The sequence below is a fragment of the Lissotriton helveticus genome, chromosome 7, assembly GCF_964261635.1.
Source record: "Lissotriton helveticus chromosome 7, aLisHel1.1, whole genome shotgun sequence".
Classification (NCBI taxonomy): domain Eukaryota; kingdom Metazoa; phylum Chordata; class Amphibia; order Caudata; family Salamandridae; genus Lissotriton; species Lissotriton helveticus.
In genome coordinates, this window is record NC_136068.1 from 1,586,958,399 (window position 1) to 1,587,102,577 (window position 144,179).

Below are 144,179 nucleotides of genomic sequence, written 5' to 3' on the forward strand. Positions count from 1 at the left end.
CATTATTCATTATTGAATCTATTTGAAAATTTTTTTGAAGATGACCCACTCATCGACTAGGGTAGTTTCTTTGTCTTTATGAATTGTTTGGACTAAAAAAGCAAAACAGAACTGTAATGCAAAGACATCACACTAGTAGACCATGCCTTGACAATGTCAATAGTTTTGAAATTTGCATTGGGGAATGTTTTCGGTGTTGTCCTGCTCTACAACGGTTTGGGCCCTTAGATACTTTACAGATAGTCACTGGGGTCATTACAGAACCTGGTAAGTGTCGAGAGTCCTTTTGCAATGAAAATCTGCTCCAAGTACCCCTGCATTAAAATGAATTAACTTGTCGAGATGACACTCAGTGAGGAGGTTGCCATTTTTCTAATTTAATCACATTAAAGCAAGGTTTGGGCACATTAACAGTTCTGAAACAATGATGTGTCAGTACTGCCTAAAGAGCTCTGAATGCAAGGTGTGTCAGTTATTCCTAGTTTTCTCCTAAGCAGCTAGGAAGGGGGGGGTGCGGCGGGTGTGGGCCGCCCCGGGTGTCATCCCTGAGGGGTGTGACAAAATGGTGGAGAGCGTATGTATAAGGAAGGGGAGGGGGTGTTTCTTTCCGTCGAAGTCTGTCTCTGCAGTTTGTACTCGAGGGGGAGGTGACAAGAAGTTTTCCGCACCGGGTACCACCTGACCTTGCTATGCCACTGCTCTTAAGAGTGTCCTCTGCAAGAGCACCTCCACTAGGCATGCAAGGAACTGTGCCAGTGCTCTGCCCTACTCACTCACCTCAAGCTTCACCATGCAACTGTTCCGATGGAGGGGCCTCTTAGGATGGACTGAGTCCAACAGAGGTTTTTTAAGTAAAGGTAGCACCACGACATGTTTCCACACCTTGCGCACAGTAGCGGTGGAAAGCGACATATTAATTACCTGCTTCAAGGAGGGCATAATCGTAGGCAGCACCCTTCTAAATTGCTCTGGTTTAAGGGGATCAGCAGAAGAACCAGATTTAATTTTCCTGCAAAGTGCTTGAAGTTGGTCTGTGGAAATGGGTGCATGAAACTCCAAGGTATTGGCAGGTTGACCACGCCCTACACATAGAGGGGTGGTAACTGTGGCAGGGAAAGACCTATAGATGTTATCTACCTTCCTAATAAAAAAGGAGGCAAGGTCCTCACATTGCTCATTGGACTGTTTTTTCTGTCCTACATTGGTCTGCTCTAATTTAAGGCTGGAGAGTATCGAGAATACGATCTTTGCCGGGTAATCGCTGTTGCGGATTTGGTCGGCATATGAACCTATCAGTCACCCCTATGGCAGGCCTTATCGATCCTGAAGGCAGGGTGCTGGGTTTTGTGTGAGAGGGTGCCTATGCATGAACAGAGCCCCTCTGCAGCCTTCGGAATCTATTCTCCGGGGTTGTTCTGTGATGCAGCCAGACCATATACTCAAGTGCATTATAACCTCACAGTAAATGCTAACTTTGGAATGGCTGCTAGGAAACATGTTGTGTTTAGTGTCAAACAGCTTGGAATCATACCTCCCTGCTGGTACTGGCGGCGGAGGTATGATTCCACCCTCCTAGAGGGGGAAACATGGCCCCACCGGTACACCTGGTACCAGCTTAACAGAACCCTGGCATCACAAAAATGGATGCCTCAGACACAAGTCTGGCCTCCTGCTGCTAGAAGAAACTCCGGCAGGGGAGGCCTGGACAGTAGGTTTCCTGTCACCACCTACCAGATAGGCTTTAGTGTATTGGGGCTGGGTGGGTGCACTCCAAGAGTGCTTCGAAGTCTGCACTGGGGGCACATTTGGTTTCCCTGTGCATAGCCCAGTTCAAACCGGTTGCAGGGACTACCAGCCCCTGCCCTGGCATGGCCAGGGCAGGGGCTGGTAGTCCCTGTCCTGAAACTGGACAAAGGAAATGGGTGTAGCCACCCTATTTCCAAACCCTCCCATAGGTGGGTCCCCAGATTTGTCCCACCCCTTCCTTGGGTATAAGATAGGAACCCCTGGCAACAGGGCTTTAGATTGACCTGGACGAAACTCTGATACTGAATCCTGGAACTTCGATGATCTGCACGGCGCTGGGTGATTGAAGAATCTCCCTTGGAGTAACGGAGTTACTCCACTGCATGGCAGGCACCAAAGACGCATCTGACTGGTTTGCATTTCTGAAGCTACCCCGGACTCCGAAGAATTTGCAACACAGGAGGTAGATTTCCAGACTTCCCAGAGGCTGACCCTAGTCCCCAGCAAAGCTGAGACCCGTAGCCCTTGTGGGTACAGTGGAACCGGAAACCCTGGACACCGTGCACATTTGCAAGTGCATTTGTTTCTCAACAAACCTTGAGGCTGTGCATTGGGCTACTTGTAGCCCAGACCCTGAGCAACATTTCCACCAAAGATTGCCAGCCTATACTCCACGAGTGTTCCATGAGTCGGCCCTTTGTGTTTTCTCTCGAGGTACCTTTGCGATCCCTGGTCAGTCGACTGGTGGGTCCCTGAAAGCAACTTTAATTTTCCTTGGGCTTCCCTGGTTGCTCGGGATGTGCCCTGACTCTCCATTGCTTGGGGAGTCCACTGGACTTTGCTGGTCCACACCGAAGCATCTTTTCTCTTCCTGCGAGGGTTGCTGTTGCCAAGGCTTGTTGTGTTCAATCCAAGCCCCGACACCGCAGCATTCAACATCCTTTGTGGGACAGCTCAAATCCACCTCCCGGTCATCGTCGACGCCTCCTGGTCCTCGTGGCTGCAGAGTCTAGCTTCACCTCTTCGCACTTTAAACACCTGACAACGGTGGGCATTCGTCTATCTTGCCCCTGGTCACTGGCAAGTGACCCAGACTCTGTTCCCTCTACTTTCAGGTTCGTCACCTCTTCGATCGAGGCTTGGATCACACTGGTTACTTTTCTTCTTCACGGCAGCAGCACTTTGCAGCAGATCGCCATTGAAATTACCGACGATTCCCGATACCATTTGACACCTATGCACCCGGCTTCCCTGGGTGAGGTAACTCGAGTACCCCGGTGCTCCCAGGGGTGTTGGCCCTAGAACCCCTTAAGTCTAAAGGGTTTTGCTCAAAGTCCTCTCCTAAGTATCCTTAAACTTGAAAATTCCAACAGCGACTTTCCCCATGAAAGCTAACAGCACTCACGGCTGTGTTCTCACACTGCATGCGTCCCCCGTGGGTCCCCTGTGTCACTACCTTAGGTGGTTCCTTGGGGTCTCAGCAATTCTACAGGCTCTAAGCCTTGTGTCTAGTCAAGTCGTGGTTCTTATACCATTTTCTTAATATATGGTTTGGGGCCCAGTGTATATTGTGCTATTTACTGAAGTTCTATTCTGTTTAAAGTGTGTACCTTGCTCTGTAATCTCATAAAGAGATTACTAGAGAGTGTTTAGTAATAAATACATATATTTTTATATATACCTGGTGTGGTTCTCTTTTCATTTAGCCATTCAACAGATTACAATCTGGTTAACCAAGCTGCTTTACACTCCTTCAAGACTTAGCCTGAAGGCTGCTCTCCATAGCTACAACTAGGATAGCTTTCAATAAAGGTTGTCTTAAACCTATTATCAATAAGGGTTGTTTGAACTGGTGCAAGGTGCACAATATAACTAGTGGACAGCATATGACACCCTCCGAATGCTCCGCAGGATCTTCAAATGGATCCCCTCCGACACGAGAAAAACAGTCACCCAGGCCCTCGTCACCAGCAGACTGGACTACGGGAAAGCCCTCTACGCAGGAACAACAACCAATCTCCTGAGACGGCTGCAACGCATCCAGAACGCCTCCGCACGACTGATCCTTGATATCCCCCGAAGCGGCCATATCGCACCACACCTGAGACGCCTGCATTGGCTCCCTGTCAACTACAGGATCACCTTCAAACTCCTCATCCACGCACACAAAGCCCTACACAACGCCGGACCAGCATACCTCAACGACCGACTCAGATTCTACACCCCCACCCGCAGCCTCCGCTCTGACAACCTCGCCCTCGCCACAGTCCCACGCATCCGGAAAACCAGCGCCGCCGGCAGATACTTCTCCTACCTCGCCGCCATGACCTGGAACACTCTCCCTACAAGCCTACGACAGACCCAGGACCTGCTGGCCATCAGTAGCAGCCCCCCCCCCCCAGCGCCTTGAGACCCTCACGGGTAGGTAGCGCGCTTTACAAATGATTGATTGATTGATATGCCAGGCCAACTTCTCACAGTGAGCAATACCAGTGAACAACGGGAGGAGGAGCTAGGAAGCAGTTTTAGGAAAGGACTCGAGTAAGCAGTGAGTACTCGTACCTGGTGCTCATGGGCATTAGAATTAATTCAGTTGGTGCTGCATGTCAAATGAAGGCGCTAAGTTAGTAGTGGGAGGAGTTATGTTATGTTATGTTATACTTTGTATAGCGCACTAATACCCATGGGTGTCTAGGCGCATCCAGTTCTGCATACTGTGTCAGGAAAAGCTAGTTTCTAAAAAGCAATGTCTTGAGTAGTTTCCTAAACTCAAGCAGTTAGCACTAGTGCGAACCTGGCAGTGGTAAACCTTGTCTGGAGCTCATTATTATAATCAGTGTGAGGTGCTAGCACTGGGGATCATAGGGGGAAATCATATATTGGCAGTGTGACAAAGGGACACTGGTAAACCAGCAGTGGTGATCAGTGCAAGAAGTTCTACTTGAAATGTGTGAGAAGCTGGCATTAGTGAGCAGTTTAAAGGCTGGAATTGGTGGGAAGTGTGAGAAGCTGGCACTAATGATCATTATTAGTTGACATATGTTACTGGCTGGTAGTGCGAGTAGACGGCACTGATGTGTATTATAAGCAATGTGAGGAGCTGGCACTGCTGAGCACAATAGGAGCAGGTTACTCTTGGGCAGTATAAAGAGCGGCGTGGGTGAAAAGTGTTCAATCAATCACGCGTTTATAAAGTGTGACAGATGACCGTGAGGGTCTCAAGGCACTGTAGAAGGCTGCCGTGTGGTGGTTCGATCATTCAAACATCCAGGTCTTTAGTTTTTTCTGAATTGCTGGAGTGAAGGTGCGTTCCTCATGCGCTAAAATGGATCCAGTCCTTTCTAACAAGCAGAGGCTTTCAGGTCAGACAAGGAGACTTCTACTCAAGGGAGATCAGTCTGGCTCAGGGCGTACCACAGGGCTCGTCCCTGAGCCCAACTTTGTTCAATCTGTACGTCTCCCCGGTGGCAGCCATTGTCCAAAGCTATGGGCTGCACATAGTGTCTTATGCCGATGACACGGAGCTTGTCATCTCCCTCTCGCGTGCGCCTGGTCTTGCTGCGGACAACTTCAGAGCCTGCATGCAGGAGTTGGCTACCTGGATGTCTTCCAACTTCCTGAGGTTGAACGACAGCAAGACGGAGGGGCTCGTGGTGGAGGGGGGCGGGGGGGGCGTCGCCGTGATCATCGGCATGGTGGCCATCCTGCCTGGGGGAAACTCCCACTCCCTGCCTGGAAGCTAGAAACCTTGAGGTATGGCTGGATGCGGACCTAGCATTTGGACCTCAGATAGGCCGGGTGGTGGGGGCATGCTTCGGTGTCCTGAAAAGCCTTTGGAAAGTTCTCGATCTACTTCCTACGGCAGCTCGGAAGATGCCGGTACATGCCCTCATAACATCACGTCTAGATTATGGCAACCTGCTCTATCTGGGGGCAACGGGCAAGGTCATCAGCAGTCTTCAAGTGCTGCAAAATGCAGCGGGCCGTCTGGTCTTGAGGCTTCCGAAGAGATCGTCCTCCAAGACAGCTCTCCAAGCACTCCACTGGCGTCCAGTAAAAAGCAGGGTTGACTTTAGGGCTCTTTGCACATGCCACCGCATTCTCTGCGGGACGGCACCTGCACCGCTACAGGGCCTGGTTACTCGGTACGAGCCTGCGCGCTCCCTGCGCTCTTCTGGATCAGAGCTACTGAAGGTCCCCAAAGTAAAAAAAGCACGCATGGGGGTAGGTCCTTCAGGTACTTGGTTGCCAAGAGCTGGAATGCTCTGCCGTAAGAACTGCGCCTGGAGCTCTCTGAGCCCAGATTCAGGCAGAAACTTAAAACACATCTGTACACCGGGTAGGAAGTGACCACCGCCGGGTGGGGCAACCCTGCCACTACCACTTACCATAGCGTGGGGACACGCCGGTGCGCGTAACCAGGCGCTTTATAAAATTCCCTTATTATTATTATTTATTATTCCTCAGGTACAGGGGGATGATGCCTTGGCCGCCAGGTATGAGACGAGGCGTGCTCCACTGTTGGTTCAGCAGATCCATTGGATGTCTGCGAGGGAGAGTGATGTGGTTCGAAGGTGTCTAGTCGGGTGGTGGAAGGTCATACGTTTGTTGCTGTATGCTGGATCTTTACTGTACAAGGCCTTGTAAGCATGGGTCAGCATCTTGAACTGGCATCTCTTCTGAATCAGGAACCAGTGTAGTTTCTTCAGATGAGGTGTGATGTGGGTTCTTCTGGGGAGGTTGAGTATGAGTCTTGTCGCTGAGTTTTGTATTGTCTAAAGTCTCTTCAAGAGGCATGCAGTGATTCCTACATTGAGTCTGCTGCTGTAGTCCAGTGAGCTGGTAATGAGGGCCTGCATGACGGTCCTTCTGGTGTTGACTGGGAGCCACCTGAAGATCTTGCGGAGCATGCAAAGGGTGTGGAAGCAAGCGGATGAGACTGTGTTGACATGTTTCTTCATGGATAGCTTGATATCCAGGATAATGCTGAGGTTGCGGGCGTGGTCTGTTGGGGCTGAGGGTAGGCCAAGTTCTCCGGGCCACCATGCGCCATTCCATGGCGAGGTGCTGTTCCCAATGATGAGAGCTTCCATATTGTCTATGTTGAGTTTGAGACAGTTGTCCTTCATCCAGTCTGTGACGTTCATCATGCATTTGTGGAAGTTGGCTTTGGTGGGGGAGGGATCTTCAGACAGTGAGAGGATGAGCTTGGTGTCGGCGTAGGAGATGATGTTGAGTCTGTGTGATCTGATGGTGTCACAGGATGGGAAACAAGTCTTGCAGGTCATGGGGCTCAAAGGTGTGCTTGGTAATCTGTTTGCAACACCCGCAACACAGACGAGTGCGCCCACGCCCTCCCCCATCTGCGCAATGTCTAAGACTTCCTCACACTACAATATACCCATGACATGCACGTGCCCGTATGGCTAAAGTCACCTGTATGACAACGAATGTCCGGGGTCTTAACGACCATCGGAAATCTAGATTATTAGTGCATGCTTATCTCGCTAGGCAGGGAGCGGATGTGTGCTTCTTGCAAGAGACACACTTGACAGAGACCACTGAGCCCTGACTCCGAGCCAGATGGTGCAGGGAAACATACTCATTGGTATATTCAAATTATAGAAGGGGCATTGCCATCCTGTTTAAGAAGGGGCTACCATGAACCACTACCCAAACACTAATAGACAAGGAAGGGAGATATGTTATCTTAGTAGGGAGACTGTATCAGCAGCCATTGACGCTAGCAACAGAATATGGCCCAAATCAAGATGACCCAAATTTCTTCCTGCGGATCTGGAGAGTGATGACTAGTATTACCTCTGGAGCAGTGGTGTAGGGCGGGGACTTCAATGTCACACTAAACAGTCAGTTGGATCACTCTGGGGCCAGGCAGCTACACCCACCGGCAGCGGGCACACTTAGGGCCATAGTGGAGGCTAATATGTTAGTGGACATCTGGATATACACACACAGGGAACAGAGAGGTGGCACTTGTTGTTCTGCATATCACGACTCCTGGTCGAGCATTGACTATTGGCTGACAACCAGGGATGTGATCACCTGGACAACATCGGTAGACCACCTCCCCCGGACACTCTCTGACCATGCGTCAGAACGCCTGATACTAACAATACCGCAGACATCCTTGCACACGTTTTTCTTGTGCCTGCCCCTGCATGCATTAAGCAGCGCCGCGTTTCGGGAAAAAATCTGCACCGCTATAGCCGATTACTTCGTAAACAATACACACACAGTGGCATCGCCATCTACATTATGGAAGGCTTTTAAGGACCTGATACGGGGTTGAGTGTATTGCGAAACAGGCAGGGGGTGCTACGAGCAATAAGGAGCACGCTGAGTGGGTTAGAGGCTGACGCCCGCCTTACGCCCGCCTTCTTCAAAGAATAGGATGATCTGCTTATCCCACAAATTATTGAAATGTACAATGTACAATGAGTCACTGACGGTGGACCTGCTTACACCATCACGATGCAAGGCCCTAATAGTCACAATCCTTAAACCAGACAAGCTGCCAGAACAATGCGACTCTTACTGCCCTCACTCCCCTTAATAAATATTGCCCAAACATATATGCAAAACTATTAGCCAACTGATTGTTGCCGCTCATGCCCCTGATAGCTCGCCCTGACCAGGCAGGCTTTATACCTGGGCAAGGGAATTCGCACAACCTGCGCACTATCTTCTGAGTCATGCATCACCTCCATCCCTTTATACCAGCTTTAGCAGCTCTTCTCGACAGCACAAAAGCATTTGACATGCTAGAGTGGCAGTTTCTCTTCACTCTGATGATAAGACTTGCGTTCAGCAACAGCTTCATCCAGAAAATCCGGCTCCTAGACTCTCAAACTATGGCCCGCGTGTGTCTCAAAGGGCGAATATCAAAGAAATTTGAGATTAACCGATGGTCCAGGCAGGGATGCCCCCTGTCCCCTCTTCTCTTTGCTGTGGCCATGGAGCCTTATGGCGCCAGGCTACAGCAACATCATGCAGAATGGGGAATTGGATTTGTCACTCGTGAGCTGGTGGTGTCTCTGTATGCAGATGACGTTACCCTATATATGCGTGATACCTGTATTAATCTTTCATCCTCGGGAGGTAATAGGCATTGGAGGGTACTCAGGTAAACAAATTAACTGTGGAAAATCTGTACTTTTCCCACTCACAGAGTCGACTGTCCCTTGTCCCACAGGCTACCCATTTAAGTGGGCAACTGAGCCCGTCAAATATTTGGGAATTTGGCTGAGCCGGGATGTAGAGGTGCTCTGGAGGGTAAACTATGGCTGTACTGTGGAGTGACTCGAGTCGCGCATACCAGTCTGGACTAGGCTGCCGCTTTCCCTTGCTGGACGCATCGTGATAGCAAAGATGGTGGTCCTCCCTAGATTCCAATACTTCTTTAGCAGCATTCCAATCCCCTCATGGTGTTTTTTTTCAAAAGAGCGTGGTCAAATTTGATTGCACTGGCCTGGGCTGGCCGTCAGCCCAGGGTGCGTAACGAGGTACTGACCCGTCATTGGTGAGTAGTGGAATGGGAGCTCTAGACCTGCAGATGAGCGCCCTTAGTGCGCAGGTGAGTTTCCTGCACCTCTGGCTGCATCCTACTCCCTTTCAGCCTCACGTTGCGGTGGAAACATATCGGGCATCGCTGTTACCATTGAGGACAGCTGTGTTCGGCAAATATAAGGCGCCCCATGGCAAAATAGACCAGGTGGAGTGTGTGACGTGGGCGTGGGATGGACTCTGGCACCGGGTATTCCTCTTGGTCCTACATGCCCCATCAGCCCAGCTGTCAGAAACCCCTCTGTTTCCCCCTCTGCGGGACAAGGGGGCAGCGAGTAGGGCCACTGAGTTGGGAAACAAAACTATTGCCGACCCGTTTACCGGGGGGTCAGTTTTTTGACTCACTGCTCAGCCCTAGCACGCGGGCGGTCCCGGCACTGGACACGCTGCTCTACTATCAATTGTGAGCGACCTGCAGGGCGACATATGACACTTTCCCTGAACCCCCTCCTACCTTTGAGGTGTCGGAGCACTTATATGCTACTGCTTCCGTAGGGAGACTGGATCCCAGAATCAAAATGAAGACCCTCCCAGTAGGGCACTTCTCAGGTGAGGAAGGAGTGGGAGCGTAGTGCCAACATCGGCCCATACCCCAGCCCGCTCACAACAATTTCCTATAATAACAGACACCACACAATGTTTTGTTTGAGAAAGTTGTTGCAGCTTTATTTGCATAAACATTATGCCAACATGTTGGGTTATCTTACGGACGATTCAGGGTCAGGCCGCCCCTCACCTCCTGCCCACCTGATGAGCCATAAAGCCCCTGTGGTGTTAACCGCGGGGGTGTTGTCAATATTGTGGGAAGGACTAGCCCCTCCCCCGGTGGACCTCCAGTCCACCCCTTACTCACGCCCCTCCCCACTACGGGGGCGGAGCGTTGCAGGCAATCCCCGGTTGCTCAGGTCCACAACCGCCCGAAGGACTAACGGGGCGCCGTCACTCCTCCGGGATCCCACCGAGGATCTCCCTGGGGATAATTGGCTCTCACACCCTTACTGTGCTCCTGTAGAGGGTACCCTTCTGTACCTTCCAGCGTTGGATCGCCCTGTAACTCCGCCATGGCTCTGGGTGTGGCCCCCGTCACCCCAGAGCCCCCCCACCTTCTATTGTTCTTTTATTTACAACCTGCCGCTACCAACGCTTCCGCTAAAGCTAGAAGGAAGAGGTCCATCCCCACTTTGGATAGGTGTATGCCATCTTCTTCAAAGCACCCTGTGCATTTTGCATGTAGCAACCCATGTCTGACAAAACCAAATCCACTTTGCTCGGTGAATTTGCGCATTGCGCTGTTCACCCGCCTGCGTGAAGTCTCCATCGCCCTGACTTTGCGCCCCGCCAAGATAGCCTCGGGGTAATTTCGGACCACCATATCTCACAGGTCTCCAGCAAGTTGCTCAATTCGCCCAAAGTGCTCCTTAAAGCATGCCTTAAAAATCTCAACAAATCATAACGCACACCACTGCAGTTACACACAATAGGGCTGTGTGAGATGTTGAATTGCAATCGCTGTTTTGAAGAGGGCGCCATGTTCCTCCACTTAGCCTGGGAGTGCCCTAGGGTGGCAGAGTTCTGGAGGAGGGTTTGCGAAACGATTGGCTGCATCATGGGGGCTCACCTGGCGCCGCACCCTGGACTTGCCTTCTGGGATATGTCGAGAATGTGCCTGGGGCAATACTACTGTTACTAGCCATGCGCAGAGTAGCAATACATTGGGGCCAGCGTCCAGCACCCGCACACCCTGCATGGTTGTCAGGAACAGCTCAATACACATTGGGAACTCATGCTAGAGTGATCCAGACCATCAGACATCTGGGAACCCTTTGCTGCACACCTTAGAAATGAAGCTGCCAACACACCAGCGGGGCCGGTAAATAGCGTAGAAAGTGTGCGACTAGGAGGCCAGGAGGTAGGGGATATGGGTCGATTGATGTTGTAAAGAATTGCTTTGACTTGCACTATTATTGAGATGGTTTAGACTGGAGGAGGCGCAAAAATTGGTTTTTGCTTTCTGCGCAGATATGCTTGCTATTTTTATCCAATGCTCCAAGTTTGCGTTTTAAGCCTGTACTGTAAGCTTTGACTGTTAAGCAATAAAACGTAATAAAAAAATGACTTCACAGGGCTCGGGTTCACTAACAGAATATCGAGGACAAAAATATTGTGTGTACTGATTAGTTTATCAAAAATATAGAGGATCAAAATATCGAGAAGGTAAGTGCGAATCGAGAAGTATAGATTCTTAACTCAATATCTATGTACCATGAAGATATATATTGTCAAGGTACATATGTGTGGAGTTAAGTTTTGTAAAACTTTGCATACCCATTGAAACTTACGGTCACAATATTATTGTCCCTAAAATTCATCTTGACACAATATTTTGTCCATATGATATTGTCCCAACACCCGACTTTCATTTGCACATGAAGTCTCTAGTCAGAAATTATGATTGTGAGTCCCATGGTCATATTTCTTTTATATCTGTGAAGCATTAGAGGCCTTGATTTGGGACGTTTGCTACTCAACCACACCACCAGGACGAGTGTTCGAATATTGTTGACACATGTGACATGGCATGAGCAGCAGTGTGCATTACAGGGCATTTAATCTGCTTTATTGCAGGGGTGTCAAGTGTTCTGTGTCAACTTATCCAGGCTGTGCTCACCTGGGCGCCACACCCAGGAGTGATATCTTTTACATCTGAGTGCATGGACTATGAACTTGTAAACCGCTGTGCAGGTTGGGTGTGGGAGCGGGCAACAGAAATTGTTCTCTGTAACAGACCTGGATTTTTAGATCAAGACTATCTTAATTTGTATGCATATACTCTTTAAGCCTTGTCTACCTTAATCAGGCATGGTAGATCAGTATATGTGCCTGCGGCGGAAATTAGTACTTATCTTACAGGGCAGAGGTTTGAATTCAGCCTTTTCAGCTTTGCATTGTTTTCGAGGTTGCAACAATTGCCCACCCATGCAGCCTGCATCCATTGTAGGCCATAGGCTGTTCCCCTGTGACTCCTATAGAGCATTTATCCTGGCTGTCTACATCTAGTGCACATCTTTGGGTTGCTCCTCTGTTGCTATTAAGTGGACCCCACCAAGTCAAGTCTGAAACCTGCCTAGTACCACTGCGCCTCCGGCCTGGTCGCCCCCCTGCTCCTCGCCGCGCCTGCCACAGAGCCCCTGCTCACCTGCTGATCGAGTCCTCTTCTCCGACGCCGTCAGCAGCGCCCCAGCCGCCGCTGGGCCGCCCGCTCTGCCGGTCCCGTTCCCGCGCCTCCTGCCTGCGGCCACGCCCCCTCGCCAGACGATTGGGCACCCCTTCCCGCCTCCCAGCTGACCCGCCCTCCCTGCTCCCCTCTTATGACGCCCCCAGAGCGACCGCGCAGCGGACGCGCGCAGCGGGAGCACCGATTGTGCGCCGAAGGTGCGCCAAAGGTAAGCCCGTCTGCGCCCGTCCGCGCCTGGACCGCGCCCAGTGCCTGGACCCCTGGCCCCCACCGCCGGAAGCCGACCAGACGGACCTACGACGCCACCGACCTCAACGCACTCAACACCGGCCGAACCCCGAGCTGCTACCGAGCCACACCGAGACGCACCCACGGACCCTTCAGCTGCCACTCCTGCAAGTTCACCTGCATCCGGACCCACGCCACACCAGCTCCCACCAAGCCGAACTCCAGCAGCACCCACCTGAAGTGCATCCTGCTCAACACCCGCTCCGTCCACAGACACGCCGTCGAGCACTGCGCCTCCGGCCTGGTCGCCCCCCTGCTCCTCGCCGCGCCTGCCACAGAGCCCCTGCTCACCTGCTGATCGAGTCCTCTTCTCCGACGCCGTCAGCAGCGCCCCAGCCGCCGCTGGGCCGCCCGCTCTGCCGGTCCCGTTCCCGCGCCTCCTGCCTGCGGCCACGCCCCCTCGCCAGACGATTGGGCACCCCTTCCCGCCTCCCAGCTGACCCGCCCTCCCTGCTCCCCTCTTATGACGCCCCCAGAGCGACCGCGCAGCGGACGCGCGCAGCGGGAGCACCGATTGCTCGCCGAAGGTGCGCCAAAGGTAAGCCCGTCTGCGCCCGTCCGCGCCTGGACCGCGCCCAGTGCCTGGACCCCTGGCCCCCACCGCCGGAAGCCGACCAGACGGACCTACGACGCCACCGACTTCAACGCACTCAACACCGGCCGAACCCCGAGCTGCTACCGAGCCACACCGAGACGCACCCACGGACCCTTCAGCTGCCACTCCTGCAAGTTCACCTGCATCCGGACCCACGCCACACCAGCTCCCACCAAGCCGAACTCCAGCAGCACCCACCTGAAGTGCATCCTGCTCAACACCCGCTCCGTCCACAGACACGCCGTCGAGCTCTGGAACCTGCTCGACACCACAGCCCCAGATGTCGCCTTCCTCACGGAAACCTGGATGAACGCCTCCTCAGCGCCCGACATCGCCATAGCCATCCCAGAGGGCTACAAGATCATCCGGAGGGACCGCATCAACCAGACAGGAGGAGGCATCGCCATCATCCACAGGAACACCATCCGCATCACGACCAACACCGACGACACCCTCGCACCCGCCGAACACCTGCACTTACAGATCCACGTCAACCCCAAGACCACCCTCAGAGGCACCCTCATCTACAGACCCCCGGGACCACGCACACAATTCAGCGAGGACATCGCCGACTTCGTCAGCCCGCACGCCCTCCCCTCCGCTGACTACATCCTCCTCGGGGACCTCAACTTCCACCTGGAGAACAACAACGACCGCAACACCACCACCCTGCTGGACAACCTCGCCAACCTCGGACTCAAGCAACTGGTGACCACCCCCACCCACTACGCCGGACACACACTCGACCCGGTCTTCTCTTCCAGCAAGGACATCGCCTTCAGCCACGCCACGGGACTCGACTGGACGGACCACAGCTGCGTCCACTTCAGCTTCAGAAGGACCACGCTCCACCATCACCAGCAACAGGCTCCCCGCAGAAGCTGGAACAAGATCACTGCAGACCAGCTCGCTACTTCCCTGAGCAAGAACCCTCCCACCAGCACAACAAACCCCAACCAAGCAGCCACCAACCTCACGAAATGGATCAGCGACTGCGCAGACGACCTCGCCCCGCTGAAGACCCCGCCGAGCAGACCCGGCAGCAAGAAAGCCCCATGGTTTAACGACGAACTCAAGAGCTCCAAGAAGAACTGCAGAGCACTCGAGAAAACCTGGCGCAGAGACCCAACACCGGACAACATGACTGCCCTCAAGCTCGCCACCCGAAAACACCACCAGCTGATCCACGCCACCAAGAAAACCGCATTCAAGAAACGACTGGACAACAACGCACACAACAGCAAGGAACTCTTCAACATCGTGAAAGAGCTCTCCAACCCCAACACCGGAAACAACGACATCACCCCTTCGCAAGACCTCTGCAACTCCCTCGCCTCCTACTTCCACAACAAGATCGCGGACATACACAACAGCTTCAGCACCCAACCGACGCACGCCACGACCGAACCACCGCCCCCCACCACCACCCTCCGCGCCTGGACCCCGATCAGCACCGAAGACACCATCCGCACGATGAACTCCATCCACTCCGGATCTCCGACCGACCCCTGCCCTCACCACGTCTTCAACAAGGCCGACGCTGTCATCGCACCCCACCTGCAGGACATCATCAACACCTCCTTCGACATCGCCACCTTCCCGGAGAGCTGGAAGCACGCCGAACTCAGTGCTCTACTCAAGAAACCATCAGCAGACCCAACCGACCTCAAGAACTACCGCCCCATCTCGCTGCTCCCGTTTCCGGCCAAAGTCATCGAGAAGACCCTCAACAAGCAACTGGCCGCCTTCCTCGAGACGAACGGCTCCCTCGACCTCTCGCAGTCTGGCTTCCGGGCCAACCACAGCACCGAGACCGCCCTGATCGCAGCTACCGATGACATCCGAGCCCTGCTCGACAACGGAGAAACAGCGGCCCTCATCCTCCTGGACCTCTCCGCGGCCTTCGACACTGTCTGCCACCGTACCCTATTACAGCGCCTCAGCAACGTTGGAATCCAGGAGAAGGCACTGGAATGGATCACCTCCTTCCTCGCCGGAAGGACACAGAGAGTCCGCCTCCCCCCGTTCAGATCGGAGGCCACCGAAGTCATCTGCGGCGTTCCTCAAGGCTCCTCGCTCAGCCCAACCCTCTTCAACGTCTACATGAGCCCCCTCGCAGCCATCGCCCGCCAGCACAACCTGAACATCATCTCCTACGCCGACGACACCCAGCTGATCCTCTCCCTCACTAACGACCCCGCCACCGCCAGAGGCAACCTGCACGAAGGGATGACAGACGTAGCCAACTGGATGTCAAACAGCCGCCTGAAACTGAACTCGGACAAGACGGAAGTCCTCATCCTGGGATCCTCACCCTCCGCCTGGGACGACTCCTGGTGGCCCCCCGCCCTGGGCAGCGCACCCAAACCAACTGACCACGCACGCAACCTGGGCTTCATCCTGGACTCCTCCCTCTCCATGACCAGACAAGTCAACGCCGTCTCCTCGTCGTGCTTCAACATCCTGCGCATGCTACGCAAGATCTTCCGATGGATCCCCACCGAGACCAGGAAGACGGTCACCCAGGCCCTCGTCACCAGCCGTCTGGACTACGGCAACTCCCTCTACGCCGGAACCACCGCCAAACTCCAGAAAAGACTCCAGCGGATCCAGAACACCTCAGCACGACTCATCCTGGACATCCCCCGCCGCAGCCACATCTCCGGACACCTGAGAGACCTGCACTGGCTCCCGGTCAACAAGAGAATCACCTTCCGGCTCCTCACCCATGCACACAAAGCCCTACACAACCAAGGACCAGGATACCTCAACAGCCGCCTCAACTTCTACGCTCCCAAACGCCAGCTTCGATCGACCAGCCACGCCCTCGCTGCCGTCCCCCGCATCCGAAGAGCCACCACAGGAGGAAGGTCCTTCTCCTACCTGGCCGCCAAGACTTGGAACTCCCTTCCGACCCACCTCCGCCTGACCCAGGACCACCTCGCCTTCAGGAAGCAGCTCAAGACCTGGCTGTTCGAGCAGTAGCGGACCCCCTCCCCCCAGCGCCTTGAGACCCTCCGGGTGAGTAGTGCGCTATATAAATGCTCTGATTGATTGATTGATTGGTACTGCTAATCCTTATTCGACAAAGGGATGAACACTATTTTCATGAGTTGGGTACTTAGGGGCAGATTTACAAGCCCCTTGCGCCACTTTTGTGTCACTTTTAACATGGGAAAAGTGACGCAAAAGTGGCGCAAGGGGCTTGTAAATCTTCCCCTTAGTGACCGAAGACTGCATCAACGACCTGCGAAATTAGGTGTCTTGCTTCGTCTAGATTAGTTGTTTATGAGCTGGCACACCTGATCATGACCAGGGCCGGACTGGTTGTAGCGGGCATCAGCGTTTTCCCGGAAGGGTGGTGGCTAATTTTGCAGCAGAGGGGGGCGTTTTTGTTAGTGGGGCCCATGTTGCAGTGGTGCTGCTACATTGATCCCAGTAACATAACCAGTAGGGGGGCTGGTCAACAAAATTGCCAGGGCTGCTTTGGGTACCCAGTTCACCCATGATCATGAACAGGGGTTACTGCTGTCTGTAACCAGAGCCTGACACATGTCTTCTGTGCATGCCTATAGATCGTGCTTCACCTTTTATAAACAGACTCCTAGATCATACTCAGGGGCACTTTAATTACGCAATTCTTAAGCCGTGGATTTTTGGGCATAATTATAGCTTTGCCACATTTGCCAAATAATGCATCATCTGTTGCATAATCTGCAGATTTTTACAACAATGTTTTTTTTGCTACAATGGATAAAAAGTTAAAAAAAATTGGGAACATTTTTTTCCACACAGCCGAAGGCCCTTTGCAAAGGTTAACTGGTCATCTTGCGGTTGCCAATTTCTGCATTTGGTTGTTAAGCAGGCACTAATGAAGTGAAATCTTTGACCAGACAGTATTACCAGGTGTCAAAATTACAAAATAATGAAATAAGCAATACTATAAAAAGAAATTTACCACATTATGCCACATAATTTTCCCTTCCCTGCTTCATAATTTAGTAAACCCTGCCAATTATGTTGGTGCTCCCCTGCCACAAAATTCCAGTTGCCTTGATCTTGCTCGATGTCTGCCTGCATCCAAAGTATGTCGGAGTGAAATCCTGGGTGGATGGAATAGGCTTTCTGGAACCTGAACATGCCATAAGACACTCCTGGGTCACCCATGGATGTACCTTACAGGACGTTTATCCAGGCTGACTTATACAGGGCTTGGCCGTGGGTTCTCCAATATCGCTCCTGGACAGGATGGGGAGAGCCTTTATTCTTGCCTCCTGTAACAACTTCACAGCACTCCTGTGGACTGCTCCTTCTCCGCTCTGATTTTCTGCTATGCATGATGAGTTCTGGGATAATTTATAACGACTCTTGTTTCTGTTTCCCTTAACTCTGGGGATTACATAGAGTACCTGTCATATTTACCTGTATCCAGTTCATGACATTAACTGTCAGTCCTGGGTATGTTCTTACACAAACTATTCAAAAACTGTTAACAATTATGGTAAAGTGCATGTATTCTGCCTCTCATGCTCCTTCCTGCTACTACAAGCCACTCTGGTTGCTCATATACAACACCATACTGCTTACTACTTAAGTGGGATTGCCACATTTTGAAAAACAAAAAATGGGACATTTAGCAAACATAGAAGAAGGACTGCACTCTTACATCAGCTGATGGGCACAAAACAACTTAAATGACCTTGTTCATCCACATAGAAGCCCAGATAAAGAGGCACCAAGGTCCTGCTTTACTTGGCACAAAAGGACCATCGTTGACAAGGGTTATGAACATCCTGCACACGTTCGGGCTCTTCTCTGGCATCACTGTTAACTGGGGTAAATCCATAGAGTGCCCACTTCCCCATTAGGCACCAGGGGTGCTTGGCCCTGGCAATTAGATTAGTGTGGTACAAGCTCAGGTTTAGGGAATGGTGATGGGTTTTCACACAAAATTGTTCTCAAGCCTGAATCTTGTCCAGCCAGACACAAACTTAGGGATGTTCTCTTAAGTGACTGAAAGGAACTTAGTAATTTACTCAAACAATTACTTATGGATGATGTCACGGAAGTGGTTGATAGTTCAGATGGGGTGTCTCCCATTGTTCTTGTAAGGAAAAAATCTGGCTTGTTAAGATTATGTGTGGACTTGAGATCCCTTAAAAACAGATTTTTGTGGATTGTCATTCCCTTCCCAAGATCCAAGAATTACTTGCTCAGATTCATGGAGTCACATACTTTACCACCCTAGATCTCACATCTGCTTACCATCAGATAGAGATGGAAGAGGATTGTAGGCACCTGACTACTTTTATCACTCCGGGTGGGGCTTTTAGGCACATACGGATGCCTTTCAAATTAGCATCCGAGGCATATGTTTTTCAAAAGCTTATGTTTTCCCTTTTTGGTGAGATGGAGGGTGTCATCGCATTCCAAGATGACATATTGATTTTTGCTCAAAATGTGGAAATACATAATACTAGGTTATCTACTGTTTTGCAGGTTCTACATGACACGGGGATGGCTCTGCATTTGGAAAATTATATGAGTTTCTCACCCAGGAGGTTGAGTATCTAGGCCATGTTATTTTTAGTAAAGGTATCTGTCCTAAACTCAAACTTGTTGATTCCATTGCGCCCATGGCTGCTCCAAAAGACAAGGATCAGTTAAGAATATTTTTAGAACCTTGTAAGTTCTATTCCAGATTTGTTAACCAATTTTCTCAGATTGGTACACCGCTCAGAGTTTTACTCAAGAAGGGTGAATGTTTTTATTCAGTAGGTTATCAACAGGATTGTTTTGAGAAAATCAAGTCATCTATTATCAATGCTGCCCCTTTGCTTTGTATCCTTTTAATTACAAGGAACAGTGTGTGTTGAATGTTGATGCCAATTTCGATAGTTTAGGAGCTTTGTTGAGCTAGAAGTCCAACAATATACAAAAAAACATTTCGTTTGCCTCAAGACCTTTTTCTGTAGCAGAAAATAAATACTCTGCCATAGAGCATGAAGCTTTAGCTCGTGCTTGGGGTATTGAGCATTTTAAGACCTACCTGTGGGGAAAAAAATTTAATTGTGAAGACTGATCAGAAGCCCCTTTTGTCATTGTTAAATGGTAATGGCACTGGTAAGGCTTCAGCTTGTTTAGTCAGAATTATTTCCAAGGTGTAGGAATACAACTTCACATCCAATTATATATCGGGGCCTTGCAATATGGTTGCTGATTGCTTGTCCAGGTTGCCTGAACCTTGTCACGTCGATATTCTGGATTTGGTGAAGGAGTGTGTCTGTGCCACTGTGGAGGATGTTTTGGGTGAATGGTCTGGAAAATTGTCCATGAAAAGTTGGTTGGAAGCTACCCAACAGGGAAAGGACTTGTCGCAAAGTGTCGAATTTACTAATAAAGGCTGGCCTAGGAAGAAACGGTTGTCTTCTGAGATGCAAAGTTTTTAGAATGTTAAGGATGCTGCATCCGACTCTGAAGGCATTGTTACTAAAGATGATCGCACTGTACCTCTCAAAACACTAAGACATACCATTTTAGAACTGTGTCATAAGGGGCATGAAGGTGAAATTAGCTCTAAGAAAAGAGTTAGAGCCGGCAAAGCATTAATCCTCCATAATCCTGCCTGACATTACGCTCTCTTCGCCTGTGGTGATGGACACCGGGGGAATTGAGCGGTCTAGTTCCAGAGGCTCGGGGTGCAGGCTGGATCATCTACCACCTGAGCTGCGGCGGCCGGGCGGGAGCGTATTGCAGGTGGCTGGTGGCGCTCGGGCATGCTATCACCCAGAGAGATGTGCGGCCGCTTTGGAGGCTCCGGGGGACGGAGATTGACGTACCGGGGCTGGAGTTGACGCTGCTGTGCTGTGTGGACCACGAGGAAGAAAGAAGCCCGTGAGAGGAGCACGGTCGTAGTCCCTCGGGACACACCACGAAGATGCTATAGTGACCCAGCCTGGTGGCACAGATCTGAGTGCTGCCCAGACGACCAGACCGGCCCGGTAGGAGGGTGATTAGCCGCATTTTGCCCGTACACACCAAACACATCGGTGCCGATGTCCTTCTGCTGCAAGAAAGCCATATGTAGGGCACCAAAGCCCCATGTTTTGCCCGGTATGGTTTCTTTCACCCCTTTCATGCAGGGTTTGCCGGGGGCTCTAAAGTTGTTTCCATCCTGATTCATTGGAGAGTACCCTTCACATGAGTAAAGAAATGGACTGATATACATAGTCGATATATCTTTGTACATGGGTCGGAGGCCAAGAGGCTGTGGTGTTTGGTAGTGTTTGCAGACCCCACGCCTCGGTCAAAGCTTTGTGGATCACCTAGTGGGAATGTGGGGTGACTTACCTGAAGTCTCTTGAAAATTGGTGGAGATTGGAACAATGTCATTTCCCCAACCATAGATAGATGGCGTCAGGTGGGGCTGTTACACGGACCTCGGATTGTAAACTACAGACTCTTTTAAAAATGCTACGTTAGGTAGATACTTGGTAGGTTCATAACCCCACAGGGGCTAGCTGTACTTACTTCCCCCATACCCATACCTCATATTCAAGCCTAGATTATATATTTATCCCGGGCATGTTTTTCCATAGGGTCCCTGCAGCAGCGATCCTACCTCAGGACTTGTTGGACCATTCGTTTGTCTCTATTCAGCTTCTAATAGGTCATGATTGGCCTCCTTTTAGGTGGCGGCTCTCGACATGGAATTTACAGAGCCCAACATATCGCACTCAACTCCCCTGCTCACTCTCAGAATACTTCTCCCATAATGAGGGGACGGTAGCCTCGGCATGTACTCTCTGGGAGGCCATGAAGCCCACGTTGCGCGGGGTTGATATTAGTTTTTGTTCGGCCGCATGCAAACCCAGGGTGTGGACGGTGTTGTGGCACGCAGACAGCTGCCACTATTTCAACAACAATATCATAATATCTTGATGGACAAGCCATGGGTGGCATGGCTCACTACACAAAGCAGACTCTATCAGTGGGGCGATAAATTCGGGAGACTTCTGTATAAACTATGTCAACAGGCACAAACTCATGCCCCAGGCCCCTTTACATGGCATAGGAAGTCCATAATGCCTCTCTTATTGATCAGTTCTTCATAGACCTTTCTCCACGGGCTCTCTCTGATGAGGCTCGCGACTCACTCAAAGCACTTCTAACTATGGAGGAACTCACCACTGCTTCAGCTGACTTGCACTCGGGAAAAGCACCGGGTCCGGACGGCTTTCCATGTGACTTCTATAAAGCCTACACTACCCTACAAAGCCCACATTGCCTTGTGGCTATACTTGAAGCAGCACAGACGGCACTTATGCTCCCAGACTGGAGGCATGCAGAAATTGTCGTGTTTCACAAACCGGATTGCCGCTGGAACTACATACTTCCTATTGACCCATATCTTTATTGAATATAAAGGCAAAGCTCATAGCTAATATGCTTGCCACCAGGCTGTTGGCACACCTCCCTGACCTTGTTCAGGCCGGATTCATGCCCCGATGTGCAACAAGACATAACATTCGTCGAGCTCATACTGCGATAGCTACCGTGGACCATCTTGTCGCCCAGCGGCTCTTCTGCTGGCTGACATTGACAGTGCATTCGACTCGATCAGCTGGGCATACCTATTTATTCTACTGCAGCATCTTAATTTTGGCCCCAAATGTTTTTCCTATATTCGTATGCTTATTAATGGATTAACTGCCTCCATTCGAGTATATATCCAGTAAGGTATCTGCCCCGTTTCCCATTACTCGGGGTACCCGACAAGGTTACCCACTGTCTCTACTCCTGTTTGCTTTGGCCATCGAGCCACTGCATTGGTTCGTGTGGACGCTGTTGAACTTGGCCCTTTTTGCAGGGTCATCCCTGAACTTTTTGCCTTCCTCCTGTATTTTGTCTGACCTGTTTTTGTTGGTTTTATGACTGTGGGCACTTTACCACTGCTGATCAGTGCTAAAGTGCATATGCTCTCCCTATTGTAAATTGATGTATGGATTAGTGATTCCATGATTGGCTGATTTGGTTTACTTGTCAGACCCTAGTACAGTGCACTGAGTGTGCCCAGGGCTTGTAAACCAAATGCTGCTAGTGGGCTTGCAGCACTGGTTGTGCCACCCACAGAAGCAGCCTGTAAAAGTGTGTCTCAGCTCTGCCAGCACAGAGCCTGTGTGCTGTCTAGTACTGCCATGTTGACTGGGCACGTGCACCCACTTGCCAGTCCCTAAACCTTCCCTTTTCTTCATGTCAGAAACTCCTATGGTAGGCCCAAGGGCAGGGTGCATTGTAAGTATAAGGTAGGACATGCCCTGGTGTGTGTGCCATGTCCTAATAGTGAATTACAGCCATTTTCGTGTTTCACTATTACAAGGCTACCTGTTCTCCATAGGCCAGAATGGGCAGTTAGATTATTACATTTTATAATCCTAACTGACTCATGGGACATGGTAGAAATTCGAGTTTAGTATTCCTGAACTCAGAATGATCAAATACATCTTTTAGTGAAGTTGGTTTTAACATTTTATGTTTGAAAATACCACTTTTAGAAAGTAGGTATTTTCTTGTCTAACTATCCAAGCCTGCCTCTGCTAGGTTGTGTATTCCTTGTCTGGAGTTTGAGTGACAGGGGCTGGGGGATTCCAGATAACAGGGTGAGTCAGCACAGGGCTGAAAAGAGAGATCTGCATGTAGATGGGTGGGAGGAGTAGCACCTGGGACCTGAATAAGGCTGTGCCTGCCTTCCACAATGCCGGCTCCACCCCCTGTGGTGTGTCTGATGTCTCTGCCCTGCACTGTGAAAGGAGAGAAGCAGTCAGGTCAACAGAGTGCTTCAGGGCTGTGCCTTCCCTCCACAATGCTGGCTCCACCTCCTGTGGGGCGTCTGATGGTTCTGCCCTGCACTGTGAAAGGAAAGAAGGAGTCATGTAAACAGAGTGCTCCAGGACTGACCAGAACTGGTTTAGACTAGGCAAAGGCCTCTCTGCCTTCAGAGAACAAAGAGAAAAGTATTATAAAAGAGGGGACCCAAACCTCAGAGAGTTAGATCACTTTTAGACAACAAGAATAAACCTTTGCTGAGGATTGGAACCAGAAAGACTGAGGAGAGACTATCCCTAAGCTGAAGTGCTGCTTGGGGGATTGGCCTGCAGTGATTGCCTTACTGCCAAAGAAAGGCTAGAGGAACTTTGTGTACTTTTCATCAATTTGTAAGGATCTCCAAGGGCTTGGAACAGAGCTTGCCTCCTGCTGAAGTCTCAGGGACAACAAACTTCACCCACCAGCTCCCCCAGAGTTTTCTTGAAGTGCCTGCAGTTGTGCTGGACTTTTTGAGGACTTGCGTGTCGCAAGGAGCTGGAAGCACGACTCAAGAACAGGATGCGTGTCACCGAACTGCCGCTTCACAACACAAAGCGCCTCGCATCGCCGGAGAAGAGGATCGATGTCGCTGCAGACGCCGCCGCATCACCGGGAAGCGTGTCGCAGGAGAAGAGGATCGATGTCGCATCATATGCCGCCGCATCTCCGAGAAGCGTGTCGCAGTTCATGTCGCGGCTCATCACCGGAGAAGAGGATCGACGTCGCAGCAGACGCCGACACATCACCGGGAAGAGTGTTGCAGGGCCTGTCGCGGCTCGCATATTTGTGGAAGCAACTCACATCGCCAGAAGAGAGGATCGACATCGTAGCAGACACCGCCGCATCACTGGGAAGCAGGTCGCAGGGCCTGTAGCGGCTCGCATCGTGTAAAGCATCTCGCATCGCCGGAGAAGAGGATCGACGTCGCAGCAGACGCTACCGCATCACCGGGAAGCGTGTCGCATCAATGAGAAAGCGCCATCTTTATTTCTTTGCACCAGATCTTCAACACATCACCGTCCTTTCGTGTAAAGGACTACTGCATCACCTTTCCTGCAACACTTTCGTTGCCCTGCGTGTCGCATCTTAAGGTATATTGACTCAAAGTGTCGCATTTTAAGATCTAAAGAGAACTAAGCTGATTCTACCAGTTTAAGTACAGTATTGTGGATTTTTGTTGTTTGTGGTCTTGTGTTAAATCTATATAAAAGATACTTATTTTTAATATACAACTTGTGTGGTGTCCATCTGTAGTGTTGTCACTTGATTACTGTATGTGTTCATAAATGCTTTACACACTGCCTCTGAGATAAGCCTGTCTGCTCGTGCCTAACTACCAAGGGGGTGAGCAGGGGTTATTTTAGGAGTGTACCCCCTTACCCTGACTAGAGGTAAGGGTCCCTATTTGTCACAAGTACCTACCTGTGCCAACTAGAGACCCCCAAATCTAACAGACGCCCTGATCAGATGCTTCGAGTGGTTAGCAGAGGTCTCCGATAGAATCGCACTTTATGTGGATGTTCTCTACTTCCTCTCTGACCCTCAGAGATCGGACCCCTGCACTTTGCAGATTATTCAAATTTTAGGCGAAAACTCAGGGTTATATATGAACATTATTAAATCAATACTATGGCCCCTGCGTGGATTCTAGCTGGGCCTCAGATCTTTCCCAGGCCAGGGAGGGCACGAAATACTTGGGGGTATTTGTGCCCGACAGACAGAGATTTACAGAGCAAGTAATATTGACACAGTCTTTGCCATGGTCAAAAAAGAACTTAAGTCGTGGGCAGGCTTACCTTTGTCTCTTTACAGCCGTTCGGACATTTTTTAAATGATCTCCCTTCCTCGGCCCCTTTATCAATCGTACAACCACCCCTACCCCATGCCACAGCTCTGATTCAGGCAGTTGAACACCTTGCTTAATGAGTTTCTCTGGGTTGGAGGTAGATCAGAATAGCGCTCCGTACATGTTTCCTCTCTACCTATTGTGGGGGCATTGCGATGGCCGACATTCAGTCATACTACGCTGCTTCCCACTTACAGGTGCTTAATGACTGGTGGTACTCCCCCAGAGATGAACCTGCCTACGCGCTGGAGCGATGCCTTCTGGGCGATCCATCACTTTATAAATATGTAAACGGCCGGGCTAACATTCAGGATCTTCCTTCAGCCACCAAAGTGGTCCTAGCATTATGGTGACAGTCACTCCACCTTATCGGTTGGCTGAACCGCCTTACGGGTGCAGCCCTGCTATGGTGCAATCGCCTCCTTCCCCAGATGCAGCTACAAGGGTTCCAGGGCTGGGACCGAATTGGTATCCCTACACTGGCCGACGTCCTCCAGGGTCTAACATTCATACCCTTCTCTGATCCCCAAAAAGAATATTCCATCCCACACTCCCAGTTCTATAAATATCTTCAGTTCCTCCATGCTATTACTCCTCACCTTATGGAGATTTCCACCCTCCCTGAATTTAATCCACTGGAGGCAAAGCTCTTTATGGGCAACCTGACTGACAACAACAGTTCACCCTTAGCGCATCAACACTGGAATCCCTTAGGGAAGTCTGGCAAACAGACCTTGGTCCCTTAGACAATGATGATTGCAGGGAGGCGCTAGAATCCCCCCACAGGGTTGCTATCTCCTCGAGACTGCAATTTATACAGCTGAAATACTTACACAGAATATACTTCACCCAATCGCGACTTCTTAAGGCAGGTCTTGTTGCCTTCCCAGAGTGCCTTCGCTGCGGAGCGGAAGAAGCTACTTTTATTCATACAGTGTGGTTATGCCCGATCTGGACAGGTTCTGGAAGGGTGTACTGTTTGGTTGAGGTACTGGGGTGGGCTATACCAAATACACCACGCGCAGCGCTGCTACACATTGCAGAAGACATTGGGAGCAACAGATATAAACGCCATTTATTGTTTCTCGGCCTGATTATCACATTCGTGACATAGCCCGATTATGGAAGGCACCCTCCCCACCCCACTGATAGCATGGAAGCGCGGATTGGGTTTTTGCATGGGATTGGACGAACCGATCACTGAAGCTCGTGGGTGCCCACAAAAACACATAAGCATATGACAGCGCTGGGCAGATTTTAGAGAAATTGTCTTGACACCGCCATCACGGCCTGCATCCCCAGTGTTAGAGGTTCTGCCTCACAGCTAAAACTGTTTTTTACACTTTGCCATTATATGTCAGAGCTGACTAGACCAGACAATACTCCAATGCTCCACACCACAGCAGTTTTCTTGCTATGTTTAATTCTGTTTTGTTTCCTTTATTGCAGTTCTTCGTTTTTACATAAATTGCATGATGTGGCTCACGATAGTCAATATTATTTCATATTATGTACATTTACATCATTGTCTGAGGTTATGATGTGGACAAAGCAAATATCAATAAAGTTTGTTCTTTAAAAAACAAGAGTTAGAGAGTTTTTGGTAGCCCAACATGGGTTGCCGAATTTCTTTATTTGTCAAGCAGTGTTCTTTATGTGCCAATTCAGACAAATCTTTAATTCTCTCCTGGGTTTATTATACTGTATGTGAATTTCCTGCTAGGCCTTGGCAGAAGTTGGCTGTGGATCTCCTTGGTCCTTATGAAAACTATTCACCCTGTAAGTTGTATGTTATTGTCCTCATTGACTATTTTTTTAAATAGGAAGAGTACAATTGGATTTCTCAACCCACTACCAAGTTAATAACAGATTTTCTTAAAGAATGTTTTTTTATAAAGAAGGGTTACCTGATTGCATTGTTTCTGACAATGTTGTGCAGATTACTTCGCATGACTTTGAATGTTTTCTTCGTGATAGAGGTATTAGACACATAAAAACTGCATTGTACTCTCCGCATGTGAATTGTCTTGTTGAGAGATTTAAAAGCGTTGTTGCAGAGGCAATTCAAACTGCACTGGCCAATAGGGTGGAAGTTAAAAAATGTGCTGCTGAGAAAATCTGGGCTTATTATACAACTCCTCATTCAATCATAGGTTTTTCTCCTTGTTTATTGTTAAAGGGTAGAATGCCATGCTTTAATGTTACCCCCTCATGAATTAAGGAGAGGAGACCATCGGTGGACTCCCGCGTTTATGGTGATAAATAGCAATGGCGGCCCCTACGCGCAGCGTTGGCACGCAGCGGGCGCGTCGTTGGCGCGCCGGAGGTGCGCCAGAGGTAAGCCCGTTTGCGCCCGTTCGTGCACAGGGCGTGCTGGCGGCTGGTAATGCTTTCCCTGCGACCTCCCCCCTCCTAAGCTATACTAAAGAGGAGCTCCTTAGCTGGAAATCTGCTGATATATCTGGCCATCATCCTACTTCTCAGAGATGTCAGGAATCTCTATCCTGTGGCTTGCTAAATGTGAGATCTCTTTGTAAACATTTCATGGAGATAGCGCTACTCATCGAACAGCATGGGCTTGATGCTCTCTTCATGACGGAAACGTGGACCAGGACAGATAGTGTAGTGGAGTTAGGTCAAGCGTGCCCTCCGGGATACAAGGTTAGACATAATCCTCGTATCGGGGCTAGAGGTGGAGGTATAGGGTTAATATACAGGGAATCGTTGGATTTTTCCCAGTTGGAAATCAAGGAGGTCCCGGATTGCGAGCTGATGGGCTTATCCTTGAAGGGGCAGAGCGAGGTCCTGTATACCGGCCTACTATGTTACAGACCCCCGACCTGTGCTCTGTCTGCCGTGACTGAGCTCACGGACTTGATCTATGATCTTTCTAACTCCCACGCCAGACTGATGGTGTTAGGGGATTTTAATCTATGGTCAGACGGACCAACAGATTCTGTTTTTAAATACCTGACCCAGGCCTGCTGTAACATTCATTTGGAACAGTTAGTTCTTTCTCCTACTCACCAAAAGGGTCATGCTTTGGACCTCATCTTTGCAGACTCCAGCCAGGTGACTGTTGCGAATATTCTACCGCAATGTTGGACGGACTACGCCCTTGTACTCTTCTCTATAGCTCTCCCAGTGGGCCGCTTATAAAATAGCAGCTCAGGAGCTGTTAAGACTGGTAGACAGTGGTCGAGGCTCTTGAAACATGCTAGCCTGCCGAAGTTGCTCCCTGGAACGTTTGAGCTGGGAGGTAATGTGGATGAAAGTTACAATTCGCTACTCTGCAAATAACCGCTTCTCTGGACAATCTGGCTCCATTGAGAAAAATGCGTGATAGAACCAAAACCGCAATGCCCTGGTTCTCGAAGGAGCTTCTTCAGCAAAAACTTCAGGGTAAGCGCGCTGAACGGGCATGGAGAAAGCAGTATCTTGAGCCTGACAAACTGCACTTCAAACAAGAACTGGCGACATATAAGTCGCAGATTAAATGCGCTAAAGCCAGGTTCCTGGAGGAGACATTACTGTCAGCCTCAAATAAAGCCCAAGCCTTATTTAAAACTGTTAAAGATCTGTCCCGCCCGGCCTGTGTCACAACAGCTATTCCAGCCTCTCAATTGCTATGCGACTCATTGGCTAAGGCCTTCGAGGATAAGATCGCGATTATTCTGAGTAATTTGAGCCCTTTGATACCCGTGGTTGACTCACAAACCGTTTTGGAAGCGGAGATTGGTAAAGCCTGGCTAGACAGCTTTCCTCTCCCTTCTTTTTTGGAGTTCTGTTCGTTGGCGGACGGAGTAGATTCAGGCTCCCCCCTGGATGGGCTTCCGCGTAAATTTTGGAAGCTATTCGGGGATGAGCTTTTCCCTCCTCTTCATGCAATATGCTGCCAGTCCCTTATTGCTGCCTCGGTCCCGGATAACTGGAAGCTTGCGGTAGTATCTCCACTGCTGAAGAAGGAATCGCTGGACCCTTTGTGTCCAGCATATTACAGACCTATATCATTGCTCCCATTTCCGATTAAAATCTTGGAAAAACTGGTTACAAAACACCTGTCCAGTTTCTTGGAGACTAATGATTGTCTGGATACAGCGCAGTTCGGTTTTAGGCCAGCCCATGGAACTGAATCAGCTTTGGTGACTGTTTTGAACGACCTTCGTTCGCGTGCCGACCAAGGTCGAGCAGCATTTTTAGTGCTGCTCGACATGTCGGCAGCGTTCGATACGGTCAGCCATGGTATTTTGATCAGGAGATTGGAGGAGGCTGGGGTGGCGGGCCTGGCCCTAGACTGGCTGGCTTCGTACCTTGCCAACAGACATCAGGTAGTCGCCCTGCCTCCCTTTAAGTCCACCATTAAAAGGGTTGAGCAGGGCGTACCCCAGGGTTCAGCCGTCAGTCCTATTCTTTTTAATCTTTACCTCCGACCCTTGCTCAAACTTATCAAATCTTTTGGCATTGCAGTCACCAACTACGCCGATGACACACAACTTATCTTCTCATTTGAGGGTAAGAATGCAGTGTCACAACAGACTTTCCATCACTGTATGGTTTCCACGGCGGAATGGCTGGGCAATAATTCTTTACAATTTAACAGCTCAAAAACCGAGGTGCTCCACTGCTCAGCAGATCGTATCCCGCATCCTCTTCTGCAAGACTTCTGGCCCGCATCCTCTCAGGGCACGGTATCTGCAGCTGACTCTGTTTGAAATCTGGGAGCGATGATGGAACCCAATCTACAACTGGATGGTTTCGTAAATAAAACAGTGTCTACCTGCATGATGCTGCTGCGCACCCTACGGAAGATCCTTCCACTGTTCCCGCCCCATGCCAGACCAGAAGTAGTGCGGAGTATCATCTTGAGCAGACTTGATTACTGCAACGCACTACTTCTGGGGGCCCCCGTCACCTTGTTGGGCAAATTGCAGCGGGTACAAAATTTTGCTGCAAAAATGGCACTCTCCCGTCGGCGCCTTGACTCTTCTTCAGCTGCACTCAGGGATCTTCATTGGCTACCGATTCCCCAGCCTGTTGAATTTAAAGCCCTGTGCTTGGTCTTTCGGGCTCTCCAGGGTTTGGGTCCGACTTCCTTGCAGGAGTTGGTCTGCTGGTATACCCCCACCAGATCTCTTCGTTCTGCTTCTGCCTACTTAGTGACAGTCCCTAAGATCCGGAGAATACGGATGGGTGGCCGTTCCTTTGGATACACTGCATCCAGGGCATGGAATGCGCTGCCACTGTCCCTCCGAAGCTTAGGAGATTTCTCTTCTTTCAAAAAGGGATTAAAAACTTTTCTTTTCCCAAGGACACTGTAGCCAGCTGTCACAGTAATGCTTTTTGCGTATAGATCTTGAAAGATCACAGCGCCAGGATACCCGTCGGGTGACAGCTGCGCTTTACAAGTATGCCATACATACATACATACCAGTGGTTGATCTTAAGGACATTATGTTAAGGCTAGAAATAATGTGTTTAACCATCAAGCTGCTAAAAGTTGTCACCAATCTTCCAAAATGAATAAATCTGTTTCCAAGTTTGTCCAATCTGAAACTACTGCCTTTCAAGTTGGAAGGGGTGTAAATTTATCTGTAGGTGATTTTGTTAAAATTGCCTTTTCGTGTTAAGACAGGTGAATACAAGTTTTCTGCTTAAGTCTTTAAAATTGTTGGAAAAGGGAACACATCTGGCAAACTAAACAACAATTCTTGGTGGCGTCTTAATAGACGTGCTAAAGTTCATAAGGATGTTTTGGACAAAATGTATGTGCAGGATTCTTATCCTGGTTTTTGCTCATAATTTTTATCTTTTTCAGATGATTTGGTGAAATCTCATTCATTCTCAAATGGGGATTTCTCTAAACAATATCTCACCTCTGGAACTTAAGTAGTGCCTGAAGCCATTGATTCTTTTGTGGATGATTTTGTAACCTTGGGTCTGAATGAGTCTGGTGAGAAGCCAGATTAGACATTCATGAGTCCATAAGTGCGCCTTGTTTGGGGGAAGTAGCTACTAATTCAGAATGTCCTAGAAGAGATGTTTTTTGCGTAAATAATGTGATGATTTTCTTATGTTTTAATTGTTTTTGCTTATTCTGTACTATACCAACAGATCCGTTTAGTTGCCAAGATAATTGATACATTTCTTATGTTTTAATAGCTTTTGCGTATGGTACAGTATGACTACGGACCCACCTTAGTTTTCTGTTTTCCTCTTATCTCCACCCACCCCGGGTGCATTTTCCTTGACTTGTTAACATATTATTTTTCTTGTTTTTTGCTCTTCCTTAGTGTATCTTTGTTTACCGTGTTTTCTTCTTCTTTGTCTCGTGTTTCTTCTCTTCCTTTTCTCTCTCAGTTTATTGTTTTCTTTTCTTTATGTATATAGAGGGAGGAGGTGTGTGGTGTTCTGTTCCCGCGTGCAGTAGTGCGAGGCGTTTTATTTCCTTTGTTCACCTCGCGCTACTCACGCATTGTTCTAAATTATATCATTTGCTCTATGTTTGAATGCGGCAGTTTCATTCCATGCCTCCCATCTGTTGTGGACGGACATCCTGGTTGTTGGAAACCACTAAGGATAATAAACACTTCAGCTAACGCCTGGCTGCCTCTGTGTTTACTTTAGCTAGATTTGCCAAAAATTACCTGGAAAGCTGAGGAAAAGCTTGGACTGTTCCTGCAAGTCCTGAGACGCCTGGTCACCCTACAAATACGTCACACTTCAAATGTGCACTGTTCCAACCAAGCGTCCCATCACCTTGTATTTTCCACGGGGAACATCCTTTACAACGCAACTTTTACAACGCACTACCATTACGACGCAACTTTTACAACGCATGTCATTACAACATATTGCGCTGGGGGGCGCTCTAGGATAGGGAATAGATTTAATTTACTATCCAACACCTTCCCTACTATCCACAGGGACTGGAGTTGGAATAGTAAATTAAACTATTCACTATCAGTGGTGGCTGGTGACATTTGAAAGTGGTGCGGCGTAGCGCGCGTGCGTACCCAAACAAACCCCCCGACCCCCGAAAAAATTGTCTTTATGTATGAACTGGCTTGGCCGTCCATGCTGGACTGTTCCGTTTGGAGCAGGGTGAAGACTGGTTTGCGTATAGCTGGGTCCAAATTAAGGTGACATGGTGTGCACAAAAACAACGAATTGGAATGCAGCCTGTGTAATCACCTGATGAATTCAAGAATTCCATCCATCACTTTTTTGTATTCTTTAGGATGTTTATTGAGGTCAGTTTACTTGAATCTCCTAGTTACTCGTAATAGAAAATCGCATGAAATAAATACAAAAATTAAAAAAAACTGCACGATTTTTAAAGCAAAACTACTAATCCCAGAATGCAACATCCTGTTATCTAAACCGCCGAACCAACTTGAAGGTGTCACACATTAGATGGTTTTACTTAGCCACAAAGAAAAGGTTAAAGTGTGAAATAAAGCATATGGTAGGCATGCTTGTGAACGATATTCAAATTGTACATATTTCGTCACAAAGATGTCTCCGGTGACCTCCGTAAGACACTTACCCTTCAGCATCATTGCTTCTGATGTCCCTAAACTCTGTGTCATTTGAAGAATAATTAGGCGGGCTCTTGGGATGAATTACTTGACTGCAAACTCAACATAGCAAGAGCAGCCAACTAATACTAAAAAAACAGCAAGACAAGGCTCAGAGTGCGGGTACGTGCTTTCACAGCCAATAACGGCAGTCCTGCGTTGCGTACATCACACAATCTGCAAACTGAGAGCCTTTTCAGGGTAATGTGACAGTTCCATTTGGAATGACATGAGCTACTTACGCCTATAATCAGCGCGAGATACAAAGTGCTTTTATTGCAGCTTGGAAAATGTTGTCAGACTTGGTTAGTCCCTGCTGGGCTTCCCAGATGCTTTGATGTATGTAAATCCTATTTGGTAAAACGTGTGTTAACTGAGTGGCTCATTTAGATAATGAAGGGCGTCCAAAGGAAGGATTTAAAAGGCTGCTTCATTTACCTTTCTGTTTCTCTCTTTAAACGAACCTTGATGATTGAAAGGGCCTGTCTCCTGGCTTGTGCTGCAAATGCCAGGGCCAGTGGAAGAGAATGCACCATCTGGGGCCAAAAAACATAAATTGCTCTCGTGCTGAACACTTTTGCCCCGGTGCTGGGTAATTTTGCACCAGCTTCGGGCAGTTGGTCTTTTTAGTAATACACACCCTGATAAGAAAGTAAATAGAGCAAAGTGAACACGAAACAAAGGGTCTGTTTAATTATCGCACCTACTTACATTTAATTGGATTTATATAGCGTTTACCGCCCCTTAATACATAACGATTAAGTGGTCTCCGTCATTCAGAAAAATGACCAGCCCAAAGCAAACATGCACGCCAGCGCCAGTAGCACTGCTGAGCAGCTGTGAGCCCGCACGCTCACAACAACCCGATCAGATACAGCCCCACCCCCTTTCTCCCCTATAAGCTAAATCTGGTGCGGCCGGTGAAGTTTCAGATGGCGGTGCGCATTGGTTGGTGAGGCAACGCCCGAACGCCCCAATGGACGCACCGCCGCTGTTCACTATCCAGCACCCCTTAGCGCTATGCGTTGTAACAGCATGCGTTGTAAAAACTGCGATGTAAAGGTAGGCATTGTAAAAGTATGCGTTGTAACGTCATACATCCATTTTCCACTAGTCCACTGATGTGCTCCCATTGCTCCGGTGCCTCGTCAGGGGTATCCAGCACTATATATGTGCAATTAAAATCACCCTGGCATCTGTTTTTAAAGAGCAGATTATAAAACTCCAGCCATGACTATGTACCTGGTCCGCTGTGGAGATACATATGCTGTATCAAGTTCTGTGCAGATGTAGACCCTCAATGCAAGTGGCCACGAAATTACGATGGGGCTGGTAATGGGCCAACATGAGGATTTACCAGTAGAATTGGACCCATAATTACCAGTTCCCCCAAATAGTCCTTCTTTCTTACAGTCCAACTCCTAATGGGACAGAGCATCCCACACTCGAAGTTACCACTAGTACCCCTGGCATTGGTCGCTACGGGGCTCAGGAAATACCTGCAGCTCCTATTTAGGGCCTGAGCTTGCTCCAAAGTTGTGCAGGCTGTTTTATTACATCAATTGCTCAGCCGAGCTTTAATTGTGAGCTCAATGCAACTGTTAACTTGTGTTTCCAAAATCATGTCTCTGCTTCCACACAGGTCAGCCAGGTTGCTGGATGTGCAGAACACATGGGCCTTATTTACAAGCCGCTTACGCCCTGGTACATCACTGTCTCCCACATTACAAGTGACGCTCCGGTGACGCAAGGGGCTTGTAAATAAGCTCCCATGGTTCTCAGATAAAAAAGGTCTCAGCGGACATGATGATGCCTAGAAAACATTGCTTCTGGACCCCTCCAGGGTAGGGCGTGGGCAGCTCTTTAATTCTAGTAGTTGCTATACACCAGTGGATTTGTAAAGTGGTGGCGAGGGCTGAAACTCCATTCCTCCTGCCCCAAATCCCTGCTTCGACAGAGGTCCAGGCATGTTGCTGCATGCTCAGAACACATGGATCTCAGATTAAAAATAGCTCTCAGAGGACATGAAGCTTTAGAGCATGGCTCTCCTGGACTCCTCCACACCAGGGATGTCAGTGAAAGGCCACGGGTTTCATGCAAAACAGGGGCACTTTATAGCAGAGTAGCGATTGGGTCACACTCTCCCTGATTTAAAAGGCTGGTCCACAATAAATCCCAAACCACAGTATGCACTGCTGCTTTATGTGCACCACCTTGCACAAGGACAATTATGAGGACATGCTTGTGCTCTCCAGGTCACAAGACTAATCCTGAACCTCCCATTGTCAGGGACAGTCCTAGCCCTCTGTGCACACTCTATGTAAGCCGGATGCCAGGGCATAAATAAAAGTCCCAGAATCATATCCATATAAATAAAATATATCCTTGTGTATTTTAAAGAGTGTGAAGAATTAGATGAATCTAAGTGGCACTGGAGAAGCAGTTCTACTGCACTTAGTAAATCATAAATGAAGTATCCTCCCTTACAAATGATGGTTACATAATATTCCACTTAACGTCAGCCCCTAGGGGCAGAGTAGGCCAGAACCCATGATATCTGCATTTCATGAGGGTTCCTCTGTGTGGCTCCCCTTTTCTCCATGTCTGGAGGCTCTGGAAGGGATAGTGGACCCGAAGACAGGGGTCATGCGGGAAGGAAGTATAGCGCTCATCTTTTAGCAGTTACAGATCCCTCACCTGCCTCAGAGCGCACTCACCAGCAAGTGATGCAGGACTAGCATTGGTATTAAGTTTCCTCCCTCTGACAGCCTTTATTAGAACCACACTCATATAGATAATTTATAGGTAGCCAATGCATATATGCATGTGCCGTGCACACTCTTCAAGATTGGCAATTAAATGCTGTAGGTGGGCCGACTTGTTTGCCCCATTAAAATTGTTTACAGAGATGCCACTGCGATATACTAGGCCTGGGCAGAGTTTTCAGAGTTCTTACTCGGTGGAACTCCGCGAAGTGCTGAAAAAACACTGCCTTGCTCCGCAGAGTTCTGCAAGCTGCGGAGTGTGGTGAGTGGCGCTGCTTGCACTGATTTTTAGCGCCGGGAGTTTGTCCTGTGTTGTAAAATCACAGTGAATGGCACAACGCATCACGCCAGAGGGCACTGCTTCTTTCTGCTGCTTGAGTAGATATTCTGCTCGAGTGGCAGATTCCTCAAATAGAGCGACATATTTCTCAAAGTGAGCCATCGTTACCTGCTGTAACTGCCTGCATTGAGAAATCTAGCCGGGAGGAGGTCTAGCGTGCCATTTTCTTGATCCCGGTCACCAACGCGCAGAGCGTGGAGTGGGCAAACCTCCGCAAACTCCGTCGGCGGAGCGAAATTCTGCACCCAACCCTACTACATACACGTACAGATCCCTGTGAACCAGATATGCTTTCATCCTTGGGAGACATCCTTCTGCCTTCACCCCCAGCATCTACCCATCACCACCCATTCTACCTGCAAACTTAAGGGCACAGGGGATTAATGCACCTAACTCTCAGCCGAAAACCTGGGCTCAGGTTCTGACTGATGGCAGTGCGTGGATAGTGGCTGGAACCCTTTCTTGCTGTCAGATAGAGCCCTATCAGAGAGCAGGCATTAACAGGGCCCAAGTATAAGTGATCCTCATCCCTTGCCCTTGAGCAGGCAGAACACAGCATGTGCAGACAGGTGTGGAAAGTTGTATTCTGCACACCTGTCCTTATCAAGAGAAGATGTATGTTTGGCAAAAAACTAAATCTGGACAGCTGCGTGCGAGGTGTGTCTTCCATGTGTCTCAAGGACAAATAAATGACAGGTGCGATCAGAAGGATGTGGATCAAAACAGAACATCTCAGCAAAAGTACCACCAGTGAAGGTTTACAGGCAGTAGTTAGCATTGGGTCCAGTAAATGAAAGAAATAGAAGACAAAAAAGAAAGAAACCTTGTGGCATGCAGAACTGGGATTGAAAATCATCAGTAAAATATAAACAGTGCTGTGAAACTTTGACCAATTGAGTGTACATCAAAGCTGCCCAGTTAGCAGCCTCTTATGAGATGTTTCTATTGTTTTTGTTTTGTATGCAACACCTAACCATCAGTCCACTACGCCATTATTACAAGTGCCCAAGAGAAAATGTGCTATTTATCGCACCTGGTATCAGGTGCAATATATTGCACCGATTTTGAGTTTTTGGGCAATAAGATACGGATTATGGTGCTTGCCAAACTAAAATCTGCATGTCATGATGAATATCTTACTGTTTTTCGCTGTTAAATTTCAGAAGATTTGACCTGTCAACATTTTTAAAAGTTTGCCGATTTTATCACACCTACCATTTACAGGGTGTGGTAAACTCCACACAACAGGAAATTGCACAGGTCAGAAACTCCAGGCCAATCATTATCCGTGCTTGTTGCTGTAGGTAGAGCCACCTATATAATCTTGGAGTTGACTAGACAGAAAGAGGAGAGAGATTTGCTGAATGGTTTGCATTTAAGACCACCCTTGATGAAGGATGCTACTGTATTACTAGAACGCAAAGTGCTATAGTGTTCATTCTTTAAGCTAGAGAAGGGCCCATTGGATCTCGCAAGGATATCACAGGGTCACTGGAATTATGCATCAGAGAAGGACCAAATTATATGGCAGGACTGACTAAATTATGCAGGGAAAAAATTATCTGGCATGATGTGGCACATTTTGTTATAGTATTAACTCATTATTTTGACATTTTTACACACGGTAACACTGTCTGGGCAAAGGTTTCATCTCATTAGTACTGGTTTGATACTAGAGGTGGGCCAGCCACCGAAAGTTCAAGCCACGCTTGAGCTTGGAGCCAGGCTCTTGCTCAGTGCGAGGTCCTGTTGGAAACTCAAGCCCATAACGAGCCCTGGTTTCATGTGGCTTCTGCCTGCCTCCCTGTACCCAGGATGTGGCGTTATGGTCAGAGCTGCCTACTGTGGAACTCGGTTCGAGTCTTGGCATCGGCTCAACGCCTTGTGGTTCTGGGCAAATCACCTAATCTCCCCATGCAAATAAACAATGCTTGTGACCTTGTGCAATGAAACTGGTCCTCGTGTAAAGCCCTCCAATAACCTTTAGGTTGAGTTTGCGCCATATTTTAAAAACTGTCGAAAAATGCACTGACAGATAAAAATAAAGTCTTAGCATAAGGAAGGACAAAGAGATACCCATTTATTGGCTGATTTGTACAAAATAAAACCAGAAAACCTAGACAAATTGCAGCTTCCCCACTTAAATTGTTTTCACTTAGGTAAATGCTTTCTTTCACCAAAAATCTTTTTCCTTTGAAAGCACTTTCAAATATGTGAGTTCCGACTTCCAGTTGCACACAAATATCACTTTTAATAAGTATTTCTCACTACAGTGCCGTAATGTACCCTTTTCGTGTCCAAGCTTTCACATATTAAAGAAATGCAGCATTTTAAATTTGGAAGACACTTCATCATATTTTACGTCATGTTTGTGGTATGAATTACATAGCAAATGTTTTCAGGGCTTGCATTGCCTTGTGCACGGGCTCGAGGTTCCGAGCCAGACTCTTGGCTCGGCTCCGGCTTGACTCTCCCTGTTAATTTGCTGTCTCGCTCACCTCTACTTGATACCCAAATACAGCAATAAGCAAAATAAAGATGACCATTTGTGAAGAGCCTACCTACCACTGCACTGCAACACGTATTGCTGAGTTTGTGGTAACATTTTATGTGTTTGACCTATAAACTATTTGTTTTGTTAAAATATGCAGATGATACAGCAGAAGATGGATTATGTGGCAAATGTAGCAAATATATAATTATGCAGCGGAAAAATGCATAATTCCATTGTCCCTGACTATATTAAAGTAATTCAAGATGTCTGCTAGTTGTATTATTGTCATAGTTCATATGGATCTGCAGTCTGAGGTATGAGATATATTCCAGGCTGCTCTGGTAACAGACAGTCCAGTGGATATTATTATTAGGACCATCCATACAAGCATACACCTAATACAATGGCTGCACTGATTGCAGTTGGTCTAGCTTGTGCACAAATATGGTAGTTTGAGCCTTTCCCTGGAGCTGGCCTCATTTCTGTCTCTGTATTGGAGAGCTCTTGACTGGAGTTTTGTTATGAGCCCGAAAAGCTGCACTGGATCTGTATCGTTATTTTGAGCCAAGTCTTTACTTCTGTTGGGAAATTGGTTTTATGTACTCTAGATCTCTTCTAGCAAGGAGTGGCAAAGCTCTGCTGCATGCACTGAGAATGTTGTTCCTCCAAGGATCTCTTTGTTGTGGGAGGGGTGTCTGGATGTAGCTACATCCTTAGGATTTTCCAAGTTCTTGAAAATCTGCATGTCATATGCATAAATGTAACATGTTAAGTTGAATGACTGATCAGGTCTGGGAATTGGTTGAGGTAGTGGTTGAACAAGGGTGGAGAAATGATTGATGCTTGTTGGACACCACAGGGTGGAATGTGGGTGTGAGGTGAATGGTGTTATTGATACATGATTTGATTACATTTGATTTGATTAATGGATTTATAGAGCGCTCGATTGCCCAAGGGCGTCTTGGCGCTAAATGACTATGCTGCAGAAGTGAAAAGAGCCTTGCGACAGCCAAACAGGACTATGCTGAAAAAAGCCAGGTCTTCAGATTCTTACAAAAAGACAACAGTGAACGGCTGTTTTTCAGTTTCACAGGTAACTTGTTCCAGGTTTTTGCTGTATTTAGTAGGAAACCTCTCCCCCCCCATCTTAGTTGTTTAAATCTGGGAGTTTTGAGAAACTTGGCACTACTTGACCTTAGAGTCCTAGGAGGTTCAGAATGTAGTAAGTTTCTTTTCAGAAAGTCAGGGCCTGATCCATGCAAAGTTTTGTAAGCCAGGCATGCTGACTTGAATTGAATTCTTTTTTCTATGGGGAGCCAGTGGAGACTTCTCATGTTATGGGCCACTGGTTCAAACCTAGGAATATCCAGTACCAGCCTGGCTGCTGCATTCTGGAGCTGCTGTAATTTTAATAGTAAAAAACCGGGCCGGTCCTCGGATGCTTGTTTCCGTTCTGGGAAGGACATGGCTTTTGTAGTTCGGACTGGACTGTTCCCATGGGGCACAGGGTCAGCGCTGATTTGCATATCGCCATTGTCTAACCCAGGGTGGTGTGGAGTGGAAAAACGATGGATTTGGGCCCAGATCTTTGGACTGGGGTGAATGTGTGACATTGATCCACATTCTGTCCATCATTGTTGTGTTTGCAGTTACCGCTCTAAGTGTACTGGGGATGATCAGACGTGAGTCCCAGGCACTCCACACCACTGGAATCAAGCTAGCCGGGCTGATGAGAGGTGTTACCTCGAAACCGGGCCGGTCCTCGGATGCTTGTTTCCGTTCTGGGAAGGACATGGCTTTTGTAGTTCGGACTGGAATGTTCCCATGGGGCACAGGGTCAGCGCTGATTTGCATATCGCCATTGTCTAACCCAGGGTGGTGTGGAGTGGAAAAACGATGGATTTGGGCCCAGATCTTTGGACTGGGGTGAATGTGTGACATTGATCCACATTCTGTCCATCATTGTTGTGTTTGCAGTTACCGCTCTAAGTGTACTGGGGATGCTCAGACGTGAGTCCCAGGCACTCCACACCACTGGAATCAAGCTAGCCGGTCTGATGAGAGGTGTTACCTCGAAACCGGGCCGGTCCTCGGATGCTTGTTTCCGTTCTGGGAAGGACATGGCTTTTGTAGTTCGGACTGGACTGTTCCCATGGGGCACAGGGTCAGCGCTGATTTGCATATCGCCATTGTCTAACCCAGGGTGGTGTGGAGTGGAAAAACGATGGATTTGGGCCCAGATCTTTGGACTGGGGTGAATGTGTGACATTGATCCACATTCTGTCCATCATTGTTGTGTTTGCAGTTACCGCTCTAAGTGTACTGGGGATGCTCAGACGTGAGTCCCAGGCACTCCACACCACTGGAATCAAGCTAGCCGGGCTGATGAGAGGTGTTACCTCGAAACCGGGCCGGTCCTCGGATGCTTGTTTCCGTTCTGGGAAGGACATGGCTTTTGTAGTTCGGACTGGACTGTTCCCATGGGGCACAGGGTCAGCGCTGATTTGCATATCGCCATTGTCTAACCCAGGGTGGTGTGGAGTGGAAAAACGATGGATTTGGGCCCAGATCTTTGGACTGGGGTGAATGTGTGACATTGATCCACATTCTGTCCATCATTGTTGTGTTTGCAGTAATTTTAATAGTAGCTGTTTTTGCAGCCCTACATACAGTGCATTCCCATAATCTATTTTTGATAGAGCCCACAAGGTTACCAGAGTTTTGCAGGTGTCAGGAGGGATATATGGCAGCAGTTTCCTAATCAGTTTTAGTGTGTACCATACAGAGGAGGCAAGTTTATTTATTTGCGCCTCAAACGTAAGTTTGGAGTCAAATATGAACCCCAGGTTCCTTACGTTGTCCAACGGAGACGGACATCTGTCGAGACTGTCGGGCCACCAGTTGCTTGACCAGATGTAAGGTTCAGCCCCCAGTAGCAGGACCTCTGACTTATCGCCATTCAACTTTAAGCAGTTTGCCCGCATCCATTGACTGACTTGGTCCATGCAGTGCCTGAATCTATCCGCTGTCTCGGCAGTGTTGTTTGAAATTGCCACCACTATTTGGGTGTCATCAGCATAGGAAACTGGGATGAAGCCACAGTTTCTAATGATGTTGGCTAAAGGGGCAACATAAATATTAAAGAGGGAGGGGCTTAATGAAGAACCCTGGGGGACCCCTCAGGGCAAGCTGAAGGACTTTGATACAAATTCTTCAAGCTGGACCGAAAAAGATCTGTCACCAAGAAAAGCGGCCAGCAATGCGATTGCCGATGCATGTAGGCCTATTTCCTCAAGCCGGTTTAGGAGTATGAAGCGGTCTATTTAACTTTATGATTGCAGAATAGTTACCAGTTTGTATATTTCCTCATTTGTCAAACTCTTCCAATCCAGTAGAGCCTGGTGTTGAACTTTGTCACAGGATGCCGACAGCACTGACAGACTAGTAGTGCTGTCACTCTATCTAGGCCGCATATAAGATTCTTTGTCCAACATTAGGTTGTTCTCCTCCACAAAGTTGGAGATCTGGGATAAGACGGCCTTTTCAATCAATTTTACTACCAATGAGCTGTATAAGATACATCTGTAGTTGGCTTGATTGGATAGGTCAAGGCTCTTTTTTGTTGAGTGGTATGAGTTTGGTGGGGAAAGATCATTTATTCAGGGATTTGTGCAATATGTTCTTTGCCATAAACTCAACACATGTGTTTAAGAAGATGCTTTTGATGGCTCTTACTGGAGTGGAATCTGTTGAGAATCTAGAAGGCTTACTTGCCTTGATAAGGCCACTGACAGCTGAACTGAACCAAGTTAGGGACTGTTGGTTGTTCACAACTTTTGTTCTGTCCTTATAGTTGCATGTCCATTGAGTGTTAGTTGTTTTTTTTCTGATGTAGTCTTCCAGTTTCTTTCTTTTTTGACGATCATATTAGTGATTGTTTCAGAGAAAGCCTGTTAGTGTAGTATTTCAATGGTTGCAAAACTCTGGGAGAATCGTTTGTAGCTATTTAAAAGAGCAATCCACATTTTATGCAGAATAAGGCACTCTTTTTTAAATTTTGATTGCTGATTCGTTTGCTCTTTTATGGTGCAGTAGGAGGATTTTGTTGGGCATGTCATTTCATTTTCTCCAGTTGCATTGTAATGCACTAAGTTCAGGTTTCAATTTTTTTATTTTTCATTGACCCAATGGGTCTTTCATCTGTGTCAAAAAATGGTGTGAGTTATACCTGCCATATGTTGGCCCAAGCCATTGATGATCCACGTGCAGAACTTTTGATGTCCCTTATTGCTGGTGAAGGGTTAAAACTAGAAGAGGAAATAGGTACGCCATTCTTCTTGCCAAATGAAATTAGGAAGAAAAAAGGCCAGAATTAGATACTAAACAACAAAGTGTGCCTGAGTCTCTATTTCTTACAAGCTTTTTTTACTTTTTGCTTATAAGCCAAACACATTTCTTTATGTTTGTGCCTGTATTTTATTCATACCTTTTTTTGGGGGATGGTCTTATTTCTATTTTCTCATACAGTTTTTTCAATGAAAAGGAAAAATAGTGCATACTTTACATATATTACAAAAATACTTTCAAAAAATCCATTTACACTCATTGACAATACACATACTATACTATACATACTACATTACAATACGCATACCTATATACAAATACCACAATAAACCAATTGTGATCTTAAGTGAAAATTACACAATGAACAAATCAATATCATAGATTTTAAAAATATCTATGTATCCATAAGAGCATAGAATCATTAAACATTCAATTCATCAAAATAGGAAAATATCCCTTATTGATCTGCACAGATAAATAAGGGATTTTTTCCCATGTTAAATGTTCCTGCGTCAGTCTTACGCCTGCTGTGAGGCAGGCATAAGATTTTGACGCAGTGATGTCCTAGAAGTGGCGCAGTGAAATCTTATAGATTTCACTGCGCCACTTCTACAAGCCTTTTTGTGGGGGAACGCCCACCTTGCATACATTATACCTGTCACAAATATAATGTAGCGCAGGGCTTTACAAAGTGGCGCATCTGCCTAAATGCGTCACTTGGTAAATCGGGCACAACATGGCACTTTTTTTACACCGCTGGTGCGTCACAAAAAGTGACGCAACAGCGGTGCAATAGTGTCGCAAGAACCCATAAATAAGGCCCTCAATATGTAGACAGCAAACACTACTCTGTCTACGCTGCCTAAATACCATCCAATGACCCAACAGTGTAAGGGACATTAGAGGCTTAGCCATGAACCCACACATCCTATTTAGAGAGGGCTGACACATAGCATGTATTTACTTTTCTATACTGCCACCTAAAACGTGTCGGTAAGTAAAAGTAAAAACTTTGCAAATAACCCCATGTCATGGGAGAACACTCCCATTGTGTGAAGGATCATTGCCTTTATATTTCCCAAAATAAAATCCTGCTTTGGGTTTTGTTTTTGAAAATATAAAAAAAAGAAATTGAAAGTGTGCCGTGGAGCGCTGTCATGTTGACAGAGTGGTAAGGCTCAAGTTCATGCATTTACAGGAGCAACCATTAAGGCGGTTTCTGTAAATAAAAGAGATGTCTGCTGGGCTGGCAGACATCTGCAAATGTGGCTGGAGGAGTACCGTTGCCATGGTGAGAGTAAATTACTCCACCATGGCGACTCTCTAAAACTGAGGACATAGAAAGAAGGCTCTGTAGGGAAGGAGAGACTGAGTGGAAGCACTCTAGAGTTTAGGATAATTGGGGAAAGGCTCTAGAACAGGAGAGATTGAGAGAAAGCTCCCTAGAACCGCAGCTAATGAAACAAGGCTTTCTAGAGCAGGAACAATTCAGAAATCTCAAGTATAGTGATGACAAAAGAAGGTTATCTAGAGCAGAAAAGGTTGCGACACAACTCTCTAGATCTGTGAATAATAAAGGATGGCTGTTTAGAGCAGGAATGACCAAGAGGAATTTCAACCTTAGTGATGATGAAAGAAGGATCTCTAGAGGAGGTATAGTTGGGAGAAAGCATCTGGCTGAGAAAGGCTCAGAATTACAGTACGAAAGCTATGAGGTCACCTTTGGTGCCATCATAATGACCCGAAAGTTCTGTGATACACTTTGCTGTTTGTGCGGTGACCATTGCAGAAAAAGGATGATTTTGAGGCATCCGGTCCCAAATCTTTAAATTCTGTGAACATTCGGTGGCCTTCATTTTGGATGTTTGTGGTGCAGCACAACCATACCACGTGAAGGATGAGTGATTGAATATTGATGACACATTGCAACAAGGACGTGACAGACATATGAGTTACTGGGACATGTTAATCTGCTCTTGTCGCAGGGCTGCATTGAGTGTCCTGTGTCACTTTCAAAGGCTATACTGATCTGGGTGCCACACCCCAGAGAGGTTTTTCTTACACCTGGGCACGTGGAATATCGTTTTACAAGTCAGAGGTTTGAATTCTAGCCAACCCAGCCTTTCATTATTTGGAGGAGGTCGAGACAACGAGTTCCTTCCCTGATTGCATATATGCACTACAGGCCAAGGGCTCTGTGACTCCCATGTTGCCCCCATAGAGCATTTATCCTGGCTGCTCGTATCCAGTGCCTCCTCTATCGGCACTAGGCACCCTAACAAATAAAATCTGAAACCTGTCTAGCATTGTTAATTCTCTTTGAGAAAGGGATGAACATTATTTGCATGAGCTGGACACTAAGGGGTCCATTAGGATGGCGGTCGGATTGCCCCCGCCAGGCTGGCGGTAGCCACCGCCAGCCTGGCGGGGGCAATCCGCCCGACATCCTCACTCGTTTCCCCCCCGCCATATTAGTATGGTGGGGGGACCTCGGCGGACGGAAAGACCGTCCGCCACTTTTCTGCCCCGGTCGCCTTGCGGCCGAGGTGGAAAAGGATTAATATGGTGGCGGTGTCTGTCAGACACCGCCAGCCATATTACAATGGACATTTGACAATCCATTTCCATGGCGGCAATGCCGCCACGGAAAGGCATGCGGTCTTCACTCTGGGGGCCCCCTGCGGGCCCCCAGAGTGAAGGAGGAGTGGGGGCTGCACTCGGGGGGTACCTATGGTGCCCTCCACATTTGCATATGCAAAGCGGCAGGCACCGCACAGTGCCTGCCGCTTTGCATATGCAAATGCGTTTAAACATTTTTAGCATTGTGGCGGGTGGTGCAGAATGCACCGCCTGCCACCATGCTAAAGATGAAGGATGTGCCCGCCACTGTGGCGGGCACATCCTAAATCCCCCAACGGGACCCCCGCCCCCCTTATGGCGGGCGGTCCCGAATACCGATAGGGTGCCGGGCGGACAAAGTCCGCCCGTCATTCTAATGACCCCCTAAGTCTTTGCCATCTGAATCTATGACCTGATGCATGTGTTGTTCTGTCTAGATTCATTCTTTACAGGCTTGCACGACCGATCATGACCTAGGGATGTAGCTGCCTGTAACCATGGCCTGCTGCATTTCCTTTGTGCACGTCTATAGGTTACACTTCAATCGTTCATAAACAGACTCCTAGATCATATATGATGGCTGCATTTATCCAGTTAAATACACCAAAAGACTCAGTGCTCTACAATACTTTACCCAAAAGTACTCTGTTGCCAAAATGCATTTGTTATTTTCCTTCTCTAAGATTCACATTCACATTTTCTTTATAAAAATATGCTACCCATCGCTCATTCTTGACGACATGCTTCATCCTAGGGATCTCCTTCACCAGCAGCCTTTTAGTGCAAGGCGGGCTCATCCTGAGTGCTTTGTTGTTTTTTAATTCTTGTTGATTTTTTCATGTGGGTTATGCTGTTAAAATTGTATTAGGGTGACATGTTACACAAAATTTTAGAGAGACTTACCATCCTATAAAAGATTAAAAACAAAAGCAGAAGTCAGGATCATGTGTGTATATATATACTAAGATGCCTCCTTCACTCATCTGGTGGACATGTTTCGGCCGTCTTCTGAGCACTAAATGTATCCTTGGGCTTTCCTCAGGACCAAACTGTAACCCTGCCTATTCTTTTTCCTCGCTTATTCTAATTTGAAAGAATAAGAGGTAATTCTATCACTTTTGGATAGATACCTTTATGGGGCATCTATCCAGGCTGTCCTAGTCCTGTACTTGGCTACGGGTCTCTCACATCTCACTCCTGAACATCCCTGTAACGTTTTTTACACGGCTGTCTGTAATAACTGAACTTCTGTGTAATGCTTCTTCTTCATCCTGGGTAGTTACGAAAGAACATGTACTATGGCAAAATTTCCTCAATACACCTGTGCAGGCATCTAGAATCTTCCGTATCATTTTTAGATGTGTCCTGAGATCATTTATTATGGCTGGGTGTGTACTGTGAATGTCTTCTACTTCACTTTCCTGTTGCTTCTGGAGGATTACATTAAGCAGCTGCCATGACTGTCTGTAGCCAATGCATGCCATGAGTTACAACAATTATCATAAAGTACATGCACTCTGTCTCTCACTCCTCTATCTGCCATTACACACCTGAGTGCAGTGCCCTAAGCGAGGATACAAGCACCACTCTGGTTACTCATGCACAACACCAAAATGCTCCCCACATAGACTGCACAGCAATTCAACCCACCTCCAGACAGGCACTCACCAACAGTCCAGCATGCTGCTAGTCTGTTAATGCACTTCAGTGCCTTGTTAGAGGTATGAAGCACTATATAAATGCAATCACAATTGCAATGGTGTCAAAAGCAGCATGTGAAAGTCCGTCTAATGTACGGTACATAACAGATGCCCACTTTAGCATGTTTTCCCATATCGACCTGACCCCTCATTATGAGTGGGCACTAAATTTTGATGGGGCGACAAATTAGCAGTTAACACCCACATCCAAATTATGAGATCTGCGGGAAGACTGCAGATATATATATTCTTTCACCCACAGGTATTTTCTGCTCAAACCAGCAGATTTTTTTATCATGTCAATTGGTCAACAGCTCATTAATTGTGTACTGGATGTAATTCTATCTTATTGTTCTCAAACTCATTAGCTTGCTTCAACATCCATTCAGCCTGACTGATGGATGCTCAGAACACATGGTTTCAAGATCACATGTTTTTTAGCTCCTTCCCAACATGACACTTTGAAAACATGTGTATCATGAACTAAACAAGTTTTTTAATGCAAAAGCTGTGATTCGTAGAATCACAGGGTTTGCAAAAGCAAACGCAACATGCAGTGTACTGACCTTGCAACCAATTTTCACTCACAATTAGGAGGGAGACGTGAAAGAGTCATTCCCTCCTAACTGAGTCACAATGTTATGTATCAATGGTTTCAAACGGACAATCACAAACCACTAAAAAGTTACTGACACCTCATAGTGAATGCTAACTGGTTTTCAAAGAGAAAGCTTCCCCCTTCACCTTTGGAAACTATATAAGGCAGCACTGGGGGGGAACACACACAGGTCTTGGGCACCACAGAATCTTCCCTCGATGTTATCCTAATCAAGAAACATCTTCTTTAAAGCAGCGCCTGTTACTTAAAAATAATTGTTTCTTTGTTTGTGTTTAAGAATTTTTATTAGATTTTCATTAACAAGAAATATACAAAAAGAAAACAAGAACATAGGCAAAAGCAATCATAAATATATTTTAAAAAAATCAAATGAAAAAGAAAGCAAATATGTGAGTAACATTGGGGAAAACAAAAGAAAAGAAAAAGAAAGAGAAAAAGAGAATAAAGACAGAAGAGAAAAGATAGAAAAAGCTAAAGTTGTATATGAGAAGAGTGAGGAAAAAAGAACTAGTTAAGTGAAGCATGTGTGAAGAGAGATATGTTGTAAAAGGTAACCAAAGAAGATCAGATTTAATTTTTTGTGAAAGAGATATAGAGGAGACATTAGCAATTCCACGCTCATCACAAATGAAATTCCACCAAGTTAGAGAAGATATTTTAGAATTATCTTTCCAGGAAGACAAAATAACTTTGAAGGCTAATGCAATAAAAAGGTCAACTAACATTGAGATAGAGGTGGATTCATCGGCATCAGGTGAAGAAGAACCTAGAAAAACATTTTGCAACGATAGTGTAAGATCACATTTAAATATTTTCATGCAAATAGCCCAAACAGATTTCCAAAACATTAATACATTTGAACAATCATAAAGTTGATGTCTCAATGTGCCAGTATCATTAGAACACGACCAGCATATTGGGAAAGAGGAGGATGGAGAAAACTTGGAAATACAAGCAGGAGTGACAATGGCCCTATTATAAATAACGTACAAAGATTGGGTTATACGTGCAGCAGCAGAAACTTTAAATAACTTAGACCATAATTTATCCCAAGTCGTAATTGAAAAAGAAATGGACAGATCAGTTTCCCACGCAATTTCAATAGGGGATTTAGGTCTCTCATTAACATGCAATAACAATAACTTATATACAAGAGCAGCTTTAGGTCTGTGAGTCGGAAATAAACTATATAATGAAGAGGGTGGGTTAAGAGATGGTGTATCAGTTGGAAGATCAAAACATGCTAATTGTGATTGCAAGGCATTTGAAATTATAGTGTATTCATTAATGCAAGTAATGGTGTACAAAAATAATTCCCTTCTCCTACCAGTATTTGTAATGGAATGATTTACCTTTATATTTGAGATATTCATTGTACCAGATTGTAGAGGATAAAAAACATTGAAATGGGGTTAGACCATTGGTAAAGGTATTGTATAATAAACTCTGGGAATGTTTTAAAATAGGATTAGCGAACATGAAAGTACTATTGGACATATATATTGCGTTTTGAAATGAAAAATCTTTTAATAATGAGCGTTCGAAAACAATCCATCTGGGAACAGGGATATCAACGAAATCATAGGATAAAGCAAAAGATTGTTTAACCAAAAAGGCCGAGTGATAGGCTTTAAAATTTGGAAACTGTACTCCGCCTTCAGCTTTAGGATGAATAAGTCTTGTAAGAGCAATACGTGAATGTTTCTGGTTCCATAAAACTTTTATACAGATGGAGTTAATTTGAGAAAAGTAGGAGATGGGAATCCGAATAGGGGACATAGATATTGTATATAGGACATGAGGCGCAATCATCATTTTAATAGTATCTAACCTGCCCCACCAGGAAAGAAAAAGGGGAGTCCAAGTAAGAAGAAGTGACTGGATTTTATTAATTAATACTTGAAAGGTATACTCAATTGTGGTAGGCAAAGAAGCAGAAAACCAAATACCAAGGTATTTAATTTTTGTGGGGCACCATGTAAAATTAGTATCATTAGACATAAATTGGTAACATAAAGAGTTTAAAGATAAAACTTCTGTCTTAGAGAGGTTTAATTTATACCCAGAAATACTAGAGAATAACCGAACCTCCTCCATAAACGGCGGAAGGGAGGTAATGGGATTTGACATGTAAATTAATATATCATCCGCATATGATGATATTTTGGTTTCAATGGAATTATAAGTGAAACCAGAAATATTTGAATTAATAAGGATGCGTTCAAGGAATGGTTCAAGGCATAAAACAAATAATAGAGGAGAAAGAGGACACTATAATAACAATACGGTGGGAGGGGGCCCAAGGGACTTTAAAGGCCAAGCAATGACACGAATGTCTTACACAAGAGTGTCAAAGGGGTATAAAGAAAAAGTGTCTGTCATGATGTAGAACCTCACTAAACACAAAAGAGTCTAACCTAAAAGATAGCCACCCCTGATGTAAATCAGAAAAGGATACCCATCAGTCACCACACGGAACCACCCATCATCATTTGGGAGTCCCTTGTTGACCATATAGCTGACACCCTACCGGTGATGTGAGAGGACCAGATGGAACATCCTCCATCTACCAAGTAGGGTGCCTATACGGTCTTAGTACTGAAAGTACTGAAAGTCAGTATTTCTGTATGGAAAAGGAGATGACTGATTTGCAGTGCAGGTGAAAAGTGTGAATGGGAGTGTAATAAAATTGGGTGAGGGAGCAGCATGAAGTTTTATTCTGGTTATACTCCTCCAACATTAAAAAAGCAAAGGCAGTTTGTAACAAATAGCTGCCTAGATGTAAAGAGAGGTCGACATGTTTCAGCAAATATGTTGGACAACCGAGTCCTTGCTTTCTTCAGGACCTAGGAATTGCTTGTGCTACTGCAATGTGAAAAAAGAGATACATAAACATAAAACAACACATAACTCGTGATGTGACAAGGAATAAGATCACCTGACATCCTAGGTGTCTTCTTATCATCCTGTTTATGGATCATGCATACCACTAATAAAAGGAAAGGCACATGATGAGTGTATAAGTAAGTGACACATCATTGATTAAAGACACAAAAAGAAGTGTGGAAAATAACCATACATTCTGTATCGAGTTTAGTATATCGATTTCAACAACAAAGGTTGAGTTCCAGATTAATTGCAAGTTGGTGATAAACTTTCATTCCAAAGTGCAGAAAAACTCCGTCTTACCCGAGTTAAGGAAATTGTGGACCTCACCCCACCTGGCAGCGGCTCAGGTAAAGAGGGAAGCACCGCTCTAGTCTTACTGGGAATTGCTTGTGTAAAATGAAAAGCCCCAAGTGGAACTCTAATGTCAGCATAATACCGTGCTGAGTGACTAGCGAGCAAGGATATGGCTCCTAGACACCAGAGCACTAAGAGAACAACCAGTATCTTAAAAGAGAATGAGCTAAAGCCTCCAGTACAGAGAGTATCAAACACATACTGGAGAGAAGACCCGAAGACAGTGGAGGTTATGCGGCGGAAAAACAAAGCTCACCTGTCCGTCGGTACTTCTCTGCCGGCATCCAAGAGGACAACCCTGGCGTGTACCTCTAGATAAAGAAAAAAATATGGAGAAATGGTTATTTACAAAAATACTAGCTCGTGGTCGAGAATATAATAATTTAATATAAGAAATGAATGTAGGTCCAAAACCAAACCATTGGAGTGTTCTGAACATAAATTGCCAATTGATACGATCAAAAGCCTTTTCGGCATCCAAAGACAGTGCTGCAAGAGGAGATTTACATTTTTTTTCTATATGAGATAATATTTGAAAACATTCGAGCATTATTCGATGCTAATCTGCCTTTCACAAAACCGACTTGGTCAGTTTTAATCAATAAAGGAATAATATTCTCAAGACGGGATGCAAGAATCTTGGCAAATATTTTACAATCATAATTTATTAAAAAATGATCTTTGTCAGGTTTAGGAATGATAATAATTGAGGCGTCCATAAAAGAGCCAGATGCTTTAGCATTAATAATAACAGAATTAAAGAGTGTTAGAAGTTTGGGGACAAAAATGGAGGAAAAAGTGGTATAAAATTCAACAGAGAGACCATCAGGTCCTGGTGCCATTGATTTTTTAAGGAGTTAATAGCGTTAGTTATTTCTTGAGTTGTTACTTCCTTCTCTAATGCGTTAAATTAATCGGGTAAAGATGGGGGAGAGGGAAGACCCGAAAAAAAGGTATCTAAATTTGAAAAGTAGGATTCGTGTCATCAGAATAAAGAGATTGATAATATTCATGAATACCTTCAGCAATATCTTCATCCAACGACATCATGGTTTTAGTGGATTCATTTAAGATGGGTCCAATGTTTTTACGTTCAGATTTGATTTTCAAATAATTGGCTAACATCTTACCCGCCTTATTTTGACCACCATGATATTTAGATTTAATTTTAAGAAGAATATTACAAGCATCAATTGTTGCAAGCTTGTTGAGTTCAGATTTGGCTTTGATCCATTCGTGAAGAGTCAAGGACGTTTTGGAGGTGAAATAAATGTGTTCCAATAATTTAAGTTTTTGTAATTGATCAGTATATTTTTTCCGTGTAGCTTTCTTTTTCCTTGAAACATATGAAATAGTGAAGGCACGAAAGGGGGCCTTAAAGGCATCCCAAGTATTGGAAACAGAGGTGTCAAGTGGTTTGTTAAAGTTAAAAAACTCAGTAATAAAAGCAGTGGATTCTTTGATATATATTGTATCAGATAGTAAAAAGTTATTGAGTTTCCAGCAACTAAATTGTAGGGAAGTAAGTGAAAGGTCCAGTACAGCATAAACTGGTGCATGGTCAGAAAATTTACATTTAGGTAGTCTATCAAAGGGGTCAATCCATTGGTTAAAATCTCCGGCAATAATAATATTAGGGTAATCAATGAAATAAAGTAAAATCTTAATGTCAGTCCAAAACTTAGGGTCTGGTTTAACAGGGCCATAAACTTTTAGTAAGACCAACATTTTGTTTTGCATAGCAACCTTTGCCATCACCCAACGTCCATCATCATCATTTTGGGGCCGATTCCGATTCGGGAAAAACCGCTCCGAATAGCCGTTCGGAGCATTTTTCCCGTACGAATCGTACCCTGCAACATCCCCCGTATGTACGACGAAGTACGATTCGTACCAGGAGCCGTACTCCGTACGAGTCATACAGAGACCGTACGACTCTAATCTCCGTACGATTCTCCCTCGGAACCCGCTGTACGTGACATCTGTACGTTCGCGGCTGGTTTTTACGACCCAGCAAGTACGATACGTGTCGGGTACGCACCGTACGACCCTTTCTCTAAGGGAGCTGAAAACAGCCGTAAAAGCAGAGTTCGGGCCGAAACATGTATGGAACGGCCCCCCCAGGTACGATCCGTACACCCCATGATCACAGGGGTACGGTGCGTACATCTGCGATCATGGGGTGTACGCACCGTACCCCATGTACAATGGGTACACCCATCGTACATGGGGTACGATGCGTACACCCAGCGTACATGGGGTACGGTGCGTACACCCAGCGTACATGGGGTACGGTGCGTACACCCAGCGTACATGGGGTACGGTGCGTACACCCCATGATCGCAGGGGTACGCACCGTACCCCTGTGATCATCGGTTGTACGGACCGTATGGTGTGTATGTGTGCTTTTCTGCACGACTCGCCCTTACCTGAGGTGGACCGTACGAATCGCGTCCTCATACCCCGGTCCGGATCGTACTCGTCGGGTCATACGGCATGTGTACGAGTCGTACAGCATGTGTACGAGTTGTACGGTTCACGGTTTTAGCCTTGCAATACGTACGGATCGCAACGATTTGGACGGATTCACGGAATACAGATCGTACTTCGCGACTCGGACAGACGGATACGATTCTTACGGAGAGGGCTCCGGATACAAATCGTACGGACGTTTTTTTTCCCGAATCGGAATCGACCCCTATGTGTAGACGAAATTTGTACAGATAGCGACTTACAAAACAATATAGCCACACCCCCTTTTTTGCTAGATGCAGTTGAATAAACAACTTGACCCACCCACTGTCTTTTCAACTTAAGCGATTCTGCTTCATCACAATTAGTTTCTTGAAGAAAAGAAACCTGAGAATCTAGTTTGGATAAGTGAGACAATACCTTTTGTCTTTTGTCTGGATTTCCAAGACCACGAACATTCCACGTGACAAATTTACACATAATGGAGGGATGGATGCGTAACACACATATGGATTTGATACACGTCAGTTATGCAGCAACTTAAAGGAGAAAAACACCATACATAAGGAGGGAGTAAAGAGCACACCATAATACAATGAACAGCACTAATAAACACATGCAACATATGATTAAAAGAGAGAAACAACAATCAAAGGAATGGAAAAAGATGGAAGGAAGAAAGAAGAATAGAAGAAAGTAAAGATAGATCAAGGAAAAAGATCCAGATCTAAGAGAAGACATCAAAGATTGGCACATGGGGCGCAACTGCACAGACAGAAGATGAAGCGACGGAGATGGAGATAAAAAGAATAGATTTATGAATAGCCATCACAGAAAAGATAAGGAACAGATACTAGAAATTTAGCGAAGAGGAGAGGAACCAGCAGCAGAAGGCGGAGAGAGATTACGAAGAAAAATTCTCAGTTTAGTAGGATCATCAACAGTATGTGCAGAACCCTCATGAGTAACCTTACAAAGGCATAGATGTAAAATGCCATAACGAAAATTTAACTGTCTCATTTGCGGACGAAGAGACAAAAATACCTTTCTTCGTGCATTAGCCGCATTGGAGAGATCCTGTGACAGACAGATGTTGTGACCAGACCAAATGAGACAAAGTTTTGATTTAGCTACTGTGAGGACATGCATGAGGTCTGTAAATCCCCAAAAAAGCATAATAATTCCTCTAGGACTCAAGGCATTTGGTTGAAGATGACCTAGCCTATGGGCACGTTAAATATTTAACCAGGGCACTGAAGGAAGATCCAATAGTTCTGCCAGGAATTTCTTAAGGAAAAGAAGCATGTCCAAGCCTTCAATATTTTCTGGAAGGCCATACAGGCGTAGGTTATTGCGTCTATTTCGGTTTTCAAGGTCCTCAGTGTGGAGTTTAAGACAATGGATTTCTTGTTCCAAGAGTGAAATCTTAATAGTGACATCATGAAGATCACTAATGCGTTTTCCATATCCAGAACTTTCTTTTGTTTCCATAGTAATACATCTGTCCTCTCTCTGTTGAAGTTTGTCATTCATCATAGACATAAAAGATTTCAATCCCATCACCTCATCTAAAATGGTGTCCAAAACAAGATTTCTAGAGGATAAGATGGATGAAGGAGGATCATTCGTAGTTCGCTTGGGTTTAGTGCCTGTAGACATGGCTTTAGCCGAGAGTGGTGCCTCAGTAGCCATTCTGGAATAACATGAAGGTTGAGATGTGATTCTTAACACAGACTTTTGTCTGCCCATAAGCTCAACGGAAATACATCTCAAATTGAAAAGAAGCAGAAAAAGCAGAAACAGAGATATATGCCGTACTTCATTTACAGTATGAGAAAATACCTTCCTAGGCAATTATAATGATTCAAACCTCAAGTGAAACAGTAAAAACAGGAAGTGACAGACGAGCAAATCATGTATAAAAATATTGTATGTTTAATTATTAAAACAAGAGCATAAAAACAAAGACAACATTAATAGTGCATTCCATAATTGAGAATACTCAAGTAATTGATATTGGCATAAAAATATACAACTGTGTATAGGTGGCAATCTTTATCATAAGTGTTTGTCGACGCGCGTTTCGGCGTAATTAAAAACGCCTTCTTCAGGAAAAAAGCCACTGATTTAACCTAAGAAACATAATTTTTAAAAAAACCATTCAGTGTCCAATAAATGTACAACATCATTATTTATGCCTTGATACAATTTTCGTGTCAGTAAATTCATTTTAACAAGACTTTTATATCAATCTTTGAATAATGAAAAAAACGATTGGCCATACAATATATCATAACATTCTTAAAAGTACTGAGAAACACAACATGATTCCAAATCCATACAATTCTCTGGACGGATATCATCTAAAAACACAAATGACTAACATTTCCTTAATACATAAGAAAAAACAACAAAACAACTGAGTGCTCATATTCGGTCATAGAGAAATACAAGGAACAAGACAACATCAGCCCTGTTATAGTTAGTTCATAATAGCAAAGTGTGTAGAAAAAAATCAGGGTATAGCTCAGGGGAAAGGAAAAGAGAGAAAAAACCTATTTGTGTACAGTAATAATATATAGAAGCACACCCTACTTACGTAATAATTAAAATAGGTCACAGTTATATGTAGGTCTCTTGTCTAGATTAAAACACTATTGGATAAGTTCATGAACTCCTAAGAAAATTCTTTAATAAAGGTAATAATATACCGATTTGTTTAAAACTGAAATCATATGTATATGAAAAGACACTTAGAACATTCTCTCTATTTAATGTCTGTAACCTAAAAGTTCACTTACATGGATATGTGTTTAGGGTCATACATAAAAGATGGCAACTCTATATGCAGTCATCGGCGGTTAGACCCAATGATAGGATCGCTACAAGGACCAAAAGTAAGAAGGACCTATGGGGGCACAACATTTATATGTATTAGATGTCAATAGAGGGTCTCTCTCAGTGTTAATGACAACGATCCACAACTATCATTTGAATACCTGTAGGCCAGAGTCTTATGCTCAGCGATGAAAATAGAGGAAGTCGACCTTTCTAGCGGAGCGTAACTGTTATGTGACGATGATGCATCTAAAAATATTTTGCGGGCCGGCGCCAGGTAACTAATAAAATACAAAACAAGACAGAAATGATAAAAAAAGGTGAGCTGCCTAATTATCATTCATTAGTAAACTCTTTGAGACCTTAGTGAATTGGAAATTTAAAGTGTGACCTATTATTAAGTATGCTGCAACGCAAATTGCAAGTCCATTAGCAAGTCAGCTTAAATGTACACATCCAGGTTTGTGACCGGGATAGTACATCAGGACAATGGGGCTCAGAGAACATGATGTTGAGAGCACATGGAAAGTCGCGCAGCGCCCTTCCATTTAAGGAAAGGAGTAGCTCTTATATTCCAATGGTGGCTATAGATGTAGACAGTTACATCCTGCACATTTGCAGCTCTGGTCTCACCCACAGTATGCCTTCACACTTAACCACACCACCTGTAGTTGTAAGGGAGGCAGTGATGTGCGGTGTTTGGATTTAGTAATAAAAAAGTGTGATTTTTGTCAGTGCTCTTGTTTTACAGGTTATATACGGAATTCCATTTTTCAGTTGTGCATGTAATCTATGTATTATTACTATTGGAATTCTTGGGCGATGGACTGGAACACTGCTGTGTCAGTTGGAGCAGCCATCCTGAGCCCTCACTTCACTTGTACTTAGCTTTTCCTGTTTTCTGGAATAAAATCTTATGCTACAAAAGAAGGGTGGAGAGTCTCTTGATATGACAGAATATATTTGAGGACAACCAAGAAACCCACTTCAAATTTGGTGACAAGTTTGGGAAACATATATTTTGAATATCCCAGTCAGTGCTTCACTTTACTGCTAGACTGTCATTCCATAAGGTACTGTATGTTTCATTTATTCATTTGGAGGGCTCAAGGATTTTTTTTTCCACTGCTGATAACTCTAAAGCCTGCCGAGTGAGTCATTTAAAAGGACTCTGCTCCTCTCCATCAGCCCCTTACCTTACAGCCTCTGCGCTCTCCCGTTACCATGCCTGAGTGTCACTATTAATTCAACCGTTACAGCTGGTAACAAATATTTAAAAAAAATCCTGGGGCATACTTCCATTTGAAAGTTCACATTTTGGATTTTCACTCTCTTAATGTATTTTTCCCGTTTGAGCGCTACAAGCGTTGTCAAGGTTACCTGTCACCAACTACGCTCCTGCATACCATTTCATTGAGCGCACTCATTGTTTAAAGAAGCTCGTGCTGAAGCCCGTGCCTGTATTTAACTCTGCACACACACATTCTCGCGCTTATGCTTGTGCGCACATCAAGCGTTTCAAAGGTATTGCCACACACTCGCTCTTCGGATTCTTCAAGCACTTACCTTTTACAGGAACCTGGTGAACCTCCTATCAATTGGCATCTTTGGTATAGATCTTTTTGAGGCATACCTGGGTGCTGTTGATGGCTTAAAATTCAAACCTGCTAGGAAACGCAGCCTTTTGTACTATTATTTGGGTGTGGAGGGGCAGAATGTTTTCGACCATTTATCTGTTTATTTAGGTCAAGATTTGGGTGATGTTGATGAAATTTAATTGGCTGTTAAAAAATGATCCATTTATTTTGAAGGGAAAGTCACCCATGTAGTACATAGACATAAGTTTATTACTCGTGTTCAATGTCCGAACGAATCCATTGATACTTACATAACCGCTCTAAACGTTTTGGCTCGGTATTGTGATTTTGAGCATTTTACCTCACAACTTATCAGAGATCAATTAGTTTCCAGATGTTTCTCGAAGAAGATTCAACAAAGAGTATTATCTTGCAAGAATCCTTCATCGCATGAAGCTATTGACATAGCAAAAAGTATTAAATCTTCCCAACTTGACGCCAAACAATTAGAAATTCAACCTTTAACTACTAGTATCGTCAATTCTTCTGCTAAATCTTCACATTTGCCTGACGTCTCTTCAAATAGGTCTAGGGGTACTTATTTTCCAACATCAGAGGCAATAGAGGTCAATCCTATGTTTGTATTAAAATACAGTGTTTCAGATGTGGTTCGAAGTCTCATGTGTCTAATTTTAAGAATTGTCCAGCTGCAGCTCAAGAATGTTGGAAATGCAAAAAGATTGGCCACTTTGGTAATGTTTGTAGAGGTGGTAAACGTACTCCCATTAGGTTTGTTCAAGACAATGACATTGATAATGAACAGGAAACAGTATAAAAAAAGGTTGAAAAATTAATGCTGGCTGTTGATTGCGTGGATATTAACAATGTTCAGGCTGTTAACATTATCAGTGATCCTTTAGTTCCAATAAAAATCAATGAGGTTGACATTCCTCTACTCATTGATTCTTATGCAAGAATAACTATTATTTCTATCGATAAATATAAACAAAATTGGGCACATAAAGTTCTTTTACCTCCTGACGTAATTACCACAGCGCTTGAAGGCAGTAAAGCTGATTTGGCGGGTTATATTTGTGGCAACATTACATTTGAAACAAAAACAATTCATGGCAAAGTTTATGTAGCCTATAAAGGTATTAATGCCCTAGGTTGGTGGTATCAGGCAGAATTTGGGATGATTATCAAACCAGGCCATAAACATCCTGTCTCTCTTACCAATGCTGTTACTGATTTTGCTTCATGGAAAGTAAGATTTTGTGAAGTGTTTTCTGATAACATAGGTCTAATTAAAAATTTCACTCACACGATTAAAGTAAAAGAAGGTGTCTCTCCTGTAAACCCAGATTGCACAACGTTCCTCATAGTGAAAGAATTGAATTATCCCAAATGTTAAAAAAGATGCAAAAAATTGTATCAAAGAGAAAGTGGATGCCACACTTTGGCTTTCTCCCATTGTTCTTGCCAAGAAAAAGAATGGCGAGTTGCGCTTATGTGTGGACTTACGTTCACTTAACAAAGCTATTTGGGTGGAAAATTTTCCCCTACCAGGTATTGATGACTTAATCACGGCTGTCAGTCAGTCCAAATGGTTTTCTAAACTAGACTTACAAGCAGCTTACCATCAGGTAGAATTGGATGTTTCATCCAGGCATTTACAGCCTTTTTCACGCCTGATGGGACATTTCAATTTTGCAGAATTCCATCTGGGCTGGCGTCTGCCGCGTCTGTTTTTCAAAAGGTTATGACCAACATGTTTCAAGGAATTTCAAATGTTGTTGTATTTCAAGACGATATTTCGATTCATACTTTATCAAAGAAAGAACCAACTGCCACATGCATCAACAGAAGGAATTACGATTCCTAAATAGCTATTTTTAAGGAATCGCTATTTAGGAATCGCAAAAGCCTATGCATGTAGGAATCGCTATAAAAATAGCAATTCCTACACATTCCTTAATTGCGACTCGCAAATTGCTAGTCGCAATTAAGGAAGCTGTCCCATTCATTCCTATGGGCCCATAGGCCCATAGGAATGAATTTGAGATTGCATGAGCAATTTGCGAGTACCAGTAGGTACTCGCAAATTGCTCATGCAATTTCAAGGGTACAAGGGTGTCAAAATGACACCCTGCTGCACCCCCTGAAATTGATCTGTGCACATATGTTGCATACACACATGCCCTACGGGCATGTGTGTGTGCAACATGAAACTTTGAAAAATGCACAAAAGTGCATTTTTCAAAGTTTTGCAAATTACCATGAAGTTCAACTTCATGGTAATTTGCTACTCGCTAATTTTTTTACTTTCATGCATTGCATTTAAGGAATCTCAATTTGGGATTCCTTAAATGCAATCGCACTTTAAGGAATCGCAATTTAGAGATTCCTTAAATTATGATTTTTTTTTTTGCAGAGTTTTATATAGCGCGAACTAGACCCGAACCTAATCAGGTATCAGAGCCCTTTACATAGCACCAGTTACGTTACATGAGGACGGTCACCCATTCATTTTAGGCACGGGGAGATTAAGTGATTTGCCCAGAATCACAGGAGGTTTTGGCGTCCTTACCGAGACTCGAACCCAGATCCCCAGGTCCGAGGTCCAGGTCCCCATCCCAAATGCAAAAATACCGGTCGCAAAGGGGCAGATTCTGAGAATCTGCCCGTTTGTGACTGTTTTTTCCTTTTGATGCATGTGCCTGCAAATGTTGTAATTGAGCAAGTTTTGACCATTTTACAGAATAATTAGGGAGCATAAATGCATCTTTGCTGTAAATGAAATTGAATATTTAGGACATGTTCTCTCTAAAGATGGGGTCAAACCTAAACCAAGTATTGTGGATGGCATTGTTACCACACCACATCCCACTGACAAGGATCAGCTTCATTCTTTCATTGGCCTCTGTGAATTTTATTCAAAATTATCAAAAATGTTGCCTCTCTTACTACTGAAAAAAGGTTCTGATTTTGTTTGGACATCCATTTGCCAAGAGCATTTTCAACTCATCAAAGACAGCATTGTTCCTGCTCTGGCTCTTCAAGCCTACGTTGAAGGTCGTGATACGTACATTACTGTAGATGCCAGTTCTTATGGCATGGGTGCTGTTCTGTCACAAATGATTGGCAATACTGAGGTTACCATTGGATTTGTATCAAGAAGGATGAAAGATGTGGAGTTGAGATACTCTGTTATTGAAACGGAGATGCTTGCTTGTGTGTGGGGAGTAGAGAAATTCAAATCATATTTGAAGGGCAGAAAGTTTTTTCTTAGAACGGATCACAAGCCATTAGTGGATATTCTTTCTGGCAATAAGATTAAGAAAGCCAGTGCCAGACTGGCTAGACTTGCTACCAAATGTTTGGAATTCAATTTTTCAGTGCAACATATAGCTGGGGGCAAGAATATCAAAGCTGACTTCTTATCTAGACTTCCTGTCTAAAATTCGAAGTTTGATGAAAAAGAGGAGGTGGACATTGAAGACTGTATTATTGCTTCTGTTAAAGTCACTATGGTGTGCACAAATATGGAAGATTGGTGTAAGGCACTAGAAAATGACTCAGTTTCAAAGTACGTTATGAGTTTTGTTGTGAAAGGTTGGCCTAAGGAAAGATACATTGATACCGCTTTGCAACCTTTTTAGGTCTCACATAGTGAATGCAGCGCATGCGCTGCTTTGCCTTGACAAGACTATTGTCTTCAGTTTGATGCCCGAAGGGTGACAAACCATGTGCGCACACGGACAGGCAATGTGCACGCGCATGGCGTTCCCTCTCTGGCGTCTCCTCTGAAAGGGGACAGGAGATGTGCACTCCGTACGTGTGCACATCTCCTGTTCCCGCGTGAGCACAGCGCGCGCGTGGGGCGCTTTCACTTTCCCTCAGGCTGCAGCTTGCAGCCGGACAGCCTGAGGAGTGCGCTACTAAAATCAATATACCAATGGATTACCAAGGGGCTGACATGAGGTGCTTTCGAGGGCTGCGACGTCCCCGGGAGTCATTGCTGCGGAAGAAAGAGGCAGGAATGAGTGTCCTTCACAATGACTCATCTATCTATAGCTTCGGCAATGTGAGTTGGTGGGAGGGAGCAGCAGCTTCTATGAGGCATTTCAGAGCTCGTGCTTTTAGTGAGCTTACGGAAAAAGCTATGACCGTCTTCCGTCTGCATTCTCACACTCCATTAATCACTAATGTCTTGCCCCACCGCCACAGTTTTCTGAACTCCTCCATCTGTATACATCACGCCTCGTCTGCTTCCACTGCATCTCTAACTCATCACTCAGTCTTTCTACGTGTACTTCCTTTGGTCACATCGCCTTTCACCACACCTTCTCTCACAGAGACACACTTTCTCGCACAGGCACACCTTCTTTCTCACAAGCACACGCAGCTTTGCTCCTCAACTGCAAATGAAGCATATTCTTTTACTTTGGTGCTATGAATATTTCAACAGCTCTTTAGTTCCTTTGCACACTTTCACATAAAATAGTAATTAGAAACATTATGCTTCACTGACAACTTTGAAACACTTGCACTGCCTTTAAATTCAGCTCCAGCGCTCTCAATCGCGGCCTGGGATCTACATCCTGGACTCACCCAAACTATAAGTCACCCGGTTCACAGTATGCATTATGCAAGAGTCACATGTTGCATGAAAAACACACAGACACAGCATCTGGAAAAAGCGAATACTCGTGAGGAATGCACGATGAAGTGAAGTAACACTTGGAAGGGGACTGGGGCTGCATTGCTGACATGGGTTACCTTATGGGTTTTTTCAGCCCATGTTGAGAAACCAAAATGTGTTTTGCCTGTAAAGTTAACAATTTGACCTTGTAGTATCCATCCCACTTCAATCCTTAGCTACTTAACCTTTTCCGTGCTCGTGACGGAACCACACTATCATGAGACACGGGAGGCGTGTGCTCATGACGGCGTGGTTCCGTCATGCTGCGGCCGCTCTGCCCACGCGGTACTGATTTCCCGCCCGTGCGGGCGAATTGATGAGGGGGCATGGTCATGACGGAACCATGCCGTCATGAGCACACGCCACCCGTGTCTCATGACGGCGCGATTCCATCACAAGCATGGAAGCGCTGCGCCACGGGGGAATTTGTGCCGCGGCGAAGGGGCTATAGTGTCAATGGGCTAAACAGTGTAGCCAAGCAAAAGTGAGTAAATGAAGAACGTTGGCACTTTAAGGTGGAAGTCTTATCCCATGGAGCAAATAGTATGAATTCCTCCATTTAATCGCTATATCCCTATTTGGACTACTGAATTATTTCTACAAAATAAATTAATTTGATACTTTGGATATTAATATAGTGCTTGCAACCCCTGATGTGCTTGGCAGACGGGTAGCAAATCCGGGTAGCACATCACTCTGGGTTACCCAGTGTTTCTAATTAGTCAAGTATAAGAGCTAATTTGCCACTCTGTTCTTCTTCAGTTCCAGAAAATAAGAAATATTCTTCGCAATCAGATCTGTGCGATATTTTGTGGGTTCCATATGTGATGTTAACATTCCTTGTAATGAAGTTTACAGGATGGTTCACACTTCTTGTAAAATTATCATGCAAATGGTAATATATTATAAAGGGTCGTTTAGAGTGTAAATTATGCAATATGTATTATACAATTTCTCAAACTACTGCGAGATATGCAGTAGTGGAGTATGGCTTTGAAGCCCCGCCCACTCCACCCATATTTAGAATTGGCTTGTGTCATTGTCCTTCGTAAACGCTGGCTTCTGATTGGTTATTATGCTTGTTAGTCCTTCCTTGGCACCACCTTGTCTGCATTTGTTACCTCCCATAAGGAATGGACATTTTACTGGTGTTGTTACATAGTCTGCTTTAAAAGTCGGTGAGCACTATTCTAATTAATGTTCTTCCTCTATTCCACCCACTAACGCACAGCAGCTGTGCGCTTTTATTTTTAAACTTTTTACTAATGGTGGTCCACTTTAACTATAGCGGCCGCATTTTTAAAATGTATTTTAGCCGCTCAGTCTGCATTTAGCAGCCACACATATTTATTTTGCTAACTAGCGCCCATGCAGCGCTTTCACATTCATGGAGACCGCGCCCCTTTCTTTACACAAACCAAGGCCAAAAGATAGGTACAAGGCTGACATTAAAGTAAAAGAGTGGCATGGGCGCTTTTACCCCCCAAAAAAATCTGTTTGTCAACTTGACAAAACAGATGCATTTTTTAGTCAAAGTCCCTGTGCCGCCGTTTCACTTTAATGTAGGACATGCCCCCTTCTTTAGACGTGTCTTGTCTTAAGAAAGGGGCGTGGCCTCCACTAATGTGAAAGCGCCGCATGGGTGCTAGTAAAACAAATATTTGCAATGCAATAGGTCTTGAATTTGTGAGAGTTTAAGGTATTGCATTGCTAATAGCTTAAACTCTTGTTATTGCGAGACCTATTGCATTGCAAATGCTTGTTGTAAGATTACCAATTAATTATCTATTGAAAACAAGTTGTTAGTCAGAGAGGGTAAATGAATTCCTCCTTCTGGAAACTGCCCAGTCCGGTCATTTAGGCATGACTGTTACCAAACATAGAATCTGTAATGATTTGTTGTGGCCTTCTGTTGATCAGAAGTTCAGCTTTTGGTGAATGAATGCATTCAATGTTTGTACAGTGATAAACATGTATCTACTTCATCTCCATGTCCCAAACCCACAGTGTCTCCAAGCAAAGGGTGGCAAAGAGTTGCTTTGGATTTCCTAGGACCATTTCATGTTCTTACAAATTGCATGAGAAACCCTCTTCATGAGGTTCAAGCACCGAATTCTCAGCCTAGAGCCTGACCGACGTTCTAACAAAAGGCAGTGCCAGAAACCTTGTTACACTCCATTGGATCAGTCAGGGAGAGGACAACGGAAGGGCGGGCATGAATAGGGCACAAATATACGCAGACACCCTCTGCACTTGCCCTTGGTCAGGCAGAAAACAACATATGAAGACAGGTGTGGAAAAGTGTAATCCACACACCTGTAGTTATACGGTAAGATCTGTTTTAGGAAACAAGCCCTTCCTTCTAGCAGCTGTCTGTGACATTTGAGCTCCAGAGATCTCAAGGGCAAATAGACTACAGAAGCGAGTTCGCACACAAGTGGCTCAAAACAGAATATCTCATCCGAGACACCACATTTTCAGAAACTGTTAAAGTTTATGGGACCATTGTGGCCAGGGAGAAGTCAATGGATCCACTGAAGCTGGCCACAGGACAGAGAGCCTTCCATGATGTGAGACAATGAATAACTCCACCAAAGGAAGGGTATCGAACCAAAAGATGCGTGAGAGCAGGCATTAGTCTGATCCCTTGTTCTAGTGCCCACTTAATTGAGGTGGGGGCATCTTCATCCATACCCCAAGTGCTCTAGCTTCTATGCTCCCCCTCATGGCCCTCCAGACCTGGAGGGACACACAGCGGAGGTACACCTGCCCTCTAGCCACCCATTAGCAAGCAATGGGGACCAGTATTGAAGACCATACCGGAGCTAAGCTCCAGTACAGGTAAAAAGCGTAATGAAGATTATTATTAATAAATCAGAACATGACCTCCCCAATCCTTCCCTGCCCCAAAGTGAGGATGTACCAGAGCAGTAAGCGTGTGAGTCCAATGCGCTACAAAGCACGTGGAATCAAAAGTAATAGCATGCATATATTGTAATAAAGGGCTCAGCTTTACAGGAGTAAGCTTAGCCAGGAAAAGCAGCTCTGGTCACAAACTCCAGGAGGTTCTATGCCCCGAATTCGCTCTATAGCAGGAGACTAAGGTAGTTGGAGCTGCCCAAGTAGTGTCCCAACAGACATCCTGGATGGAGGCCCACCTGAGCCTGCCCAAGTGGCAACCAGAGGGCGAGTAGATGGACCTTGCACTGTTGTGTTTATCCACAAAGCTTTGCATAGTTCTCTGAGTACATAGGACACTAAGTGAGTTTCTTTTTTATTTTCGGCCCACAGGGGAATTCCAAAATCGAGGGATGACCTCTCAGTGCAGATTCTTTGCTGTAATAGCATCAGCTTGGATGCATAGGTAGGTTTCAGTCCATCCAGGAAATGTAAACAGGGCCGGACTATGAGCAGCAACCATTCCTGGCAGATTGCTGCTCGACCAGCACTGGGAACCGGGGGGTGGGGAGGGGTGAGGGTGGGGTGAGAGATGCTAGCAAGAAGCAGTACTCCCTCTTTTGTTACAGGGGGACGATGTTGCAACACTGCTGCAAAATCAGCCCCCATCCTTCTGGCCCAGCGGGGAAATGCCCGGTGCGCGCTACTGCCAGTTCGGCCCTGAAAATGCACATTACAACTAAAATGTAAACATAGAAACCCATTGGAAATTTGAATGAAATCGGTATTCACCATTGTGTTCTGCACAAAGGGTTCCAGTAGAGGTGGATGAGAAGCAGGGGTGGCCTTGCCACCTTTACCAGCAGGGCAGTATTGGCAGGTGGCTTAGGTATGATAATACTGTTGGGCAACGAGAGGGACGTAGGGAGCAAACCAGTGACAACACCGATCATTCCATCTCTTCCTACAAGTGCGATGCCATGGCATAATCACACGATATTTGGGAGCAATACTCTGGGGGCAGTCATTTATTTATTTATTTATTTATTTTTGAAATTTCTAAAGCGCGAACGTTTGCTCACTTGCATGTCCCACCATGCTCTCTTTTACATTCATATGTGAGCCATACATTCTTTTTGCTGTGTGGGGGCACATCCTTGTAGTTCAGCAAGATCCTCTAGGGTGGGCATGAAGAGTACAGCAACACAGGACACACATTGACTAATTTCATCCTTGGGAAGCAGGGGAGCCTTTTTAGCAGTTTGATCAGTAAATTACCTTTGGTCATGTAGGGCTACATGTACAAAACTTTAGCGACTCGCAAAACGGTTACAAAGGAGTTTGCAAACCCAAGAAAGGTTATTTGCGATGTACAAAAGCTATTCCCAAACCACAAATTGTGATGCGACTGTTTAGCAAGTCAGTAAATTTAGTGAATTTATTTATAAATGCAAATTCCGAATCGTAAATAGGAAATCTCTATTTGCGATTCGCAAACTGTATGTTAATGTTTTATATTATAATTCAGGCCAGGTCTCTAGGATGTTGGCGATGTTTCCTTCTATCATTTCGGCGTGTGGATGTGTTCCTTTGTGCCCGGTGAGAGTCCCTTCTGGCCTGGCTCTTAGATTCTGGCTCTAAGAGGAGGAGATGCAGCAATCAGTTTCACGTTACTGACCATGTAGGGTTTGTGTCTTAGCATGAGGGCCTGCTATTGGGTCGGCTGATTTCTACATGTAGGGTCCCCGAATGGGGACAGTGCAGTGGTCTTCATTGTGCAGAAATACTTTGGATGATGAACAGGGTTCAGATTCAATTTGAGAAGACACTTCACGGGCGGTCATGAGCTACAAGTAGCTCACGCATTACCTGTTTGAGACTTGTTATCAGGAATAATGTGCACTTCACGCAAAGTGAAGACCACGTCGCACCAATCGAGGATGCAAGGAAAGTTTTGCCTGGAGGGCGAGACAATATACCTGCTCCTTAGAGCCTAGGAATTGAGGGTTAGCAGCACTCCACTCCCCCAGGCCACAGGGCGTTCAGCAGAATGGCCTTATGCTCGAACAAGTCAAATGGGGTTTTCTGTGCAGTGCTTTACAGAATGTCACGTACCATTAAGGGCTTGGTTGCTACTAAGTGTCCCAAAAATGTTTGGGGTCAAACAGGGTTGGAGCAGGAAGGTAAAGTTAAAGCACAAACGGGCTACAGTGTATTAGACAACATTTGGTATTCCCAGTATTCAAGAAAGGGCAGGCATGGATTATATTGCTGCTTGCACATGCTGTTGTTTCCGCGGATTTTGGGGCAGGTTAGCATCCCCACCGTGTCTCTGCAGGGTTGATGTGACTTTCGGGTCATTATGATCAAGTAGAGCCATTATCAATTGATATAGCTGCACAAGGATGCCAGGCTTGAATCCAAGGGATTATAGAGCAATCGTTCCGTGATCCGAGTCTAGTATAGGCAGGCGTGAGTAATAATGGCAGCCCCATACAGGGCTTAAAGGGGACATTCACCTAGGCTAACCTGGACCGTGCAAACTGATATGATCCGGGTGGGATTGAGCGCTGCAAGGGTAGACAGTCCTAAGCGCTCTTCACCAATAGTCAATTATGTTATGCTCCAACAAGCGCGATACCCCGAAAACGGTAAGAGTGGTAGCAAGGTGGGTTTGGAGATCTCTTGTCTTCTGCCTACATTGGAACATCCTTGATTGGCACTATAGCTTTAGACCTCTATTCCGTCCCACGAGTCCTTGTAGTGCCCTTACTAAGTGGGATTATATTGATAAATTGGATACATGGCATCTAGTATTGGGACTGGTTATTCAGGTACTAAAGTAGGGAACCCGTTTGCAGTATTCACATGCCGGGAAGTACGTAGTGAGGAAGCAATAGTTCCCCTAGTTGCACAACATGTATGTACATTTGTATAGGGTGCTTGTTAAAAGCTTCCTTGGGTCCAACGAGTGCCAGGCAAACGGGGACGACTGGTACAAGAGATAAACATGAGTAGTTACTCAACATGGTGTGTTAGAAGGGAGGTTGCCTAAGCAGAACTTAAACTGTCTTTAACGCATGAGGGAGACAATTGGTGACATGCTTAAATAGGAAAACCTGTGTTAAAGGGAGGGTATGCCAAGGGAGATAGCTTACATATTTCACGGAATTCTGTCAATCCAACATACCTAAGTTAGCGAGGAATGCCCGAGTGATGGGTTGGACCTGTTATTAATTTTATTAAACACACAAAGTACTGCAAAGTAGTGACATTTGAACTCATATCAATGGTACTTCCAGGACACATCTCCTTCAGTACACACACCGCCAGACAGGGCTGCTCTCCCCTGGAGCAAAGGAAAGCTAAACGCCATAGATGGCATAACGCCAATGTTGGCAACGTTAGCTAAGCTTACGGCCAGGCAGTATGCTTGTCTAACTAATGTGATATGTTAAGGGTTGGAAGCATGCACCAAGAGATTGATCCTCGAGATCATCCAGGACAGACAAAAAGACCGGCCCTATAGCCAGGGAGCCTGGCATGTGTGGCAGCTGCCAGCTAACTTGTGGGTTGTGGTGCAATAAGCTAGGGGGAACATGGGGTCAGAGCATAATTTGGCTACAATGATTAAAGGATTGTTTTGACGTTCCCACTGATCAAGTGTGGGCAAGTATTTGTTCATGTTGTTCCCCCTCTTACATGGCAGGTACACGAGGACACCTGTGCTTATGTCACATATCCCATGGCAGGATAATCTCCAAAAGGGGGGAATGGCCATTGGTATGCCTTGCCAGGTCAGGGATAGCCACTCACACTAACTTGCGCCGCTAGGGAAGATAAATGTTAGAAACACAGACTGGTATGGGCTGGGCCCAAAATTCCTCACCAAAGCTGCGAGGGCATCAGGCTGTCAGGTGTCTTTGAGGGACGGGCAAGGGCATTAAAGGGCTGTAGTGCGTGACACAGCATTTGCAGGGATGCAGAAGGGTCCCAGTGGATCCACCAAAGGGACTACAGTGAAACATTTGACACAGAATCTTATAGTCCGACACTGTAAGTATCAAGGGTCACAAGGGATAGCAGTGACTGGGCATCTGTGACCGGTTGAAGGTTCAGCTAGCAGGGTAGGCTGCGTAAGTTGTCATGTTACGAAAGGGTGCAGTGTCTAATAACGGGCACCATACATTTATTCCCTCAAACCTGTTGTGACACCATTACTATATTTGACTGGGATCTATCGAAAAGAACCGTGAAATGGTTTGGTCAAGGAGGCAAAGTAATGCACCCTAGAAGAAGACCACGAAGACCAGAAGGTGCAAAGTAGCAACCAGTTGGGGACAGGTGAACTTTAGTGGTCTAAAATCACCCACCCGGCTCCCGTGGCATGAAGCTAGGTCGGGGGAGGCGATGGAGCCTGCACGAAGGAGGGTCATCTGCGCCATGCGTAAATTCACTGAGTAGAGGGGATTTGGCTTCTTTAGACATGGGTGCTACACACCAAATTCACAGGGTGTTTTCGAGGACGACGGGGTTCTTCTGTCCAGTATAATCATGGACCTGATCTTTCTGATAGGGAAGTGGCCCTAGAAATAGCAGGATGTAAGTAGGAATGTCGGCCTTCGTGGGGGCCCCTGGCTGCGACGGTCGCCACACCCAGGGCTGTGGCAGAGTTACAGGGCGATCCAGAGGCGGAAAGGTACTCAGGGGTACCCTCTTCAGGAGCACAAAGGGTGCTGAGGCCTATATCCCCAGGAAGTCTTTGCGGTGGACCCTGAGGTGCGATGGCGCCCCGTCTGTCCTACGGGTGGTTGGAAACCTGTACAACCGGTGGTCGCTTGAACGCTCCGCCCCGCGTAGGGGGGGGGGCGTGAGTAAGGAGGTGGACCGATGGTTCACCGGAAGTGGGAGGGGCTATCCCCTCACCACAAACGCTAGGCACCGATTGGCTAAGGCCACAATGCAAGTTGGCCCATCAGGTGGTAGGCCGCGAGGAGCGGCTTGCCTTTGGATCGCCTGCAAGATAAGCCACCATGTTGGCATATTTGGTATGCTAATAAACCTGCAGAAATTTTCTCCATCAAAAAGTTTTCTTGTCTGGTTATTGATGTTACCTGTATGTTGCTGCATGTGGGCTGGTGAGTGTGGCCGATATTGGCACTATGCAGCTGTGCCACGAGGCCAGGGCAGGAAGGCGACCTACTGAGACCAAGTTCAGTAAATGCCTGTTTTAATTAAATATTCAGCACTCTCTCATGTTACAGACTTAAGAAGGCTAAAAGGGTGAACCAGGCCTTGTAGGAATGCGAACCTGTAGGTCGCACACCCATCTCTGCAGGGGCCTCCCGCCCGCCATATTACAAGTGCCATAGGATATAATGTCAAGATCTAAATCAGGCCCTTAATGATTATCTGTGTCCAGAGTCTTTTCAATGCTCCAGAGGCGGGTGCTGTGGCCCTCTCCCACCCACCCCTGTGGCAGTGTGGGGGTAGAGGGACCGACAGAGCTCCTTCCAGACAGGTTTATGCCCGCCTGCTAACCCAAACTGGCCCCCCAGTTGACACTTTACACCTGACCAGAGCTGCCGGAAAATGCAAGTGGTTTCCTTCCCATTATTGTGGAAAACAGCTCAGTAAAGTGTCTGGTTTCATGTGTTTATTTCCAGTTCCGAGGAGAAAAGTCATAGTCGCCAGAATCTGGTGTGGGTATGCAACTAGAAAAAATAGTACATCCTGGCCACAGACAGCCTGGCCTTTTATTTAATTGGGCGTTTCCCTTTAAATTGCCTGTACAAGCATCCCTCTTCCTGGACTCACAGCCTGATTCATCAAGCTTAATTGCGCTCGCAAAGGGCCAGATTCTGAGAATCTGGCCCTTTGCGAGCGCAATTTTTGCATTTGAGATTCATCATCCCAAATGCAAAAATCGGTAATTGCTAAATCGCTAAATTGCGAGGAATCACATTTAAGGAATCTCTATTTGAGATTCCTTAAATGCAATTCATGAAGCATTTTAAAATTGCGAAAATGCAATTTTGGGCCGCTATTTACCGAGAGGTCAGACCTCTCGGCAAATAGCAAAAACTTAGAAAAATGCTTTTAAAAGCATTTTTCTAAGTTGCATGTTGCACACTGTTTCAATTTGCATTTCAGGGGTGCTACAGGGTGTCCTTTGGACACCCCTGGCACCCTTTCAATCGCTATCTTCAAATAAGGAATACTCCCCATTCATTCCTATGGGCATTTTGGCCCATAGGAATGAATGGAGAGTTATTCCTTATTTGCGAGTAGCAAATAAGGAATGTGTAGGAATCGCTATTTATTTAGCAATTCCTACATGAATACCGTTTTGCGAGTCCTTAATAGCGATTCGCTATGATTCGCTATTAGGGGCTCGCAAAACGGCCCGTTAATGAATAAGGCTGTCAGTTTTTTGGGGGAAATCCTCTAGAATTTTCTCTCAGGTGACAAAGGAGTTGGGGCTGGTGTGAAGGAAAGTGGCCTCTCATCTGTCGCTTGAACCTCAAATGACAAGTGTAGTCTAAGCAAGTTTCTACTATCTGCATGCCATCAAAACTACTTTTCTAGGCAGTTATGTTGCTGGTTTGGTATAGATGCTACAAGTCGTGCATCTATACTTGCCTGAGCACCCAAAGATCAAGTATCTCTACAAAGCAACTGGTTGTGCATGTCATAAGTGTGCAAATGCTCAATTGAAGCTCTATTCATGCAAGGCGGAGGCATTCCCTGTTGGGGGCCATCTTCGGTTGGGAATATTCAATTTATAACACAAAATTTCATTCAATGTTGCTTGTATGGGTGAATTCTGTGTACGGCACACAATGTGCTCATTTATTAGGACTGTGACGAGGAAGAAGGACGAGGTAGGTATTACACTGTGTATTGAACATCCATCTGTGTATGAATAAAAACATTTTTTTTCTGTCCGCCATAATTCCTACAAGGGGAAGGAATTCTGCTTGTATCAGCCCCTTGGGACCATGCGCGAGGAAAGCCAGACCCTGTGCCGTGGTTTTTTCAAACTGGCAAAAAAGCACAGGACTTCTCACTATTGCAGTTATATCACATCAAGAGACCAAGCATTAGCTGAATGTTGTGCTCAGGAAGCACTTAATAACTTTAGGGAGTAGCATACTTTATGGGACTGTGATCTAAGTGTGATGGCGTAAAAAAAGGACCAAACAATAACTTCCTATATGGGGGAAGCTGTAGAGGTAGCCTTACATTTGGAGAGGGAAATCATCAGCCATGGCGAGTTCCAGAGTGCAGGCGCAAGGGTTTTTCCCAGGCAATGAGAAACAAAGGCCTGGCCTCCTAGGCTCCAGCAGGATTTGATATTATTGGTCCAGGTAGAGATGGAGAGACAGAGATGAAGCACTTCTGCTCTGTGGCTCTTCAGATTGGTTTGTAGGTGCAAGACCCCTTGTCAGAGCCTTAACAACTGGGGGATATCGGCCACAGCATAATAGGGGAATCCTATTTTCAGCACATACTTGAACTATGTACACATATTTTAGGGGTTGGGTCCAGAGCTGGTGGTGATGTGACTCTATTGAATATCCGCAAAGCTTAACCCTCTGACTCCACAGGCGGGAAATAATAATTTAGCAAAAATGTTGTCATACTGTAGCCTGAATAACACATAACCCCAGTGTTTCATCAAAGTGCCCAAGAGGTTTAACCACATAACCGCAACGTCTCATCAAAGGTCCGTAGTACTTTGACCATATAACCCCAACATCTCATCAAAGGCCTGAAGACATTCAACCAAATTACCCCAACTCTGAATGTACTGCACTGGTCCCATTTCAAACCTGCATCATGTTATCTTCAAGGGAACCGGAATAGCACACATGAATATCTAGCACACAAAATATCCACTTCATCGGCAGCGTAAAACCAGAAGCAAGGACATCACAAACAAACTAAAAACTACAAAAACAAACAGAAGACAGGTCTTCTGTATCTATGGTTGCAGGACCAGGAAAAAATATCCCCATCAGCATCAGAACTGCCATACGTCCTATATATTTCAGGAAGGATTTAAAGACCAACCTATTCAAGGAACACAATGTTAGTGAATAATGGTAAGCATCACCAAGAAATAACCTCTCAATGTGAGTGATCGTGAATCATAACTGTTGGACTTGGTCCTCTCTGCAGGGCCACCCCAAACTTTTGCCTTCAACCCTCCTGTTATCAGAATTTTGTTTTTGTTGACATTGAGACCCTCTGAACTTTATTACTCCTAACTAGTGCTAAAGTGTGTGTGCTTTCTCCCTAAAACATGTTAAAAATTGGCTACACCTGATTGCCATATTTCATTTACTTGTCGCTAGTAAAGTGGCACTACATGTACTCAGGACTTGTAAATTAAATGCTAATAGTGGGCCTGTAGCATTCATTGTGCCTCCCACTAAAGTAGCCTTTTTAGGTATCGCCTGAGACAGCACATGCGCTGTCTCTTCGAGAGTTTTAGTAAGTGGCTTTTAAAAGTGCCACCAGAGGTCTTTGCTGGCCTACAGCTTGCGTTCACGAGATCGTGCATAGCTGTCATCTGTGTTTTTATTGCTGTAATCAGGCTCCTCTGCTTGCACTACCCCCTCCCTTGTCCCCCTCCCTTCTGGTCAGCTTCATTTGTGTCTTTTAGCTGTGAATCATGCTCCTCTGCTTGCACTCCCCCTTCCCTTCTCCCCCTCCCTCTTCGTCAGTTTCATTTGTGTCTTCTATCACTGTGAATGCTCCTGCTTCCACCAGGCACACACACCATCAGTCGTCATTGTACGCTTTCACCAGGCACACACACCATCAGTCGTCATTGCACGCTTCCACCAGGCATACACACTACCAGCCGTCAGTGCACGCTTCCACCAGGCATACACACCACCAGTCGTCAGTGCATGCTTCCACCAGGCACACACCACCAGCCATCAGTGCACGCTTCCACCAGGCACACACCACCACCAGCTATCAGTGCACGCTTCCACCAGGCACATACACCACCAGCCATCAGTGCACCCTTCCACCAGGCACACACACCACCAGCGATCAGTGCACGATTCCACCAGGCACCCACACCAACAGCCATCAGTGCACGCTTCCACCAGGCACACACAGCACCAGCCGTCAGTGCACACTTTCACCAGGCCCACACACTACCAGCCGCCACACACTACCAGCCGTCGGTGCACGCTTCCACCAGGCACACACCACCAGCCGTCAGTGCACGCTTCCACCAGGCACACACACCACCAGCGTCAGTGCAGTCTTCCACCAGGCACACACACCACCAGCAGTCAGTGCATGCTTTCACCCGGCGCACACACCACCAGCCATCAGTGCACACTTCCACCAGGAACACACACCAACAGCCGTGAGTGCACACTTCCACCAGGCGCACACACCACCAGCCATCAGTGCACGCTTCCACCAAGCACACACCACCAGCCGCCAGTGCACGCTTTCACCGGGCACACACACCACCAGCCGTCAGTGCACGCATTCACCAGGCACACACACCACCAGCTGTCAGTGCACGCTTTCACCAGGCACACACAACACCAGCCGTCTGTGCACACTTTCACCAGGCACACACACCACCAGCCGTCAGTGCAGAAGGCAGGCTATTCTCAGAGTTTCATGGTAAATATGTGTCCGATGCCTGGGAGGGAGTGGGTCGAGTTTCCTTAAACCATGCTGAGTATACAGGTGCAGTGCATGAACTCCTGTGTGAGTGAGTCATGCTGCCTGGGCTCACTCACTCCACACTTGTAAATTGCGCCTGCACCAGGCTTTTTCTCATTTGCAAAGTTTGGCGCATGCACACAGCTAGGCAGCCCCCACACTCCTGGGAATGACTGCTTCCTACAACCAAAATGGAAACAACATTCAGAGCAATGAAAACAACTTCATTTGATGCAAAGAACTGTTAACACAAACCATGTCCAGCTATTGTAGATCTGGCAACTTAAACAAAATAGCAACAAAAACAAACAAGCATTGGCATAACCAATAGGTCTCGCTTTTTGGACCCTATAAGTATTTAGTTATGCAGCAGAATATCCTTGGTGCAACAACACCAACTGTTGCATGACTAAACACTTATAAGGTCCCAAATGCGAGACCTATTGGCTATGCCAATGCTTGTTAAACATGTCTTATGCCTGCCACCACAGCCAGTGATGCAGTTTGAGAACTGCTAAATTAGACCTTGCAAAATAAACCTTTTTCCATGCCCAAACATTCCTTTTGAATATATATGTCACCCGTAAGGTAACCCTAAACAGCCCATATGTCAGGGAGCTTTGTATTTAAAAAGTAGGACATGTGTTTTTAAGCTTAGTGATAGTGGTAGTGAAAACTCCTACATTTGTTTTTCGTTTCGTTTCGTTTCAAAACTTTTATTCGATTACCAATTAGGTAAATCATAAAAAGTACATCATACAGTTTAAATACAATTTACATAAAACGCAATTATTACATTACGAAATGTCACATTAAAATCGTTGCATAAAACCAAATTACAAATTAATTCTAGAAAGCATAGGATCAATAGAACTGTAGCTCGATTTTACTACGTGTCTTCAAACAGGATTTTAGAAATAGAGCTACATTTTTAGCAACAAATTGTGAATCGAGCATCTGAAGTGCCAGAAATGCTGGCCGACAAGTCCTCAACCCCATTTGTCGGAGGAGGGGGATGATCCATCGCTTACGTAATTGATCATAGTATCGGCAAAACAGAGTAATGTGGATAGTCGATTGTGGGGAAACTCCGTCGCACGGGCATTTAATCAGATCGTGAGACCAGTTTAACTCAGTGGGGAAAGTAACTAGACGGAAAAATATGTTAAAACGAAACCTAGTTAGGACATATTTTTCGTAGTTAGAAAGGTAAAAGGTAAGATAAGGCTGGATACCAGGGGAAACTTGGACCATTAATACTTGCACATTAGTTTGCTTAGATACTTCACAAGAGAGGCGCAATTCCCTTAGATGGTTTAAACAAAGATTTTTCAGAGCACCTCTGCTGATATCAGCTAGGGAGGAAGGTTCCGTGAAGTAGGATGAGCAGTTCAGGTCCGTTAAAAAATTAGAAACATATGTTAACCATGGTATTTTTTTCCAACACTCCAGAGAAAGACAGTCGGATATCAGGGAGCGAGTTAAGTGGCATTGTGGTTTGTTCCAAATACGGTGCCATAGGAGAATTGGCTGACATTTGATGTTATCAGTTAAGTAGTCAATGCCTAACTCTATATGGCATCCGTAAATTGGAGCACTTTGTGGAAGTGCCAATAAGTATTTTAAAAAACCATTTTGGACTTTTTGTAAATCGTCTGCAGGTACATAGCCCCAGACGCCTGCACCATAGGTTGCTATACTGTGGCATTTAGCATGGTATATTTTAAGCAACTCAGATGGTGCTGGTTTGCCCAATTTCTTAGAGAAGGAAACGAGAGCCGAGGTTGATCTCTGATAAAGCAACTTCTTGCTTACCATTGCTCGTTTCCAGGATAGTTGGTCGTCAATTAAAATACCTAGGTATGGATATTCCCTTACTCGTTCCAATCTGACTTGTTCAATATAAATGGGTTTGGGATTTTTTACCTTGGGACCTGTATACATAACAAAGGTTTTGCTTTTATTAACTTTGAGCCCCAGAGAGAGCATAAACTGGCAATATTTGTCTAGTTGTTTTTGTAGCTGGACTAACGTTCTTGCTAATATGACGGAGTCGTCTGCATAAAGTAATGCAGGAATTGGGCGATGGTTAATAAATGGTAGGTCCTGGTTCCTTGCTAACATGGCTGATTCCAGCCCGTTAGTGTTTTTCACCGTTGCAAGTCCTGTCTTGCCCATTGGATAATATTTGATAATTTTTTTACATTCAATATGTGCCAATTTTGGATTGGTAATGGGTAGTAATATCATGTTTGGTCTCAAATGATTGGTAATTTACAATTCTTTTTAATTGTAAAGAGGGATTTCCAGTCAAAATTCTTGCACTTCAGTAGAGAGTGCTTCCAGTAAATATTTTAAAAAAAGTAACACCAGTGTTTTATCACTGTAGTCTTTTTGGAGCCCTGGTATGGGAAGGAAGGAACTTTCCAGAAACAGATGTGAGTATAACCTAGAAGTTTCCCCCACTTCAAAGTCTGGCACCAGGTATAAATATTGGACCCTCAAGCTAACTCCTCAGTACACTCCTGGACATAAGAAAGGCTCAAGCAGGACTGCCTTGATCCCCTCAGGACTGCCTTGCTACTAGAGGCTTGCCTGGAACCCCAGAGGACTATCCTGCTGCGCCCCGAGAACTGCCCTGCTGCTAGAGGCCTGCTTGGACCCCAGAAGACTGTCCTACTGCTTGAGGTTTACCTTGCTGAACGAGCATTGGACCAACTCTTTGTTTCTAGGAAGACCTGAATGACTCCAAGGGTCAATTGGCTGGCCACCTTCTGTGGGCTACAGGGACACAACAAGCTCCAGAGGCATCCTTGCAACTGGCCAGCTAGCCTGCTGCAACCAGGCCTGCCAGGACCTGCCTCATCCCTGCTGGCCTCTACTAGAGTGGGTCTCCGATTCCTAAGTGGTGCCTCCCTCGATTCTTGACATCAGAGTGGGCTTCTCTTAAACAAAAGGGAAAAAACCTCCTTTTGTGCTGAGGCCCTCCCACTTGCGATGACTGACAACGCAAAGCTCCATTGAACCAAACTCTTTGTGCTACAGCGACCGCCAGTGACGACCGGCAATGCAAGATCTGCACTTCACACTACAGCAACAAAAACCTGCTATGACCACCAGTACGAAGCTCCAGCTTTAACCATCTGCAACACGCAACCAGATCTTCGCGCTACAGCGATAACCATCCTTCTCCACAGTGAACTGGACTCTTCATGACGGATTTTGAAAAGGCAACTTTTTTGGCGGAACTAACCTCATCCCTGTCTCCGGACCGTGTTCCATTGTTGTCAGCCTGAACCTGTGACTTCTCCCAGTCTGGCATGACCATATGACTGCAAATGGTGCTTTGTGCTTTTAGGCACTATACCTACCTAATACTGAAAAAAGCCTCTTATCTGACCTATATTGCTTTTTAGTTTGGCCTCCTAGGGCTCATTTGCAAATCAGATCCCCAATATCAGTGTCATACACCAAGATTAATAAAAACATTTTTTTTAATTATTTATATTCTTCGCTGGGTGTCGCGTAACTGGCCGTTCTTAGTTGGTGGAGCGATTTGTCTGGTTACTTCCAATAAGGAACGAGAATCCTCCATGCTAACTAGTTACGCGACCCCCAGCAAAGAATATAAATAATAAATACATATTTTCTTAATTAATCTTGGTGTATGACACGGATATTGAGGATCTGTTTTGCAAATGAGCCCTAGGAGGCCATACTAAAAAGCAATATAGGTCAGATAAGTGGCTTTTTCTCAGTATTTGCCGTTTCCCTCTCCTCTCGGACAAAAAATAATATGGGGGTACCTTTTCATTTTTGTGACTATACCTACCTAAAACTTAGAAGTTACATACCTCCAGTTCTTTTTTTAAAAATATTTTTATTCACAAGATTCCCCCCCCCCCTTTTTTTGTTTGTACAGGGCACACATATTCATTCAGGGTAGAAAAAAAGAGAATAGAGCATACAGTAATACAACATAGAGAGGTATACCAAGTAATAAAAAAACAGCAATATATCTTAAGCAATACAACATAAAAAGGTATAACAAATCATGAAAACCCCCGATATAGCTTAAACAAATATGATCAAAATATGAGTGAGCACAAATCAAACAAGTGGACTAAATCCTAGAGGCACTAATTTTAATACTTTCTACCCCGGATCTATATCTCTCCATCTTTGGACGGGTTCCCATATTTCCTTTCCTAGTTTCTTACCATTTGTACCTTTCCTAGCATAAATTGCTTTCTCAAGACTATACGTGGCTAATAGCTTCGTTAACCATTGGTGGAATGTGGGTGGTATACAGTCAAGCCAGGCTGTGGCAATACACAGTCTAAGAACAGCCATAGCCAAAAATACAAAATATTCATAGTGTGTTTGGGTAGCATTGTGATTTATTCCAAGAAGCACCACTGCTGGAGTGAGTGTGATCTCTGTCCTTAATGAGATTTTAAGGAATAGTTCAATTTCGTCACAGGTAGTTTTTAGATGGGTGCATGTTGCAAGCATGTGAAGTAAATTAGCTTCATCACTATCACATCTTGGACAAGTAATACCAGCTGTGCCTCCCCATTGTGCTATCCTGGCGGGCGTGTGATATAATAAATATAGAGTCTTATAGTGTTGTGCCTGAAGTGGTGCGGAGCACAAATGTTTCTGGCCTAGTTCCAATGACCTGTAAAAACATTTCTTCTCTACCCCCAGTTTCTGTATCCATTTATTCTCAAACTTTTCCAAATCATCTGCTTGGTGGTCTATCAATTCAGAGTAAAATCTTTTAATTGTACACTCTATACCGTTCTGTATAATGTCCAAGATGGAGTTCGAGCTGAATCCCGCCAACCCTCCAGTTTTTGTCAGCATAAAACTCCTTATTTGCAAATACTTAAAAAAATGAGTTGAATCCAAATTATATATTGCCTGCAGAGCACTAAATTGCATCACCCCCTGTGCTCCCATCATATCACCCATCTTTGTGATTCCATGGCTTACCCAATCGTTGAAGATAGGTCCTGAGAATATATATCGTCAGGGAGGTTAGGATTATTTTTTAACCTAGTGTAAGCATTATATCTACCAAGGCCAAACTTTTTCGCGAATGAAATCCAGATCTTGTGTGCTGCCATGACTGTTTTAAATTTAGTCCTCTTAAAATAACTAGGATCAGTAATTTTCAAGAAGAGGTTCTCCGCATGTTCTCCTAGGGCCAGAGTATAGATCGCTAGGGTTCCCAACTCCTCTTGCCCTTCCCTTTCTCCCCCTCCAAATAGTCCTGCCATATACTGAAGGGATGCCGCCCAGTAATATAATTTTAAATCTGGTAGGGCCCACCCACCACGCTCCCTAGGGAGTGCCATAAATCTCAGCGCCCTTCGCGTCTTTCCATGCGCCCAAAAAAAACGATTTATCATATGCTCCAGGATCTTAAACCATTTTGCCTCAAATAGTAAAGGTATAGCCCTGAATAAGTACAAGAATTTTGGGAGGAAGATCATTTTAATGTATTAGTTCGTCCTACTATTGAAAAATTTATATTATGTAACCTGTCTAAGTCCTTCTTGGCTTTATTTATTATAGGTGTTATATTTACCTCCACTAGTTTGTCTAAATCCGCTGTAATTATTACCCCTAAATATACTCCACTTTCCACCACCCGATTATCTAAGCAGTGTGCTTTACTGTTTTTAATAATCTGTGTTTTAGTAGTGTTCAGAGCGTAACCAGACACTTCTCCAAACTGCTGGGCTTCCATCTCCACCAGTGCTATGGCTTCCGTGGGTTTAGGAGTAACGATCGCTACGTCGTCGGCGTAAGCAAGGATTTTGCATTGGGCCCTATAGTTGTCTACTGGGCAGATATTATCATTTAATTCTATGCGTCGTATATACGGGTCCATGTAGAGAGCAAACAGAAGCGGGGAGCAGGGGCACCCCTGTCGCGTTCCCCTCTTGATCTTCAATGGGAGCGTATATCCTGCATTTACTCGAATACGAGCAGTTGGGGCCGCATATAATACCTGCAAAGCTCTCACCAATCCCCCTCCAAACCCCAACCTCCTCAAAATAAACCATAGAAAGGCTTTTTCTGCATCCAGTAACATTATCGCCATCGGGTCTCCTGCAACCTCTGCAGCATCTAGAAGGGTAATGACTTTTCGTGTGTGGTGGGTGGTGCCCCTCCCTGGTATGAACCCGTGTTGGTGAATACTCACAAGAGTATTGATTACTTTAGCAATTCTGAGCGCCAATATCTTGGAGTATATTTTTGTATCCGCGTTCATCAGGGTTTTTGGTCTGTATGATCCAGGTTGGTTAGGCGGTTTACCCTTTTTTTAAATTATGACGATGTCTGCCCCTGCCCAGCTATTTGGAATCAATATACCTCCCTGCACCTGCTGCATTGTGGTGGTCAGATCCTGTTTAATTATGTCCCAAATTTTTTTAAAGAATTCCACTGGAATTTGGTCAGGTCCTGCAGCCTTCCCAGAGGGGAGACTAGTCAGGGCAGCCAGTATCTCTTCAGAACTAAATGGGTCTTCCAATTTCTTTGCATTATCTTCCGGTAGAATAGTTACTGGAATATCTCGCAGATAATCACTTATCTTAGAGACGTCAGTTGGGTTCCCTTGATCGTAAAGTGAAATATAAAATTTTCTAAATACTTCTCGTATTCCCTTTGGATCTGACACTGTTATTCCTACATCATCCTGGACCCCACGCACTTGTCCAGTAGAGACCTTTTCATTTTTGTGACTATACCTACCTAAAACTTTGAAGTTACATACCTCCAGTTCTACTGATTAGATTTTTTTTATTTTGATTTCTTGGTATTTATAAAAGTGTACTCTATTTTTCTAATTTGGTGTGGGATTTTTCTTGTGTTATATTTTCACTTTATTACTGTTTTTGTGCGGCATAAATACTTAAAATTTTTCCTCTAGTTTAAGGCTGACTGATTATGTGCCAAGCTAACAGTAGTTAAGCACATGGTTAATTTAGGGACTTTTGTAGTACACCCTGACCAAGATAGTGGTTGTTGCTTGAGAATGGTCTTCACCCCCTCAACAAAAAAAAACAATTTCTTGCAATAACTCACTTCCCTCCAGCACATTGTAGCTAGGTCTGCCCTTTACAAATACCCATGTATAAATATCTTCATATTAAAAAATCTGCCTTTAGGCAGTCATTGTAAAGCTGGAAGTTTGCATATTTCAGTCAGGAGCAAAACCTTTCCTCCATCTTTAGTGCTAGCTTTAGATTTGTTCCTTGACATCATGCCATTCAGCTCATGAGTGCTTTAGAAAACAAATAAAGCCTCATATAGCTTACACGTCAGATCTGTGCAAGGGCTGAATGACCACAGGTGTGTCATGATCCATGAAATACATACGGTACAGTTTAATGCACCTTTTGAGGTGACTGTGCTGATTCTGCTGGCCGTTTTCTTGGTGGGACACAGATCAGGTGGCGCCTCAGGAGTTTTGCTGACTGACAGGTGTGCCAGGACTTTTTGTGCCTCGTCAAGGTGTTACATGTCCTACGCCCTACTGCCTCAGGCTTTAAATGTTAATTTCTGGACTTTTGAGCAGTATCAGGAATGCTGTTGAACCAGCTTTCCGTTGCAGACATGTTTGCTTTCAGCTTGCTCTGCTGAGTCCTCCTGAGTGTAAAACCACTTTCTCCATCAGAAGGGCGACTTTTCCAAAAGGTTTCCTCCTAATAAGGTTCAAGGGATTTGCTTTCATCTTGCCATAGACCTATTGATTACTCTTGGTACCCAGGATCCAGGAAGTGTTGTGGGTCTCTAGACTGTACTTGTGCTTCTTAGATGCATAGGTGTGTCTGAAACACAGATTTAAAACGTAATTCCCCTACCTTGGCATAAAAACCTGTCCAACTTCTTCTTGGTGTCACGTTTTTTCTAGCTCCCTCTTCACTGTACAGTTTTCCAAGATCTCTCAGGCTTTGAAACTTGTCAAGCTGTCTCTTAGTTTCAAAATATGTCTTGCTCCTTCATGGTATTGAAAGTTTTCTAGCTGTCTCTTGTCTTCAATAAAGGAATTTTACCATTTGCTATCATTAAGATGACTGCATTTTTACTGCCTGTCCAGATCCGCTGCAGCGAAAGATGTCTGGGGCAGGAGGGAAATCGATGGCTTTGGCACAGCCAAAGTGTCCCTGTATGACCTACTAGAGGGGCTCTTGAAACGGGGGGACCGGATCCACAGGGGAAAATTCTTATTCTCCTCTGACTGAAATGGTTGTCGCAGGTGAAAAGTTAAAAACTGGTGAAAAAAGGTGAAAACTGTTGCATGACTAAACACTTATAAGGTCCCAAATGTGAGACCTATTGACTATGCCAATGCTTGTTAAATATGTCTTATGCCTGCCACCACAGCCGGTGATGCAGTTTGAGAACTGCCAAATTAGACCGTGCAAAATAAAGTCACCCCGAAGGTAGGCCCTAAACAGCCCATATGGCAGGGAGCTTTGTATTTAAAAAGTAGGACATGTGTTTTTAAGCTTAGTGATAGTGGTAGTGAAAACTCCTACATTTGTTTTTCACCATTGCAAGTCCTGTCTCGCCCATTGGATAATATTTGATAATTTTTTTACATTCAATATGTGCCAATTTTTTATTTGTAATGGGTAGTAATATCATGTTTGGTCTGAACTGATTTGTAATTTATAATCCTTTTTAATGGTAAAGAGGGATTTCCAGTCAAAATTTATGCACTTCAATAGAGAGTGCTTCCAGTAAATATTTTTAAAAAAAGTAACACCAGTGTTTTATCACCGTAGTCTTTTTGGACCCTTGGTATGGGAAGGAAGGAACTTTTCAGAAACAGATGTGAGCATAACCTAGAAGTTCCCCCACTTCAAAGTCTGGCACCAGGTATAAATATTGGACCCTCAAGCCAACTCCTCAGTACACTCCTGGACGTAAGGAAGGCTCCAGCAGGACTGCCTTGACCCCCTCATGACTGCCTTGCTGCTAGAGGCTTGCCTGGAACCCCAGAGACTATCCTGTTGCGCCCCTAGAACTGGCCTGCTGCTAGAAGCCAGTTGGACCCCAGAAGACTGTCCTACTGCTTGAGGTGTACCTTGCAGAAGGAGAATTGGACCAACTCCTTGTTCCCAGGAAGACCTAAATGACTCCAAGGGTCAGTTGGCTGACCACCTTCTCTGGGCTACAGGGACACTACAAGCTCCAGAGGCATCCCTGCAACTGCCCAGCTAGCCTGCTGCAACCAGGCCTGCCAGGACCTGCCTCGTCCCTGCTGGCCTCTACTACAGTGAGTCCCTGATTCCTAAGTGGTGCCTCCTCCGATCTTGGACCCTTGGCTGGCATCAGAGTGGGCTTCTGTTAAAAAAGCGAAAAAACCTCCTTTTGTGCTGAGCCCCTCCCACTTGCGATGACTGACAACGCAAAGCTCCATTGAACCAAACTCTTTGTGCTACAGCGACCGCCAGCGACGACTGGCAATGCAAGATCTGCACTTCACACTACAGCAACAAAAACCTGCTATGACCACCAGTACAAAGCTCCAGCTTTAACCATCTGCAACACCCAACCAGATCTTCCCGCTACAGCGATGACCATCCTCATCCACAGTGAACTGGACTCTTCATGACGGACTTTGAAAAGGCAACTTTTTTGGCAGAACTAACCTCATCCCTGTCTCCGGACCGTGTTCCATCGTGGTCAGCCTGAACCTGTGACTTCTCCCAGTCTGGCATGACCATATGACTGCAAATGGTGCTTTGTGCTTTTAGGCACTATACCTACCTAATACTGAAAAAAGCCTCTTATCTGACCTATATTGCTTTTTAGTATGCCTCCTAGGGCTCATTTGTAAAACAGATCCCCAATATCAGTGTCATACACCAAGATTAATAAAAAACATTTTTTTTAATTATTTATATTCTTCGCTGGGGGTCGCGTAACTGGCCGTTCATAGTTGGTGGAGCGATTTGTCTGGTTACTTCCAATAACGAACGAGAATCCTCCATGCTAACTAGTTACGCGACCCCCAGCAAAGAATATAAATAATAAATACATTTTTTTTTATTAATCTTGGTGTATGACACGGATATCGGGGCTCTGTTTTACAAATGAGCCCTAGGAGGCCATACTAAAAAGCAATAAAGGTCAGATAAGAAGCTTTTTCTATGTATTTGCCGTTTCCCTCTCCTCTCGGACATGAAATAATTTAGGGGGTGCCTTTTCATTTTTTGTGACTATACCTACCTAAAAGTATGAAATTACATACCTCCAGTTCTACTGATTAGATTTTTTTTTTTTTATTTCTTGGTATTTATAAAAATGTACTCTATTTTTCTAAATTGGTGTGGGATTTTTCTTGTGTTATATTTTTACTTTACTACTGTTTTTGTGCGGCATAAATACTTTACATTTTGTCTCTAGGTTAAGACTGACTGCTTTTGTGACAAGCTAACAGTAGTTAAGCACAAGGTTAATTTAGTGACTTTTGTAGTACACTCTGACCAAAATAGTGGTTGTTGCTTGAGAATGGTCTTCACCCCCTCAATAAAAAAATGTCTTACTATAACTCACTGCCCTCCAGCACATTGTAGCTAGGTCTGCACTTTACAGATACCCATTTATCAATATCTTCAAATTAACAAAAATCTGCCTTTAGGCAGTCATTGCAAAGCTGGGAGTTTGCATATTTCAGTCAGAAGCAAAACCTTTACTCCATCTTTAGTGCTAGTTTTAGATTTGTTTCTTGACATTATGTCACTCAGTTCATGAGCGCTTTAGAAAAAAATAAGGCCTCATATACTTTACACGTCAGATCTGTGCAAGGGCTGAATGACCACAGGAGTGTCATGATCCATGAAATACATACTGTACCATTAAATGCAGCTTTTGAGGTGACTGTGCTGATTCTGCTGGCCCGTTTTCTTGGTGGGACACAGATCAGGAGGCGCCTCAGGGGTTTTGCTGACTGACAGGTGTGTCAGGACTTTTTGTGCCTCGTCAAGATGTTCCTTCCTCCCAGGGAGGGATAGTCTCTTTGACATGTCCTACACCCTACTGCCTCAGGCTTTAAATGTTAATTGCTGGCCTTTTGAGCAGTATCAGGAATGCTGTTGAACCAGCCTTCCCTTGCAGACATGTTTGCTTTCAGCTTGCTCTGCTGAGTCCTCCTGAGTGTAAAACCACTTTCTCCATCGGAAGGGCTGCTTTTCCAATAGGTTTGCTCCTAATAAGGTTCGAGGGATTTGCTTTCATCTTGCAATAGACCTATTGATTACCCTTGGTACCCAGGATCCAGGGAGTGGTGTGGGCATCTCTCATCCACGCTACTTCTCTAGACTGTACTTGTGCTTCTTAGATGCATAGGTTGTGTATGAAACACAGATTTCAAACGTAATTCCCCTACCTTGGCATAAAAACATGTCCAGCTTCTTCTTGGAGTCACGCTTTTTCTAGCTCCCTCTTCACTGCACAGTTTTCTAATCTCTCTGGCTTTGAAACTTAGTTTCAAAATATGTCTTGCTCGTTCATGGTTTTAAAAGTTTTCTAGCTGTCTCACTTACCAGCTGCAATGAAAGCTTCCTATTGACACCCTCAGTGATATCAGCTAATCAATAGGTCTGGGAGAAATGTAAATTACACTGGAGTAATCCGAGTAACTTCAGTAATGTATCATTACTTACCAGTAATCTTCAGTACTCCTGGTCCTGTTGTCCATGTCCCATTCATCACTAATGACATTTTACCATCTTGCCGTACAGAAGACGAACAGGAGAAGGAGACATCACCCCCAGGCCCCTTTATCCTCATCGCCCTCATAACTAACGAGGAATACCCAAGCTGTACTCTCGGGCTTTATATGGTAACTAACAAAGATCACACAACACAGAGAGACTACTATAAGAATTCTGCCCCACACAGTGGTTTATTCAGCACATAAATCAGGATGGTTTAAGAAATAACAGATTGGAAAAAACAGGCCCAAGATTATCATCATGACACAAAACATTCTGCAAGCAATAGTATTCAGAGCTACTCATGTGGCTGCCCAACACATCTCTGTAATGGAATTTCCCTTCAATTCCACCGAAGTATCAGCAACCCCTCTGGTGGATCTACCCTGAATCCCAACCGGGGGTGTAGACCCAGACAAAGAATAGGATAAAGAAATCAATTGCTTTATCCATCTACTGATGGACAAAAAAAGCTGGACTGGCTGTAACAGGCATGGGTTGTTTCTCGGGGAGGCTGGGAGAGTAGGGGGCTGGTTTTGCAGCAGTTGGGGCTGGTTTTGCAGCAATGCTACAGTATCGGCCCCAGTAACAAAATCAGCAGGTCTTTACACTTGTACATCCTTCCCCGTCCTCCGGGGGGGGCTGGTCTGACAAAATTGCCAGGGCTGCTCTGGGTTCTCAGTCCGGCCCTGTAGATAAACAGGAAGCATTATCCCCTTTTGTCGCGGCACCAAAAGACACAAACAAAGGATCTGTCTTGCAAAAAGATTTTGTCCTATCCAAATAAACTAAAAGCTACCTCTTAACAGCCAAGAGGCACCACTGAACATCTGAATCAGAACACCCTTCCTCATTTACAACTGGAAGAATAATCTCCTGTGAATTATGAAACCGGAATACCACTTTGCGATCAAAGGAAGAAACCAGATGAAAAACCACCCCATCGAAAAAAGGCTCCCTTGAAATATTCGCCCCTAACTCACCAATTCGCCTAGCAGAAGTTAAGGCCACCAGAAACATCCCCTTAAAGGTTAAGGACTTAACATCATCTCTTTCCAAAGGCTCGAAAGGATGGGAGACCAATCATTTAATACCAGAGGGAGATCCCAGAACTGAAATTAAGGTTTCACCAAAGGTCTGGCCAGAGAAAAACTGTGCAACAATCTTGCCACTAAATCGTCTGCATGAGCCAAATTACCCAAAGGAGGCCTGAATTCTCGAATAGCTGCCCATTGGGCCCTCAAGGTCGAAACTGACAAGCTCTTTTCGAAACCTTCCCACCAAAACTGCAAAACATCATTCAATGCCATTAAAGAGGAGAAATCTGTAGAGGCAAACACCATTTTTGAAAAATGCTCCAACATCGCTCACAATGTCGGGACGGACTCGTACACTGCAAGCCCCTCCTTTCAACGTCCAGACCAAGAGATGAAGCTTCTAGAGAGACTGAAAGGGAGATGCTCTGACAGGAGATGGAGAACATGGGATCAACAAAGGACGCCGGACTGCTAGTGATCGGAGCATGGAAACCCATGAGCATATGGGCCAGAATGGCATCACCACTATCATCACCTTGTGTTCCCTCAGCAGTCTGGTTAGCAGCCGGGGAATAAGAGGAACAGTTAGGAAGGCATAATACAGTCGCTCTGCAGCGCAGTCACTCCCCATGTCCCCTCTTGCTGTTACTGAGAACAAAACCTAGAAACCTTCACATTGTGCAGGTAAGCAAAGAGCTCTGGGAAAGGTACACCAAACCTCTCGCACAGCTGATGAAAGACGCCTCTGGTCAAAGACAGTTCCTGGGAAGAGGGGAAGACCCGGCTGAGGGAATCTGCCATCCAGTTGTCCACCCCTCTGATATGGCCCGCAAGCAGAGATTGTAAGTAAATCTACCCATGCAGAAAAAGGCTGGTAGCTATGGCATTTAAGGAACTGGACCATGTGCCCTCTGATTGTTCAAATACACTACTCCCACCACACTGCCTGATCTGACCACCAGGTTGCAACCAACAAGAAGGTGCTGGAACCTCATTAGAGACCTGTACACTGCCACGAGTTCCCTCTAATTGTAGAAAGGTTTGCTTTCTTGCAGAGTCATTTCCTTTACACTGAACAGTCTTCCAGTGTGGCTTCCCAACTAGATGAACTGGCATCCATCGTGAGGACTTTAGAGGATCCTTCTGAAGAGCAATGCCCCTGGACATTGCACTGACAAAGTCCACTACCTTAAATCCATGACTACCTCAGCTGTCATTGGAATCGGAATATCGAAGTCCTTCGACCTTGGATCCCAAGAGGAATGTAGATGATACTACCGAGAGTGAAGATGAAAGCGAGTCCAGGGTACTGTAAAGATTGCAGCTGCTCTATGCCCCAGGAGCTTCAATCACTGACGCACTACCAGGGATTGACAACTCATCACTCGCCGAGATATGGACCTCAAGAGCGCCGCTGTGGCCTCCGGTAGGAATACTTTATTTAAATCCATGCAGAACCTGGACCCTATGAAAACCAGATCTTCCGTAGGGTCCAAAGGGCACCTCACCTGATTGAGAATAAATCCATGACCCTGAATCCGAGAGCACACCAATGCAGATTTTCTTTTTTTTTATTGCCTCTTTGTGGGAGCATGAATATGCCAGTCATCTAAAAAGGGATAGATGCAAGTTCAAGTTCAAGTTCAGGGATTTATATAGCGCACTACTCACCCAGTGGGTCTCAAGGCGCTTGGGGAAGGGGGGTTCAATTTTTGTCGAATAGCCAGGTTTTGAGTTCTTTTCTGAAGGAGGTGTGGTTTTGAGTAAGGCGGAGGTGAGTGGGGAGTGAGTTCCAGGTCTTGGCCGCAAGGAAGGAGAAGGATCTGCCACCCATGGTGGATTTGCGGATGCGCGGTACTGCGGCGAGGGCTTGATTGGACGATCTAAGTTGGCGGGTGGGTGTGTAGAAGGACAGTCGAGTGTTGAGGCATTCGGGTCCTAGTTTGTAGAGGGCCTTGTGTGCCTGGGTGAGGAGGCGGAAAGTAATTCTCTTGTTGACGGGAAGCCAGTGGAGGTCTTTTAGGTGTCCGGTGATGTGATCTTGGCGAGGGATGTCCAGTATGAGTCTCGCTGATGCGTTTTGGATGCGTTGGAGTTTTTTCTGTAATTTTGCTGTGATTCCGGCGTATAGTGTGTTACCATAATCCAGTCGACTCGTGACCAGAGCGTGGGTGACAGTCTTTCTTGTTTCGAGGGGGATCCAGCGGAAGATCTTTTTGAGAATACGAAGTACGTTGAAGCAGGAGGATGAGACTGCGTTGACTTGTCTGGACATCGAGAGAGAGGAGTCCAGGATGAAGCCCAGGTTGCGTGCATGGTCTGTGGGTGTGGGTGCTGTGCCTAGAGTGGATGGCCACCAAGAGTCGTCCCAGGCAGTGGGGGAGGATCCTAGGATGAGCACCTCCGTTTTGTCTGAGTTGAGTTTTAGGCGGCTATGTTTCATCCATTCGGCTACTTCTTTCATGCCTTCGTGAAGATTGGTTTTGGCGGTGTTAGGGTCTTTGGTGAGAGAAAGGATTAACTGGGTGTCGTCGGCGTAGGAGATGATGTTAAGGCTGTGTTGACACCCGATGGAGGCGAGTGGACTCATGTAAACGTTGAAGAGGGTGGGACTGAGTGAAGATCCTTGTGGTACTCCACAGATGACTTTAGTGGCCTCTGAGTTGAATGGGGGAAGTCGGACTCTTTGAGTTCTCCCGGCGAGGAATGAGATGATCCAGTCCAAGGCTTTTCCTTGTATGCCGATGTTGCTGAGGCGTTGTATAAGGGTGCTGTGGCAGCCTGTGTCGAAGGCGCGGAGAGGTCGAGTAGGATGAGGGCCACTGTTTCTCCGTTGTCCAGTAGCGTTCGGATGTCGTCTGTAGCTGCGATGAGGGCGGTTTCGGTGCTGTGTTTGGCAGGGAAGCCGGTCTGTGTGGGGTCGAGGGAGTTGTTGGATTCAAGGAAGGCGGCGAGCTGGTTGTTGACGGCTTTCTCAATGACTTTGGCGGGGAAGGGGAGGAGGGATATGGGTCGGTAGTTTTTAAGTTCAGAGGGGTCTGCTGTGGGTTTCTTCAAGAGGGCGCTGAGTTCGGCGTGTTTCCAGCTTTCTGGGAAGGTGGCAAAGTTGAACGAGCAGTTTATGACATCACGGAGGTGGGGTGCGATGATGGAGTCAGCTTTGTTGAAGATGTGGTGGGGGCAGGGGTCGGTTGGCGAGCCAGAGTGGATTGAGTTAATTAGTCGGATGGTGTCTTCGGTGGTGATTGGGTTCCAGGCGCTGAGGTTGTTAGTTGGCGGTGTGGGATCTGAGGGGGGTGGGGAGGGATGTTCGCAGGGAGTGTTCTCGAAGCTGTTGTGAATGTCGGCAATTTTGTTGTAGAAGAAGGAGGATAACGCATCGCAAAGGTCTTGGGAGGGAGTGATGTCGTTAGATGCTGCGGCGGGGTTGTTGAATTCTTTGACGATGTTGAAAAGTTCCTTGCTGTTGTGGGCGTTGTTGTCGAGACGGTCTTTGAAAGCTGATTTCTTGGTGGATCGAATCAGTTGGTGGTGTTTGCGGGTGGCCGCCTTGAGGGTAGCCATGTTGTCGGTGGTTGGGTTTTTTCTCCATGTTTTCTCTAGGGTGCGGCATAGCTTCTTGGATTTTTTAAGGTCATCATTGAACCAGGGGGCCTTTTTGCTGTCTGAATTGATCTGGTGCTTTTTCAGGGGTGCTAATTCGTCAGCGCTGTGGGTGATCCATTGCTTGAGGTTGGTGGCCGCTTGGTTTGGGTCTAATGAGAGGGTGGGAGGGTTTTGGTTGAGTGATGTGAGGAGTTGGTCGGAGGTGATTTTGTTCCAGTTTCTTCGAGGAATAGGTTGTGGGCGGTTGTGGGTCAAGGTGGTTTTGTAGCTGAAGTGAATACAACTGTGGTCCGTCCAATGGAGAGCTGTGGTGCGGTCGAAGGAGTTGTGCTTGCTGGAGGTGAAGATAGGGTCGAGCGTGTGTCCGGCTACATGGGTGGGGGTGTCCACAAGTTGTTTGAGTCCGAGATTGGCCAGGTTGTCCAGAAGGGAGTTGGTGTTGCTGTCGTGTTTGTTTTCAAGGTGGAAGTTGAGGTCTCCTAATAGAATGTAGTTCTCGGAGGCGAGGGCATGTGGGCTGACGAAGTCGGTGATGTCATCGCTGAATTGAGTGCGGGTTCCTGGGGGCCTGTAGATGAGGGTGCCTCTGAGTGTGGACCTAGGGTCGGTGTGGATCTGGAAGTGGAGATGTTCGGCGGTTGTAAGATTGTCGTCGGAGCTGGTCGTGATTTTGATGGTGTTTCTATGGATGATGGCGATGCCTCCTCCTGTTTGGACGGTGCGGTCTTTTCGGATGATCTTGTAGGCGTCCGGTATGGCTATGGCGATGTCGGGTGCTGATGATGCGTTCATCCATGTTTCTGTAAGGAAGGCGATGTCCGGTGACGCAGTGTCGAGTAGGTCCCAGAGTTCAGTGGAGTGTCTGTGGATCGAGCGGGTGTTTAGTAGGATGCACTTCAGGTGGTTAGAGTCGGAGCTATGTTTGGAGGAAGTGGATTTGGAGGGGGTCCAGAAGCAGGAGAACTTGCAGGTGTGACAGGCGAATGGGCCGTGGGTACGTCCTGGGGTGGCTTCGCAGCAGTGTGGTGTGCGTCCGGGGTTGAGGGCGAGGAGAGTTGCAGCATCATATGTGAGTTTAGTGGGCTGGGTACGGCGGGGGCCAGGGGGTCTGGCGCTGGGGGCGCGGTCCAGGCGCGGACGGGCGTAGACGGGCTTACCTTTGGCGCACCTTCGGCGCGCATGGGGCGCGACCGCTGCGCGTAGACGCTGCGTGTAGGTGCATCGGACATAAGTGGAGAAGTGGAGGGGGGGCGGAGCGAGGGGGGGGGAGCTGGGAGGCGGGAGCGTAGGGGGAGGGACGGGCTGCAGGCACAACAAAATGGTCGAAACAACAACAGGACAACAGGACGCTATGGGCGCAATCAGGCAGCGATTGTGCTCAGGAGGCAATGCGGGTAATGCGAACTCGCGGTGGAGCACACGGGCACAATTTCAATAAAATAAAATATCAAAGCAATGCGGAGCGTTCACAATTTAAATATACTAAACAATCAGAGCAATGCGGAGCGCTACGCAACAGACCAGATGCAAATTCAGTTAAATTAAATTAAAGGTATGGAAGTGGGGGGGGGAGCAGCGCTACGATACCAGTATCAGCGCTACGGGGACAGGAGGAAGGGTGGAGCGACCGCTTCACAAGGAGTCAGCTGGTCACCATGCAAATCCCCTGCAGATGAAAAGAGGCCACCAAGGGAGCCACCACTCTTGTGCACACACAGGTTGATAACTGCAGCCAAAGGACAACATCTGGAACTGAAAATGCCTCTTCCTATTGCAAAACTTGAGGAAATGCTGGTAGTACGGATGGATCAGGACATGATAATAGGCATCCTGCAGATCTAGCGCGCACATGAAATGTCCTTTGATCACTAATGGAGTTACCCTCTGAAGTGTGTCCATCTTGAAGGGCAGAATTCTCACAAACTTGTTGAGGGCTTGGGAGAGAGTCAAACTCTCTCTTGTACACCTCTCAAATAAATCCAGTACCCATGCTTCAGAAGTAGAGGCCTCCAAAACCTGGAAAAGGTGCTGGACCCTGCTTCTGACCACAAACTCCTGAACAGCCATCATATAATGAGGGCCAAGGTCTTTGTCTGGACCTGGAACTTCCCCTGCAAGTGCTGTGATTGTCTGCAAGAGGGTTGTCGAAAAGGAGACTTGGTTTTGAAAGAATGCTTATCTGAACATGACTGCTTTAATGAAGGGGAATGCTTCTTTTCTTTGAACAACTTGTAGAGTTTCTACTCAAACAATTGGATGCTTTGAAAAGGTAAATGTAAAGCTGATGCCTTTTTGCTGAGTCTGTGTGCGTCTTTCAACACCAAATGCCTCCTAGCAGCAATACATGCACCCCCAGAAAGGGCTGTAGCTCTTACTACATCAACGGAAATGTCCAACATATAAACTGGTTAACTGAGAACAACCTCCTGCTCAACACCTCCAAAACAGATTTCCTTCTCATTTCTCCTCCGAATCACATCCCCAAGTTAGACCTTTGGAAGAACCAACTCACTACCTTCATCTGCTCCCCCCTCATTATTGACTCATCCAAATCTCTCGGAATCACCCTGGATAAGCATCTGAACATGAAGAGTATTATTAGCAATGTGTGCAAGGGAGCTAATCACCTGATGAGGATACCCAGGACTCTCAAACCTTTTCTCCCACAAGCTGACATCAAGCAAGTGGTCCAAGTTGTTGTTTTGCCGAGGCTAGACTATGGCAGTGCTACGCTCTTTGGCCTCCCCAACTATAACTTGGCCCCACTAAGGGCCTCACTGAATTCTGCTGCCAGATTGGTTATGGGTACCAAAAAAATGCACACATCTCCCCAGTCTTAAAATCTCTAAAGTGGTTACCCTTTCAAGAAAGAATACAGCTAAAGATTGCCTGCCTGTCTCACAAATCCCTCCATTTCAAACCCTCCCCCGTCATCTAGCGCAAAAGCTAGAGTTATCCAGAGGGGGTAGACCTTCTCGGAGTGCTAACCCTCTCCTCCTGAAACCACAGATCTTTTGCAAAAAGAGAACGTGTCACTGAGCTTTCTCCGGTTCTGCGCCGAAGATCTGGAACTCTCGCCCACCTGAAATACGCAGAATCTCCTTCAAGGTTGGCTTCAAATTGGAAGTAAAAAGATTCCTCATTAACAAGTTCTTACCTCTTCTTTATATATGTATCATATGTATATGCAATTAATCTTTGGATATCTTGTACATAACTGTGAGAGTTAGCTTGACTATTTTCTGTCCCATATGAACAAGACAATTGACAAAACCTTCCCGTATATCCCGGCCCCCATTTCGGATCGAGCTAAAATATGTATACTTTATAATAATCCCACATCCATGCGAGGTCAACAATACATATCATGTAAAGCAGCTTTAGACTATCAACATTGTATATACAGTTCACAATATTGCATTTTGTATATTGTCGACACCACCTGATATTATATACAATTCCAATTCTACACATTCCATCACTGTTCTTGTAGGTCCTTGGCCACAAATTCCTCCATTATTACATTCCAGTCAAGCGATATTGGCATCTTTCTCAACCCCCTCTGCTCTTCTCTATGTAGTTCCGCTCCTTCTGCCCTCCCCCATCGCACTACTTCATTGTACCAGTCTAACAGTTTGGGTGGTCTGGTTGCCTTCCACCTCATTTTGTTTTTCAAGACGCAGTTTATTGGTTTTTCATACAATGCATACATATACACAAACGAACTAATGGTCACTGTAACGTCATATATCCAATAAGAAACCCCCCGTCTAATATTCGTTACACTTTATGTGGCTAGCTAAGCATTGTGCTATTGACGCACCAAAATAAACAGAGCCCGTTCAATTATACACCCTCAACTCCCCTCTTCTGAATTAAACATCCCTCCTCCCATCTCCCCCTCCTCCGTCACCGACGCGCTTAGCAGTATCTATCCCCTCTTTTAGGCGTGCTCAGGAGTCACTCTGTTATTGTCTATTTGATGTACCTGTCTTGATCCAGGGCACCTCCTTTGTTATGAACATCCCTCATTCTGTCTGTGTCTTGTACTCTTGCAATGCCTGCACTAACATCTCCCATGCCTTCGCCGCTTCCAAACCTCTATCATCTTTTCGCCAGTATCATTGCCATGTTCACAAACCTTCCCATAGGGTTCCCCTTTTTCCCTTTGGGGCCTAAACCTAAGATACAACAGTCCAATGATCTTATGTTGTCTGTCGGCGCCACACTATTAACCAGGTCCTGCACAGTCGACCAATAGGTCAGTAACCTTGGGCAGACCCAAAACATGTGTAATAAGCCTGCATTGGGAGAACAGCAGCGGGGACAGTCACCTGATGTCTCTGGAAACATTTTGTTGAGTTTGTGTGGGGTTAAATACGCATGATGTACTATCATTGGCTGGATAAACTTAAATTTCGGGTTTCTGGAGACCTTACTCTGGTAATCCAATAATAACCCCCATTCCTTGTCCGTGAGTGTGCGGCCAACATCCATGTCCCACCTATGTCGAATTGAATGTAGTGACACCGACGTATATATGCAGATACCCCGAGACAGCCATTTTGTCAAATGACCCCCATTACCCATCAAGTATTGCATATGTGTCAATGCGTGGGTCTGTGGCTCATCCCCTCTAGATGCCCATACTGCCCTAATATAGCGAGTAATGTGTGCATGCAACAGAAACAGCCTATCTTTTACCCCCAGCCCCCTCACAAATGCGTCATGGTTCATTAGTGTGCCATCTGCGAAGTGGTCACCTATTGTGGAGACTCCCGCCTCTGTCCACATCCCTATATGTCTGAGTGTCACCATTCCCGATGAAAGTGGAAGGCCTATTAGTGGTATATTCGGGGCGTAAAGGGCCGAGACTTTGGTGTATCGTGTAGCCCTCTTCCATTAGTCCAGGACTGTGCGTAGAAGCAGGGGCATGCAGTTCCCCGTTCTCCCATGCCTGCGTGGTCATTGATATCTCCCTCAAGTTACGGCCTTGTATCCAGTATGCCAACCACTTTAGTTGGCCTGCATAGCAGTAAGCTCTCATGTCATGGACTCCCATTCCTCCATGCTTTGTAGCTAATTGTAGTTTAGTGAGTCCTATCTGCCTACGTCCCCAATAAAGATATTTAAACAAAAAATGAACAAGTTCTTACCTCAAAAAGGTTGCAGATTGTCTGCTCTAATGCATTGGACTTACACCCTATCTGAATGTTGTTTTTCTTTACTAATCATTTGCTCCCCTCCCAATTAGCTATGTACCAGTTATTATCTTATTCTTTGTTGACCCCTTTCAACTGTAACCTTTATGTTTGGTATGCCTATTTGATATGTGTTTGGGTTGGTATTACTTTTGATGCCTCCACTGCAACTGTTACTTTCCTTTCCCTCCAATTGTAAAGCGCTCTGATATCCTTCGGGATCATGTTCACGCTATATAAATATTGCACCTGTCGTTCAATGTGTTCCAAGAAACTAGAATAATCCAAGGAGACATCCAAAGACCTGTAAAGAAACTTCACGTCAGAAATTAATGACTCTGCAACATAAGTTCCATATATGCCTGTCCCAAGTGCCAAATGAGAACCAGAATACACTTTCTTTAGAGCAGCGTTCTTCCAACCAGACTAATAACAAACTAATAAATTGGAATGGAATCTGAAAGATTTTGCTGAATATCTTGAAGGGGATATCCATAAAGCATGGCATAATAATTTTGTCTGGGCCTTTCCATTCCCTCTTAAAGACCTTCCTAATATAAGGATGCACAGGAAAGTCTGTAGAAGCAGAACTCCGAAATGGCCTGGGCAGGAAACTTGAAGAAGTCTCAGGCTTTTCCCCTTCCAGAAACCCTATATTACTCTTAACATGGAAAACTTAGTCAGGCAATAACTCGTTCAAAACACATTTCATTCTGATTTCCTCTGTGCCAGGAGCATCTGCCTGATTCAAAAGATGCCGAGGATAAGGCAGAGAGTTTATCAAAACCCTTCCCTCTGCCAGGAGCAAGCCCCACCAGATCTTCCTTAATTAGGCGCTTCATTCTAGGCTGTTCACGCTCCCTGCGTCTTTATGAGGTGGGGAAGATGAAGACTCCGAAGAGGAAGAAATCTCCCTATGACTCCCCCTCCTCAAATGTTTGCCCGTTATTCCAGCAACAACACCAAATGGTTGCCGAAATCTATGAGGGGAGCACTGATAGTTACGATACTTAAGCCTGGCAAGCCCCACAATGAGTGTAGCTCATACAGGCCCTTGTCCCTACTCAACGTAGACGCTAAGATATATGCGAAAGTATTGGCAACGAGATTGGCGCTGCTCGCTCACCAGTTAGTTGCACCTGAACAGGCAGGATTTATCCCAAGTCGGACCCTCAATTATAATATCCGCACGGTGCTAGGCATTATGCAACATGTTAAGCAGGACGCGAAGGCCATAGCAGTCTTTCTCGATATGGAGAAAGCTTTTGACTCCGTGGAATGGCCGTTCATGACCCGAGTACTGCGGTGCTTTGGCTTGGGCGAGCCGTTTCTTCAAATGCTTGGCGCATTATATCATGGCCCGACAGCGAGGCTTCGCATAGGGGACTTAGTGATGGACGCGTTCCCGATAGGCAGAGGTACAAGACAGGGCTGCCCATTATTGCCGCTACTTCATGCGCTAGTGGCAGAGCCTCTAGCCTGTGCGCTGCGAGAGTACCACGGCAACGAAGGTGTCAGTTTTCCAACATATAAGATCGTGGTATCGACGTATGCGGATGACACACTGCTATACGTCTGGGACCCAGAGAACAACCTGTCATCAATGTTCAGGAAGTGGTGCGATTCAGGGCACTTTCTGGATTGAGAGTGAACTGGTCGAAGTCTGTGGCCATTCCCCTAACCCCAGCGACCAGTAGGTTCGACATGGAATTCCCGCTACAATGGACACAGGAGTCAGTTAGATACCTAGGGGTGCAACTACACACTGATTCAGAAATACTGCTAAGAGGAAACTATGGAGTGGCATGCAGTAAGCTGGAGGGTGATGTGGAGAAATGGTGCAAACTACCGCTGTCCCTAATGGGGCGAATAGCCATCATGAAAATGGTGGTGTTGCCCAGATTCCTTTTTCTATTCAGCGCTATACCGATGGTCTTATCGAAAACTTTCTTCAGAACTATGACACAACTCATGATTAAACTGGCAGGGGACGGCAAACAACCCAGAGCGAAGTGGTCTCATCTTACGCTGCCATACAATATGGGCGGTCTGTGAGCTCCAGACCTGGAGCTGTACTACAGAGTCGCACAAGCAGCACACCTACACACTTGGACACACGGAGACGAACATATCCCCCATGTATGCATGGAACGAGTCTTCGCGGATCCACTCCCACTACTGACAACAGTATTCCAGCCAGTAGATCGCAAAACGGGCATATTAGACTCCATAACTGCCACGAATCATGCTTGCACTCCATCCTGCAAGCGCAGCATGGCTCACTCCTCTATGCCCCTAGCATGCCCTTAGAGTGGGCTACATGGCTAGCACCAGTCGTAGAAAGAGTGGTGCAAGCACTACACAAACTGGGAATCGACAAGGCGGGAGATTTATTCTCGGAAGGGCAAGCGAAGACGTGGGAACAGGTGGTAGGGGGGCAGGGTGAAACCCCACTGCTGCTCCGGTTTCAATATCACAGAGTACGCAGCGCCCTACTGGATCTTTTAGGCCCAGACCTGGCAGAGCCGCCCGAGGTTGCATACGTTATCAAAACAGAAACCGCGCACAAGTTGATCACGAACTTGTACAAGACAGCGATGGCTCATAGAGAGCAACTACTAATGAAAGCCAGAATAGCCTGGCAGAGCGACCTACAAGTCACGATAGATGACGACATGTGGAGATACTGCTGCACGAGCACAAAAAAGATATCACTAAACGGGAGGCACAGATTAGTACACTTCAAGTTTCTTCAAAGAGTGTACTTCACGCCTGAGAGGCTTCACAGGTATGGACTTAGGCAGACGGCAGAGTGCGAGAGATGCCACGCACCGACAGCGGACTTCATGCATCTGGCATGGTGGTGCCCGGGGGTCCAGAAGTACTGGGGCAGCATATTTTCAGAGCTCAATAAGATACTGGCCTTGGAGCTGGCTCCGGATCCGGCGTTGGCGCTAATTGGCTATTCCAGAGGATTGCCGGTTGCAGTTAGATGTCTTGTTGATATGGGACTGCTAATTGCTAGGCGTATGATAGCCCTATGCTGGATGAGAGACCCACTGGCTACGGCCAAGAGATGGGCACATGATATGCTGTACTGCTGCACACAATCCGAACATTATAGTGAGTTACTGCCCCCTACAGGTCGACCCAAAAATTTCTGGGGGCTATATCAAACACAGCTGAGAGACAGGGATACAGGGAGCGCAGCGGGAGAGGAGGCAGATTAGGGGAGTACACAGTCAGACATAATACCAGCTGAGGCGCAGGATAGTAGCATAGAATAGGAAACTGCATTTAAAAAGGGACAGGATAAGACTCAGCGCCTAGGGTGGGGAGACAGACACTGGAAGGGTTGAGAGTCAATTAGGTAGATCTACGACGAACCGCAACAGAGACCTATCACAGAACCGGCTAACTGAGGCACACAGTGGAGGGTACACACAGGCTGGGATGTCATGTATTCCTATAGGTTCTGAATCAATCCCCCTATTCCTGACCCTATTCTGGTTAAACTAACTATCAAGTTAACTAACAGTCAGCCCATGAGGCAAGAAAAGCCCCCATGATGCAGATACCGTTATCTGACGCAGTCACACTACGGCACAGGAACGTGTTATCTGATTAGGTCATAACGCTTGAGATCTAATTAGACAAGCGACATTCCTCCAGCCCCTGATAAGGCATACGACGTTCTCATAACAAATCAAACCTATGACAACCTGGAAAATCCGTGCGGCCATTGTTTTGATTTCACAGAGAACTTTAGTAAAGAATGTGCTAACGAGCAAGTCGTATGACATCTTTATTGACGTATCTATGTCCATCCTTACGTCAATCTCGGCACCTTTAAGGTATAAATATTGCCGATCTTGCCCTATGCAAACACACGCGTGGTGACGAGACGGAGCAGCCACACTTGCCGAAGCCGAGAGCAGGAGCAGACCCCGCTGGCAGCAGCCCCGCCTTCCTGACGCGCTGAGAGACGCGCTGCTATCTCAAGCCGAGAGACCCAGCACCGGCGCTTCTGGGCAGCCCTCGCAGGCAGCCTGGAATATCGAGAGCAGAGAAAGAGATACCATTCCTCATTCATCCTAAATTCCAGGTACAGAACTGAATAACCCCTCACAGAGAATTCTTTAGTTATTCACTTGGCAAAAACAAACTTAACTTAAACTGTAACTTTCTATTCCCGCCCACGCATTAGACTTAGGTCAGGTACACGGGGTAGGCGTATTTAGAAACACCAGTTGAGTACGTTTAGTCAAATGTATATGTGTATGTAAATATATTTTAATCATTTTAAACATCATATGGCTCAGAAACCATATCAATGTTTTTACAGTATTATTTTATACTATTGCTTTTAATGTATGCACTTTACTTAACTATAAGTATTGCAATAATATCGATCCATTTCTCTTGTACGAGAAAAGAGACTGATCAATAAATAACACCTTTTTATTGAACACGCCCGTCTCTTCCTTTTCTCTACAATCTGATGAGACTAAGAATGCACGTACTGACTGAGTAAAATAATTGCCTTGTGCTCACACGACTCTCGAGATTGACTCTTGATTAGGGGAGAGCAAAGTTGTCATGTTCTATGGTTGTCAGAAACTAAATCCCTTCTTGTCTAATCAGGGAAGTTAATTCCTCCTTGAACATTCGAGAAAGTTTCTAGCGAACTCTGAGCTACGCTGGCAAACCCAAAACTTAAGTCTAGTATCGACAGTAGTAGACCTAGTTAACGTCTGGTCTAGGCCTTTACTGCTGTAGGTATTATTCCAATGCGCAGAGCCTATTGGGAAAATAGGAACTACACTACATGGCGCCCAACGCGTTTGGAAAGGGCGATAAAACTAACGTAAGACATTTAGAGTAACTCAGCCGTGCTTTCTCACTCAGACCCCTTTTCCCAAATACTCCAAAGACGTCTGGAGTGGGTGAAAGGTAATATCCTCCAAAACCTCGCAGGAGGGAACTCCTATGTAAGGTTCTTGGTTTAGTCAACGTTGAAGGATACACTGTTCCAAAATATTGTGCATCTAATCTTTATTCCATTGAGAAACCTGATCTGCAAATAAACAAAATAACCTTTCTAACAGTAAAATGTCAGAAAGTGATGAAGAAAGAGAGGCAGTTAGATTAGCAACTGAAATCGCAGATGCTGATGCTACCATGCAAGCAGCAGACGCGGATATAATACTCATTCCGGTCATCAAAAGAAAATCTATAACTCTAAAACTTATAGAAAATGGACTGACACCTAGAGGTGGCACAGTCATATTCGTAATTGAGGCACACGAATATCGGCAGACAGAGGTATACTATTCATGGATACATTTTCCAGCAGCAAATGCTGTAACAAAGTACTTCCACTATTACAAAATAGAGGAACCTCCTAATGAGTACACTCCTTTCGAGGAGGTGGAAGTACCACTCAAATTCCAAGAGCATTTGCTCTTATTTGATGGCGCCCTAAAACATAACAATCACATTACAAGGCTCGGTCCTTTAGGTAGACCAGGAGCAACGTGGCCGGTCTTGGCCGGATACACACCACACCCAGACATCGAAGGAATGTCTACAGGAGAGCTGTTAATACAGCTAAAACAATTACTAAAAATTCATAGACAATTAGTTCAGTATGTAATGCGGACTTCAACAATTCAGCCAGCGATTAAACTTCCACAGCTGACCCCTCACCAGGGGAACACAAATAAAATTACACCACAGAACATCCAATCCTGCCTAGGTAAAGTTCCGGCTAAACGGGAACAGATACCATTCTGGTTGGCACAGAAAATCACCCAAATAGAGGCGGTGTTTCCTGACACCACCTCGATAGAAAAACACAGGATTCTGACTATATGTCTCCCAATGGGAATCGCACCACACATAGAGGACTGTGACACTTGGGGTACAGTCTTTGCTTCCATCTACACAAAAACGCACGGTGTTCCATCCATTTCGGTGATACCAGATGTGCTAAAACAAATTCAAGATGAATACGGTCCAGAACCAGCTTTAACTCTTGGTATGAAATTACTGAAAGACTTCAAGCAGGTCTCGGCTATATTATTAGCCAACATAAAAGGTGAAGCAGCAAACGTGGCAATCCGCCAGAGGTTAAAAGAGACAGATATAGCAGACCAACCAGCTGAAATTGCCAGAATCATAGAAAAATCCTATGAGGAACTAGGTAGAGATAGTTTAGGTGGAATACCAGTAAAACCGCAACTGACTGAAAGTCCAGAAAAAATATTTTTTAATAATAATTCACCAAAAAGAACTGGGATGGAAACAAACAATCCAATCCAAAAGAAAAGAAATTCCAGTCCCGAGGAAGGTCTCCTAGGCGAAGGGAGAAATCTCCAAACCGAAGACAGGGGTCACCGCAGAGTGACCCCTCTGGGAATAGATATAACCTTAGAAATAGGGATAATATTAAAAAACCTGATAGATATCAAGACATTGATACACGTCCCTCTCAATCTTTTCAGAATTCCTCGCAGAAATCGGAAAGAAGAGGACGATCAGAACAAAGAGAAGAGCACGCCAAGTCCAAAGACAAGGAACCTGCTCAACTAAAAAAGAAATTACAATTTCCAAAAAAGAAGGTAGCCAGTATCAAGGTAGTTAAAAATGCCGAGAATACTGAGGACACAACTGAAAAACGGAGAATGGGCTCAGACAATGCTAGACAGCGCAGCAGAGGTGAGCATAGCTCGTCAAGTCCTTATGAATCATCTGGAGACAGTGGACACGAATGAATACCTTCAAGTGGAAACTGCAGACACCAGAGTTAGCAAGCCCCACAAGATATACGAGATAACATTACGTATAGAGGGAGATAAGACTAGGAAAATAAGGGGACTATTTTGGGATAACCTCTCCAAGGGCTATGATATCCTTCTAGATGAAAAAGACTGGCCACCAGAGTTTGTCAGGGAATGCCCTCATGGCGAAGAAGTAATTATGCCTGCCTTCTCGAATCAAATCCCGATTCATAAAAAATACACACTTGCTAGAAAGTGGGCAGTGGCCTTAGCACCTGCTTTATATAAAAATCATGTAGGATGGGATGAGGATTCTCCTCCTCACAAAATCCAGTTAAAATCACAACCTACTGCACAAAGGCAGTACCCAATTAAGCAAGAAGCTAAAAAACAAGTAAATGAAATACTAGATCAGCTAGAATACCAGGGGGTGATTGAAACTTGCACCTCACAAATGAACAACCCTTTGTTTCCAGTCTCCAAACCAGACAATTCATATCGTCTAGTTTTGGATTACCGACACCTTAACAGATGTTGCAAAACCTTTGCAGTGCAAAACTCACACAGTGCTGCACTAATGAATAACATAGTGCGCAAAAAATACAAAACAACCTTGGACATCTCCAATGGATTCTTTTGTCAAAACATAGCACCAGAGAGCAGATATTTAACTGCATTCTCAGTAAATGGCACTCAAAAACAATTCTGTCGGTTAGCCCAGGGGTACAAGAACAGCCCGGGGGTATTCTCAGCGAGAGTAACAGAATTACTACAGCTATATGATAATGAAGCATTATCTTATGTCGATGACATTTACTTAACAGATGATGACTTGGATAATCACTTGAAAAGAGTGAACACCATAATACTTGGGTTCGCAGCAGAGGGTTACAAATTCAACTTTAAAAAGTCCAGAATTGCCCATCTGACAGTCCTATTCTTAGGATATGAGTTATCAAGTGAAGGTAAAAGCCTGGCAGACAATTTCCTAGAGAAATGTGCCGTAATCCAAGCTCCTAAAACACTAAAAAACCTACAGTCAATTCTAGGCTTCCTAAATTTCGGAAGAACATACATTGCAAATTACGCAGAAAGGGTCAAACCCCTTTATGATCTAATTAAACCAGACTTTAAAAGATCCAATTGGACTCAAACACACACAGAAATTTTGAGATCCTTACAAACAGACATGCTAATTAAAACAAAATTAGAAACACGTGATAACACACGCAATCTTGTGATTCGAGTCATCCCAGGGAGATGCGGATTCACATACCTGACTTCTAATGAAGGAGAAAAGGTACCAATTGCATTCAAATCACACTTGTACACAGAAGCTGAACAGAAATTCAGTAATACAGAAAAAATCATTCTCGCAGTTCAAACCGCAATAGCAAGACATAGCTGACGGTAGACATATCACAGTCAGAACAGCAGAATCAGCCTTTGAGGCACTAACAACACCGTGTAATTTACCAACAACAACATTGAATCCGGAATGGATACAATGGGTGAATTCAATCACAACGGACAAAGTATACTACTACTTTGATCCAGAACTAGAAGAATTAAAAAATCTAAAGTATGAAAAGACGTATCCTCTGCCAATCGACATTCTGCCTCTACGACATTACGCCTGTGTAATCTATACAGACGGACATGCTCAACCCTCCGTTTGGGGAGAACATGCATACAACCCCACATGTGAGATTACAAAAGAAGTGTGGCGCGGAGGTAAACTGAGACCTCTATTAACAAAATCGCACTCAGTAGAAACTAATTCAGAACAACAAACTGAAATAATAGCTTTGAAAATGGCGCTAGATAATGCGGATCGCGAATTCCCGACACTTATAGTGTCAGATTCATATTACTGCGTCAAAGCATATAACAAGGATTTGCAGACATGGATTCAGAACGGTTACAAAGATGACACAGATGCACCAATAAAGCAGAAACTGCTCTGGGAACAAATAGCTCTTTTACAAAAAGAACTACCAAAGACTCACGTGACTCACTCACTGAGTCATCAGCGTGATGGCGTTCACGTTGTAGGGAATTCATTGGCTGAAACAGCCGCAGCGGCAGCCACTATACCGGCTCCCGTAGATCGAAAAAAGCGTACATTAAAATACATTGACGGTGAAACAATGCTGGCGGTGAAAACGTCATCAAAAGGCGACTGCTCAGCGTTACCGATCAACTATCCACTCAATTATACATACATAATCGATGCAAACTCCGTCCCTTTTGCTCGAATCCCTGGAGTGGGGGATAGAGTGATTCCAAACATGGACAGGAGAAGCTTGTTAATCGCAGGCGCACATATGGGCGAGGGTCTCAGACACCTCAAACTGAAAAATTCTCTGGAAGAATTACAATCACGGTACTGATGGCCAGGCATGAGCCTGCATTACACCATGTTTGTAAAAAACTGCCCAAACTGCAACAGAGATCGCAGTGGGGAGAGAAACAGTTTAATACCTCGTCGTATCAAGGCAGATAATATCACCAGTAAAAAGCAGGGCTTGCGATTAACATATACAGGCTAGTTTCCACTTATAATGTCGATCCTCAGCACTCGGCTGACGTCCGGACTGTTATACAAAGATTTGCGAGTCTAAATGGCATATACGCTAAGAGCATGTTACGTTTGACCATTGTTTTCACTCAAGCCCACCAGCCTGGGGGGAAACATGGCCGAATGAGCACAGTCCAGCGGGAATCTTCTCACTTCCTTCCTGAGGGTACGGGATGGTGTAAAGAAAAAACCAAGGCAGAAAGCAATCTATAATGGAAAGGATATTAGGTTCGGGAGCTGGGTGGGTCAAACATCTAATAAGTGTCCAACGTAGTCTAAATAACTTGCCAAGAAATTCTCTGAAGGGATTCAGTCCGTACGAATTATTATTTGGAACTAGAATGATAATCTCTGACCTTGATAGTCAGACTTCAGTGGTTAAAGAAAAAAGCTTTGATGTCAAAGACCGTTTGGCTATTTTGCAGGACTTAAACAAAACAAGAAAAGACCTGAGCAACATACAGTTGAAACAACAGCCAACAACCACTGAAGAACCACCACCTGTCCCAGCAAGACCTGTCTGGATTCCAAAAGTCGGGGATCTAGTCAGGGAGAAGATCGCGGTAAAGAAGGAATTTGGGCCTTCTTACAGAAAAGCAGTTCCTGTCTTGTCTGTCAACGGGACAAGATCAGTTGTACTACCGCCACTTGCTGGTAAAAAGGAGAACAGAGTTGTATCCATCGACCTGGTAAAACCACAACATGTGGCCGATAACAAACAGTAGGCCAAGTGGACTCCCAATAAGTAGCAGAACACCAAGGTTTGCTACCAGTACAGAGGTCCTAACAAAGAGGCTCATCACATTCGACACGCCTACAGAAGAACAAGAAGGACTATGCAACAATGCAATAGAACTCAGACCTCTGACAACCCAAATAAAAACATTTAGCAGAGACACACCAATCTACAATGAAGTACCAAATGACAATGCAAGAAACAAAAATCCTGAAGCAAATGGAACAATTGACTGAACTGCATCCGGGTACTTCATCAACTTCGATGATTCCTCTGAAGGCTTCAGTGAATCAAAGACACAGCCATCATCAAAATCCTTTAAAGACATAGCTAAGGAACTTTTGAACCAACTGAAAGAAACATATCTGATTTCTCCATGGATTGAATTTTGGGTGGGTTTTGGTGCATTTATCCTCATACTTTGGCTCATCATGGTATTTACTTTGGGACGCTTCATTGAGGGAAAATATGCTAAAATGGACACAGCAAGCCAGAACATCAACTTGGTCCTCAAACCACACACATCTTCACACGTCGAGAAAAGAGAACTTTCTTCAGCCAACTTCACAGCCAATCCGATACCTGGTGGGGTAGCATGGGACAACACTGACTATGAAATTTATGGTCCGGTCGAGATCCTGAAATATCCACACCAAATCAAGATCTCCTTGAGTGACTTTGCAAAACCAAACTCATTTGCTGATGATTGGGACTTCGAAAGCATTAACAACATGATGTCTGATCTAGTAATGTCTGCTAAATTTACAAAACACGATTATTTGCAAGGTTCTACAAATTATGATAGTATGTATTGCTATAACCACTATGGTAATCATTTTTTGCATAAATCTGCACAACCTAGAAATGTTTTAAATTATAATCAATGGGAACATTGTGCAACACCTCCAAAAGGGAGCTCAAGAACTGTTTACGACAAATATTCATATTTTTCAGGTTTTAACACAAGTAATGCTGAAACATTTTATTATAAATTGTCAAACAAGACAGGGATGAAAACCATGATAACCAACACAAAGTTGATATATTCAGATTCATTCTTCGAAAAAATGAATACTTTTGGATTTGATTATTGGGACAAAAATGTTGATTTGAAAAGTGTTTGGGGTACAAAAGATTGGCAAGTACAGGGTATAGAAGCTTTGTTTAGAGCCTGCATGATCCCAGAACAAATGATATTTTTAAATGACACTGTTCAACAAACCACCTGTCTTGGCTTAGCCAAAATCAAAGATTTAAATAAACCGTCTATTCCAAAGCCAATAATGTTAAGCAATAACTCTGATACAGATGAAGAGATAGACGTAAACCATATATTAAACCAAAACAGAACACATCCTGATTGGAAACAATGGTTGATCTGGCCCACAGATACAAATAACTGTCAAGATAGATTCCTGAATAAAACACAGGGTTTCAAAATGACCAGGCCAGACCCTAGATATCCCCAAAGACATCACCCAGGGATAATAACAACCTACAGTGTGGGCAAATTATGCCTTCAATGGCTACAAACTTCCACACTGCCCGAAATTAAGCAACACCTAACTTTACTTACTGATGGTGCTGACTTGCGTGATTTCATAATGGGACCACGCAAACAGCGTCAAAAGCGTTTCATAGCAGCCTCTGTATATGCAGCATACAATGAGGCCTGGAAGGTTACTCAAATTGAAACAGCAGAGAGAATACGGGAAATTGACCGTATTAATTTGGAAAAATCACTTTCTGTAGTGGACAATGGGTTAATGACTCTGTCCTCCAGAATTTTTTCTTTGGACAGCATTGTGTCGTCAGCAATCGATATATTATCGCAAGACTTACTGTTATTACAACATGGTCAGTCACAATTGCGTTCTATTGTACAGCTTGGCTGGACGTTGCAAAATCTGCGTTCAGGCTATGTGCCTTGGCGTTTAATCAACACAACGTCACTATTCCAAATCTTTAACCTTACTGATAGACAAATCGGTATGGCACAAAAGGGTGCTGATTATACAATCTTGAGCATTGAAAAACTAGAAAGATTACCAATGACAATGTCAGAACGACCTGTCAGTGAATGGATAATCCACGGAATCATAAATATTCCAATCTCAACCTTCAGGTTTCAATACTGCCAAAAATATATACAGGCTGGCATGTACGAGAAATTGGGAAAGGGGTACCTTAAAACAACTTGGAACCTGCCCTATTCACATGCATGTGTCAGTAATAAAGGACAGAAAGTGTTTCTTAGTGGCAACAATTGTGCTATGTCACTAAGCGGCACGCTTCTGTGTAACGGAATTAGTTTGCATGGAGCCTGTGAAGGGAATTCATACAACCTTTCATGTCACCAGCAAGGCGCACCTGCAACTGAAATAGAACCATTCTTTCAAAGACTCTATAATGGGAGTTACATTCTTATTGTAGACCGCAGATGTTGTAGTCTTATGCCCGGGACTCCTTATCTAGTCACTACGACGGCGACGGTCAAGTGCTGTGGACGTTCTTTATTCCCCAGCTCCTTTCCAGACAGGGAGGCAAGGGCATGGCCCAGTTTGAAAATTACTTCTATTCGAATAGATACTTTAAGCAGAATGAAAACAGTGCTTCTTCAGACGCCGACAAGGCTCACGTCATCAAAAGAAACGTATGATCTACAAGTCGCAAGGACGACTGCAGAGATACATACATTATTATCAACTAATTCCCACGTACATTTCGCGGAAATCCTGAGCGAAATCTTAAATATTTCTGATACCACTGGGGTCTCAAAGGTATTTAAGACAGTATTTTCGATGGCATTAACACCATTCAAAGCCATACTGGGTATTTTTCCAGATTTCGTCCATTCGATTTTTGGCGGACTTCCCCTGATCCTGGGACTAATTGCAGGAATCCTATTCTTAGTCCTTATTTTTCGTTATGGCAACCCATGTCACAGATCAAACTCTCGCGACAATGGAAGAAACGATCCTAGCCATTGGATACCGGGACCGGATATCAAAAATCCTGGGACTATCCCGGCTTAGAGACCTGAACATGACTTGGTTTCTATCATTTCGACCAATGTGGCAAAGATGTGTTTTACCTGTATTGAGATGTCTGCTATGCGGAGAAGAATGCGTGTTAGACACCTGTCTGACGCTACAATCGGATGCGCCAGTGGATGCGGATACATTGTTGGTTCCTACCAAGGTTCACGCTTTGTGCTGCCCTCAAAGGCTGCCAATCCTGATGACGGCATTCCTGGAATCTTCACCACTACGATTGAAGAGTAGTGAAGTTCAAGATGAAAGCAGCATTGAACAGGTACGACCTTCTGTCAGCAATGCGATACAGAATGTCAATGCAGACAATCATGCGCACGAATGCATGGTTACCCCTATTTCCGACTTAGTGGAACTTTCCCATGAAGCTGTTGACAGTTTTTTCGAAAGCCTTAATGATATGATGTTCTCTCCGGAACAGAAATAGAGACTTTTGAGCAAGCTCGCACACGGCGTTCCCTGAATTCGGCCTTCAACTTTAAAAATAAAGTCACATGAACAATTCTTCCCACCAGTTCACGGACAACAATTTTTTAGCAGCCCCAAATTATTTTTCACAAATTTTTCGGGACACTTATCTTCTGCTTAGAGTAAGAAACTATTCCTAGAGAACTAAGATTTCTATTTTTAGATACTTTATGAACTTTAGTTGCCCGCTGGGATGTTCACAAATATTTTATTATGTGATGAAATGGTCTCGAACTTTCTTTCTGTATAACCATATTAAGAGCCATTTCATGTGTATTTCTCATATACCAAATAAGCAATAATGTCTACAAATGCGTAGCATAGCTTAAGTGCATACAATATATATGACTGCAATTTTTCAGTATATTTTGAAAATTTGAAAATGCATTTATGTATTTTGGGGTGGTAAGGTATACACTATACTCTATAGTATGTTGTACTATGTTATACTATGCATAGATTAGTAAATATGACCATAGTTAGCGTGGAGTGGGTGTCATGTATTCCTATAGGTTCTGAATCAATCCCCCTATTCCTGACCCTATTCTGGTTAAACTAACTATCAAGTTAACTAACAGTCAGCCCATGAGGCAAGAAAAGCCCCCATGATGCAGATACCGTTATCTGACGCAGTCACACTACGGCACAGGAACGTGTTATCTGATTAGGTCATAACGCTTGAGATCTAATTAGACAAGCGACATTCCTCCAGCCCCTGATAAGGCATACGACGTTCTCATAACAAATCAAACCTATGACAACCTGGAAAATCCGTGCGGCCATTGTTTTGATTTCACAGAGAACTTTAGTAAAATATGTGCTAACGAGCAAGTCGTATGACATCTTTATTGACGTATCTATGTCCATCCTTACGTCAATCTCGGCACCTTTAAGGTATAAATATTGCCGATCTTGCCCTATGCAAACACACGCGTGGTGACGAGACGGAGCAGCCACACTTGCCGAAGCCGAGAGCAGGAGCAGACCCCGCTGGCAGCAGCTCCGCCTTCCTGACGCGCTGAGAGACGCGCTGCTATCTCAAGCCGAGAGACCCAGCACCGGCGCTTCTGGGCAGCCCTCGCAGGCAGCCTGGAATATCGAGAGCAGAGAAAGAGATACCATTCCTCATTCATCCTAAATTCCAGGTACAGAACTGAATAACCCCTCACAGAGAATTCTTTAGTTATTCACTTGGCAAAAACAAACTTAACTTAAACTGTAACTTTCTATTCCCGCCCACGCATTAGACTTAGGTCAGGTACACGGGGTAGGCGTATTTAGAAACACCAGTTGAGTACGTTTAGTCAAATGTATATGTGTATGTAAATATATTTTAATCATTTTAAACATCATATGGCTCAGAAACCATATCAATGTTTTTACAGTATTATTTTATACTATTGCTTTTAATGTATGCACTTTACTTAACTATAAGTATTGCAATAATATCGATCCATTTCTCTTGTACGAGAAAAGAGACTGATCAATAAATAACACCTTTTTATTGAACACGCCCGTCTCTTCCTTTTCTCTACAATCTGATGAGACTAAGAATGCACGTACTGACTGAGTAAAATAATTGCCTTGTGCTCACACGACTCTCGAGATTGACTCTTGATTAGGGGAGGGCAAAGTTGTCATGTTCTATGGTTGTCAGAAACTAAATCCCTTCTTGTCTAATCAGGGAAGTTAATTCCTCCTTGAACATTCGAGAAAGTTTCTAGCGAACTCTGAGCTACGCTGGCAAACCCAAAACTTAAGTCTAGTATCGACAGTAGTAGACCTAGTTAACGTCTGGTCTAGGCCTTTACTGCTGTAGGTATTATTCCAATGCGCAGAGCCTATTGGGAAAATAGGAACTACACTACAGGGAAAGGCACCAGGGTAGGGCACGAGGAACCATAGTAGGGGCAGGGATACACGTCAGGTAACAATAATTGCTGTAAGTGAAACTGGGGGGATAGGTGTGCATAGGATCTGGGGGGGAGGGTGGTTTGGGTTAGTTTCTTGGTTAGGTTTTTAGACATAGCACGACATGGCCACACTAGAGTGGAGCAGGGCAGCGTAGAGACATGGGCTGGGACTAGGGGTAACGGTGCTTCCCTTGGGGAAGTATGCTAGGCCATCCCACAAACAGAACAAGCAAGCTCGGAGGAGTAAACGATAGATGTGTCACGCCGCCGGAGCCCAGGGTTGTCGGCCACAAGGCTGTGTAAACTATGAACGTATGTAATTCTGACGTAAGTTCCCTTTGCTGCCGGCCTCCGGGTTGTAGGCTACGAGCTGTGTATGTTTACAGAAGTGAGTAATAAAGGTTTTTGAAAATGTAAATACATTTTTTTTAAAACAACGCCAAATGGTACTGCAAACCCAAGGCAAGCTCTCCTTATCACCAATAGTAGTGTGAAATCCAAGCACACAATCTCCGCTATACCGACGTACTAGATTTGCCAGCATCTTAAAACCCCCCAATCTCCTCCAATCATCCAGGAGAAAGGGGACCGGCTGACGCATGCACATTGACCTTCCTGGTTGCGCATGTGTCCTGGAACCAAGAGGAAGCAAAGACGCCTTCCACATTGCACCCTCCTTTCCCTACTGCCCCCACCTCCCCAAAAGCCCTGCAGACACAGGGAGATGCAAATCCACCATGGCCAATTTTCCCGCCAAGCTAAAAAGCTGACTAGCTCCGCGAACTGCTGTATCTAGTAGCTCAACCCCAGCTGGACCCTTCCCTTCTCTTCGCCCTTCTCAACACTGTCAGCCAGACAGAAAAAAAGAACAGAAGGAATGCTGGGTAGGTATTTTCTATGTAGAGTCCAGCAGCAGGGGAGGGGCAATATATATGCGCATTCCTCTATTCTTTTTTCTGCATGGCAAGATGGGAACATCTTAGTGATGGGCGTAACTCTTGTCATGCGAAATTACACAATTATGCCAGCATGAGTGATTAAGAATAATTTGGGGCACAAATCCAACTGCAGGGGCACTGGAACAATGAACTGAGAGAGAAAGAGCAGCTGCTGGCTACTGCTTTTCATCTCTTGTAGCACTGAGTGCTATTTTCATGCAAAATGCAACCTGAGCCCATTTTGGACGCTAGGGTGCATTTAATATTTCTGGAAAATAGTGCTAATTCTGGATTTTTATTCTCACAAAATTATGCATGATTGCAAGACATTTTGCAGTAATTACGAGTAATTGCGATGGAGAGAATTACGCCCACCCCTACTTAATCAGTGTTTTTTGCAGTGGTGTAGCATGGTTAACAGGTTCTCATTTAAATAATGGTAAGGGACCCTCCTCCCTCTGGTTGGGTAGTCAAAGCAGCCGTAATTGGTTACAGTGGGCTACTTGTACTCCAGCTCTGGTGTCACTGTATCTGCTGCACCAAATACACTTATGCTCATGTTCTCTTGATCCAAGAGTTGTCTTCACATGTGTGCTTCCTTCCTTGTAGCGAGTCTTAATGTCAACCAATCAGTTCCCTGAATTCATCTGCCCAAAATGGCAGAGTTGGCAAGATCCCAGAGAGTTCTGTTCCTTGAGACCTCAAAGGACCATGCAAGGGCACTTGAGGTGCCATATCAAATTGTGAGCATGCCACAAAGATGTCTCTAATCATGCTGCAGTGTAGGAGTGTCCTACATAGTTCTAGAAGGGGTGAATCCAGACAGATTGTCAGTGCCCATGATGACGCCTTTCTCAATGAAGCCCGCAATGGTATGTGCTGTTCGGAGTGCCGGTGTGAAGATTGGATGCTGGATTTTCAGATGCAGGACATGAACAGGAATGTCTTAAAATGCATTTCATAACTGTACTTATGACTCTTTCTTGCATATTCGACCAAAGCCCTCATCTTTCCCACAGAAACTTCAAAAAAACGTGGCATATCGGATGGATGTGTATGTGGAGAGGCGAAGTTTTTAACTCAGAAATTGGATGGGAATTGAATAGGCAAATGATTTACTAATCCAGATGGAAACTTTTCTGTGCCTGCCATACATAGGTACCTAGTGGATAACCAAACTTGTTAACCTTCATAGAAAACAGGAGGAGGAGGTCTTCTTTTAGCTTCAGTCTACTACTAATACACCTATTTGGTGATCTGTAAGTTTCACATAATCTGAATCATAGTGTCACATGATATATGTGTCCCTCCAAATATAAGATGTATGTGCTCCTCCAGAGAGGGGTTACTAACTGCCTCTGATTTTGTTTTTAGTGAAGCCAAACATGAAACCTGTGGTGCTAAAATGGAAGGAAATTCAATAGAGGAGTTCTGAGCATTAATCAGCTAACCAAAAGACGTCTACCCATTGTCTTAAGTTGGGAATCTAAGATTGCGGACACTTCGCAAGTTGCTGCTTTGCTCCTTCTCTGTAGCTACCAGTCTGAGTGGGATAGATGACGGAAAGGCTCAGCTTTATCTCCAAGTGACTACAAAAGGCTGATCAGAATTTTGATCCTTGTGTAATATTTTAATTATGCTGTCAAAATTCTCGATTTGCATGTTATGCAAAATTTGGAAAATGTCACTCAATTTAGCATTTTCCACGATGCAGCAATTGCAAGGTAAATGATTTTATTTATTTATTTACTTTAATATTTTCCATCATATGTCGGACTCCACTACCCCCCACCCTGCCCGGCCCTGCCCGCTTCATCGCACCACAGCGTTACCTGTGCGAGACGCCACTGCAAAAGGAGTTATTTCCAGTATGGCAGGTGATCTGTCTTCCAAGTGGAAGACCTCTGCCATACTTAAAGACTCTCAGTAGGCAGCCCTATTTGCCATCCCATCTTACTCATCCCTGCACTGCGGCACTTGCATCCCAGGCGCTCTAATCACCAACCTCCTCTGTGTCCAAGCAATCCCATGTATCCAAATTCTAACATCTTCTGTGCGTGCAAGTGAGCTGTAGAATATTGATGTGTGTTACATTTCACAATAGTGAGTGGTTGTTTGATGTCCAGCTGGGTGGGTTTGGTTGCATAGATAAGAGACCTGCTATTGCCAAAGATATGTATTCGGATATGTGAGATACGAGGCCTCTTGATTATTGTATCCCATTTCTTGCTCTGGCATTTTCCACAAGGGTAATTTTTTGCAAAGGAGATGCCATAAATGAAAGTAAATGCCTCTAAAACAAAGGTGTTATCCTTCGGAAGGATGCAAAAACACTTAAGTAGCAACTGGTCTCTGGGTCCCTTCAAAAACTTAGGAGCCAAATCCTACAACTACTTGGGTACATGGTTCTCTGCAAACGGAGCATCTACAGCACACAAGTGCCAACTAAAGGTTAAGGCGGCATTGATAACAACTAGACTCTGCCAATTACATTCATCCCTTGAAAGTCCCACCTCAGCCCCAATCAGAAAAGTGCTCAGGGCCATATTGCCATCTGCACTCACTTATGGCAGCGAGGCCTTCCCTGGCCAACTCATTAAAACCATAGAAAAACTACACCTAAAAGCCTATAAAAGAGTGTTCAAATTGCCGTATTACATTAGGGGATCCTTGGTGAGACTTGAATTTGGCCTGGAGGGCATCGCATGGTCCAGTATGGGGTCTTTTCTAAAGTACTTCTACAGATGCATCAGGGCGATGGCAGGCACCCTGAAATTTATTTTGCAAAATATATTCAAAAACAATAATAACCCGTGGTCCACCTACCTAACAACGGCGGCAGCCACATGTTGGACAGGCCACATGAAGGGCCGCTCTCCCCCGGCCCAACCAGGCCCGAACCAGCCACGCAAGTACCACACACCACCATTGCACGTCCACCGTCCCCGCAGGGACCCCTACACTCGAACCTGTTGACCGCGTAGGCCGACCCACTACCGGCCTGCGCGCCCATACTGGGCGCCATCTTGGACACTCCACCACGAGGCCGCCTGGCCCCCGATCGACCTCAACCCTGGGCCTGGCCAGGCCTCAGACATTCCGGCACCAACATCCACCCAGGAGGTGAGCGGGCTACTTGGTCAGTCAATGGGAGCAGGAGGTGTCGATGGCTCTCCCCCGCCAAGTGCCGCTCGCCCATCGCCTCCCCGGGCGCTGGCTCCACCCCCCTGCTGGGTGTCTGAACCCCCTCATCCCGGACCTCCCGACCTCCAAGTGCGAGGGTCCGGACATCAAAGCACACCAGCCCTATAACTGGGGCAGCTCCAGAGCAGGAGGGCAGTTGTATCTTGGAGTCGAGAGACGCAAAGAAGAACTCATCCTTGACGGACTACTGGCGCTGCCGTAGCTCTGTCTTGTGCACCCTCGTCTTGCCTGCTGGCGCTGCCGCGGCTTTGGGAACCACCCTATCCTTCATCATCGTCGGGACCTGCTGGCGTGGCCGCGGACCGTTTGTAACCACCACCTTCATCGGGACCTGCTGGCTCTGCCGCGGACCGTCGTCTTCCTTCATCCATCTCGGGACCTGCTGGCTCCGCCGCGGCCCGTTCATCTACACCACCGAGCTCGAGGATTGAGAGCTATTTTCCATCTCTTTGGTAACAAGACTGTCCCGCTACCCTTTTCCCAAACAGAGACCAGAATAGAGGGGACCCCTGAGTCCAGACCTCCTTGTACCATTCTACCGTACTTGAAGAATTGTCTATAAAGTATCGTTGAACTTTATCATTGTGTGGTGTCCGTCTGTGGGGGGGAAGTTACTTGTCTGTACGATTCACTGGAGACGGCTCTCCCCGGAGACCTCTCCCCGTATCCTCGGCCGACCCTCCCGGTCCGTCTAACATTGGTGGCCAGCGACGGGATCCGAATCACCGCATAAACCGTACAGAGAGTAGCTCACCCCACGGCGAATCACGATGTCAACTAAAGACAGCGGATCAACGGAGAAATTCCAGACGGAGAAATTGGGCGAGTACAGCCATCGTGAACTTAAACAGTTCTGTATCGAATTAGGTATCGCTACCACCGGACTAAATACCAAAGATGACTTTAAGCAGGCCCTGGAATCTTGGGCAGAAACCGGGGCTGCCGGAACCCCCGATCAAGACATCGCAGCACACACCCCCATGGCCCCTGAAGAACGAAGAATGGGTCTCTCGCCAGACGAGATCCAGGAACGAGAAAGAACCCGACTACACGAGCTGGAAATGGCCCGGCTCAAAATGGACGTTGAACTAAAGTTGGCCGAACAGAAAATCAACTTAGAGCACCTGCGTCTCCGAGAAGAAAGAGAGGAGAAACAGAGACAAAGGGAGCTCGAGGAAAAGAAACTGGCATATGAACATGAGCGGAAATTAGCTGAAATCGACCTACGCAAACAGAATAAAGAAACAGGGGTACCCGAGCAACCCCACACTCCAGGGCCAACAGAGAAGAAGGTACACATCCCCAAGGATGTCGTTCGAGAGTACTTCCGAGAGGACGACATCCAGCAATGGTTTAAGGCCTATGAAATCGCTATGATTGCACACCGGATCGATAGAAGCGATTGGGGGGCCGGTCTGTGGGGGAGATTCCTCAATGAGGGCCGCGACGCCCTGCTGCAACTCCCGGACCAGCAGATGACCTCCTATGACCATATGAAAGCTGCACTCCTCACCCGCTATGGCCTCACACCCGAGATGTACCGTCAGAGGTTCCGAGACTGCACCCGCATCCCAGGTACAACTTGGGTGGACTATGTCAATTACTTTAGCCGAGCCTTCGAGGGCTGGATCAAAGGAAGCAAGGTCACAACCTACGAACAACTGTTCAATCTTATGGTATGGGAGCATCTGTCGAACAATTGCTTCATTGAACTTCGCCAGCACCTCCTCGACAGCAAGTTAACGGATCCCCGGCAGCTCGCAGCCGAAGCAGACCGGTGGGAGATCACCAGAGTGAGTCGAAATGGGTCCTCCGAACAGAACCGGAACAACAATGGTCAGCACCGTCCCCGAGGAGGTGGAGGCCAAGGACGCGGAAGAAGCAACGCTCCGGTCACCCCCACTACCAGCCCCACCCCCCCGGCCAACCGGGGCAGCACCCCAGCGCGACCGGGACATCGAGCCAATATTACCTGCCATCGATGTCAACGAGTCGGACACTATGCAAACGACCCAAACTGCCCCCAGTACCAGAGCCCAAGACCCCGCCAAGTAGCCGCTGCTGCTCTGGGGGAGGAACGGATCTCAGAGGAACAAGAAGAATATGAACAGGAACACCAAGAATGGGAGCCAGCCGCCATGGCTCTCGCCTGCCTAGGGGGGAGAGACATGGTCCCGCGGGTCCCCCTACCCGCTAATACCCAGAAGTACAGCCAATGGGTGGGCATCAATGGACGCCGGGCTGAAGCCCTTCGTGACACTGGGGCCAGTGTAACAGCCGTCCGCTGTCACCTGGTGACCCCCGAACAATACTTACCGAACATTCTCTGCCCTGTACGTTCAGCCGATAACTCAGAGAGTCTGTGTCGGATGGCCTGCGTCCCCTTCGAATGGGGAGGGGTCTCCGGCATGTTGAAGGTGACGGTCCGAGATGATGCCCCCGTAGACTGCCTCCTGGGTAATGACCTGGAAAGCTCTCCATGGGCAGCAGTCGAACGAAAAGAGCACCTGGGGATGCTGGGCGTCCCGGACTGGGCGTGCGTCACCACCCGGTCCATGACCGCCCGTGCCAACACCCGCCCAGAGGAACTCGAATGGCCGGCGCCACCGCCTCCGGTCGCCCCCGCCGAAACCACCGACCGTGACGTCCCCCCCGAACCAGCTCAACCTCCAGACCTCGCTAACCTCGACCAGTGGCCTCAAGAGGGGGGGCCCACGCAAGAACAATTTCGCCAAGAACAAAAGACCTGTCCCTCCCTCGAGGGACTCCGCCAGCAAGCGCTAGCCCAAAGCGCAGGGGATACCTCCGGAACTCACTGGGTCTACTGGGACAATGATCTGCTGTACAGTGAGCAAAGAATCGCGGAGCTGGGGGCCAACCGAGTCCTAGTGGTACCCCTCCGTTTTAGAGACTTTCTGCTAAACCTGGCCCACAATGTCCCCCTGGCAGGACACTTGGGTCAAGACAAAACCTATAGCCGCCTGGTGACCCACTTCTTCTGGCCCAAAATGAGGGACAATGTACACCAGCATTGCCGATCTTGCCCCACGTGCCAAGCCAGTGGGAAGAGCGGCCGCAAACTGAAAGCCCCCCTGCAACCTTTTCCCGTGGTCACCACCCCGTTCGAGAGGGTCGGAATCGATATCGTAGGGCCCCTGGACCCGCGCACAAAACAAGGCCATCGATTCATCCTGGTGCTAGTGGACCACGCCACCCGCTACCCGGAGGCTGTTCCCCTGCGGACTGTGACAGCCCCGGTAGTCGGCCGGGCTCTGATGGGGATCTTCTCCCGGGTGGGCTTCCCCCGGGAGGTCGTCAGTGACAGAGGCACGAACTTTATTTCGAAATATATGAAATCTCTCTGGCAACAGTGCGGGGTTACCTACCGGTTCACGACCCCCTATCACCCTCAAGGAAACGGACTCGTGGAGCGGTTCAACCGCACGCTCAAAGGGATGATCGGGGGGTTGGAAGAGCCCCTCCGTCGCCAGTGGGATGTACTGTTGCCGTGCCTTCTCTTCGCATATCGAGAGGTTCCCCAGAAGTCCCTGGGCTTCAGCCCATTTGAACTGCTATATGGACACCCCGTGCGCGGGCCGCTCAGCCTAGTTAAGGAAGGCTGGGAGATGCTCCCTCTAAAGAACCCACCAGATGTTTTCCGCTACCTCCTAACACTCCGCAACCAGACCCGGCGATTCCGAGAACTAGCAAAAGCCAACCTAGAGGCCAGTCAGGAGGACATGAAAAGGTGGTATGACCGGAATGCCTCCTCCATCGAATTTGAACCTGGGCAACAGGTATGGGTGATGTCCCCCACCGAACCCTGCGCCCTACAAGACAAGTGGACAGGGCCCTTCAAAGTGGTCGAGCGCAAGGGTCCGGCTACCTATCTCATCGACTTGGAATCTTCCCGGAACCCCCTCCGGGTCCTCCACGCTAACAGACTGAAACCGCACTTTGTACGGACAGAACTCAGCCTCCTGATGGCCACAGACAATGGGGCTGAAGAGGACTCCGAGCCCCTCCCGGACCTCCTACGAACGCGGGAGAAAGACGGTTCCGTAGATGGGGTCCGACTCTCAGAGGCCCTCACCCGAGAGCAACACCAGGAGTGCCAAGTTCTCCTGTCACAATTCGCCAGCCTGTTCTCCCTCACCCCAGGTGTCACTTCCTGGTGTACGCACGATGTGGACACGGGGGACAGCCCCCCTATCCGCCACCGGGCCTACCGCGTGCCAGATCGGGTACGGGCCTGCATCCAGGAGGAAGTAGCCAAAATGCTCACGCTCGGGGTCATCGAGCCCTCAGACAGCCCCTGGGCCAGCCCTGTAGTACTGGTCCCCAAAGCAGCTGCTCCCGGCACCACACCAGAACTCCGGTTCTGCGTCGACTACCGGGGCTTGAATGCGGTCACCAGGACAGACGCACATCCCATCCCCCGGGCAGATGAACTAATCGACCGCATGGGAGCTGCCCGCTACCTCAGTATCTTCGACCTGACGGCGGGCTACTGGCAAATCGGCCTCACACCCCGGGCACAAGAACGTTCTGCCTTTTCCACGCCCGATGGCCATTACCATTTCACAGTCATGCCCTTCGGCATGAAGAATGCCCCAGCAACGTTCCAACGGCTCGTCAATCAGGTCCTGGCGGGGCTCGAAGGATTCAGCGCCGCCTACTTAGACGACATCGCTGTATACAGCAACCAGTGGTCCGAGCACCTCCACCACCTCCGAGCAGTACTGCACGCCCTTCAGCAAGCTGGCCTCACGATCAAGGCCAGCAAATGTCAAATTGGGCAAGGGTCTGTAACCTACCTCGGACACCAGGTGGGAAGCGGCCTGGTGGCCCCTCTGCAGCTAAAAATTGCCGCCATCCAGTCCTGGCAGCCCCCCACTACCCAGACCGAGGTACGAGCCTTCCTGGGCCTCACGGGCTATTACCGAAGGTTCGTGAAAGACTATGGTACTATCGTGAGGCCCCTCACAGAGCTCACGTCAAAAAATCAGCCCCAGAAAGTCAACTGGACCCCAGAGTGTCAAGCTGCATTTGAACAATTGAAGGCCGCCATGTGCTCCGCCCCTGTGCTCCAGGCCCCCGACTACAGCCGGGAGTTCATCGTCCAGACGGATGCCTCCGACCATGGCATTGGGGCAGTCCTGTCCCAAGTGAACACCGAAGGCCATGACCAGCCGGTGGCCTTCATCAGCCGGCGACTCCTACCACGGGAACAACGCTGGAGCACCATAGAGAGGGAGGCCTTCGCGGTGGTATGGGCCCTCAAGAAGCTCCGGCCCTACCTCTTTGGCACACCCTTTCGAGTACAGACCGACCACCGACCCCTGCAGTGGCTGATGCAGATGCGGGGGGAAAACCCGAAGTTACTGCGCTGGTCCATCTCCCTACAAGGGATGGACTTCACAGTTGAGCATCGGCCTGGGCCCGATCACGCCAACGCAGATGGCCTGTCCCGGTTCTTCCGCCTCGACGAGAAGAGTCCCCAAGAGAATGGGTAACTCTCCCCGCCTTCAGCTGGGGGGGACGCATGTTGGACAGGCCACATGAAGGGCCGCTCTCCCCCGGCCCAACCAGGCCCGAACCAGCCACGCAAGTACCACACACCACCATTGCACGTCCACCGTCCCCGCAGGGACCCCTACACTCGAACCTGTTGACCGCGTAGGCCGACCCACTACCGGCCTGCGCGCCCATACTGGGCGCCATCTTGGACACTCCACCACGAGGCCGCCTGGCCCCCGATCGACCTCAACCCTGGGCCTGGCCAGGCCTCAGACATTCCGGCACCAACATCCACCCAGGAGGTGAGCGGGCTACTTGGTCAGTCAATGGGAGCAGGAGGTGTCGATGGCTCTCCCCCGCCAAGTGCCGCTCGCCCATCGCCTCCCCGGGCGCTGGCTCCACCCCCCTGCTGGGTGTCTGAACCCCCTCATCCCGGACCTCCCGACCTCCAAGTGCGAGGGTCCGGACATCAAAGCACACCAGCCCTATAACTGGGGCAGCTCCAGAGCAGGAGGGCAGTTGTATCTTGGAGTCGAGAGACGCAAAGAAGAACTCATCCTTGACGGACTACTGGCGCTGCCGTAGCTCTGTCTTGTGCACCCTCGTCTTGCCTGCTGGCGCTGCCGCGGCTTTGGGAACCACCCTATCCTTCATCATCGTCGGGACCTGCTGGCGTGGCCGCGGACCGTTTGTAACCACCACCTTCATCGGGACCTGCTGGCTCTGCCGCGGACCGTCGTCTTCCTTCATCCATCTCGGGACCTGCTGGCTCCGCCGCGGCCCGTTCATCTACACCACCGAGCTCGAGGATTGAGAGCTATTTTCCATCTCTTTGGTAACAAGACTGTCCCGCTACCCTTTTCCCAAACAGAGACCAGAATAGAGGGGACCCCTGAGTCCAGACCTCCTTGTACCATTCTACCGTACTTGAAGAATTGTCTATAAAGTATCGTTGAACTTTATCATTGTGTGGTGTCCGTCTGTGGGGGGGAAGTTACTTGTCTGTACGATTCACTGGAGACGGCTCTCCCCGGAGACCTCTCCCCGTATCCTCGGCCGACCCTCCCGGTCCGTCTAACACCACCCTTCTCATCAACTTGACCATTTTGAACACTCAACTACTTACGCATACTGCAGTAAAAAGCATATTGAAAAAACAGATCAAATTCCTCTCGAAGTCTGCGGACTTAGAAAATATTAAGTCCACCCTGCCACTAAGGGCCCTGGAACTATCATACAATAACGACAGCGAAATCAGACTTCATGCTCAATCGTATCTCAATTGCACAATTGAAAAGGCCTGCCTGACCCAAATTCTGGCAGTAAGTATGTTGGGTTTACACATTAAAGACTTCAATCCCAACTGGCCAATGCTTTCCAAGATAGTCAAGTGCCGACTTTGTGGCTATAAATCCAAAACCTTTTTACATCTACATTGCAGTTGCTCGAGCCCCGGCGAACCCTATTAAAGCCACTTTTTTTAACCCATGGTATAAGAACATGCAACAATGCAATGAACTGAATTTTTAGTACCATGGTTCCCCTGGAATTGGCAAGAATACGCACATGTTTTAAAGCCGTGCAGGACCTTCTTAAAAACACACAACTAAGCAAAGAGATGCTTGTGGATTGACACATCTTAGCTCTTACACCTTGGACATTAGACATAGTAATGTTTGACCTCCTTGCACTTACATCTGTCATGAATTCACTTTACTTTGCGGTTGACCTAAAAATAATTTAAAATGTATATATATATATTTCTTTTTTATTTTACTTCTTGCATAAAAAAATGAAACTAGCTTTCTTATAACAGTTTTTAAATAAAAACACCTTAAATTTAATTAAAACTGTCTGCATACCTTGAATGTTACGCTTGGGCACAAAGTGCCTGTCACTGCACGGACCATCATTCACCTTCTTTCTTAGCCTAATATGCCTTTTAAATGTTTTATATTGTCTTGGTTTTAAGAAATCTACACAATAAACGTTGTAGAGTGAGATGCCATGTTTTGGGCGATGTTGTAATCTCAAAACTTCCCTGCCCCTGTCCCGGTGACATCAGACGCCATAGAAGCGAGGTGAAGAGACAGTACGAGATGTAAGGGACTGGAAGCCACAGCCCGCACCTGAGTTCCCACTGGACGGGAGACAGAAGATACAAGCAACAACACATCCCGACAAATTTGGACCCCCGAAAAACCTCATTCTATGTGTAAGAGGGTAGCACTGAGAAAACCCCATGTACCACTGCAACTAAGACAATACTATCATTTGTCCTACTACAACTGATAACAGCCCTGATGAAGACCTTGCTACAATCTAAAGTGTTGGTCCCACAACCACAAGGTTGAAACACGTCGGCAAAATAAAGTGGCCTAGAAAGACTCTCATGAACATCAATAAGATGGTTTATCTCCGTGTGGTAGAGTTGAAATACGATAAACTCTCCCTTTTATAAGCAATTTAAGATTTCCTTTCAGGCCACCATAGGACCCTAGTTCAGGAGAGGTGGACAAGACTAACACTGGTGATAGCCTTGCCATGGCAAATAAAAATAGGACACTATAACTCTGTAGAAATACAAATTATTCCCACAACAGTGGAAGCAAACCATATGAGTCAAATGTCTTTCTCTCTTTTCGAAGGAAAATATGTAAATATTGTGTAAATGTTTTAAATGTATAATTGTATATGTATGTAGTATTTTCGGTATACAACTTCAATTGTATGCAAAACGTTTTTTCACTTTCTTCTTTAAAGAAAAATTAGTGGTGTCGTGTATATGGTGAAGAAATGTCCAATTGTAAACATTAAGTTATAAATGCAAAATAGGACAAAACAAGCGCAGGGTCAATAAAAAGGATCACTGCTGCGAATAATCTGATGTGATTTATGGTGTCAGAGGTACCTTGCTTTGTTGAAAGTCCCTGAATCTGTCACTCTAGAAACATGATGCTGGATGACAGAAAGCAAGAGTGGATATATTTTCATCTTTATGTGGACTGTAGCAAACCAGAATTTCTTTGCATCATTCTTCGGAGAGGGCATCCAGGAGTCCCTTTTGAGAGCCACTCTTGGCTTCTTGCAGGAGTCCTTAATCAAATGTCGATAAAGACTGTGCTATGAAAACATATTTTGGGCCTTCTCTGGTCCTTTTCCGCTTTTGTCAATGATGGCCTGATGCTGCCTTTCTGCCTAGATTCTACAGGATTGGTTATGCCTTCCCTCTCAGGTGCACTCTGCGACTTTGTGTAACCTTGGGGGGGAGGGGAATAGAGGGGTTGTCTTGTGCCCCAGTTCTCTCCTCTTCCTTTTGTTAAGATAATGAACTAGTTGCAATACCACATCTGTAAGGGCTTCACAATTAGTAAGATGATCCACCACCTGAGCCAGCAAGTCTTTTTATTTGTGTTTTAGTCCACAATAAAAGTGTCATCCACTTTGCATTGGGTTAGCTGGAATCTCCAACCAGCTGATAAACCAAGTCAGAGAGCTCAAGAGTTACTGGTTTCCTTTTTGTAGTTCCAGCAGTTTGATGTCTGTGCGATTAGCAAGGATGGACTTCAGTTTCACAGCGAATCATTGAATGTCATATAACAGTGACTACTGTGGGTAACAAACGGAATGGAGGGCATCTTCTTTAAGGAAGGAAAGGACAAGGCCCACCACCAGCCTACACAAAAAGTAGCCTTGATTGGGTCAGACATTCATAAATTGTTCTGAGGTCTTAACTATACTGCTCAATGGCTCTAAGGGAATAGACAAGTGAGATTTATTTTATGACATTGCAGCTTAGAGGATTGTAATGTAGGGAGTCTAGCTTGTCACTGTCTAGGTGTATGTATATATGTACAAGGTAATTGTGTATTTGTATAATGGTAATAAAGCTCTAAACACTAGTAAGCACCAGGAATTTGGATGAGTGAAGTCTGTAGCGTGTCCATCATTTGAAAAGACCTGTACCAAATTACTACTAAGGGTCATGTCCTTAATTTGGCAATGTTCAACCTATTGCTGCCGTGTTCCACCAATCTGGTGAAACTGAACCCTTCTAGTCCATGCTTCGTGGTTAACCAGAGCTGGTGGCCTTCACGTCCAGTCCTGTCCTAACTTATGTCAGCAACTATCACAGGAGCAGCAGGAACCCTCAATCCTCTCTGCCCATTGAGCTCCTACTGCCAGTGAAGTCACCAGTAGGGGGGGGCAAGGAAGCAGCAGAGTAACGCAAACAATTTACAGAAAGAGCGTCCTAGCTGATCCTTTGCCTATATAGAGCAAGAAGTAAACCACCAGTACCTATACTCCTATGTGTGCCAGGATACGGAGTAGATGGTCCTGAAACCTATGACCGATTCATTTGTGATGTCACTCCCTAGGGCTATAAAGCGATCTACTGCAAAGAGTATGAAGTAAAAGCGCAACCTTTGATTGCTCTTGGTCTAAGAGGTGTCTCCACGCAGCTCTTGCAGCGGGATGGGATTTGCACCGTGCATATCGCTGGTGCAGTCACAAGTACAAGTTACACTTGAGCAGAGGGGGCTTTGGTTCCGGGCTCAGGTTTAACATCAACAATACATCAATACCAGGGACCTCACAAGGATAAAAGAGAGCAGGAGATTTTCAACTCATGAAGGATTGTTAACAGATTAGTAAAGTTACAAACCCAAATTATTCAAATCAGATGTCATAAGAATTGCCATATCAGTGAGTTTGTCAGTATAATCCAATGTGATTCTAAATCGCAACTCCAAAGGCAAGCTATTTAAAGTTTGTCATAAGCAAATCAAGCAAATTCAGCATCCCCAAAAAGGTAAGTTCTCTAATATGCTAAGCGAAAATCGAGACTTTCACCACAGAAGTCAAACAGGGAGTTTCAGAAAGTAAGGCCTCTGAAGGCAGAATCAATGAAGAGTTCAGAGACTGGATTTGCTCACAATTTGCTCACGAGTCCAACTCTTTGAGCAGGAGCAAAGTAAGGCATTCGATTTCAAGAGAGTGGAAAGGGGCATCTGACTCTAACTAGCTCAGCAGTGCGCAATTAATCATACAATTCTTCACAGTGAAGGACAACTCCCCACGATTCACATATAGAGAACCAATCAGAATCCAACATTTCATGATAAAACATTCTCATAGTCCCGAAGTTTGCATAATAGAACGTTTCAGTTGTAGGGCCTTCGGGAGATATCTCGTAGCAGAATGACACATCATAGTCAGCCTGTCCTCAGCACAGTGCAGAGATTTATTATTCATTCACTCTCGTGAAAGACATGCAGATAAACAATTCTCACATTTCGTAACAATCTAATTAACTTGAACTACTCCAGCTTGGTTCCTGAAAGGAGAGAAAGAAAGAACACAGCAGCCAAAAGTAAATGTTGTTGTTATCATGAATCATTTAAACTGAGGCCTTCATTAACTATGTCTAACCTAACAGGAAAAGCACACTTTGTATACAAAATGAAATACAGTGACAGAACATCACTACACCTCTTTCCTTCAATGTGGTGAGGCTTGATAAGTAGCCCTCATTACCTTGAGTGCCTCGTTTATATACCCCTGGCCTCAAAATAACCAAGAAGAGGGTCCAAGTCCTCATAGGAGTCCCATTTCCCACAAAATGTTGCACCTGGGGTGCTTTGCCATAGCAAGGTCTCTAACTAGGCTGTTATTTAGGGCTTCCATTGTAAGATAATATAATCAATACTGCATACAAAACCTATACATTAAATATTGAATACCAAATCTGGTCATTTACTCCTTTTTTTCTTCATAGCAGTGTCAAATAAGTTGTTTTTCACTGCTGTGATGTCGCAGGGATGTACGCGCTACTCTAGTCTTTTCCCATCTCACTGTGGTCTCCAGATATCTGAGAAACATACTGGGTCCATTATTTTGATATCTCATAATTTGCCTACAAGTACTGCCTTAAATTATTACTTGGGATGAGCATCCTTAAATGGAAATATTTTGGGCTACCATAGGGTTATGTTGGTGGCCTGGAACGTATTCATGCAGTCTCTTGTGCTGCTGGATGGTGTATTTATTAAAAACACACAAGAGAGGATGTAATTAAACAGATTCTTGCAACTACCATGGATTCATTGTACTTGACTCGTATACTTGAAAAACGACCTCTCCATCAAAGAAGCAAGAGGACACAGCGGGAAACTTGGCGGGGGTTCTTTATTAAGCAGCTTGTGTGGCATAATGCATTTCGGCTCCCATGAGCCTTCCTCAGATGCCGTAGCTGAAACAAGGTGAGTCCAACTTCCTCCTTTATAATGCTACGGCCCTCCCAATGCCGTGAGGTCAGCTAGCTCCGCTGAATAGGTTGCAGCTGCAGTCTGATGATACGAACTGCAGCTCCCAGAATCCAACTCTCCAGTAACACCGGATGCGGAGCAGTGTTAATGTCCTGAAATGGACGCTGAATTGCCAGGTAAGGGAGGAAGTTTAATGTTGTGGCCAAACCCCAAAGCTAAAATCCGGAACTCCCTCAAGTCCCAAACGTTCAGCCCCTGAATACTCAGTCAAGCTGGGCTGTTAATCGGTGAGGCCATGATCCCTTTTCCCCGTGCAGTCACGGGCTGTTATGCACAGCGGCCACTTGCCAGGCTTGATCCAGAGACGGTCCTGCAGAGTCCGATACCTTGGAAAAACAACATGCCACATCGCCAGTATGCTGCAGGACACTTGGAGAATGGGTCCTCTGAACGCGCACTGGCAAGCGCATAAAATATTCAAAAACTACCTCTCCGTCAAAGAAGCAAGAGGACACAGCGGGGAACTTGGCGGGGGTTCTTTATTAAGCAGCTTGTGTGGCATAATTAATTTCGGCTCCCATGAGCCTTCCTCAGATGCCGTAGCTGAAACAAGATGAGTCCAACTTCCTCCTTTATAATGCTATGGCCCTCCCAATGCCGTGCGGTCAGCTAGCTCCGCTGAATAGGTTGCAGCTGCAGTCTGATGATACGAACTGCAGCTCCCAGAATCTCGTGGTTTACACCATGCTTTTATAATACATTCAATCAGGATTTATAAAGCGTGGCTAATCACCCGATAGGGTATTCAGGCGATTGTAGGTCCCAGAGGCTTATTGGGTTCCTTGGCTTCAATGAGGCCCCCTTGAAAGGTTGGAGGCCCTCTGGAGAGCTGGGTTTCTAGAACATTCTGATCTGACTTTTGGGTAAACTTCAGCTGCTGACTAAAGTGCTCTAATTGTCCTTTTACTATTGATGCTGGAACAACTCTTTGCTCATGGTATTGTATGACAAAGACCCCTTGAGATCACATCTCCTGTTTTGAGGGTTTGGGAGAATCCTTTTTCTGACCCTATTTTTAATAGTTTCAACTCAGCCCATTACTTGCCTTTGTTTTTCATTTGTCTATGTCAGTCTCCTTTAAAAATCCTTGCTTGCTAGTGGTCAGTTCTGCCTCGTTGTCCCCCCTTTTTCTCTCTCACGTTCCTATCACGCAGCAGGGACTACGTACTGTCTCATTATGCTATTGTTCTTTATCTGTTCTTTGGGGAACTATTTTTCTTGGTTTCCTTCCTCTGTTACTGTTTGCTTGTGTTCAGCTTCAGCGCCATAGCTGCTTACATGTGCATTTTGCATTCTTCCCTCCCACCTCTTCTTAATGCCACAGTTGTGTTAGTTCTGCCTATCGCGCTTACCCTCCGTTGCTCGTTTTCTTATCATTTTAGTCTTTTTGCAAAATGTCACTGTTGACTGTAACTTGGGATTCTTTTGGTAAGAATTTGGTTTTGGTCTTCCTTTTAAGGGGGATTGGGCTCGTTTTTTTAACTGAAGGGTAGGTCATGCTCCCATCATGTATGCTTTGGGGGCATTGGAACAACAGCACAGAGACGCTGCATGGCAGATGAATTGTATTTTTACACAAGCCATTTGGTCTGGCATCGTGCTCCGGTATGCAAACACAATTTTATTGCGTCTGAAGACTTCAGGACGCACACAGAAGTGCACTGCTTTTAAACCAATACTTTCTTTAAAAACACAATGCCCCCACCCCTTACCAAAGTTAGCGCCAGGTGCAGTTGCACTGGTTGCACCGCCCTAGCACTGGCACTGACCAAGGGACAAGTTTGTCTGCTCCCTTGGCACACTACAAACATGGGGGAGTGTGCGGGTACCCAACATCAGAGGTACTGCCACATTTGCTACCCCGTACTACCCTGTGGAACAGTCTGCACAGCACCCCAAACAACAGGACAAATACACCCATACAATTGAACACGAAGCATCCAACTAACGCCAGCCCGTCAATCCCCAACTACTAGCACCCCGTCGCCTCCGCTAAGACCCCCACACACAGCAAAGTGCCACTCCCAGGTCAATGCACGATGCGCCCCTCCAGGCCCAGCCCCTTCCTGCCCATTGAATTAGGAATCAGGACTACAAGTCCCATAACTGAAAGAGAAAACCCAAACCTGAGCAGCACATCAGGCGGCAGCTATGCCCCCATGCTAGGTGCTACACACCGGCACAGGGCTGATGGCCTCCAAGGCCCTTCTGCAAGATATGCTCCGAGTATTAGAAGTTCACGACGGTGCTTCTAATGACACTACATACGTGTTTCAAGGTTTTCATAGCGCAGACCACAACAATCAGTTGTCAGAGTGCTTTGTATACATGTTGTGGCAGCTGTTGCGTCTCATATACATAGATATTTAAATGTACACATCTCCGCATGTGGGGCGTGGAATCACATTTTAGACTGTCGGGTAGTAGCATGCTACAGCGTGGTGCAGTAGGAGGCTGGGACAGTATTCTGTTTCTGCTGTTGTATGCAACATGATTTGGCATCGTGGGAGCAACCAGGGAGGTGCCCTTGTTTTGGATCCCGCAGCTATTACCACGTAATAAAAAATTTGCCACATAATCCTTTCCCCGCTGCACCGTTTACAAATTTCGATAAAATACTTTCTAGTTAGAATGCATCAAAAGTTATTAAAAGCACTGCCACGTGTCTAACCATGCAGTTGTAGGCCCTTTGCAATTGTTAACTTGTCACCTTCCATTTGCTGAATGCTGTAGTTAAGTGTTAAGCTGATAATAATGGCGTTAAACGTTAGCTCCAATAGTGTTAAAGTTGACATAATAGTGAAGCAGCATGGGACAAAATGTGCAGCACAGCCTCCAGACAAACGTCCTATCTCACGCCAGTAGGAAGACCAATCGCCAGAGTTATCCTGACCTTTTTCTTGTTGTTTGAAAATGAAAACTGCTGTTCACTCCCTTTGCCCACTACAAGCCGCAGGGGCATGCATTTAACAACTGAGGCACCGTTACTTCCGTTAAGCTCTGTTGTGTAGTGAAGCAGTGTGCACAGCAAACAACGGTCGAATACCACCATCCAATGAGAAGAGAGACCATCCAGGCCTCAGCCCTGGAGGTAGTGCTGTTTGAGCGGAAGGGACACAGCAGTTGCAATTATGTTGCCAGGTTCCATAAAACAAGCACAGACCAGCAAACAGTTGGGCAGGGTAAATGCATGGTAGTATTTGTCCAAGGTGTATCCGAAACTCAAGTATTTAAAGGTACTCAGAGATGTGATAAATGCCCAAGAACACACAGGGGGGGTGGGGGGGGAGGCAGAATTTGTAAAGTGTGCCCAGGATCACACTGTGTGGTCATGCAGCGGTTTTATCGTCTACTGGACCAACGAAACAAATGTTGGAGAATTTACCAGACAAATTGCTCTCCAATGACACCTGGTAAAGCAGACACCCCCTCCAATATATCATAAAGCACACACAGCTGCGCGACAGCAATCAATCAACAAACTCGCCAACCTTTATTAGAACTATGCACTGCACAAACAAGATGCAGTATGCCTCCCATTCCGTAAGTATCCGTTGTCCAACTTAGCACTGCGCTTCCTTAATGTGCAGTGTTAGTGCTTCTTTACAGGCATGTCTTATTTAATGTGCAGTGTTAGTGCTTATTTACAGGCATGTCTTATTTAATGTGCAGTGTTAGTGCTTATTTACAGGCATGTCTTATTTAATGTGCAGTGTTAGTGCTTATTTACAGGCATGTCTTATTTGGTGTTATTTACAGGCATGTCATATGAGAGAGGAGCTAGAATGGATGAATGGAAAGAGACAGAAGGGAGGGAGTTTCTTTGAATATTTTTGTCAGACCTGCTTTTAGTTCCCAGTTCATCACTGTATACACCCTCAATAGGATGGACGGGACATCTGCTTAATGTTGGCACATGTCACGCAACTGCCAACTCTAAACAACTCCGCCTGCCCTTATTGCAGTACTTAGAATTGACTGGCTTTCTTCATTTAATGAAGATTTTTGTTCTTTTTGCAGCTTTTCCAATCAGTGATTTTTGTTCTCTAAGTGTGCACCAATAGATGTTTTGAATCTCATTACCCGTGTCCCTATTTCTCGTCCCGACTGTTACTTGTGAGGGTGATCCTAGCGTCTTCTTAGCTTTGTTTCCTCTCTCAATTGGAAGTTTAGTCATTGATAATGGCTTAACTTTGATCCCATCATCCACGCCTTGAAGTCCGTTAGTGCTGGGGTCATAGTGAATTCGGGGATGCAACTCTGGAGTACTGCTCTTGTGGCATGTTGGCCTGCCCCCGTCATGTCCCCATGGCTTGTGATGGTGGCTGGTGTATACAGGGTGTTGAGTTTTGTGCGGTTGGCATAGCATTGAAAGAATAGGGAGGTCCCATCGGAAAAAGAGAGTGAAGAGAAGGCACAAGGATGTTTCCTCCTCTTTGCTAAAGTAACCTTTCAGTCTCCTCTTAAGAGAATGTTGTGCACAGGAGTCCTCCTCCAGCTCACCTGTTCAGGGACCATGCTAGGAAGGACAAGGTAGGGCCAACATATATCTAGGAGGGTTGGACCAATACAGATTTCTAGGATAACCACTGATTAAGTAAATTATATCTCTTTAGTTTTATTTTGTTGCAAGAAGATGTGAGAAGGATGACTTCTCAACGCCATCCCAGGATATGTCCCTGGAGTCAATGCATGACTCCCTACAAGGACATGAGGAGTAAGGAGGGGACATTCGTTTAAAGAGGTCCTCTAGTCTGCCTGTCTACTGAAGTGAAGGGAGACACGAACACGAACTCCATTGTTCCTGATGGTCTGAGCTCTTCTTCAGGGGCAGTATTGGGACAGCTGCTGCAGCCGGTCCAAAAGCTTTACCAGGGCATGAATATTTGATGGATGTAATCATGTGATGGGGCTTGACCCAAATAAGATATGCATTGAAACCCACCCACCCCCCCCCCCCCCCCCACCTCTTGGTATAGACACGAAGTTGCCAGAGGCGGAGTAGGCTTGTAATGATCCTGGAAGTAGGCCAGGCAGTGATCCTGGAAGTAGGCTTTGCAGTGATCCTGGAAGTAGGCCTTGCAGTGATCTTCAATGCCCGCTAAAGAGGTGGCCTTATGCAATCAACCTTCTCTCCGAGCATCAAGGAGTGTACATACAGGCAACTATGTGACTAAAATAGAAGCACTGGCATTCGAGCACAAGACCAAGCTGTGTGTTTGGACGCCCTGTGGGAGCGGACGGTGTATCCCTTCCACGAAGAGAGGATGATTCAAGCAGCGGCAGTGTAACCCAAGATGGAAGTGAGTAACCCCAAGATGGCGGCCCACCAATTTATCTTTGTAAAATGCAAACTCTGACATGCCTATGGTGCTGAATGCAAGCTTCTGTAAGGTGTACCCAGCTCATACACTGCTATCAGGTTTTAAAGCTCTTCACTACTGCAAGGAATGATGTAGCAGGTGGAGAGGATCCCAAAACTAGCCTTTAATTGTGGTAACACTGGCAAGAGGTTTCTCATTTGCAGCTTATCCAAGAGACTGGCATAACAGTGCCTCTTTGACAAGTACTGGCCTCTGGATGCCTCTGCCAGGCTTGTAACTGTTTGGGAAACAGATGGAAGATGGGGTACGCAAGACGTTTGGCAAAACATTCTCCAAGTAGAAATTACACTCAGACTTGGTATCCAAGAGCAATTTGTTTCATCAGCCGTTCGGAGAAGGAAGCAGGTGCCTCTGCCGTGGTTTCTAAGTACTGTCCCTCTCCTTCGAAGCCACAGAGAGAGATGGACAATGTCACTGTGGGCCAAGAACCACTGGCTGGAGAACACTTGCTCCACAAATTGACCAAACAGAAGAAATCTACTTCAGGTGTCTGGCTCTTTAAGCATTTAAACTGGGTACGAAGCAGAATTCATCCCCGTGTCCTCGGAGCTTGGAGTGATCTGAGAACCGGAGCGGGTTTGAGTAAAGAAGAGATAAGCTCCATCAGTGGGGGTGAAAAACCTTGCAGAGAAGGTGGGGGGTCATCCTGATGAGATTCCAGCAGCAACACTTTCTCCGTTGTGCCCGTATGTGGCCCCCAAGTTCCTTAGGGTAAGCAACTGATTACCAAACTCCAGTGAGTCAACCAATGAATGCAATCTGGCAATTTCAAGATTAAGTCTTTGCAGCAGAGTAGGACCTTGGGGCCCCGTAGAAATGCATGGCTATGCTCATCCTCATTGAGCCCTTCTCCAGGTCTTACTGCCAAGCATCAAACTGGGCCTATGATTTGTGCTCCAAGACAGGGGCTTTCATTTAGTGCTCTAACCACTCAGTTTAAGGGTGAAACCTTTGCCGTTCATGAACATTGTAGCCCAGGCAATGTCAAGCTACGATCGGGGTAGTCATTTACCCCAATCTAGAGAACTTGCCAACTCATGTTCCTTTCTGATGTGGGAGAGGAAAGGATCTGGGAAGTGTCTCATTGTTTGCAGATCAGTGCTTGTTTGTTCAGTTCCAATATTTGATCTTTGTTGAGGCCCAGTTTAGACCCACACTGGCTTGGTATGTCGAGTCCAGAACAGACCTGCAGGCACTAGTATCACACATTGCACCTCTTATTAAAACATCAGTGGATCAAGGTGTATGCACATATAGCTATATCTGTTTTCGGGGGTTCTCCAGCCTCTCATCAACCTGAGTCCTCGCCGGTAGCATCTACATGGCTGCTCATCATCCAGTTCATGTGAGTTTGAAGTTCCACTTTAAGTGCGCAGTGAGATCTGGAATCCACACTAGTGGCAGTGTGAAACCCCTCAAACTATGAAGGGTTGCCAAACCCTGCTACTGTGATGGTCAGTCACAACAGAGTCAGGGCAGTCTTACCAAAGTGTTGCAATGCCCGTGTGTCCCACAAAGGCAACGCAACACTAAAGTCAGATTTACCAAGCCTTGCAAGGCCACCTTGAGGGGCCCTGCGGTGCTTGGTAAAATCTAGAGTAGCTCAAATCACTGTGTTGCGTTACTCTGTCCATAGGGAGTAGCGTGGGTATTCACATGCAACCACCCATGTATTCTGGCGCATTCCCGGATTTAGCGACACTAGTAGACCAGGGAATGCATCAAAATTGTATGCCTTCCCACCAGGGGGCGCCACGAGGATAAATATCTTGATTTCCCCTTATTGTTTTGACTTTAAGTGGGGTGCCTCCTGCTGCACACTTAAAAAGAGGAAACTTCAGAATATTTGTTTCATTTAGGATGGTGCTTCTTCCTGCACAAAAACAATCCTGCCTACAACACAGGCAACCTTACACCACGGCACAGGGGTGCCTGCATTGCTGCAAGGCAGCACACTGTGTGCCAGCGCAGGCAGCGATCAGGAAGGTGCCTCATATTGGTAAATATGGTACATTACTGCCCTCTCCCTTTCATGCATCATGTTGTCTTGCTGTGTTGCGCGAGAGTTTGAAAAATCTGTCCCTCAGTATTTAAAGTGACAATTTCAGGTTTGCCTTTTTCCAAGATTTATCCCTCCCCCCCCCCCCCCCCCCCCCCTCCTCCTCTAGATATCAGCAGGGTGGTCAGGCCAAAATCTGTCTGTGGAAAGGAGCAGAGTGAGATAGTGATCTTACATCTTGGAATGACAAGCCTTGTAAAGTCCTGCTTGCATAGAGCTCAGAATTCAACACCCAGGTTGTAATGGGGGAGGGGGGTCTGCAGTTAAGGACTGCAATGAGTGAAAGTAGGAATAATGGGGGGGGAGGAAGGGGGGAGATTTCAACCAAAAGCCTAGTGCAAATATCCAACTTGGGTGTGGTTCAGGTCCCCCCCATAGTATCCCTCGAGATTCGGAGTTCTGCAGGTGAGAGCGAGGGATTACTGTAGTACCAAAAATGTGGCAGTTCTTCCCCCTCGCAAATCTCACTGTTTCCAGACAGAAGGAAAGGAGCCAGGTCAGGGTGAACTTTGCACACAGTCTAATGCGGATTCAGGTGCAAAATTTGGTGCGCGAACTGGTATCACTCGGAGCCAGGTCCACCTTCACCGTTTTAGCCACTACCAACATTTCCAAGGAGAGGTGTGGAACCGCGGCTAAAGCTACTGACTCTGGAATCTGGGGGATCACAGTTCGATCCCCGGCACTGGTGGCAGATTAGCCTAGCACCATGTGACTCTGGGCAATAGCTTGCTTAATCTTCCCGATGGCCCCCAGCGCCTAGAGACCCTTACGGGCGATTGTGCGCTTTACAAATGGGATGATTATTATTGTTGCTGTTCCCATCTGCATTTTCCATGACCAACTTACCCTGAGCAGAGAGATGCAGGGGTGGTGGCACCAGTTTACATATGAACCAGTGACAGCCATTTACGTAGGATTCTTTCAAACAATGGAAGTGTGCGTTTTCCACCCATATGGTATGGTGTTTGTAAGGCGCGTGTATCACCCATAGGTCTCGCAGCGCCAGCGGGGTACAGGAGGGCTGTAGCAGAAAACTCATTCGAGCCGGAAGAGCCATGTTTTCAGTAGTTTGTGAAAACTTTTGCATTATCTGTTGCAAAGCATTGACTCTGCGTCCCCTCTCCGGAGGGAGTCCTTTCTGTTCTGCCATGGAGACTGTGGTCCAAGCTAGATACAGCGGTTTAAGACGGTTACCATAGCCCAAAATGCAGTCATCGTGTCTGAAAGTGACATCCAAATATTTATTTTAAACCCTGGCTTCTGAGTATTAACGAATATTCTGGCAAAAAAAAGCCATACAGTCACTCTTCTGGGTTCAGAGGTGCCAGAACAGGAATCTCCAGCATGTCATGAGCGACTGGCAAGTCTCCAACTACCTGCAAGTAGCGGCCCTGTGTGCAGACCAGTCTACTAAATTGTAAGTGTCTGCTTGGTTGAACCAATTTATGTGTCCCAAAATTTGAAAGTGTTTATTTGGGGATGAAATTGCGTGTATTTTCAGAACCTGTCATTTGGAGAAAAAGGGTTAGATTTCCAAAATATATTTGAGTGATAAATCCTGATGGAGTGTCCTCAAATGTAATCTTGTCTGATGTGATCACCATTACCTGGCTAAAAATCTTAGAAGCTCGGTACGATTTCACTGAGCACGAGTAGATCTTATTACAGAAAGAGTTGGGCATCAGTGTTAGAGGTTTATAGATTCCTTGGCAGTCTATGGCTAGGCAATCTATATTTAGTCTAGACTCCACCCTCTATCATGACCTGGGTATTCAAGTGCCCTACCAGTAACTCCACCATAGTATTTTTGCCCTCCTCCCCAATCCATGAATGAAGCCATCACAATGAGTATGATGCTGAAAACCTTTATTTCTTGAAACATGCCGACAAGCACAGCCGCCGATGCAGGTAGCCTGGATATATATAGAAGAACCCCACCCCACACACGCCTTCTGATGGAGTCAAAGCAGTGTAAATAATGAGAATGCAGGTTCGGTGGGAGTAGCAGGCCGGTGTTCCCTCCTGGGGGAGCTTAGCTACTCTCCTCCAGGGTGTGCTTGTCGAACAGGTACTCGCCCATGCCGTTCTGGGGCACGCCCAGGCGCTTCAGGTTGGTGATGTAGTCGCCAAGCTTTTTGATGGACTTCACCTGTTCCTCCAGGTACTCAGACTCCAGGAAGTCACAGAGCTGTGAAGAGAGAAAACCCAGTTAAAATACAAATCACCCAGGAATACAAGAAACAGGTAGAAAGACAGCAGGGTAACAGTCCAAAACAAGCATTGGCAAATCCAATCTATTTCGCCTATGCAACAGCTTTTGGCTTCTGCAATGTGTTTTAGCCATGCTGATCAATGAGACTCCTGTTCAGCATGGCTAAAAGTGTGTGAAGTGAGTAGATTGGGCTAAACTGGAGTACGGTTGATTGTTGTGGAGTAGAGTGGAGTCGGTGGAGTAGGGTAGACTGGAGTTGAGCAGGGTGGATTGGAGTGGGTCAGACTGGAGTGGGTTAATCGGAGTGGGGTAGTCTGTAGTACGTTTGGTGTGGTAGATTGGGGGAGAGGTAAATAGGAGTGGCTTTCATTCAAGTGGGGTAGATGGGGAAGACCAGAAGGTGCAGATCGGGGCAGGTTGAAGTGGGGTGGAGTATGGTAGATGGGAGTAGTGTGATGAGATGAAGAATGGGGAGCACTAGCATGCAGATGAAAGGGAACAAGCAGTGCCATGAAGATGGAGCAGTAATGCAGTGAAGAGGGAGGGGCAGCAGTGACATGAGATAGTGGGAATATTATTACGCAATGTTCACATTCCGCTCCATTACCAATAGCGGTGTATGCAATTTGTTTTGGGGAAGGGGTGGAATTTAGAAAGAAAATAAAGTTTCCCAGGTCAGATTTATCCCATTGCAGGCACACAGGAATCCAGTGCCAAATGACTGAGCAGTTTTAAATACAGGCACTTTGTTAATAAAACAGCCATTTTACCTAATTTTGACTGCATACAATTGGTGTTGCTCCAGGTGAACAACTACAACATTGCAAATTGTGTTTCACTTAATATCAGTTTCATTTGTTACTCGTCAGAAACTGCAATGTCGAGACAGCCGTTTCGGGTTCTTTTGCATGCCCATAAGCCACGGGCTCCAATTACAGATGTAAGCTGCGTCCTCCCCTTTTAAGTGTCGTTTAGCCACAACTGCGATAGGGTTCAAAATTAATGTCACTTTTAAAATCTTTTAAGATTAGGGCTTCATATACGATTTTGCTGTAGGCGCGTTCTGCCTGCAAAACGTTGCAGCTACTTCCGTTTGCTGATCTCCCGAGTGCAAAAGAGAAACAACAAGCGAGATCAAAAGGCCATGTCCGTATTTAGGAGCGTGGGGCCTAAAAAGTGCAGACCTTGGGTCCACAAGCACCAGCACCCCCAATACTCCAACCCCCTCCCCAGACTCCCACGTGGCTACCCTGGGAGAGAAAACAAGTGTGCGGTGACCAGAGACCGCGCCTTCAGTGCTCTGAAGGAGTTGACATTGTTCCTTCAAAGCTTTAGAATACTAAGGCTTGCCTGGCCTTCATCCCACCCAATGTCTTTTTACTCCACCTACCTCTTCACCCCTGCATTTATTTTCCTATCTACATCTTCCCTTTCTTGCTCGGATAATGAAAAATAGGACTAGGAACCAAAAAATTTTATTAAAGGAGCTCAGCGTGGGACCGCAGGGAAAATGAAGCACAAAATGCATCTGTAGAACAAGGATGGAAATCTGGCATTTCCGTTGTATTCGGGTCTCAAAGGGCAGTGAAAAGTGGGACAAGAAACGGATGTGTGCCCTCGCCCGCCCACTGCTCCGGACCAGGGTGAACCAGGCAAGCGCCTCGAATACCTACATGGGGGTCGGCTTTATCGGTGGCCAGCTTGTGCAGGTCCAGCAGGGCCTGGTTGAGGGTCTTCTCCAGCTGCAGGGCCGCCTGCATGGCCTCCAGGGTGTTGACCCACTCGTCACGGTCCGGTTTCTGTGAAAATGACAGAGTGCGTTAGAATAGCTCCAGGGCCCCACGCCGCCATCTCATGCTCCTAATAAAACCATGCTAACTCCGTGACATCACAGGCAGTGTTATTGAGGTCAAGGAGAACTTAAAGGTCAGGGTGCTCCCCAAGAGGCTGTACTGAAGACCCCCTTCTGCTGTCGAGTGGCTGGAACACTTCCAGCCTCCTGTGGTACAAGGTTGTTGGAATATTACCCTTTCCCCGTGCACATACCTCCATTTTCTATTCCATGGGTCTTATAAAGCCACAGCGGCCACAAGAACGCCCCGCCCGGCCATACAAGGATGATTTCCACGCTGGAAAAACCAGCACAATGTGTACCAGACCTGTACTCTGAAATCCAATTAACCCATAATAAGCCGAGAGGGGCCGGTGGGGTGTAGTTAAGGGAAGTGAAGAGACCCCATTATGGTTGGTGTGAATGTAATCACACTGAACGCTTTCACAGCTTCGGAGTTGCAACACTGAAAAGTTGAGGGATGCAAAATATGTGCACAATCTACTCTCGAGTTATGCACAAATTGCGCAATCCATGTTTGGGCACCAAACAGATTACCATGGCATTCAGGAAAAACTTTGTGTTAAGGGAAGACAGTTTCAAATGCATAAGGGTACAGACTAAACGAAGAGAGCAGAATTGCGGTTAAGGCTAGGTGTGCATGTAATCTGTTATCAAGTTACTAATTGTAATGTCATGTCCGGAGTCATACTCGTGCGCCCAGCTGCATAACAGCAGCACCACGCGCCCCTCACCATGACATCCTGCACCAGTACCACGTGCCCCTCACCATGACATCCTGCACCAGCACGTGCGCTCACCTGGATATCCTACAGCAAGCTTCGCGCGCACCTACCTTGACATCAAACAGTACCACACGCGCTCACACCTTGACATCCTTCCCGTAGTACCACACGCGCTCACCTTGACTTCCTTCCCGTAGTACCACACGCGCTCACCTTGACATCCTTCCCGTAGTACCACACGCGCTCACCTTGACATCCTTCCCGTAGTACCACACGCGCTCACCTTGACATCACGCAGAACCATGCGCGCGCTCACCTTGACATCACGCAGAACCATGCGCGCGCTCACCTTGAGATCCTGCAGCACCACGCGCCCCCCGCGCTTGTTCTGGTACTTCATGAACTTCTCGGCGTGCTCGCGCTCCTCGTGGCTCTGCTCCTTGAAGTACTTGGCCACGTGACTCAGGGCCACATCGTCCCGGTCGAAGTAGTAGGACTGTAGAAAAAAAATAGGAGAGGCAGTCAAGAGATCACAGCTCCAAGTGACAGAAGGGTTAGCAGGGGACAGTATCAGGCACACTGTCACCGTGCCTCGCTCTCTCGGTGGGGGGCCTGTCAAACCTGCCTTTTTTAGGTCTGGCTCAACAGCGCAGGACCGAGGAGTTCCCCTTGTGCAATGTATGGATGGTCAAGCAGGAATGAGTGCACATCTGGGGGAGCACGTTAGTCATTGTTGGTTTCTATAGATACATTTAATCCGCTATCCTCTACGACTAGCCTCACATATGATACAATTGCAATTTTGTACCATGACAAGTATTACCAGAGTATAGGGTGCAGCGGCGAGGCCCCCGCTATCATCAGGAACCCCAGGGGTACTCCACAGTCAGCAGGCCTCGGTTCTAGAATCCTTTCTAAGCTGAGAAGACCGAAACAGCCTGCTCTACGCACGAGCCATTAGGGGTGATTATGCGCCTAACGTGCAAGCATGGATGCCAGCTCCCCAGAAAATATAATACATTATAATTTTCTAGGCATGGAGTTGGGCAACTTCCTAACACCAGAACATGAACAAAGAAGGCAATAAGAACGGCCTCAAGCCTTGCAGCACGGGATAGCACAGCAGAGGCCTTCCTGGTCTCTGGCTTGGCACTGGACCCCCCACTGCACACTGAACCAAGTATAGCACCTGTTCCAGTCTACTTTTGTCACAATACCCATTATCTTGCCTTCTACATTACAGATCCTGGGAACTATGCTGCAAAGCATTAAATGATGTGGCATGTTTTCATATCCTTCATTTTTTTTAAAGCATAACTGTCTGCGCAAAGAGTTCCCCTCATTAGTACCAGTTTAACAACCAAACATCAATAAGCAACTAAAAGATGGTCAACCTGTGCGAAAGGCAAGCAAACATATCCCGCACTTAATTTGGATACGTTTCAGCTAGAAACCGTTTTCTTTTGTTAAAATCTGAAGCGCATGCACTGTAAAGCAAGTGCAGCAATCCCTAACTATGCAAAAAAAAGCAACAGCAGCTCATAATTCCAGTGGCCATGGGTAGGACTCCAAAATAAAAAAATAAAAAAGTTGGTAGACACATACATAACATTAGTCTTTTCTTTTCCACTAAAACATCTCAATTGCACCCACCAGGTTGCCACAACATGTTTGGGGTCCAATGCTGATCATCAACTAGCTCCTGCAAGAAGGCCAAAGAGCAAAATACGCCTGCCACCTTGGACGCCAAAGGGAACCCGGTGTGAATTGGAGCCTTTGGCCTATGGCTCTGAAGTGCTATATACATTTAAAGTACGATAAAGTGACCTACTCAGCCCTGGCATAGCACAACTCGAGGTCCCTGAACATTCTGCATCGCCACCTGTGCCAATTCTAGGCAGGAAAACTAGGCTTCACCTTACACTGCCGTCCCTCCAATCCATATAGGGACGCCCGCACTAAGGAGACACTACTGGAACAGAGACAGCCAACAGACCTCCATACGCATGATGGCAGTCACAGTACTACACCCCATCGCAGGTACAGCTTTCCCACGAGCAGAAAACCCCCCCTACCCCTCTAAAGCTGCAACCCGCACCTCCGGGTTACGCAAAGACAGGTATATTCACGAGCCCTGCCTGACATAGCCTGCGTGGGTATTGTAGTAAGGACAGACCCCACTACGAAGAGCAAAGGCGGACAGACGGCGCCCGAGCTCACCATGAGGCGTACGGCTCGGTGTTGTCAGTACACTGAGGACAGACAGACAAACCCCACTTCGGAGCGTAAGACGGACAGATAGCGCCTGCACTCACAAAGAACAGGTACACGTAGGAAGCACACAGATCGCTGTTAACAATGAAGCAAGGACAGACAGAATGTGGACTCACTAAGCCGAAAGAAGGACAGACAAAGCTCTGTGTGGAGAGTAAAGACGGACAAACAGGGTCTGTACTCACTAAGAGGAAGAACAGACAGACACCGCACTGCGTCTGTACTCACAGGTAGACCGGGAGACGTAGACGACGGTACAATAAGGACAGACAGACAGACTCATCTACGGGGAGTAGAGAGAGACGGACAGACGGCGCCTGTACTCACCATGGACAGGTAGACGTAGGAGGCGTACAGCTCGGTGTTGACCATGCGGTTGATGGCCGCCTCGCACTCGCGGTTGTAGTTCTGGCGCACCTGGGACTCCATGGCGTTGCTGATGGTGGGGTTGTCGGCGGTAGTTGTAGATGTAGGTAAAAGATGGATAAAGTTTTCAGGAGAGCGCTGGACTCGGAGCCACGTTCCGTTCAAACACTGTTGAAGCAAGAACACAACTCAGAGCTGGGTCTGAAAAAGCAACGCACAACGCCTCTATTTATACTAGGAAGGGCGTGTGCGACGGAGACGGACAGCGCTACCTACCAATAGGAAGAGGCGCTCGTCCATCATACGTAGTTCTTCTCATGGTGACTAAGCACTTTTCTTGCACTTCGTCCTAGTGCTTGTACTCGGTTAGAATGATCACGTGCTAACCCGCACCTCCCCTCTCGCCCTCTTCCCTTATTTCCACCCAGGGTGTGACATGACTCGTGTTTCTTTGGTTTCCTCCTGTAAACTGGCTCAGTCTCGCCAACACTAGTGCTCAGCTATTTTTTATATGATTTCACGCGTCACAGGACTAAAACACAATACTTGTTAACACTGTCCCAACTCCCCGAGTTGTCGAGCTTGGACTGGAGAATTCAGTTTGTATCCAGGTCTCCGAAGTGTCTGCCACGGCCAGGGCCTCAGGAGACACTAAATCGAGGGGGTCAGCACTTGAAACTCAGTACAAAATAAGGACAAAGGCGGGCATGTAATCACAGCATGCAAGTATGTTTAATTGTGTTTTTACATTCTGCTTAAGTAATGAGAAAAAAAGGTGCGAAAACATTCAACCACACAAAAAGGGGTTGGATGGGATGAAATGAACAATAAACAAAATGTTCTTAGCAACATTCCTAAACCTCAAAATGCAAATTGACTAGTCAGATGCCATTTTTTTCATGCTGCAGTCTCCTTCTGCCTGTATTGCCATAACTGAAAAAAATGTAAGCGTTTTGAAACAGTGCTTTTAAGGAACCCTTGACCGGATCTCCAGTTGGCAATTCCTTCGAGTTAGTAGGCAGCACCACAGAGCCACTAGATGGTCTTGTGTGTAAGTTTTAGCCAAAGAACTCTAAGGTTTCTCAGCAAACGGCACGCAGCAGGTGCCAAAGGCAAGTCCGTCAGCGCCCGTTCG

At 46.2% G+C, this 144,179-nt stretch overlaps 1 protein-coding gene across 1 annotated transcript; it reads right to left on the reverse strand.

Moving 5' to 3' along the window:
* Positions 1 to 137,464: 137,464 nt before the first annotated feature.
* On the reverse strand, positions 137,465 to 143,158 carry LOC144770537 (ferritin heavy chain B-like). Its single transcript, XM_078655139.1, has 4 exons — positions 143,006 to 143,158; positions 140,754 to 140,900; positions 139,501 to 139,626; positions 137,465 to 137,803 (listed from the first exon to the last, which is right to left on the reverse strand). The coding sequence occupies exons 1-4, from the start codon at positions 143,105 to 143,107 to the stop codon at positions 137,648 to 137,650; spliced, it is 531 nt and encodes a 176-aa protein (XP_078511265.1). The 5' UTR covers positions 143,108 to 143,158; the 3' UTR covers positions 137,465 to 137,647.
* Between the last annotated feature and the right edge of the window lie 1,021 nt (positions 143,159 to 144,179).

Bases quoted from the DNA above. Each gene is read 5' to 3' on its own strand.
- LOC144770537 (XM_078655139.1), bottom strand. From the start codon at position 143,107: ATGGAGTCCCAGGTGCGCCAGAACTACAACCGCGAGTGCGAGGCGGCC. The intron at 140,901-143,005 runs GTGAGTACAGGC...TTTTTTCTACAG, and splicing joins CCTACGTCTACCTGTCCATG to TCCTACTACTTCGACCGGGA. The intron at 139,627-140,753 runs GTGAGCGCGCGC...TCATTTTCACAG, and splicing joins TGGTGCTGCAGGATCTCAAG to AAACCGGACCGTGACGAGTG.